This window comes from Macrotis lagotis, chromosome 6 (assembly GCF_037893015.1).
Source record: "Macrotis lagotis isolate mMagLag1 chromosome 6, bilby.v1.9.chrom.fasta, whole genome shotgun sequence".
Taxonomy (NCBI): Eukaryota; Metazoa; Chordata; class Mammalia; order Peramelemorphia; family Peramelidae; genus Macrotis; species Macrotis lagotis.
This window is the reverse complement of record NC_133663.1, coordinates 205,771,537-205,915,715: the sequence shown is the minus strand read 5'-3', so window position 1 is coordinate 205,915,715 and position 144,179 is coordinate 205,771,537. Positions and strand designations below refer to the sequence as shown.

The window sequence follows — 144,179 nt, the reverse complement described above, 5'->3', positions numbered from 1 at the left end:
TTCTAACCAAAAATTTATAAAAACAAGAAAGTAAGCAATCATGGAAAGAATTTCCAAATCTGTAGATAGTTCTGTGACATTTAGATCTTGCAAACATTCCTTATTTATTATTTGATCAGTGTAATGTTTTATCTATTTGATGATTTTCATAATCAGCTAAATTTTTTTTATTATGAACTTAAATATTAAGATGATAAGCAATTTGGTATATGAAGTGTAACAGAAAAAAAATGAGAAGCTGTGAATCTCCATCAAAACTTTTTTTGCAGGGCAACTAGATGATACAGTGGATATAGCACCAGCCCTGGAGTCAGGAGGAACTGAGTTCAAATGCAGCCTCAGCCACTTAATAATTTGCCTAGATGTGTGTTGGGCAAGTCACTTAATCCCATTGCCTTAAATAAATAAAAATTTTTTTAAAGTTTTTTGTTTTTAAAATAAATTCAAATTATTTTGAAAGCTTTCCCTCTTGTGTTTGATTCTCACTGAACTGCTCTGTTCTTTTGTATCCATTTTAAATGCTTTAATTTTCCTTACATTCCCCCTCCTATTTCTTCTTGTTCTTCCTCCTGTTTTTTTTGTTGTACTCCTTGCCCTTCTAGTTTTTGCTCTTCTGATCCTCACTCTTTTTACTCTTTTTCTTGTTCTTCTTCACTGCCATTGTTGCTTCTTTGAAGCTCTTGCCTCTTCTTCTTCCCTTTTCTCCTTATTACAACCTTCTCTTAATACCTCTTCCTTAAAAAGAAAAAAAAATCCCTTGCACAAAATATGCATACTCTATCAAATCATATATCTACATTGGTCATATCTGACCTTGTATGTTTCATTCTGCATCTGTGAAATGTTCTATAATTCAAAGACTTCCTTGAAGAAATTGGAAAAGAGTTTAAAAATCAAATGGAAAAAATTGGGAAAAAAACTCAAGAGAAACATATTTATGTTTCATCATCTGTCTTCTGTAATCATAGTGGGTTATTATGGTGATCAGAATTCCCCAGTTTTTCAAAAATATTTTCTTTATAATTTTGTTGTTATTGTATAAATTAATTCCATGTTCTGTACACTTCAGTCTAGATAAATTTATCAGATTCTCTGCAGGAGTGTTTAAAATTTTATCTTTTTTATTTCTTAACCATGTAATAATGTTCAATTATAATTATATAATTTCTTGTCATTCCCTTAAAAATGGACACTCCCTCAATTTCTAGGTTCTAGAAACTACAAAAAGTAATTGTTATAAATATAGCTAGCTAGCTAGATGAATAGATATATTCCTTTTAAATATGGCTAGTAGAGATGTTGTTTCAGTTATATTCAATTCCTTATGATCCCATTTGAGGTTTTCTTGGCAATGATACTAGAGTGGTTTGCCATTTCCTTCTCCAGCTAATTATATTATATGGATAAGAAAACTGAGGCAGAAAAGGTTAAGTGACTTTCATAAGGTTATACAGCTAGTAAGTATTTCAGGTCAGATTTGAACTCATGAAGATGAATTTTCTTGATTTTTGGTCTAGTTCTCTCTCCACTGCACCATCCAATTATGACTTCTGTAATTATTTTGTACACTGAGTTCACTGAATGAAATGTCAGGCTAGGTAAATCAAAAATCAGATTTTAAATTGCTATTATCAACCAAACTAGATATGTGGAAGAAACCACTCTGATGACAGAAAGTGAAGCAGAATTAAGAAACCTTTTGATGACTTCCAGCTAAGATGGCGGAAAGAAGACAGACACTGTGATGGTGCTTTCTCTTTCCCCTCAGAAATAACATGAGAGAAAACTCTTAAGAGAAATTCGATCAACAAAATCCAGAAAGAGAAGCTAGGAGATCACCTACTAAGAAGTTCTGTCTCAGGTGACCTTGGTGAACTGGGAGACAAGAGCAGAAGGGTCAGCACTGGGGACTGCAGCTGGGGGAGGCCAGAGGGTCATCCTCAGCCTTGGAGACTTTGGTGAGTGGCAGATGCGAGATCCAGCTTTAGCTGTGGAGTCTTTGGCCAGGAGGAGAAGAGCTATGGGACAGTGAGTTCCAGCACAGAGTCTCAGAGTATGCCTGGAGAACAACCAGCTGAACCAGGGACCTGAGATCCATGCTTTCAGCGAAGCCCTTTGCCCAGAACAAACAATAAACCATGCCCCCCCCCAACCCCTCTGGGTGGCAGAGCTCACTCAACAGAAAGAGATTAACTCCTTCCCTCAGGGCCCAGCCTAGTTTTCAAGGTCAACTCAGACCCTGCCACTGAGGACCTCACTCCAGAGAAAGCAACCAGTACCCCTTGATGGCTGGCCCTAGGAATTAAGCCAAATGAACCTCTAGGATGCTCAAAAACAAACTTCTAAAGGGTCGGCTAGGTGGTGTAGTGGATAAAGCACTGACCTTGGAGTCAGGAGTACCTGGGTTCAAATCCGATTTCAGACACTTAGTAATTACCTAGATGTGTGGCCTTGGGCAAGCCACTTAACCCCATTTGCCTTGCAAAAAAACCTAAAAAAAACCCTCTGAGAGCCAGCTTCCTACCCCCAACACAAGATGAAAAAGGGGGGCCCATAGAAAAATACTTAGAAGTGACAGATCCTAACCAAGAGAAATCTAGCACTGCTGAGGAGAATATGAATTGGTCTCCAGCCCAGAAAGACTTCCTTGAAGAAATCAGGAAGGAGTTTAAAAATCAAATGGAAAAAATTGGGAAAAGAAAGTCAAGAGAAAAGTAACACATTGCAAGAGAAAATTAGCATCTCACAACAAGAAAGCAAATCCTTGGAAAAAATAATTGGACAAATACAAAATGAGAATAACTCAGATCTTCAACTGGGCAAATGCAAAAAGAAAATTATTGTCTCAAATCCTCAATTGGGCCAATGCAAAATTTGGGCAAATGCAAAAAGAAAATGATTCTCTCAAAACTACACTTGTGGGGCAGCTAGGTGGTGTAGTGGATAAAGCACCAGCCCTGGAGTCAGGAGTACCTTCGTTCATTTGCCTTGCAATAACCTAAAAAAACCCAAAATACTACATTTGAGCAAATAGAAAAGTCTTTCAAAATTAGACTGGACAAACTTGAAAAGGAGTTGCAAAAGATAAAGGGAGAAAAATCTTCTCCTCTAAAAAAGGAATGGAACTAGCAAAAACTAATGACTCCATGAGAAAACAAGATTGTGTTAAACAAAACCAAAATTTGACCAAAAGGTCAAAAAAAAAATAGAAAAAATTTCAAATACCTCATCAGCAAAACCACTGATCTGTAGAATCGATCGAGGAGGGAGAATCTGAGAATTATTGGCCTGCCTGAGAACACTGAAGAGAAAAAAAAAAAAACCTGGACTTAATATTACAGCTTTTAGTGATGGAAAATTGCTCTAATATCATGGAACCAGAGGGCAAAATAGTTATTGAAAGAATGCATTGATCCCCTCCAGAAAGAGATTCCAAATTGAAAATACAAAGGACTATCAGATAAAAGAAAAAATTCCTGAAAAAGCCGCAGAAAGAAAAAATTTAAATACCAAGGAGCCACAGTAAGGATTATGCAGGACCTGGCTGCAGCACCATTAAGGGTTCGAAGGCCTGGAATGAGATGTTCCAAAGAGCAGGGAGCTTGGAATGCAGCCATGAATCCATTACTTGGCAAAGCTGAGTCTTCTCTTCCAGGGAAAAAGATGAACATTTTCTGAAATGGGAAATTCCAAGATTTGATGATGAAAAGACCAGAGCTAAATAGAGAATTTGGACATCAATCAGGATGCTCAAGAGACACATGGAAAGGTAAAAAACAAACAAAACAAACAAAAAAAGCTGCTATACAATAAGATGAAACTAGCTATATACCCACTTGGGAGAAAGAGTCTTGTAACACTTGAGAATTGTAACTCTATTAGAGAGAATATACATAGTCAGAAGTGATGAACACTCATAACTTTTCTGTGACTCAGATAGAATGATTTAAAAACAATATCTCCTTAAAAGGGGGGAGCAGTAAGGAGAAGGGAGGTTAGAAGGAGACTGAATGGACTAAATCTCATTACGTCAAGAGGTACAAAAGACCTATTGTAATTGAGGGGAGGAAGGGAGGACATCAGAACCACTTGAATCTTCATCTCATCAGACTTGGCTTAAAGTTAACTTAGACACACATAATCCAGTTAAGAAACATATTTTACCTTTCAAGCACTGAAAGGGGAAATGGGGAGGAAGGGGAGGAGGACCTGGAGTTCAGAAAAAGGAAACTAACAGAAGGAAGGGGAAAAAAGGGGAAAGGGGAAAAAGGGGCAGGGGTCAATTTAAGAGGGCAAACACACTGAAGGTGGTGTTATTCAAAAACGAAACACTGGAGAATCTGAATAAAGCAAAAAAAGGGGAAAAATACAACCAGAAGGAAGACAGCAGGGAGGGCAAGTTGGAATTTATAACTTTGAATGTGAATAAGATGAACTCCCCCTTAAAAGGTAAGTGAACAGGGGTGGATAGGTGGCACAGTGAATAGAGTACTGGTCCTGGAGTCTAAAGTACCTGAGTTCAAATCAGGCCTCAGACACTTAAAAATTACCTAGTTGTGTGGTCTTGGGCAAGCCACTTATACCCATTTGTCTTGCAAAAACCTAAATAAAAACGTAAATGAATAGAAGATGGGATTAAAAACCAGAATCCTACAATATGCTGCTTACAAGAAACCTGTTTGAAACAGATGTAATATATAATATAATATATATATGTATATATATATATATATATATATATATATATATAGTGAGAGAGAGAGAGAGAGAGAGAGAGAGAGAGAAGGTAAAAGGTTGAATCAAAATATATTTTGCTTCAGCTGAAGTGAAAAAAAATCAGGGATAGCAATCCTTATCTCAGACAAAGCAGTTGCAAAAATAGATAGCATTAAAAGAGATATGGAAGGAAACTATATCCTCCTAAAAGGTACTATAGATAATAAAGCAATTTCAATACTAAATATGTACATGCCCAATGGGACAGCATCCAAATTCTTAGAGGAGAAGTTGAAAGAGCTACAGAAAGACCTAAGTGGGAGACCTCAACCTCCCCCTCTCAGATTTAGATAAATGAAATCATGAAATAAACAAGAAAAAAGTTAAGAAGGTACATACATTGCTAGAAAAAGCTAGATATGATAGACCTATGGAGGAAATTGAATGGGGATATAAAGGAATATACATTTTTTTCCTGCAGTGCATGGCACTTTACACAAAAATTGACCATGTATTAGGACATAAAACCCTAATGATCAATTGTAGAAAGGCAGAAATAGTGAATACATCTTTCTCAGATCATAATGCAATAAAAATCATATGCACCATTGGACCAGGGACATATAGACTCAGAACTAATTGGAAACTAAATAACCTCATTTTAAAGAATGAGTGGATCAAGTAACAAATTATAGAAATAATTAATTATTTCTTACTAGATAATGACAATAATAATACAACATACCAAAACCTATATCAATAGATGCTGAAAAAGCTTTTGATAAAATACAGCACCCACTCCTACTAAGAACAATAGAGAGTGTAGGAATAAATGGTTTGTAGCTTAGAATAATAAGCAGTATCTATCTGAAACCATCAATAAGCTTTATATGCAAAGGTGATAGGTTGAGGTATTTCCAATAAAATCAGGGGTGAAACAAGGATGCCCATTATCACCACTACTATTCAATATCATATTAGAAATGTCAGCTTCAGCAATAAGAGAAGAAAAAAGATTGAAGGAATTAGAATAGGGAAGGAGGAGACAAAAGTCTCACTCTTTGCAGATGACATGATAGTATGCCTAGAGAATCCTAGAAAGTCATCTAAAAAACTACTAGAAATAATTAGCAATTTTAGCAAACTAGCAGGATATAACATAAACCCTCATAAATCCTCAACATTTCTATATATGACTAGCAAGATCCAGCAGAAAGAGATAGAAAGAGAAATCCCATTCAAAGTAACCTCAGACAAAATAAAATACGTGGGAGTCTACCTGCCAAGGCAGACTCAAAAACTTTTTGAAAATAATTGCAAAACTCTTTGCATACAAGTAAAATCATATTTCCCTTACCTGGGCAAACATCAACTGTTCATTGATAAGTCAAGCTAATATAATAAAAATGGCAATTCTACCAAAAATAAACTACTTGTTTAACACCCTACCAATCAAAATTCCAAGAAATTCCTTTAATGAGTTAGAAAGAGTTGTAAGTAAATTCATATGGAGAAATAAAAAGTCAAGAATTTCCAGGGATTCAATGAAAAAAAGTACAAAGGGGGGCGGCTAGGTGGTGCAGTGGATAAAGCACTAGCCTTGTAGTCAGGAATGCCTGGGTTCAAATCCAGTCTCAGACATTAATAATTACCTAGCTGTGTGGCCTTGGGCAAGCCACTTAACCTCATTGCCTAACAAAAACCTAAAAAAAGTACAAAGGAAGGTGGCTTAGCCTCACCAGATCTAAAATTATGTTATAAAGCATTGGTCCTCAAAACTATCTGGTATTGGCTAAGAAATAGAGTCGTGGATCAGTGGAATAAACTAGGTGTAATAGCAGGAAATGATTGTAGCAATTTGCTGTTTTATAAAACCAAAGAGTCCAGTTATTGGGATTAAAACTCTCTCTTCAATAAAAACTGTTGGAAAAGTTGGAAGTTAGTATGGAAGAAACTTATATTAGACCAGCACCTCACACCCTATACCAGGATAAGATCCAAATGGATACAGAATTTAGACATTAAAAAACAATATTATAAACAAACTAGAAGATCAAAGAGTACTTTACCTGTCAGATCTATGGAAAGGGAAGCAGCTTATGACCAAGGAAGAGATAGAGACCATCATTCAAAGCAAACTATATAATTTTGACTACATTGAATTAAAAAGCTTTTGCACAGACAAAACCACTGTAACCTAGATCAAAAGAAATGTATGAAATTGGGAAACAATTTTTGCAACTAGTATTTCTGACAAAGGACTCATGTCTAAAATATACAGAGAACTGAGTCAAATTTTCAAAAAACCAAGCCATTCCTCAATTGACAAATGGTCAAAGGATAAACAAAGACAATTTACAGCTGAGGAAATCAAAGCAATCCATAGTCACATGAAAAATTGCTCCAAATCATTACTTATTAGAGAAAGGCAAATGAAAGCATTTCTGAGATACCACCTCACACCTCTCAGACTGGACAATATGACCAGAAAGGACAATGATCAATGTTGGAAAGGATGCGGGAAATCTGGGACACTAATACATTTTTGGTGGAGCTGTGAACTCATCCAAATTTTCTGGAGAGCAATTTGGGATTATGCCCAAAGGGAAACCAAAATGCCATACCCTTTGATCCAGAAATACCATTACTGGGGCTATATACCCTGAAGAGATGATTAAAAAGTGTAAAAACACCAAAAACATCACTTGTAAAAAAATTTTTATAGCAGCTCTGTTTGTGGTAAGCAAAAAAATTGGAAATTAAGTGAATGCCCTTCAATTGGGGAATGGCTTAACAAACTGTGGTATATGTATGTCATGAAAAACTAATGTTCTATTAGAAACCAGGAGGGATGTTAATTTAGGGAAGATTGGAAAGATTTGCATGAACTGATGCTGAGCATGATGAGCAGAACCAGAAAAAAACATTGAAGACCCTAACAGCAACATGGGGGTGATGATCAACATTGATGGACTTGCAACCAGGGATAATTGTGAGCTACTGCAATGGAGAATACCCTCTATATCCAGAGAAAGAATTATGGACTTTGAACAAAGAGGAAAGGCTATTACCATCAAATTAGAAAAAAACCCCATTATATTATTATGTAATTTTACAGTCTCATACTTATTTTTCTTCCTTAAGGATATGATTTCTCTGTCATCACATTCAACTGAGATCAATGTTAAACATGGAGCCAATATAAATACTAAGAGAATGCCTTCTATGGGTGGATGGCTGGGGGGAGAGAAGCAAGAATGGGGGGAAAATTGTGAAACTCAAAAATTAATAAAATCTTTCTTAAAAAAAAAGAAACTTTTTGATGAGTGTCCAAGAGGAGACTTGCAAAACTGGCTTGAAGCTTATTAAAAAAAATTAAGATCTTCCTATCACTTTCCCATCACTTTCTGGCAAGTGGAGGGAGAAGAAATGGAAACTGTGTCAGATCTTTTATATTCTTGGACTCAAAGATCACTGCAAGTGGTAACTTCAGTCATGAAATTAAAATATGATTGCTTTTTGGAAGAGAAACTTTGACAAATATGGACAACAAACTAAAAAAACTGAGTTGTCACATTACCAGCAAAGGTCCATATTGCCAAAAATATGGCTTTTCTATTAGTAATATATGTCTATGAAAGCTGGATTAAAAGTTGCGTGACATAGAATTGATACTTTAAAAGTTTGGGTGTGGACTTTTGAGAGTCCCTTGTGTCCAAGGTAATTAAATCAGTTAATATTCAAATATTCAAATATTTTATTTTTTTTTACTTTTTGATATAATTTATATGTTTATTTTGAATTTTACAATTCTCCCCCTCCAATCTTGCTTTCCTCCCACCCACCCCCCACAGAAGGCAATCTGTTAGTTTTTACAATGTTTCCATGGTATACATTGATCTAAGTTGAATGTGATTAGAGAGAAACCATATCCTGAATGAAAATAAAATTAAGTATAAGAGATAGCAAAATTATAAGATAATTTATTTTTTAATGAAAGGTAATAGTGTTCAGTGTTTTTCAAACTCCACAATTCTTTCTTTGAATACAGATGGTAAAATATTAAAATATTTTTTAAAAATTCTTGTCAGAATTTAAAGAAATTACTTCTGACTGGAAGGTCAAATTAATTTCACTGGAAGGTCAAATATTGAATGAAAGTGAAGTTTAAATACTTTGACCACTTAATTAGAAGCTAGAACTCGTTGGGAAAAGACTGATGTTGGGAAAATTGCAGACAAAAGGAAAAGAGGATAACAAATGATGAAATGTTTAGATAGTGTCAGGGAGCAATAAACTTGAGCTTGGACAGACTTTGGGACACAGTGAAGGATAGAAGGAGGTGGTATGCTATAATCCTTATAAAGTAGGACCACAACTGAACAACTGAACCACAGCAGTAGAGACATCATGATTTAGTGATTTAGGGATAATTGTTTCAAATTACTTTCTCTACTGTCTGGAGCAGTTTTCAGTCTAATTTATTGTCTACATCAATTCATTTTCCTATTGCAGAGGGGGGGGCATTTTTGATAATCTGTTGTGGATGAGCTAGAATATCACTATTTTGGGTTCTATTTCTCAAAATGCTAGTATTTTAGAGAATTTTTCTCATTTCTGTTATTAGAAACATTTTCTTTGAAAGTTATCTATTCATATTTTTTGACCTTTTATCTTTTGAGAAGTTGATCTTTTTATATTTTTATCTTTCCCTATAGACATTGAATATTGGATCTTTATTGGGGAAACTTGATACCCCCACTCCCATTGAGCTTTCCCTTCTTGATTTAACTGCATGTTTTCTTTATGCAAAATCTTTTTTAATTTTTATATTATCAGCATTGTCAATTATATCTTCTGTGATCCTTTCTATAACTTATTTGGCTATAAACTTCTTTTGCCTTTGAAATAAATTTCTACTGTATTAAGAGTCTTTTTTTAGTAGACCATTCTCTGGTACTTTGAGATCTTCTGAATAGAGAATTTTATGTAGTACCCAGTTGTTATTTAGGTACAATGTACTTGGAGACTGTCTCATTAAAGAGTCTAAGATTGATTTTTACAACTTTCTCTATTTTTCCTTGATTCTGGCCTAACTTATCCCAGATCTGATAATTCTGAGACAATACCCAAAGCAACAAGATACTTAGGAATATACAAAGCATTTGTAAAGGATCTCAGACTCTTAACTCTTTTCCGGAGTATAGTTGTCATTTATGTGATCTGTTAGAGTGACATTCTTGAACAGTGAGCTACTGGGATCATTAAAATTTAATTTTCTTTAGGGATAGAACACAGGAGATTATGTTAGGTTTATTAGCCCTGACCCTTTACACTTAGACAATTTTCCAGTTTAATTTTGGCTTATGGAGTACATAATTCATGTATCTCTGGTTATTATGTACATTTACTTTTATGAATGCTTTTTGAAATGCCTGCATTGAAGGCTATGACTTCCTTAACTACTCTGGCAAAGTGCATTCTGGTCAGGAAGCACAGAAGGAGACAAATATGAGGTAATGGGCATTTTTAAAAATAGAGGCTGTAAAAAAATGAGAAATATAGAAATCATAAAATAATAACAAGAATGTTTGGTTATTTTTTCTTTATAATGAGATCAATTAATTTACATTTAAAATTTTGCTTTTTAAAATGGAAAACAACTTAAATAACTAAATCCTTTTTAATGATATAATTTATTTTCAAATATTTATTGTCTAAATTTCAGAAAAAATGTTTCTAATCCCTATCTGGCATATGTGTGTGTGTTTTAATTTTTACTAGTTCAAAATAATACTGGATGATTAAATTTTGACTCAATTTCACAAAATGATGAGCATGAAAGTCTAAAGAACTACACAATTATATTGTTATGTTTCTATTAAAAAATCTGTGTTGAGTATGAGACTTTTGTCTCTCAATTAGCTGTCAGATCTGACTGATTAAAAGATGCTATAGAAAGGCATTTTCTTTCCTTTGATGTTTTCTTTATGTGCTCAGGAAATATTCTCAAATTCCAATAGTTAAGAAAGTATTTCTTTGAGATAATGCAAAGATGTGGAATCTCTAGTTTCTGGCTCAGACATTACACTTGTTTTAATTTCATCTGTCTAATAGGACAATACAAGATGATATTTCAATTTATAGCTTTAGTTGCAAAAATGTATAATTGTTTTAAAATCTTTAAGCCTGTATCTTAAAAAGAAATTAAGTTGCATTGAAGATTGAATACCAGTCCCAGATTCAGGAAGAACTGAGTCAAATTCATTCTCAAACTCTAACTAGATACGTAACTTTTGAGGAGTCACTTTAATAATTATAATAATAATAATAATAATAAATATAGGATTGTAGTAATGATCAAATGAGATTTTACAAACACACACACAAATATATATATATATATATACATATGTATGTATATATGTTATCATTTACCAATGTCTAGCACAGAATAGATATGATATAAATACTTATTATTATCATTATCATTATCGTCATTTTTATTGTTGCTTTTTTGTTCTGTAAAGTTTGTATCTCTGAGCAGAAATGCTCTTTTCTCTGTTTGAATTCTCTTTTGTGTACAATATGTGCATATGTACTTATCATTTTTCCCCAGACTCTTCTACTGCTTCTCCTTTGTGTATGTATTTCTCTGTTGCTATTTCCTCATATGTGTATCATTCTCATCTCAACTAAAATGTACTAATATTGCCTTATGTGGAGTCCTAAACATTGTAATGGGGATAAAAAGAAATTTAAAAATCTTATTTCTGTTCTCAGATGCCTTAAGTCAACTGGGCAAAATAGAGTATGTAAATAAAAATGTCAGTAGGTCAGGGTAGTATATGTTAAAGTTCAAAATGAATGCAAAGTTGCATTGAGTTGCTATTAGAGTTTGGAGGAAGCATTAATTACCAAGGGCTGAAGATAGCAAGGAAGGATTCATGAAAGAAATGTTACTTGGGATGATCTTGAAGGACTTTAGACAAGTGGAAAAAGATTTTGAAAGAAGAAAAATCACATAAACATTGTGCTTTACATAGTTTGTTTAGTATACAGTATTGTGGATATATGGGGTCAATGAGTAACATGAAAAATAATTGTAGAAAGGTGGGCACCAAGTATATAAGACTAATACCAGTATAAGAAATTTGAATTTCATTTTGTAGATAATAATAAATAGTAATAGTAATAAATTATAAATTTTAGTTGATTTATGGTTCCCTTTTTTGTTTATTTTCAACATTTCTCTATATCTTTGAATCTTGGGAAATCTCTATAGTTTTCTTGTTCTAAATATGATTCTCTGTCTTTTTCATCTTCATGTTCTTCTCTTTATCTTCTCTATTTGACCTTGTGATTTACTTTACTGAAGAACTAATGTGGGTCTATATATATATATATATATATATATATATATATATATATATATACACATATATATGTAATGTGTGTAAAATTTGCAAGAATGTTTGTATGTATATATTCAAGTGGATATACATATGTACATTCATAAAAGTTATGCTTGTAACTGTGATAGTATGATGTGGTCATCCCTCCACAAACAGACCAATCTATCATTGACTCATTGCTTTGCTAGATTTTTCAATGTAGTCATTCTGTCTTTTCTAGAAATTTTTTTCTTCCCGACAGGAGCTCCCCTGAAATAACAAGAAGTTATCTCAGTGATAACTTCCTGGCAAACTCTTTGATTTTAAATTTCTTTCTCTCTCTTCTCCTTTCATGGGATACTTCTCTTTTATTTCTTCTCAATTACAATCCCAGTAAGCATCCTTAGACTTCAAACATGTGATTAAAACTTTATCAAGACAGTGTAAACTTTTAAAAAAGGAAATAAAGATTTTCCCCAAGCCCAGAGGAAAATAAAACTTTAGACTCTCAGAAGGGCCCCCAAAGCGAGAAAAGACAGGCAATGGGATCTGAAATCCAGGAGAGTTTGTCTTAATAGTTGTCATGTGCCTTTAAGTCTGATGGCAACTTGCCAGTCTCACCTCTTTGGACAGCTGTAGAGCCCACAAACTCTACTTTCAGTTTGAGCTATACTCCTCAATATAAATATTGTCATGCCTTTTCATGAAACAAACAAACAAAAAACAAATGCCCCTTGCCCTAGGCCTAGTATAGTTCTCTAGTCTTGGGGTCTCAGCTCTGAGACTGGCCAACATGAAAGAACAAGGCCATTCCAACAAGTCAATTACATTTTACACTTAGTGTTTGCATTCAGCAATTTTTACTGGCCCCTTATATCTTGGGTCCCCATATAAGTGCCCTAAAGATAACTTATGGGAACTAGACAGTATATTTTACAAATCTTCATTTTTCTTGTCCAAGTCAATATTGAGCAATGACTATTCATCTAATAATAATAATAATAATAATAAACAACTCTCTTTTACAGGTTTCCACAGTTATTTTAAACTCACATTCTGTTTTTGTTGGACTAAGCAAATGAATGTGTACCCAGGGGATTAGAGTTGAAAGGGTATTTACAAATCACCTAGTACAACTTTCTCATTTTCAAGATGAGGTAGCTGAAGGACAGAATGTTAAATAACCTGCTCTTGGTCACATAAGGAATTTAAAACAGAGAATCTACTTAAAGAATCAATAATGATCCAGTTTGAGCACAGTTCTCCTGTCTCATAGCCAAGATATCTTTCCACTACATTGCAATACTTCTTTTCTATTTCTTGACATATCAAAAAAATTCTTTCAATCCCTAAACGTTGAATCCTTTAAAAAATACAAATGTATTTTTTAATAAGATGTAAAACTCTTTTTTCCAGTCTTCAAGGGCTCACGCTTTTGAAAAATATAAATGTAGACTGAATAGAATGTATCTTATCTCTCATTGTCTCTGTTACTTGTCCCTTATATCCTGAAAGTTTGTTTGAAATCTGAAAGTACTAAAACATATTTATTCAATATGTTTATTTATTTTCATTTATTTATATTTATTTATAATGTGTTTATAAAATTATTTTATGTTCAGTACATTGAAAATGTAGATTGGTCAAAATTATTTGTATATCTTTTATATATCTTTTGTTTTTTTTAAAAAAAAATTTTTTACTTGGTCATTGTTTTTGTATTTTCTCATACCTTGACAATCCTGAACAGAAAACAGGCCTGAGTCTGTTGGGCCCATTTCAAAAGGCAATTCCATGGGAATCGTTGAGATTTAATGATTATTATCCATTAACATTTTCAGGAATTCATTCATCTAAATTTGAGAGTTTAGCAAAGGAATGAGCCCCAAGAAAGTAAACTCTGGGGTAGGAATTTTTTTTACAAAGTGTAGGAAATGTGGGGTCCCTTTTGGAAGAAGTTACTGCAGTAGAATCCCTGGTTTGGTCAGTAATATCCATCTCTGATAAGCAAATGGGGAAAATTGAAATCCCAACAGAATTATACAGCATTTAGATTTGGTGGAATCTTGCAAATATTTATATTCACGACTTTCTTTTAAATGATAAGAGGGGAAAAAAGTTTGGGAAAATTCCCGTTGACGCAGAGTAGTGTTAAAAGTACAAGCTCATAATGAACTGTGCTTGCCAAGGGTAGCATAGAAATCTACCCCCAGTGGAACAGTAAGCTTCTACCTATCACATTAATGTTATCTACATCCATTGCTTCTTTTAGTTAGGTAATGAAAGAAGAGAGGACAGGGAAAGATTCTGGAAGCAGAGCTGAAATTAAGCCATGTTGAATCCGGGAGAGTCAGAGGCAGAAGGAGATTAAGGCATCCCTTTCAAAATATTTTAAGTAACTTCCTCTATCTCCCCTCCACCTCCAACTTCATGGGTTGGTTGAATGAACAGCAGTCTGAGCATAGACAGTTCCCAAAAATCACTCCCATGGAGAAAGGGCATCTGAGTATTTTATATCACCCAGACCTTATGGGAAGGCTACTGTTTCCTTTTTTTCACAAACTAAACATTTGTGGTACTAATTAAAGCAAAGGGATCTCAACTTCCAAGTGTCTGCTATGATTCAATCTGCTGTGCTCCAGCTCAGTAACCATATGGCATTTCATTGCCTTTTCATTTCAGTCCATTTGGAAAGTCTAAGAGAATTTCTTAAATATCACTGGGATACAATTTGTAATCATGCATCTCAGGCCATCAAAATTTAGGGGATGAAAAAATTTAAGACATACACCCATGGGAACATTCCTTTGGCTATCTAATCCAACTTCCTCATTTTATAGCTCAGGAAAATGAGACCTAGACAATTTAGAGGGCTTGACTAGGATCATTACAGTTAAAGTTAGGATATGATACCATCAATCACTTCAGTAGAGAGGAAATAACCATAGTAAATACACTAAGTTAATAAGTTAATAGTTAACTTTTTAACCTAATATTTCATAATTGCTTATATTATTTTACATTATCAATAGAAAAATTGACTTTTAAGGTATGTTTCCTGTTGCTACTTGTCTTGGGTTCCTATTCAAGCCACTTGTCTCTGGCATCAAAAGAGTAGTCCTGTGACTGCCATGCCCTAATACCTCAATATTATTATTTATGGTATTTTTTTAAATCTTCACTTGATTTGATTGGTAACCCTCCTTGAGGAATATTTCTCAACCAATACATATTGGCAACCATTCAGCAACTTAGAATCTTACAGAAATTCCTGAGGCATTGAGAAGTTTCAGAAGTTGTCTGTGGGGCACAGTAAGAATATGTTAGAGACAGGACTTGAACCCAAATCTTACTGATGCCAAGGCTGGCTCTCAATCCATGACAACTTGCTTTTACATTCAAGTATTTAAATTCATAGGACATGGAAATATGGAGGGAATGTAAGTATCTGAAATACCACTCTTGTTATTAAATAAAACCAAGCCAAAGGATACAGCAGTAGCATATATGAGCAATTTGTCTTTATTTTCAATATTGTATAAATACTTTCATTTATTGGGATCATTTACTCCTTCCTTGACCTATATGGGTGGTTTTTGAAGGTCTTTTACATAGAATCTGGATGAAAAGAACAGCATTGATGCTCCTTTATTCTTTTGAGCTATCGAATGTTTTCCTGAGCAGCACATACACTTTGCACAGGAAAAGTTAAATTTAGCAAAAGCAGCTTTTTCAAACTGACAGAGCCGGCTGATCCAGAAGCCTGTCATGTAGGTTCTCTGCCAATTTGGAGTTGCCTTGAGTCGAGACTTATAACAGTGCCAAATGTTGTGCCTCTTTTATGACAAAGATGAATGTCATTATGGGATTCAAAAGGAGACTATCCAATTCATTTTCATTTGTCTGAAGTCTTTGCATCTAGGACCCGTTGACAGAAAATCTTGTAAATAAACAGGTGGTCACACATACCGAAGTGACTAAAAATTGGCAAGGCTCAATGAGGGGTAGGTTGGCTTTAAAAAAGTTCATTTGCAACTCCATATGGTTCTAGACAGTTTGGCCTTGCTTTTTAAATTGTAGAAAGCTACTTCAAAGAGAGAGAAGAAAAAAGGGCCAGTAATTTTTTTGTCAAGAAATAGAAAGAAAAAATTATATTGCAATGTAGTGAAAAGATCACTAGTCTGTGAGATGGGGATCTGTGCTCAAACTGGATCATTATTGACTCTTTAGGTACATTCTCTGCTTCAAATTCCTTAGTGACCAAGAGCAAGTTATTTTACATTCTTTCCTTCAACTACCTCATCTTTAAAATGAGAAGGTTGTTCTAGGTGATTTTTAAATAAACTTTCAACCCTAAAATTCTCTAATCTCATTTGCATTTTTTCCTCAATTCTATACATGTAAATAAAAGATCATTCTTCATAATATTTCTCAGATATGATACAATCTAACCATATATAAGTATATGTATATGTATATTTGTGTACAGACACATCCCCTGGTCCTAGGTTATTTCCTTTTTCTTTATAAGGAAAACATAGGCAGCTACTCCATAACTGTTTAAGTAAATGACAGACTGACCTAAAAAGAATTTATCCAATGCCTCAGTGTATCTAATATATGATTATATAGCTCAGTTACTGAGAGGCTCTATTCAACAAGGTACATTGCTTATACATTTAATAGAGGTGTTGGCATCTTGATTTGGCATTATTACCAATAAAGTGGATTTTAATGAGATTTGGAGGGATTTTTATTCAGAAGGTACAGAATATTTATTCAAAATAAAATGAATAAGCCTTAAGTCATCCTAGTAATTATATAGCTAATCAGTTGTAAGAGCACTTATTAACCTTATTTATGGACTAGTTTTCTAATATGTTCCTCTTATAAGCATGGACAGTGTGCATAATCTTATAAAGTAGGTATGTAAGGAAATGTGCATTATTTGGACATTTTTTCATGTGTCATTGCTTTTATAAGCATGCTGATACTCAGGAGGGAAATTTAGGAACTTCACCACTATATGATCAATTACTTAATTTAAATATATAAATTATTCAATTATAAATATAATCACAGCAGGTACTCAAAATACTTTTCATGCACAAACATAAAGAAACCAACATTTAAAAAAAAGAAACACCCCAATAACTCCTTCCATATAACTTTCATTATTTTAACATTGTAATCATTTATACCACAGAGCTAATGTGATGCTATTACTTCTGTACTTAGCCTTGGACATATAGAACAGACTGATTAAAATGATAAAGAGACAGACAGATAGAGACAGAGATGGAGAGAGAGACAGAGACAGAGAGACAGAGAGACAGAGACAGAGAGACAGAGAGATGGAGATACAAAGACAGAGACAAAGAGAGACAGACAGGAGAGAGAGAGAGAGAGAGAGAGAGAGTTTTTATAATGATTCTATTTTAAGAAGAGACTTAGACTAATTAAGAATGATCAAAATTTAGGGCAGCAAGGTGACCCAGTTGATAGAACACTGGCCCAGGAGTCGGACATCCCTGAATTCAAATCTGGCCTTAGACAATAATTATCTAGCTGTATGACACTGGACAAGTCACTTAACCCTAAAATAAGCCTAAAATGAATTAAAAATAAATTAAAATAAATTAAAAATAGAAAGATTAAAAGTTTTGATCCAAAAGACCATACTGTCTCAGTTAGTGTGATGCTTCCCACTCACCCCTTCACCCCCCCAATAAGACAAAGAAAATAGAGCTAGTAAAAACATTTTTATTTCAACATTCAATTATATTTCTTTATAATTATTTGTATTTTGGGTGCATTTGTATAGACAGTAGAAAATATGGAAAGTTATTTAAAATGTGTTAATTGAGATACCTGATCATTCTAGAGTCAAAACTTTCAACTTCTGCTATTCTATGGTTCCTGTGGATAAAATCTGAGAGACTGTAGTATAGTAGATAGTAAACTGGATTCAGTTAGGAAGATCTAGGCTTAGATTTTACCTCTGACACGTTCAAGTTAGAGAAGTCTCAATCTCTAGATATCTCAAATAACTCCTTTGAGCTAATCTATTGAACCACAGATGGGCTCTAAGATCTTCATTGGTGGGGAGATTTCTTTTTTTCTAGTTTTTATTTTTCTATGCTTTATTTATGTTTATATTATTACAATAATCTTGTTGTTATAGTAAACCTAAACCCTCTCTTCCCAAAAAGATAAGAGAAACCTCAAGAGAAATGAGGTGAGAGGGAAAAAATAGTATACTTCAGCCTGTGTTCAGATTCCATCTGCTCTATCTCTGGTATGAGTTGACTTCTTTATCATAAGTCCACCAGAGAAGTTGTTTCAGTATCTTTCCACACAGTTGCTCTAACTAGCTGTATTTCCCTTTCTATTTCTCTCCACTCCCATTTATTTTATTCTATTCTATTATCTCTCTCCTTTCACCCTATCTCTCCTCAGAAACATGTTGTGTCTGACTATCCCCTTCCATGATCTTCCCTCTCTTCTATCACCTACCCCCCTCCTTTCCCCCCATCCTCCTTATTACCATCCCTTTCTTCTCATTTTTTTCTGTAGGTTAAGATAGATTTCTATACCCTATTGAGTGACACATTTCTGATGAGAATGAAGGCTCACTCATTCCACTTCCCCTTCCCCTTCCACTACACTGCAAAATTTTTTCTTAATTTTTCATGTGAAAATTAAATTGAAATTTAAGGATATGTGATAGAGCAGAGGGAAAAAAATTCAGAAATAAGATGTCTCCTTGGCATTACATTGATTGTTGCCTCTTTAAGCTTCTTTAAGATGAGTTAGTTTCACACATTTTTAGTTATAACTGGAGGTTTTTCCTTTGCTGAGGATGAAGGCAGTCATCAGGTCACCTAAAAACAAATATAAATTTTGCCTGATTTTTTTCTCCTTAATAGCAAATATAAATCTCCCCATTGTACCTATCCCCTTTAAGTCCCCTTGGGAACTCATCAAACTTCTTATGAAGTGGTGAGTGGTCAGCAATAGACATTGAATGAATTTGCACGCAGTTCTTTGACCCAACAGAATAAGAAAAGGGCATAAATTTTATTTCATATGCTACTATAAGAAATAATGAAATAAAATTGGTCAACTAAGCTTCCTCTAGATGGCTAAGAAATCTTTAAGAAATGTGACAATGCAGAAGAGGCTTCACAGCTGTTCTAGTAAAAAGGACAACATTAGAAGCAGCAATAGATAGGTAAGTCAAATCAGCGTGGAAGCCCAGTGTTCCTTTGCTTCACTTTTACACAACCTTTCCTTTTAAATCAAGTAACAATAAGCAGTATTAGAAGTTTGTGCAACTTTTCTCATACTTTCATTTTTTCTCTGTTTAAGAATTTTTAAAATACCTTATTTTTTTTTACTTTTAATTCTTTGTTTTTGGCAGATTTTTTCAATATCACCTCTATAAGCATTTGTGAGTTATTTCTTGGTAACCTGATAATTTGTCATATATATGTTGTCTCATCCATTAAAATATATAGAACAAAGACTGTTTTTGCTTTACTTTGTATTCCTAGAGAGTAGTTCCTGGGCACAAAGTAAACACTTAATAAATGCTTGTTAGTTGATTAACTGAACAAAGATAATAAGTTCTAAAAAACTGACATTTTGATTTTTTTAAATCTTTTTTTTCATCATTTGAGTTTAGAGCTAAATTTATCTTAGCAAATTTTCTGTTCTTAGGAAAATATGATGCTTATTAATTTCATAATTTTGATTTATTGTTTGCTGAATATTGTCATTTTGACATGTAGTTATGTTTCCTTTTGAAGTATAGTTTTACTCATGTATGTACTGTTCTTGTCTCATACAATGTAGTAAGCTCCTTTGGATTTTTTATTCTTTTTTTTTAGGTTTTTGCAAGGCAAGTGGGGTTAAGTGGCTTGCCCAATGCCACACAGCTAGGTAATTATTAAGTGTCTGAGACTGAATTTGAACCCAGGTCCTCCTGACTCCAAGGCCGGTGCTTTATCCACTACGTCACCTAACCACCCCAGACTTTTTATTTTTATTGCTACCAGAATGCCTAGAGCTTGGTAGATGTTTAATGAATACTTGCTGATTGATTAATTGAATGAATAATCTATAAGAATAAAGGTTGCACCTATGTCAGGAGGGGAAAAATTATGTGAAAAATATCTTTAGGAAATAAGAGCTGGCAATCGATCATATATGAGATAAAGGAGAGTAAAAAGTTCAAAGTAATACTAAGGTTATAAATTTTGGAGACTGGAAGAATAGTGGTGTTCTCAATAGTAACATGGAAGCCTGGCATAAGGATAGATGAGAACCTCCTTAGGATGTTTTTGGGAAATCTAATCAGAAATATCTAATAGTCAATTGGTAATATTATGATGGTACTAAGGTTAAAAAAATCTTCAACTGGATATGAAGAGCTATCTATGAACCACTTGCATAGAAATAATATTTAAATCCATGATAGGTGATGTCATCAAGAAGAGGAGTGTAGAGAGAGAAACAGAAAGAAATCCAGACAAATACTTAAGCAGAACTCATTGGGGGGAGATGTTGATAATGACCAATGAAGATGGAACTAGATACATTCTTGTGGATATCCAAAGTGGCCCTAGGAAGGAGATTTGTTTTTGATCCTGACTACAAGTTCATCTTTAAGAACCAGATCCTCCTTAAATATCCAACAGATTTGTTATTATTTTGTGCCATGAATTTCTTAAATACCCCAAATAAATGGTCCCAACCAGTAAAAGTTAAATGAATCATAATATTAGGTATATTCTAAGTACAACTTTTTCCTTCTCATTAGGTATTCAACAAATAGCTGTTGATGACTGATCTGTTTGAAGAAAAGGTAGCTAAAGTCTAATATTTACTGAAATTCAAATGTCTTCTTAAAATGTTTTTTATCTAATGCCAGTGAAAGTCTTATCATTGTTATCTTCATAGTTCTAGATTCTGGTAAGTATTGCTGTGACAAATTAACCATTTTTTACAGTTTTCGTTTTAGGATCAGTAGAGGACATAATACAAACATCTTTGGACTCCACTATTGCCTTATTCTAATTTTGGAGGATAAAAGACTTTATTGTCCCAGCATTCTATAGATTTGTGAAAAAAATGGTAGTGAACCATTTACTGTCCCTTTTGGTAGAGAATAAATGGTAATTTCATTTTCATGTTGAAGGACATGAAAAAAATACACAATATTCTTTATTGGAAGAAGATGTGATTGAAATAATAGCCTGCCCTATTAAACAGCCACAAGATCACTGAATAGTATGACCTGCAAGTGGTTCTACTCTTGCACCTACTTCTTCTCTCTCCTGATTCCATACCAAGAAAATGGGAAAATATGCAAAGTAATACCATCTAATAGAAAGCATGTGTTTGGAATCTGAAAGTATAGTAAAATAAATTTATTCAGAGCATCTATATAAAAACTCAAAAATATTCCATTTTTTCCTTTGTATTCATAAATCAGTCCATACTATGCTGAAGATAAGGATACAGACATGTCAGTATTGTCTCTACACAGGTAATATATGAGTATTGGGTGTGCAAGTTAAGCAGGACTAGACATGCCATTCATTCAAAGTTTAGGGGCAGTTAGGTGGTGCAGAAAATAGAGCACTGACCCTGGAGTCAGGAGGACTTCAATTCAAATCTGACCTCCAGCACTTAATTACCTATTTGTGTGACCTTGGGCAAGTCAATTAACCCCACCGCCTTGCAAAAAAATTATAAAAAAAATCACAAATTTTATAGTCAATGGAACAAAATGTATTGTTTCTTTTACCATCCTGTCAATTAGATGAGTGAACAGTTTATCAGACATATAATACATTCTAACTTTCTTTTTAGAGATGTTTTCTGGATCCAGGATCCAAATGCAGAAGCTTCCAACATTGTAGGGGCAAAGTCATTTCTCAGAATCAAAGGAAGATTTAAATTTGCATCCACAATTTTAGCATCCCCTTAGCATATAGACATATAGACATAACAGAGTCTATACTTGTAATGTTTACATGTCTATCTTATGTCTCATTAAAAAAAAACTTTTGTCTTGTACTTATTTGATTATAAGCATCTCACTAACAAAATTTATATCTTTTGCCCCTTTTGTGTATAACAAAATACTGGTTACATCTGTCACAAACATGTTGAATGAAATTTTAAAAACTTCTAGTTACTAAAAAATTTAAAAATAAATTGCTTAAAGTTTATATGAAAGAACAAAGGAATCACTCTCTAAATTACAGTAGATTTTAAAGCAGAATTAATAGATTTTTCCTTAAGTTTCCATTTTTAAAAATTCCATCTAAGTATTGACAATTGAGAAAACTGAAAAGAATACAGGTATCAATTTCCTCCAAGTCTAACTTCAAGAATTAAGGAAAGGGGTGAACAAGGATAAAGTGTACTCACAAGATTACATCCTAAGGTAAAAGGGAATAAACCTTTCCAACTGGGCAAGCAAACCTTAATTTAGATTTCTAAGAAAGCAAACATATTTTTCAAATACTGTCTTCCATATGACCAATCAATTTACAAACATTTATTAAACATCTACTATTTGCTAAACTCTGTGTTAGGTACTAGGAATTTGAAGAAAATAATGAAATAGCCCCTTTCCATGAAGAGCTTTGTTTCTACTGGGAAGAATAGATAGTAGATAGATAGATAGATAGATAGAGACAAAATAAGTATAAGGTAAATTTTATGGGGAGAGTGCACTGGCCACTGGGAGGATGAAAAAAAAGATTTTTAAAAGAATGGGATATCTGGGACATCTGAGTAGAATTTTGAAGGAAACAGGTACAAAAGAGGCAGAAGTGATATAAAGAGGAAATTCAGGTATAGATGACAAAGACATAGAAGCAAGAAATGTAATATATGTGAGAAATGGCAAGAAAGCCATTTGGCTGGACCATAGAGTTTGGGAAACTTTTAATAAGGTTGCAAAAGTCAGGTAAGACCAGGTTGTCAGGTTCTTTAAAATCTATGTAGTGGGAAATAGAAATCCCAACGACAATAAGGTATTAATAAAGCTTTTTTTGAGTTAAGACGGTGTCATAATCATACATTTTAGGAGTAATACTTTGGCAGTTCTATGTAGGATAATTTAGAGAAGATATGAAATATAAAGACCAATTAGGAAGCTATTGTAATAGTAACTTTTATGGAGAGTCTGATCTAAGATGGTGTTGGTATATATGGAGAGAAGGGCATTGGTATGAGAGATAATGGAAAGGTAGAAATGACAAATTTTGTCAACTGATTGTGTAGATGAGGTAAGGAATAGTGAGAAACCAAGAATAGCACCAATCTGGGTGCGTGAACCTGGGTGACTGGTTTGATGGTCATGACCTTGGAAGAAATAGAGAATTTTGCAAGATGTGTGTGGCTGGTAAAAAGATAGGTTTAATTTTGAATATATTACATTTGAGGAGGCCTAAAGGATATCTAATTTGTCTTTGCCACCAAATCAGCAATACTTTTTTCTTGAATTCACCTTTGATCTCTAACATATGTTTAAATAAAACCACATGGCACCTCTGTTATTTCTTGTATATTTAACTAATGTGCTATATAGAAATTACTTTAAAATGACTTGTGGCTTTATCATTTTTATAACCCCTTGACATTTTTGTCTTAAAATTTTGGTAAATCTATGGAGCTATACATTAAACTGTGTATATTCCAAGCATCAAGATTATGAGAGATTGCAAAAGGAAATAAACCAATGAAAATTATTGTATATCTGGTTGTCTCTTTATATCTTTATGTGTAAGGAAAATAAGAAGACTAGTCATAGTGCCATACCCAATCTTGCCAGTTTACTAAGGAGAGGTTGGCTTTGTCTGTGAATGCTAAAGGAAGGAATAGTCGAGAATCTATAACTGCAAAGACAATTAAGTAAGGCAACTATGAATTTGAATGTAAACAAAGACAATACCTTAAAGTCTTTCATTCTGAAGAATTCCACCTGAACCATAATGAATAATGGGGCTTTGGCTGCTTTCTGAGATAGCCTTATTAAGCCTAATTTTGTTAAATAAACCTATCTAACATGACACAAAGTCAGATTAAAGTCCTTTGTGACTATAAGTTTCCAGTGTGTTGAAAGAAAAATAAGGACACGAGTACAAACGATAATTTTACTCAGTAAATATTTTATATAGTGAGACATTTCACTGTGGCTTTTACAACAATGAGAATTCCACACTGCACTATTTAAATTGTCTTTATCTAACCCTGACTTAGTCCTTTAGTTTCTCTTGGAAATTCCAAAGCTATTCATATTGTGGATAAGCAAAGGGAAGTCCCAGTTTTCCTTTTCTTTTTTTTTAAATCCCAGATAGTATATAGGCATACACACAGTATATTTACATAAGTATATATAAGCATATATATAAAATATATAACTAAATATTTAGACTATACATAAGTACATATATACAATTACACATATTCACACATACATACACACATATATATAGTAATAGATGAAATTTTAAATCCAGACAGTCTCTTAAGCAGAATAAAATATGGACACAGTGTGGTCTGTATTAAATGTTTATGGGTTTATTCAGAACCAATGGATGCCAAAGCAGATAGTAAAAATATTTCCTGTATTTCATAAGGACCAAATATTAAATTTTAGAAGCAAAAAGAAGCCTTAGATCTATCACTAATTTATATGGCCAAAGAACTTCAGTCCAAATCTCCATGAACCAGGTTTTTCACTCTGGTAATGAAGGGTAGGGTACATAAACATCTCCAAATAAAATAATTGTAATCATCTTCATTTTCTCAATTTAGTTTAACAGACATTAATTAAAGGTGAGACAGATGACTTAATGTATAGAACATTGAAACTGGATTGAGGAAGATCTGAGTTTAAATCCAGCCTCATACACTCACTAGCTATGTGATCCTGGACAAATCACTTAGCCGCTATTTGCCTGATCCACTGGAGAAGAAAATGACAAATCACTCCAGTATTTTTGCCAAGAAAACCCCACACAGGGTTGGACAAGACAGAATAACTTGACAATATGCAAAACACTGCTAAGCTACAGAGATAAAGGGGAAAAAATGAAATATCTCCTGCCTTAAAGGAATTACCTGTTCCTGGGGAATAACAAAATTCAGAGTCAAGGAAGTATACATTATACACAAAGACCAATTAAAGTAGTTCACCAAGTCTGGAATCAGGAAGAACTGAGTTTAAATCAGGCTGCAAGATATTTACTAACTGTGTGACCTTGGTTAAGTCATTTAACTCTGTCTCAGTTTCCTCATCTATAAAATGAGCTGGAGAAGGAAATGGTAAAACATACTAGTATCTTTGCCAAGAATATTTCAACTGGAGTCCCAAAGAGTGGGACACAACTGAAATTACTGAACAAATATATAAAGTAGATTACTGGCCAGGCATTAACAAATACATCTCTTTGTCCATGTGGTACAACTGGAGTTCAGAAGAAGTCCAAGACTTATGCTGTTTGGAGGCCATGTCACTCTTAACCCCAATAAAAGGAATCCCTTTAAAGAATAGGGTAAAGGTTATTGAATCTCATGCCAAGTGTAAAAATGAGAACTACAGACAGGAAACACTATTCAGATGTTGTCGGGGTCTGTGCCTGTTTTATGTCGGCTTGGGGCCCTCTGTTGCTACAGGCATTATAAGGAGACCAAAGACACACTAGTCGTCCCCCTTTTACTAGATCAGCTGCCAAACAGACCCGGTTTTAAGCAAGAAACATTAAAAACTCTGGAAATCCAGAGGCTAATCAGGGATCATCTGTCTCTCATATATAACATGAAATACTATGACAAAAAATTCTCGAGTTGGAATTGTGACTCTTGCATTGGAAACTGAGTGTTTAACATTATGTATATTGGTTCTGAAGTATTCTAAAGTTGGACTGCATCCCTCATCCCCCCTCCCCCAGACTGTCATAAAAATGAGGTGTGCATCCCTTGAGAATGTCTCAGGGAGCAAAAAATATAAATAAAATAAATGTTCTCTATGTCTGAATTAATGAGCATATATTAGGATCATATATAACTTCAGGAAATACAAAAACAGCACAACTGAGATCTCTGTGAGTAATAGCAGGAAGTGAAGGGAAGTAATTTTATTATCTAATTGGTAAAAACTCCCAAATTCTTCTACACACACACACACACACACACATACACACACATACACAGACGTTAAACTTATAAGAGAAGGAAAACGGTGAAGATAGAAAAATCCCTCACAAGGGAATATGCTTAGAAGAAAAAATGGATATAGAAAAAAGTAAAAATAAAAAAAAATATCTAACATTATCTTTTTATTTCTTTTAGAACCCTTTTCCTTTCTTTTTCTCAAAACCATACTAGGTTACTAAGAGAAGCAACAGCCTGGCTGCTGTGGTTTCACGAACCAGCCTGGGCTAGCGCAGGCCCTGATTATCCATGCCAATAACACTCTTCGCCTCATTTTCACTCTAGATTCTATTTCCATTCCCTGAGCTCTTTAAAAATGATCTTGTACCCAAACCTGGCAGATGAATTTAGGAGAAAATGTCTTTTGTTAAAATAGAAAACTTCAAGCTGGTTTGCCTTTCTAAAATATAAGCTTGGGAGAAAAAGAAGACAAAAGAATATGAGATGATAAAAATGAAAAAAAAAATGCAAGTAAATAGAGAGGGAAGGAGGGAAGGAAAAGAGAAGGAAGGGAGAGAAAAAGGAAGACAGAAGGAAGGTAAAGGAAGGACAGAGGAGAAAAATGTAGGTAGGGAGGTGGAGGGATGGAAGGAGGGAAGGAAGAAAGAAAGAAAGAAAGGGAGAGAGAAGAAAAGGAGGGAATCAAAGAAGAAAGGAGGAAGGAAAAAGAAGGTACAGAAGGAGGAAGTAAGGGAGAAATAAATGAAAAAGGAAGGAAGGAAAGAGAGAAAGGAGGGACAAATAAGGAAAGGGAAGGAGTATTAAGGGAAGGAGGGATGAAAAGAGAGAGAAAAAGAAGAAAGAGGAAAAGAAGAGGAGGAAAGGGAGGAAGGAAAAATTAAGGAAGGAAAGAGAAGAGAAGAAGGAATGGAGCAAGAGAATCAGGGGAGAGAATAACAGGAAGGAAGAAAAGAAGGAAAGAAGGAAGGAAGGAAGGAAGGAAGGAAGGAAGGAAGGAAGGAAGGAAGGAAGGAAGGAAGGAAGGAAGGAAGGAAGGAAGGAAGGAAGGAAAGAAGGAAGGAAGGAAAGAAGGAAAGAAAGAAGGAAAGACGACTTTAGTGATAACCCTTGAATTTACACCAGTGAGAAGAGGAAGAATTTGTCATCCCACAGTTAAAGCCAAAGCTGAAAAAGAATTGTATAATACATAAACCCACACTGGGTGTCACAAAATACTGCAATCACACCCTAATGTTGTGCAGGATAGATACATATATATTAAGATTATTTTCCAGTTCAGAGACTTATGAAATATTTATGTCATTTTAGTGAGGAAAGACTACTGAAGCACTGGCTACAATGGAATCAGAGAACCATGTAAAGACCATAATAAAAGACACTCAATCGAAAATAAGAGACTTTAGTGAGTAGTCACAATTGCAAAATTTGGTGTGGTGGTGTGGTTTTCCACCACCACTTATATTGAAAAGGCTAAAATTTTATTTAATTTATTTGTTATTTGGATTTATGCCATATGTACATCATATAAATTCATGAATACATTAATAGATTATTTTATATCATTATTCATATTAAAAGTACATATCTTTGCCATTTGCCTTTTCATTTCATAAACAAAGGTAAGGAAAACCAGATCTTCTACTTCTACTCTGGTATATAAACAAACCTAGACATTTAGCTGTTTATTCCTTTTTAGGTTCAGCAAGTGACTGAGTGCTTTTCAGATGAATTTCCTACTTCCAGCCATATGAAGTATAAATCATAGAATCAACAAAGTTTTGGAGATTGAAGGAATCTTAGAAATAATTTATTGAAAATCACTTTTTCACTGGTCTCAATTTAAGAGTAGTCTCTACAGTTTTTCTCCCTCCCTTCTTCTTTCCCTCCCCTTCTTTCTTCCTTCCATCCCTCCTTCCTTCCTTCCTTCCTTCCTTCCTTCCTTCCTTCCTTCCTTCCTTCCTTCCTTCCTTCCTTCCTTCCTTCCTTCCTTCCTTTACCAAATGAGATGAGAAAAATGAAATTAGAAAGGTTAAATGGCTTGTCAAAAGTTTCAGGTAAATAACACCATTCCATCTAGAACCCAGGTAGTCTAACTTTACCATATTTATTCAAATTATTCAGACATGTTTGTGTTATAAATATATTAAAAGCACTTTAGTTTACTAATGTTCAGCATTGCTCTCAATTGTCAATAATATAGTTACTGGTTCTTTGGTATGATATTCTAGCCCAAACCTAACTTTTCAACCATATTTAATACTATTTCAAATGCCCTATAGTCTAGTCTTACTGTTCTACTATTCATTCTCCAGCCATGACCTTTGATTTTCCATTTCCATTGCCATTTGCTCATAATTATTTCATCTTCCTGGAATGCCCTACTGGACATTTCTACTTAATGGAATCCATACCCTTCAATCAACAGGTCATTCAACCAACACTTTAAGCATTCTTTAAGTCTTTATTATGTACTAAGTATTGGAGACACATAAAAGTCAAATCATTCCTGCCCTCAAAGAGTTTACATTCTTTAATGTAGAACAACATATACATAAATATATATTATATGTAAATATATATGTAAATATAACAAGCATTCAAATAAATATGAAATAATTTAGGTGATAGGAGCAGTCATAGCTAGGGAAATCAGGAAAGGGTAGTATTGTGGGACCTGAACATTGAAGGTAGCAAGGCATTCTAGGTAAGAAATATATTTGAGAATATAAATTAAGAGATGATTAGTCACTTCTTTCTAAAGTCTAACCATTTCATCTTTTCCAAATAAGATCTTAATTTATTCTGTATTACCAAAATATTTTCTCTATTTCTTTCTTCTTTCAATACTTCAATGAATCTGTGATTTAGGTGTAGAGTGCCAGGGCCAGAGAACAGGAAGACTCATCATCCGGAGTACAAATCTGACCTCAGGCACTCACTAGTTGTGTGACCCTAAGCAAGTCCCTTTTTACTCAGTTTCCTCATTTAGAAAAAGAGTTGGAGAAGGAAATAACAGATTACTCTAGTTTTTTTGCCAAGAAAACCTCGAATAGGTTCATGAAGAGTCAGACATAACTAAAAACAATGAACAATAGCACATTTCCTCTAGTGGTACTAAATGCAAATCATCCATGACTGCCCATCATAGACAATTCTACTCCACAGTCCCCAATAAGTTTGTTATTAATATCCACCCAATGTATTTTTTCTCTTGCTCTCTTGACACATAGCCAGCTTATCTTCTTTCTCAATCATACATCTCTTTTGTGATATCCTTTCCATTGCTTCTTCTCTGTAGCTCCTTATTTATAAACTGTTACATTTTGCTCTCACCTTTCTTATTCCATTCTTTGGGTGGATTTGAATTACCCTTTGGGTGATCCCTAGCTTCATATTTCTAGTAACTATTATCATCAATGGTTGGAAGCCACACAAATCAAATAAATAAATTCAAATAAGTTTGGAAGGAATAATCATGATATTGGAACTTACAGAGAGATGTGCATTATTTGAGTTAGTTTTAAGGGTACACATAATATCTGATATACCACTACTATAAGGCAAAACTGAGGAATATTATGTCATCTAATGAAGGAACTACAGGATATTTGATCTGAAGAATAGCAAATTTTTAAGGGTATGTGGCAACATCCTTGAAATATCTGAAGGATTTCCATGTAGAAGAAAAGGTAAATATTTTAGGGCCTGTTTAGATGCATTACCCTCTTAGTTCCTATTCAACTTTGGAACCAAATGAAGCACTTGCACATTCATTGACCAATTAACAAAAGGAGGTCTATTTACCTCTCACAGCAAGAATTCACAACAATGATTGTTGTTCACTTGTATGTGATTTTTCATAATCTTGTGAATCATATTGTTCATGGGTTTTTTGATCAAGATATTGAAATGGTTTACCATTTCCTTCTCCAGTGGAATAAGGCAAACAATGGTAAAGCCTTTTTGCCCAGGGTCACATAGCTAGTAGGTGACTGAGGAGAGAATTGAACTGTGGTCATCCTATCTCTATGGCTAGAAATCTTCTATTGAGCCACTATCTGCCTCCCTCCACAAAAATTACACAGAGGCACTTAGCTTCCACAGAAACCTCATCATCCCCTTTCTATGGGAGGAGTGACTAATCAGAAGGACAGATTTGGGTGTCTCAGGCATACACTAAGCTGGAAGGGCCCAAGGTCACCGTAGTGAGTCTTTTTATGCCCTCACATAAGCAGGAACCATTCAGGACACAGTGACAAACAGTCTCAATGATTAAATCTTTATATAAAAGCACAGGGCCTGTTTTGGGAGTCAGTAGAGTTCTTTTCTTTTTTTCTTTTCTTTTGTTTTTATTCCTTTTCCTCCCTCTCTCCCTCCCTCCCTCCTTTCCTTCCTTCCTTCCTTCCTTCCTTCCTTCCTTCCTTCCTTCCTTCCTTCCTTCCTTCCTTCCCTCCTTCCCTCCTTCCTTCCTTCCTTCCTTCCTTCCTTGCTTCCTCCCTTCCTCCTTTCCTTCCTTCCTTCCTTCCTTCCCTCATTCCCTCCTTCCCTCCTTCCTTCCTTCCTTCCCTCATTCCCTCTTTGTCTTCCTCCCTTCCTCCTTTCCTTCCTTCCTTCCTTCCTTCCTTCCTTCCTTCCTTCCTTCCTTCCTTCCTTCCTTCCTTCCTTCCTTCCTTCCTTCCTTCCTTCCTCCCTTCCTCCTTTCCTTTCTTCCTTCCTTCCTTCCTTCCTTCCTTCCTTCCCTCATTCCCTCCTTCCCTCCTTCCTTCTTTCCTTCCTTGCTTCCTCCCTTCCTTCCTTCCTTCCTTCCTTCCTTCCTTCCTTCCCTCATTCCCTCCTTCCCTCCTTCCCTCCTTCCTTCCTTACTTCCTTCCTTCCTTCCTTTCTCTTTCTCTCTGACCTGCTCTTTCTCAGCTGTCCATATGTCTTTCTTTCTATGTCTATCTTTCTCTGTCTCTGTCTCTCTATTCACCCTTAACTAAATGTGTTTTACCCAAAGGAAAATAAATTTTGATCTTTGAAACCTGGTAAGATGTGTTGGGGTTTATAATTACTCTGACTTTTCCCGAATTGACCAACAGTGGATCCCTGCCTAAACACTACTTGGCCATTATTTGTGCTCTTATTGGATCAGAGTGAATGTAAATAGAAACTGTTTGTGTACTGGCCCCCAAAACTCAGGGTCTTCCCTCCCAGATTGATTTTTAATTTTTTATTATGCAAAAGAGGCCATTCTTTGCTTCATTTCTGTCTTACGTGACTGATTTGGTGCTATCTCAGTCAAACTGAAACCTGTTAAAAAACCTCAGCTTAAAAAGGTCAAGGTCTTCCATTGCATCCAGGACCATCCCTTGTCCTCCTGATATATATCTGACTACTAGACCCAGATGATTCTAAAGGAGAAAGAGATGCTCAGTACTAGATTTTGTTCAGCCCTCCCTTACCTAAATCTAATTCTCATGCATGTCACAACATCAACTCCCTGATCTCATAGTCCTCTTTGAGAATGTAAGACAAACAATAGCAATCATCTATATCGATTTTTGTCTTTATAGCTTATCTATGTATCTATCTATCATCTGTTGTTATTGATCAAAAATGTAATTCCGGAAAAAAAGAATTATTTCTTTAGAAAAGAGTATTCAACCTTCTTTATCAATCACCTTATCAACTTAGTAAGAAATTAAGATTCCTGAGTATCTCCCCCATGTTAATTACAAACTCAGGAGGATGATAATCAGGATGCTGGGAAACTTATCCTGCCAGGAAGAGTCAGAAGATAACAGATAGTATTGTACAAGGATGATTGTCTTTGAGGAGCAGTTTGAATAACTTAATATTGCTCAACCTTCATGATCAGGCCACAAAAGAGATTAATAATTTTTCCCTATTCTCTGTTTTTTGCATACAAGATCCACTTAATGACAGTTCAGGTATGGTCATTGCCCTGATGATGATTGGTATCTATAGGTTAGAGATGATATTTTAGAAAATAAAACTTTAAAATGTCTATCCTATATTTTCTGTCATTTTATTTTAAGATTTTCACAATTTTAGGGGTTACACTATCTTTCCATCCATCTATCTATCTATCTATCTATCTATCTATCTATCTATCTATCTATCCATCTATCCATCCATCTATCCTCATTATTTGATCAATGAAAGACAGAATTATTTTTTCTTGTATTATCTTCATCTTTGGTTTCTTTTGCTACCTTGAACTTGTTTTGTTTTAAAATTTGGATATGGATAGCATTATACATTTTCCATATTTCTGGAACAATTTTTCCTTTTTAATCCCCTAGTAGTTTGATTTTTTAGTACTTTTCCTTCATTTACACATACTAATAATTTCCAGTACTAAGTTCTCATTATCCAGTGATAACTATAATGGTAGAAAACAGTGTAATTTTAGGATTGTGCATTTTTGTATGTCATATGCCCCCAAAACTCCCCTCCATTCACTGGATGAAGTTGAACTAAGATTGCAAGCAAAATTTTAACTAAACATTTTTTAATTATTGAATTTAAGAAGAAAAACAAATATTAATAATCAGTTCTAGAATACTCAGTACTAGACTGATTGAATAGTAGTTCACTGTTACATTCAATTCATGCTTATTTTTTGCTCCAGTTTATTGGTGCCATACTGAAAACTGTGGAGAGTCCTCAGATGGACTGAACACAAAGATGAATAAAATTCCCCTTGGGGTGCTTGAAATCTAACAGATGCAAACAGTAATTAGTTTAAAAATTGTATTCAAAATTATATGTTAAATGCCTAGAAGAGACATAAAGTGAAGCCAATCAGAAAGAGCTGAATTAAAATCTGACCTTAGACATTTTACTGGCTGTGTTATCCTCGGCAAATATGTCTGAATTAGTTTCCTAATCAGTGAAATGGGAATAATAATATTGTGAGAATTAAATGACATAATGTTTATAAAGCACTTAATAATGACTGGATCATGGTAGGTTTTTTAATAAATACTTGTTTCTTCATTCCTTCTTGAGAGATTTGAAAAAGATTTCCCAGGACATTACTTCCTCTTGGATATTTATGGAAGTTTCACAGAAAGGATGGCATCTGAATTTAGTCACTATTGTTCTGATAATGTGATCTTGGATATTTCTTAAAGGACGAAATCCAAAATTTAATTACAGCTAGGCCTACTTCTGCTTTGCAGCAGAAGCCATTAGGAAATATGGATGAATACAGAACTTGGCAGGTTGTGTTTTTTTTTTTTTTCATGACTCTGCCAGAAGTCACATCGCAGTCGATTTTCACAGTTTGCTCTGGCTACCAATCTAACTCTTCCAAAATTTGAGACCTCATCTTTAATGATGGAATGTGAAGGACTGTTTAACCCTCCCCTCTTATACCAGTCACTATTTATATCACAAAGCATACGGCAGCTCTTGATCTCCGTAGAAGAGCAGAGCATTCTTAGTTGGGGTACTTCAGCTATAGTACTTGTTTCAGTTCCAGAAATCTGTTTGAATTCAGCATTTGCCAAATGGAGAAGCACTTCAAAAGACATCTCTCTGAACAGCTTTTCTTAAGTCATTAGCAGACCAAACAATGGCTCCTGACTCTTCTCTCCCCAAAAGGGAATCATCATTGCATGTCCCATCTGGTCCCTGAGGTCCAAAGGGATTGATGAATAATAATCAACACCAGTCATTGTTCATATTAGGCATTTTCCCTAAAGAGTCATTTTTCATGGCAGGAATAGGCATTTTACAAATTAGACATGGATACTAAATGAGATGTAAGGCCCATTTGTAAGCTGCCACTCTGAGATGGGCACCAGTGCTACATTTTTGTTATATGTTGATTATTCTGATTTCTACAATATTTGGAGGGAATGATTTATATTTTACCCCATTATTTATGGTATATTTTTATATATTTTAAACCACTGAATGCTGATTTCTACCTGGAACTTAACGTCATTATCCTCTTCCCTAATCTCTATTTCTTTGTCTCTCTGTTTCTTTCTTTTTCTATGACTGTCTCCCTTTGTGTTTCTCTCCTAGCTCTTTCTCCCTCTGCACCCCTACACCCCCCACACACACAATCTCACCCTAGCTCACGTATGTTGGAATTGCAGTGGTGGCCAGTACTGAGCCCATTGCTGAACTGGCACTGGCAGACTTGTTTGGTTTCCAACTTATTCCAGGTTACCTCCACTCTAGGCATCTTGGTGGCCACCCTGCTTCAGAGGGCTTATCTGGGTGAACTTTTGGGGGACATCCAATCAGTTTTATCTTGACTATAGCTTAGAACTCCCAAACCCAAGGGATCTCCTTATTTCATCCTTCCCCAGTGGCAAGGATTATGGATCTGGGCCATCATATTTGGCCTTCTCACTGCCCTAATTTCATGAACAAGTAACTTTAGAATCATTGATTTTATGATATTAAAAATCAATTATAGTATATTGAAAACTATTAATATTAGTGTAATGACTTTCAGGACTAGGTCCATATTCCTTTTCCCCCCAACTCCACCCCCATGATTCTAATGCATCATGGAGTTGGTGATGAGGGCTTTCCTCTACTATAAGCTCAAGGCATCCATGGTTGGATCATAGTTCCCCTTTTGAGGGACCCACTGACTAGTACCCCAATTCTATTCAAACACTTTACATCAGATTAGCTTTTGTAAAAAAAATACTTCAAAGATATGGCAAGAACAAACATATAAATACTTCTCATAACACAGAAGGAGAACAATTTTCCCTCTATTACCTTAGTCTCCTGTATGGGAATGAGGTGAGCTATTATGCTCACAATTTAATTAAGTTCTTACATAGCATTATTTTCACCAATTTCAAACCTGAAATTAAATTAACAATATGTGGAACTTTTGTTGCACTGGGATATTTTTAAAATGCCAATAATTCCAGCTTTGTGGCCAAGGGAAAAAGCTGCTCCCAGCCACATGGTAGCCCAATGTAGAATGTTCACACATCTTCAGTCTTTTGGTATCTGAAAAACAGAGTCCCCTTGTATTTTCCTAATGGTTGCCACCATGTCAGGCAATTCAGGCATGAGTCAAACCCCCACTACATTTACTAAAATTCAAAATAAACAAAATCAAGAGGATTAAGAAGTAGTTCTCAAACATTTTTAATTTATGACATATTCTTTACCATGAAGAATCATTGTACATTGAATAGTTTATGCTTACAACAGAGTTCATTCCTAAGTAGTCAGACTTTAGGATTCCTCTAAGTCTCTTTATATTAACCTTTCTTCCCCATTTTCTATTTTTATTTCCCCTTGCCTTCCAGCAGAGGTGGGGCTTTTGAGTCTTACCACTGCCTGGTGGAGTTGTAAGCAACTGCAGCTTGTGTGTGTGTGTGGGGGGGGAGTGAAATTAGTGATTTCATATCACAGCTTGTGAAAAATCAGTGTAGTAGTCTGGTAGAGCATAGATATACTATAAGCAATACTAGAGTAGTGTACTCAGCTTAATTAAATTAAATTTTCTTCAACAGATAAACCAGAAAACTGTGCCATTAAAAATTGAATGTTAAATTAATACATTAATCTTCCCCCCTACCCCCACCCAACTAAGTAAAAGGTTTTTTTGGTTTGGGTTTTTATTTGGTTTTGTATGACCTGTGATTTCATTAATGTACTACAAGTTGGGAATGACCATTACCTATATAGATCAGCAACTACTCTAAAGTGAGTAGTCTAAGAATGTGCCTAAAGTATTGAGATTTAAGGCAAGTTCCTTAAGTTAATATGGTCCATCTGTATCAGAGGTATCTTATACAGATACCTGTATCTGAACCCATTCTTCTGGACCCAAAAGTTGGCTCTCTAACAATCTAAATTATCTCAGTATAGGGAAAATAATTTTTCCTAATTTCTCATGTAGAATGACTATCTTATAATAAATATTTAATATACTTGTTAGCCAATTGACTTATTTAATATTGGATTATTTAAAGGCAGTTTTACAATGAACTTTGTTGTTTTTTTCATCAGAACTAATTATATTTTATGTTTAATGTTCAATGTTAAAAGCACAAAAATATACCCATTCAAAAGATATTATAGAATTTTAAAAATCATATTACCAAATTTATGCTGGATAATCATAAAACTCTGGAGTAGGAATCATTAGGCCAGTATCCTTATGATAAAGATAAAGAAACTGCATTCCAAAGAAACTGAATAGCTTCCCAAGGTCGCATTTCAAGACAGGGGTAGAGTTGCTAGGTCTCCAGTCTATCACTTTAATCATTTTTGTATTATTCAACAGTGACAAACAGTGCCAAACACACACACACACACACACACACACACACAATGTGATAGTCAATTTACAGTTCAAAAGTCTGATTTTTTAGGGTAATTTTATATACATAAGACAAGGCAACTTGTCTTAGTGAATAGAGAATTGACCTCATTTAGGAAGACTGACATAAAAACCCATTTCAGTATATATTGATGGTGTAATCCTAGGCGAATTCGTTAACTTTTCTGTGCTTTAGGCAAAAATTACAGACTCTAATTTGTAGAGAAAGTAATAGCTGATCTGCATTAAGGGAGAAAATTCTTCATTATACGTTTGAAATGACAGATCATTAAAAAAATCAACAAATACTTCTTTTTTTTCCTTAATAGATGTTTATTAACTGACCATCACTGACTGGTGACTTGAGATCTCTTCAATGTTCCTTCCTCTTAGAGAAATCCATAGTTAGGTTTGTCAGTATGTCTTCTTGATTTTGGAGAGTCAACCCAGGCTCCCCCAGTTCTTTCACTACTGCCAACAAAAATCTTTTAAAAACTCACTCTGACCATCTCCACTAGCATCTCTCTTCCTCTTCTCAGTTGTTCCTGTGGCTGCTGTTGCTGGTCCTTCATTCTTGAAGCAGACCAATGGTAACAAGGTTGACATCTTAACTTGCTAGTGAATTAGATTTAAGTGAGGCAGGATTGTGCAGCTAAACTCCTCAAGGAAGCTTCCTACACTCAGTGTCTTCACTTCTTCTCCTCTTACATTATTTTAAATCTTTTGCAATTTGATTACTGACCTCATAATTCAACTGAAGTACCCTCTCCAAAGTTATCAATGGTCTCTTAATTGCCGAGTCTAATGGCCTTTTTTCAAACCTCATCCTGCTTGGATCTTCTTGACCTGCTGATCATCACCTTTTGTTTATTCCCTCCTCTCTAGATTTTAATGATACTGGTCTCTTCTGGTTCTCTTCCTAATTATCTGATTGTTCTTTCTTAGACTCTTCTGCTAGATTCTCATTGGTATCGTGCCATTAATAATGGGTTCCCTCAAGGTGGGTATTTATCTTGGACCTTCTTTTTTACATCTTTATTGCTTGGTCATCTCATCAGTTCCCATAGGTTCAAATAACATCTCTAAGGACATGATTTCTAAATCTTTTTATACAGATTTAATCTCTACTGAATCATAGTCCTAAATTATCACTTGCTTTTTTGCCTTGCCTTTTGTACAAGAATTTAGATTTCCTGTAGGCATCTCAAATTCAAAATGTCGAAAAGTTAACTCTATCTTTTCCAAAAAACTCTACCCTCTTTCTATTTTCCTTTTTTCTATTGAGGACATATCAGTTTCCCTGCTACCCTTCACAATTTCACATTTTTGATTCCTCACTATGACTCACCCTTATCCACTGAAAAACTTTATATTTTCTACCTTTCCAATGTCTCTAGTGTATGTTTCTTCTCTCCATTTTAATAGTCCTGTACTAATATATTCTTATTCTTCTTCCTGACTCGAATCCCTCCAATCCATCCTTCACTCAACTATCAAAATGATTTTCCTAAAGTATAGGTTGGACCATGTCAACTCCCCTATTCAATATACACCAATGGCCTCTTCCAGGATCAAATATAAAATCTTTGTTTTCGCATTCAAAGCCCTTCACAACATTGCCTCCTTTCCAATATTCCATTCTTTCTATTTCACTCCATTCTTTGTACTCTGATCTAGATACAGTAGCCTATTTCTCACATTCACTGCTTCTCCATCTTCCATCTCCATGCCTTTGAACTTGTCCTTGTGCCTAGAATGTTCTACTCTTCACCTATGCCTGAATTTCCTCAGATTCCTTTTTTTAATTTATTTTTTATTCTCATTTTATACAAATGTTTTTATATTAATAAAATATTCTTGTTTACAAGTAAACAAAATACCCCTCCTCCCCCATGAATATAGATAGACTTGCTTGGGTGAAAAATAGTAAAGGGGAGAGAAAAAAAATTAAAATTAAAAAAAATAATAGTAATAATTGTAGGTATGGCCAGGTGGCACAATGGACAAAGCACCAGCGCTGGAGCCACGAGCATCAAACCTCACTTGCCCTGCACCCTCCCCCAGATAATAATAACAAAAAATGTGCTTGAGTCTTTGTTCCAACACCAACAACTCTGTCATGGGTGGATCTCATTCTTTATGATAACTCCATTGCAAAAGTTACTTCCATATTTTTCCAACGTTGTTATTGCTGATCGCAACTCTCTCCTTTCTTATTTCTCTACTACCATGTACTCTATTTTCTCTCTCCTTTCACTCTGACTCTGCTGTAGGGTCATTGACTGGCTCAGCAGACAGATCCCTAGTCCTGGGGCCAAGAAGCCCTGAGCCCCCATACCACCCCTTAGGCCCAGAATCCACCTGGCCCTATGGTCCTGGACAGGCCTTCCAATCCCAGCCCATTGCATGAAGTAAGAAAGAAAATGTGTTATATCTGGCCACTCTCCCCCCATGGTCCATCCTCTCCTCCTTTATTCACATCCCAACCCCTTCCCCCTGCTCCCCCCTCCTTCTTACTCCAGATGTCTATACCCCATTGAGTATATGTGCTGTCTCCTCTCCTAGCCATCTCTGATGAGAGCAAAGGTTCACTCATTCCCCCTTGCCTCCCCCCTTCCATATCATTGCAATAGCTCATTGTAATAAAAAAAAAAATCTTATGTGAAATATGTTGGACTATTCCCCCTCTCCTTTCTCTTTCTCCCATTCCATTTCCCTTTTTTTCTATTGACTCCATTTTTACACCATATTTTATCTTCAAATTCAGCTTTCTCCTGTGCTTCAACTATAAAAGCTCCCTTTACCTGCTCTGTTAACTGAGAAGGTTCATATGAGTATTATCAGTGTCATTTTTCTATGCAGGAATGCATGCAGTTCATCATCATTAAGTCCCTCATATTTCCCCCCTCTCCTCCAATCTCCATGCTTCACCTGAGTCATGTATCTAAAGATCAAACCTTCTGTTCAGGTCTGGCCATTCCAAAAGGAACATTTGAAATTCCCCTGGTTCATTGAAAGTCCATCTTTTTTCCTGGAAGAGGACATTCAGCCTTGCTGGGTAGTTCATTATTGGCTGCATTCTAAGCTCTTTTGCCTTCCAGTATATTGTATTCCAAGCCCTACAAGCTTCCAATGTAGTTGCTGCTAAGTCCTGTGTGATCCCAACTGCAGCTCCACGATATTTGAACTGTGTCCTTCTGGCTGCTTGTAATATTTTCTCTTTGACTTGGGAGTTCTGGAACTTGGCTATAATATTCCTAAGGGTTGGTTTTTTGGGATCTCTTTCTCGGGGGATCAGTAGATTCTCTCCATTTCTATTTTGTCCTCTGCTTCTAGAATATCAGGGCAATTTTCCTGTAATAATTCTTTGAAAATGATGTCAAGGCTCTGTTCCTGATCATGACTTTCAGGTATTCCAATGATTTTTAAATTATCTTTCCTAAGTCTGTTTTCCATATCAGTTGTTTTTTCCATGAGATATTTCACATTTTCTTCTAATTTTTCTTTTTTTTCTTTTTGAAGTATTGATTCCTGATTTCTGGTAAATTCATCAATCTCCCTGAATTCTATTCTTTGTCTGAAGGATTTGTTCTCCCCAGAGAGTTTTCTTATCTCTTTTTCTATCTGGCCAATTTTGCTTTTTAAAGCATTCTTCTCCTCAATAGCTTTTTGAACTGTTTTATCCATTTGACCTAAGCTGGTTTTTAGCATTCTATTTTCTTCAGCATTTTTTTGGATTTCCTTGCCTAAGTTGGTGAGTTCATTTTCATGTTTTTCCTGCATCTCTCTCCTTTCTTTTCCCAGTTTTTCTTCCAACTCCCTCATTTGGTTTTCAAAGTATTTTTTGAGCCCTGTCATAGCCTGAGCCCAATTTCTGTTTTTCTTGGAGTCTTTAGATGCAGGAGCTTGTGCTTCCTCACCTTCAGGCTGAGTATTTTGATCCTTCTTGGGCTCATTTGCAAAATATTTCTCAATAGTCTTCCTTTTGTTTCTCTGCTTGCTCATTTTCCCAGCCTGGGCCTGGTTTTGGGGTGCTTCCTGAGCTTTTGGGACACTCCCACAAGGGTCTCAGTTTGTGAGGCTCTGTCCTCCCTCCTGGTCTGTGAATGACCATGAGCACCCCCCATGCCACGGGGCTGAGGTGGGGGGGGCCCTGCTGATCTATGGGGGGGCCTAGACTGTGATCAGGATCTGAATGTGGTCAGAGCCCCAGAGTCCTTTTCCAGGGGCAGAGGGCAGAGCTCTTCAGTCTCTCTTCACTACCCTCCCTCAGCTCAATGGGCTCATGCCCTGGGGGCTCCTGATTACAGGCTCTGCCTGCTTCTGTTTCAGGCTCTGGGCTGCAGAAAGACCATGCTGCTGGCTGTGTGTCCCGAGGGCTGGGCTCCATGTGCTCACTCTGGCAGAGGTCACCCACTGTTACCCCACTTTGTGCCCAGTGCTCCCCGGGGTATAGCCCAGGAGACTCCCCAACTGCTGTGAGCCACGGCTCCCAGTGCCCTGGGGCTGCCTCCCAGAGGCTGAAGTTCTTTGGCTCTGGCGGGCCACCCCTCTGGCGGGCCGCCCCTCCCATCCCGGGGAGCAGAGCCTTTCTGCTCTTTTCCAGGTTACCTTGAGTAGGAGAACTGCTTCACTGGGTCCCTTTGTGGGTTCTGTCTCTCGAAAGTTTAGAGTCCTTAGCTGATGAATTTTATCAGAGAGCTCCTAAGACTCAATCCCTTCTTGTCACCATCTTGGCTCTGCCAACAAATACTTCTTAAAAATCATTATTATTCAGAGCAGCTAGGTGGTTCAGTGGACAGAGCATTGACACAGGAGACATTAGCACTTGAGTTCAAATTCAACCTCAAACACTTAATAATTACCTAGTTGTATGAGCTTGGGCAAGTCACTTAACCCCATTGCTTTGCAAAAAAACCTAAAAAATATATTATTATTATTATTACTAAAATGCTTAAGAAAATTCCCAATAGGGTTTTCTTTTTCTTTTTTTGAAAAGGCTAGAAGTATTTTGAGGATAGATTAAAACTCCAGATTCTTAGATAAAAGAGCAACAGACGTTTTCTAGTTTTGCATCTCATTCAAAGCTGGTAAAATTTAACTTCCTCATGCAAAGGAAAATGCCTTGCAAAAAAAAAAATAAAATAAAAGCTTCCTGGAAATCAAACAATTCTTACACAACACTTTTGATGAGCTAAGTATGCATTAATCAGAACCATCTGAATTAAATTCTCCTTGAAATATACATAAAATGAAGAGGAACTGTGGTTAACAGATTGTGTTTCAAGTTTTACTCAGCTCAAAACATTTGAAAAAAATGTTTTGAGACATTTTTCCAGACCACTATATTTTTGATCCTACGGACTACATAAAAATGCTTAATATACCACAGAATGAACATTTAATCATTAATGATCTAGTCCAAATTTATTTAGCACAAGGAAAATTAGATAATTCTATAACCTGGCCTAACCCTTCCTACTTTGGAAACTATTTGGAGGTCTGATTTTTTAAGAAGAATGTTTTGTGAAATAGACTAAATTGTTGTTGTATTAGAGAGAAATAAAGCATTAGTGCATCAACCATATTTGATCATGTTATTTCCATAATCAGAATAATTTTAGCTTTCAATTTCAGAGTAGGCAAAGTAGAAATGTATGAATACATTGAAATGAATATGTTCATGAAAATGTATGTTGGCACTTAATCTTTATTGTTAGGGAGCCCTGAAATTTCCTAAGGATTTACTTGTCCTCATAAAAACTATAAATAAAAGGAGGTGGATGAAATAGGATGAGAGGAAAGGAAAATGAGAAAAAAAGAGAAACTAAAGAGAAGAACAAAAAGATAATAAAAGCAAAGAAAGAATGCCATTAGATATCTGTTTTATCATTATTGTAACTAACAACAAATTAATCTCTAGAACATTTAAAATTCCTTTTTTTTTTACCCTATTAAATGACAAGATGACTTAAGGGAGACTAGTTTGGTAGACCTTAGAAAAATTCATTAAGATAACCATAGAAAATTAAGTGCATATGACCTCTAGTGTCTTCCAGTGATTATAATCTTTTTATTTGCATACTTTGATTGCTTAGCCATAATTTTTAAAGGCATGCTATTGGTTCACACCCCACAAGCATTTTTCAATAACCAAATTTATGCAATTCCTAAAGCAAATAATTTGCACTCGCCCAAAATGCAGCCTATTCTTATAAATGTATGCCCTTGTTCATCTTTCCTAATTCCAGTAGTTGATTAATAACATTGTCTAGGGATTTGATATGTAAATCTGTCTGCCTAATGCTTTACTAAATTTTATAAGAACAGTACTTTGTCTTCATGTTACTAAATACAATAGAAGTAGAGCTTATGACCCTGCTCTCTAGAGTGGGTCTTTTACAAGATATAATGGAAGAGGGAGAAAAAGCCCCAACATGTGTGATGGAATAGAAATAGGACCCAAGAGATTGATAAAATGATCTCAACACCTACAATAAAAATTTGTAAATGGGAAAGAAATTGTGGTAGAGAATGAATGGAGGATGCCTGGATAGTGATAAAAAAGTAATAAGGTTCCTGTTAAGCACTTAAGAAATATTTTTCATATGAATGAACAAAGAAATCATTTCTAAATAAAATATTCATTAGTGAGAAGGTGAATCTTTATTAAAAATACTGGAAAATACTGGACAATAGTACAAGACATAATATGAATAAGTTGGGGCTAGTTTAGAGCTTTTTCATGTCATTGCAACATGCCTTTGCCAGAGAGGTCATGCTATATGTATATTCTGGAATGTGTGTGCATGCGTGTGTGTGTGTGTGTATTTGTGTGAAAGTGTGAATGTGTTTGTGCTTTTGTTACAAGAGGGGTAGTATTGAGTAAAATGTGGTAGGCCTTGGAAAGAATACATTCAGAGAATTCTGATTCCCATCTTACCTTTGCAACCATAGGTACACAAGACAGTCTGGTTTGGAATCATTTCTCCCAAGTAAAACACCTACTTAGTGGGTTTTTTTCTAATAAGAATATATGTCCTAACTTTTATGACTAATGGACTATTAGTCGTTTAAAAGTAATAACATTTTTTTTCCTCTCTACATCAAAATTCTTTTTCATCTTCATCAAAGCCATTATTATCTCTCTCTCTCTTTTTCCCTTTATTTATTTTGTAGGAAAACAGGGAACTGAGTATGAATTCTGGTACTTGTATTTACTTCCTCTGTATTTTAGGGGAATTACCTTAATATCCCTGGGTCTCAGTCTCCTCATTTGTAAAATGTAAAGGTTATATCACTACATAATCACTCAGGCCTATTTCTCCTCTAGATCTATGATCCTATGATCCTAAGATTGAAGAATAAATCCATGAAGCTATGATCCCCCTCTTTACCAAAACTTATAGTTCTACTGACACCATTAAACTTATCTTTTCCCATCTTCTTTAGTGAAAAGAGTTCTATATTCAGAATTAAGAGTGCCTGGTTCAACTTCTGGAATTGCCATTTACTGCCTTTATCTTTCTGGAGACATATGTCACTTAACTTTTCCGGATTTCAGTCCTCTCCTATATAAAATGAGAAGGTTAGACTAGATAGCCTCAGAGATCCTTCCATGTCCAGATCTATGATTTATGATTTTATGATGCTATAGAGACATTGCTACATCAATCATACTTTCATCAATTTCTCCTTGTCTGCTGGCTCCTTATTTTCTGCCTTCAAAAATTGTCAGGTTTAAGCAAAACAAAAAAGAAAAATCTTCCTCAAAAAGGTCCTTTTTTCTTCCTTTCTTTTACCACCAATCCTCTTGAAAAAGTAGTCTACATTGACATTGACTCTATACCTCCATTTCCCTATCATCTGTTTACTCCTTTATTGCTTTCAAAAGGCCTTTGGCTCCACTACTGTAATAGTAATCCTTGTAAATTTGATATCCCTTAAAAAATTGAGAGAGTAAGTAAGTGGTTCAATGAAAAGAGTGCTAAGCCTGGAGCAGAAGACTCATCTTCCTGAGTTCAAATCCGAACTCAGGTAGTTACAACCTATGTGATGCTGGGCAGGTCGCATCTCCCTGCTTGTCTCAGTTTCCTCACCTGCCAAACAAACCGGAAAAGGAAATGGTAATCTACTCTAATATCTTTTTCTAAGAAAACTACAAATGAGTTCATAAAGAGTTCTATGTGATTTAAAATGAAGGAGCAACAACAATGTTTAAATGAGATGATAATAATTAAAGTGAGGGTTTCAAATTGATCTTTACCTCTAGATTCCAAGGGGAGTTGAGGAATAGGAAGGAAGTTGTGGAAATAATACTTGTGAAATTCCCAACATTCTTCTCTTCCTCTTGGGTTCAAGCTGAAAGAGGAATGCCCTTCTTCTGAATTTTAGGACAGAAAAAGTTCATTTATCTATCTGTGAGAACTGATAGGAAGAATGACATCCACTCAAGATCTAGGGAACAGTGAAACTTCTGTTTCAACGTAACTAATCTATTATATCTTCTATATCTCTCCTTCTTCTTCTACTATTACTACTACTACTACTACTACTACTACTACTACTTCTCCTTCTCCTCATTCTTTTCTTCTTCTTCTTCTCCTCCTTCTTCTCCTTCTCTTTCTCCTTCTCCTCATTCTTTTCTTCTTCTTCTTCTTCTTCTTCTTCTTCTGCTGCTGCTGCTGCTGCTGCTGCTGCTGCTGCTGCTGCTGCTGCTGCTGCTGCTTCTGCCTCCATCTATTCTTCTGCTTCTGCTTCTTTCTGTTCATTCTGCTCCATTTGCTTCTGTTTCTTTTTTCCCTTCATCCTCTTCTTACTTTTTCCTTCTTCTCTTCCTCCTCTTCTTGTTTTTCTCTTTTTTCTTTGTCAGTTAACATCTTCTCTTCTTTTTTTCTTTTTCTCTTCTCTTTTCTTCTTGTTCTTTTTCTTGTTATTATTTTCTTTCTTTCCTTCTTTCTCCTCCTCTTTCTTCTTTGTTTTTCCTCTTCTTATTAAAATGACTTTATGCCAAGGTCAAGAACTTTTAGGATGAAGATCTTGTATCAGTTAAGGCAAATATAGCCTGAGAAAGGTATTGTTTTATCAACTTACTCTATCTTTTGGGAAATGCATGTTGTGAGTTTATTTAGAATGTATTGAAGAATATACAGTACTGAAAATTCATTCTTCCTCATGACATGTATGATACTTTCTTCAAGAAGAGAATTGTGAGAGGCTAGATATGACAATCAGTGAAGAAGTTGAAAAAAAATCTATAAAAACTAGAGATCATAATAAATCGAACTTAATAATATATTAGGAGGAAATGTATTTACGCATATGATAGCTATTTTCTCAGCCAAATATCTGATTGACATCAGATCATAGATTAGTTAGAATAAAGGTTTAAATGAACATTAAATTAAAAGTAAGAATAAAGATGAGAGGACTTTGAGAGTAGTTACAATAGTTCCCCCTTGGTCTATTCAAAATAAGATAATGATGCCCCTAAATAATGGCTTTGACAGTTAATGCTTTAAAGGAAATAGTCAAATGCCATTTCTTTGGATCTTTTCTCAACTCCAACCACTGAAAATGATATTTTTCTTGTCTCCCATCACAAAGTTCTTATGAATAATTCAATTTTCTGTATTTTTTCTATCTTCCTATAGTATTATATGCTCCTTGAAAATAGTTTTGTTAATATTTCTATCTGCAGCAGCTAGTATGGTGCTTAATTAACATTTGTTAAACATAATTATATTTTCACCATTCCCATATGTTTAACCAACGTAAAGCAATTAGCACGAGGGAGCTAAAAGTATCTAGGAATTGCTTCAGTTAGAAAACAGTCAAAGGGAGGGATATAATAAATAAAGGTAACATTACTTTAGAATACTTATTCTTCTTTAAATATTACAAAGGATATGGTAAAATTATTTGAGTAATATTGATTCACAAAATAATAAAAGTAATGGAGGGGAAAATGAGTCTGTAGAAATCTCAAAGTAAAATCCTACTAAGATTATCCAAAGTACATTTATAGATAAAATTGTTGAGAATAAAGGGAAATGGAAGACATTTCATGGTAATTCTATAATTATCTTTCCTCATCAACCATGAAACTGTCACATTTAGATTTTAACATCACACTAACCAATGGTCTATATGAGAGAGAGTAGAAATGACATTTCATAAAACAATAAAGATGAAAAGAGCAACTGACCCCAATCAAGTATGCAAAGAAACAAAAAAATGCATACAAAGTATGAAAGGATCAATTTCCAATTTATTTTGAAGAGGGAAAGGTAGCAAATAATTTTTAAAAGTGTATTATTAGGGCGGCTAGGTGGTGCAGTGGATAGAGTACCAGCCCTGGAGTCAGGAGTACCTGCGTTCAAGCTCTCAGACACTTGATAATTACCTAGTTGTGTGGCCTTGGAAAAACCACTTAACCCCATTTGTCTTGCAAAAAAAAACCCTAAAAAAGTGTATTATTACACAAAAAGGCAATGAAGAGATAATTATGTTGTTGTTTTGTCATTTTTCCAGTCTGTCCAATTCTTTGTGGCCCCATTAAACATTTTCATCGTTAGAAAAATGGAAGATTTTTCCATTTCCTTCTACAACTCATTTTATTGATGAGGAAACTGAGAGGTACATGGATAAATGATTTGTCCAGAGTCACATAGCTAATATGTGACTGAGGCCAGATTTGGATTTAGGAAGATGAGTCTTTCTGACCTCAGATCTGGCATTGTTATCTACTGTGCCACCTAGCTGTCTTCAAGAGGATGCTAAAAACTATCAATTCATATGTATACAAGTTGTCACTATAAACTATTTATGAGAATAAGAAACATACCCAGAGTATTTCTAATGAAAATAAGAGCATAAAATAGATTAATTCTCTCAAATAATTTTTTACATACAGATGACCCATCACAAGTATTTTCTAGGTTTGTTTTTGCTATTTTAAAAAATAGCTCAGAAAAACAAAACACAGCTTTAAAGCTACATTCTTTGGACTATATTTCACTTTAATACCAAGAAATTTCATTCCTAGGAAATTCATAATCTTACTTAGTATTCAAACTCATTGGTCTCTGCCTTTCTGAGTGGAGAACTAAAGAGCAAATTAAATAACTCCTCCCCAAATCTCCATTTAAAAAGGGCTCCCAGGCCAATCATCTTTTCATTCTAGTCAGCTATATTCCTTTGGACTGGACTCCATCATATTCCATTGATATTACCATTCCTTCTTTCTTTCACCTCTGCTTTTCAGCTTCCTTTTGGGTGTTTTCTTCCCCTACCAGATTCTCCTTGAGAACATGGACTTTCTTTCACTTTTTATATTTGCATCTTCAATCCTTTTATATTTCTATCTTCAGTGCCCACAAATATGTATATATATATATATATATATATATGTATAAATATGCCTTTATAAATTTAATTCATGCTGATTGACTTTTTTGACAAGGAATTAATTTGCCAATGGGAATTTGCTAAGCTTATTCAAGTTAGGGAGGAAGGGATCATAGTAGAGTGCAAAGTATACTGAATTTCAGTCAAGAAAGGTTCAAATTCTGGTTTTGCTGCTTATGACTTCAGAAAATAAATTTTTATTTCCTTTTCTGGCAAAAGGATGAAATTTGACTATTTGACGAGTCACTTTCAGTCCTAAATCTAAGATCCTGAAATCCTTATTTAGAAGAAATCACAGGGATAATTTTATTCCTAATTGACCATTCATGAGGCATTTACCATTGTTTTGACAAATATTTCATATTGTTAAGGTCCTCCATTTGCATTGTATTGACTACATTGAACAGCAAAAGGAAAGAATGATCTCTTCAGTGAGTTCCATAGTGAATCAAAATGTTGAAATTATCAACCCCAAAGAAATAAGTGAGAAATGTCCCTTTCTCAGGTACTGACATATAGTTTAATCATTTAATTGACAGTTTATTGATGATCTCACCAGCAGTTATATTTGGATAGATGTTGATAAACTATAGATTAGATGTGAAACTAAATATTAAGAAAAAAAAGAAGTTGGGATTCATTTACAAAATTGACAATAGCCCCTGGGATTGGTTCTACCAGAAAAGTGATTCCACCTTCAAGAGTCTGCATGTACTTAAGTTATGATCTTCCCCTTATATATTCAGTTTTACTAACCATCTAGAGGACACAAAAGTTATTCAATGAAAGATCATGTGTTCTATAAAGTTTCAATAGAAGAATTTCACAATAAACTTGAGACCTCCCTTCCTATATGCACAGAGACATACATGAAAAGAGTCTACCTTTCAGAAACTTGAATAAGGTCACTCAATGACACAGCACAACTCCTACCTTCATTGTTGCAAGATCATTATGTCTTTTGATGATAGTCTGTAATTTCTCCCAAAAGGCCTTCTTCTCCTGACCTTGGTATGTAATCTAGTGCAATTATATGATCTTTCCAAAATACGTGAGTGTAGCATTTGGTCTCTGATAAACATTTTTTCCTCCTGAATTTGAATAGTTCTTCCTGGTCAGTGAACAATGCTTGTTCCATAGTCGCTGATTTTGACTTCCAGTTATGGCTCTACTGAGCATGTGCTATTGAATTTCCCTCTGTTTTTGATTCTGGTAATAACCAGAGTACTCACTGAAGGTATTATTATTCAGGTCTACTCAGGTCTTCTCTCTCTCTCTCTCTCTCTCTCTCTCTCAGGGTTGTAAGGCAATGGGGTTAAGTGACTTGCCCAAGGTCACACAATTAGGTAATTATTAAAGTGTCTGAGGTCAAATTTGAACTCAGGTCCTCCTGCCTCCAGGACTGGTTTTCTATCCATTGATCCACCTAGCTGCCCCTACTATCTCTCTCTTTTTTTTAACTTAGAATCAATTTCTTTAAGGAATCTGGTCCTTATTATCTTGAATTTCTGATGAGGAAAAACTTTAGTTGCTTTTTCCTCTATAAGAAAAAAGCTATTTTTAGACCCTTGCCTTGAATAGCTTTTTCTCTCCAAAAGGAGAATCTTCAGTTCCAGAAGCCCAGATCTTTTGAAACACAGAAAAACCTTCCTGACTATCATAATGCAACAGGCATTTTGTCTTTTAAGCTTCTCCTGCTTACTCACTAAAGCAAGGCCTCTATCCTAAGCTGATTTAGGATGAGGAATTTCCTGTAATGAGGAATTTAACTCTCAAACTCAAGGACTGCATCAAAAGAATTCCATAGAGATGTGTGTCTGATCCACCACATTTTCTACTGTACACCTCCCTGAAATCATTTGGGCTATATTATACAAAGAATCTACAATAAAACACTAAAGCAAAATGTTAAGTAATTTTAAAATTTTATTTCCAATAAAAATTCAATTTTAATCAATGTATGTATTTCTATCAAGTTCCATATTTTCCTAACATATGTTTGACTGAATTTATTAAATACTTTTCAGGAAATTATTTGTGGGCATGTTTTACTAAAATCTAGTGGTAAAATGCAAAAGACGCTGAAATGTATTGATTGGGAAATAGAATTTAAATGAAAACAGCTCCTTTCCCTTGCAGTTTGTGTGTGTGTGTGTGTGTGTGTGTGTGTGTGTTTCTGTGTGTCTGTGTGTCTGTGTGTCTGTGTGTGTGTGTGTGTGTGTGTGTAACAGACCTCATCCTCCCCAATATTCTTTATTATTTGACACTTTACAATTTTAGCTCAAATTTCTTAGTTGGTAACTTAGATGTTTGTTCTTTCATGTCAGATTTCCTCATGGATAAGATTACTGATTTCCTCACATTTCTCTTATATTTCTGAGACTCTACAACTTTATTATTTGACACTCTTCTTCTTGCTCATCCCTGACTTCCATGTCACTGGACTGCCTTTGGTTCTTTTTACTCTTTATCTTTGTGCAAATAAGGAAATAGGGAAAGAGGGGAGAGGGAGAAAGAGAAATGGTTAATTGTCTTCTATGTGCCAAATTTCTATAAATGATCTGAGGATAGGTGAGGTGAATCAAAGAATGCCAATTTTACTGCCAGCAGAAAACTGCTAGCAAAATTTAGTTACTTGACTTGGTCAGCAGCTAATTTTCAGAGTTTTATTGTTCTGGCTGGAATTGAGTGAGTGAGAACAAGTTTTATGCCTTTTCCTGACCACCACCTAATCCAACCATCCAGAACACAGCTCAATATAGATTGTATAGATTGATAAATAAAATTTTGTTGAGGATGGCAAAAATGCAGGTTTCTAATAAATTGTCTATCAATGGGAATGATGACATTAGACCAAAAGATAGTCCATATTACCTCTCCATGGCATCTTTCCACTGTTATGTACCAACTCCCATTACTGTTTTAACATCTTATTCTGTCCATCTTTTTCTGCCTTTATCAATCAATCTTCCAAAGCTTGCCATCATCCTCATAGCTGCCACTGTCCTTTAACCTCAGAGTCCAGTTTTCTGTGTAAGCAGGCTTTTGCAACTTGCTTTGGACTACCCTCCACCACCCCCCAAATAAAGTAACCCTTTCCCCCTTTTGGCCAAAAGTGGATTTTCCAAAACAACTTTTACTTCTGAAGTCTTAGTTCTTATAAGAATTGATGAAATGTTATTTTCTATTCTTTCCCTCAAAAATATTTAGCTAAAGTTGATTTTTATTTCCTTTATTTTTTAAGATAAATTAAATATTTTGTGAGCTGATAAATATAAAAGGGGGAGTCCTCTTGTTTTGCATCTTGATAGAGAGTCTCAGAAATCTAAGAGAAATCTGAGGAAATCGGTAATCTTGTCCATGAGGAAATCTGATATGAAAGAAAAAAACATCTAAGTTATCAACTAAGAAATTTTAGTCAAAATTATTTCATGAGGGTAAAGACTATGTCTTTTGTATCTTCCTCACACTTGGTACCATTCACATGTTTCCTTAATAATTTGATTATCTCTAGTTTGGGAATGGATATATTTAAGAAAATTGATTGTAAATATATCACTGAAGACATTTGCATTTAAAAATTTTGCATTTCTTACCTTAAAATGAGTTTCTTATATTTTCATGGAAAAGAGGAGGGCAAAAAAAAAAGAAAACATTTTATAGTAGAGTGGTGGATGAAACTTTTCCTACAGAATTGCAAGATTTTGTCCTGCCTCTGTAAGCAAATCCCTTGCTTACTGCTACATTGAATAACTCTTCCCATTTGTCTTGAGGGCACATGGATCTCAGGCAGTCTTTTTAAAGTAGATACAGGGATTACACCTGTGTTTATACTGGTATTAGAAATCCCCAAATGAAGAAACTCCTTCAACCAATTCAGATCGTTGAATTCCTTCTGTATTTTTATAAAACTCTCCACCTTGGCTGCCTTCTGAAAACTGCGGGGGACGTTGCTGGGACTTTAGTTCCTGCTAAGTAAACACCCAGACATTGGTGAAGTCTTTGCTAAATCTCTGTCCTCCATGACTGATGGACAGAGTTGGAGATCCTGAAGGATGCCTCAGTTTGAAATAAATCTGTCTGCAATGTCTGCTTGGTGCATCATTTAACATCCTTAAGGGTCTCCCTGCAGATGGTGACTAAAGACATTCCTCCACAAATTTTATCTATGCCCTTTATTTTCTCACTAAGCTGCAGCAATAACTTTACTCACTCAACTTTAGAGGCCAAAGGAATTAAACTATACTTTGAAAAAAATAACTGTATCACAAAATTTAATGAAATATACAATGAATGAAGAGGGAACTCTTTATTCAACAATGGTAGGGAAATAAGACTAGTTATGATACCAGCCATTCCACAAACTTGTGGGCACTATACCTCTCTGTGGGAACCTCTCTTCTACTTAGTTACAAATGTGCTAGATTTCCAACATAAAAGTGGAAATAAGGTCAAAATAACTTGAATATTGAAGACTGTACCTACTTTCATATCTTTGTTCTTTTTTAGTTCTATTGCTTTTGCCTAAGTACAGATGGATCTGTGATGTTAGTAATCAAGTGTGGCAATTTCACTGCCTTTGGCAAAATAGTTAGCTAGAAAGATTTCTACAAAATATTTTCAAGTGTTTTTTTCTTCCATTTTCTTCCTTAAATGCCCCTGGGGTGACTTTACTTAGTAGACTATGTTGCCAAATTTTCTTTAAACTCCACCCTCTACTAGGCCTACTAGGTGGTTAAGTGTACAGAGAACTGGGTTTGGAATCAGAAAGACTCATCTTCATGAGTTCAAATACATCCTCAGATACTTACTAGTTGTGCCCTGGGCAAGTCACTTAATCTGCTTTGTCTCAGTTTCCTAATCTGTAAAATGAGCTGGGGAAGAAAATGACAAAAGACTCCAGTATGTTTGTCAAGAAAAATCTAAAAATGGGAATATGGAGAGTCACATATGACTCAACAACAAAGCCTCCTCTATTTCTCTCATTTGTGAGATAAATTATTACAAACTTCCCATTTTCATTCTTTGTAATATTATACATATTAATTTATATTTCAACTTGGTACTGCCTTTGGCATCCTTGTCTCTTTGAATGTCAGATATTTACTGACTAAGGTCCTTTTGGACTCTTCTCTTGTTATTTTGGTTAAACTTCTGGATAAAATGAATTTAATCAATATCAGGTAACTACTGTTTTCTATTTCATATTTTTGATCACAAATTAATCATTGAAATAGGGCAGTATTAAGTTTCTTCAATAGTACAGCACATCTTTTCCTCAATATTCTTATTTCTTTTTTTAAAACAAATTTTAATCTTAGCTTCAATGAGTCCATGGTTTGCCCAACACAGATAATTAACAGAGAGATCTCATATCAGAAACACCTTTTCTTATATCCGAAGCTAATATATATTTCATTTTTAGGTATTATTTGGTGCTTTCCATGTACAATGCTTACTCTTTTTAAGAAAAAAAATGTTCATGAGCTAAAGGCACTGGGCTTCTACATAATCTGCAAGTCTTTGATTTTATTATTCCTTCTCTTCAAATTAGAATTTTTCATATATTTTCCCCATCATCACTTTTTATCATCTTTGCACTGAAGTCACCAACATTGTCAACATTCACAATTTAATTTCTAGACTTAAGGAATTCAGGGGATTTTATTAATAACCTTATTTTTACTTTTGAGGTAGCAACCCATACATTTATGGCAGTTGGTCACTTACCAGTCACCTTACTATTTGATGCATTTACTGTCTAGCAAAGAGTTCCTTAAGCATTTATTGAGTATTTTCTTTGTTTGCCTTTAACACTTAAGATTTTTGTTGCAATTATAGCTCCCAAAGCTGAGTGTAAATTCTTTTGTCTCCAAATCCAACTGTATTTTTGTTTATTGCACATTTTCCCATAGAAGCATATGACAATAGTGGTATTGTTATAGCCTACATTGTTGTATCCTTCTTCTGTATTTCATTAAGTGACCCTAATTTGAAGAAACAGTGGCTAAAGTTCTTTAAATGTACTCTGTGCCTTTTATTTCCTTTTATCTTAGAAGTCAACCTAGTAGAATTTCAATAATATAAGATGACAGCAAAGGTGATACTTATATGCATAATCATATTTCATAATAACCACAATCATATTAACCAAATCATAATAATAGCAATCTTAGCTAAATGCTTGTTGATTGATTGATTAATCACATGTCTCTTTGTTATATATGTGATGGATGTGATTCCCTAAATCTGTTTATCCGTGGCATGTATCTAGCAGGTGTTTTGACAATGGAATGAATCCATTTGAATATTTGCCATCTAATCTTTCCTGAAAAATATGTGCTCATACAAAATTGGAAAATATTTTAAAATCTTCCACAGAATCACTCTTTCTTCTTAAGGAAATTATTTCTTTTTTTCCTACAATGTAGTATGAAAATACTAATTTTCAACCTCATTGAAGAATTTTTTAAAAAAAGATCATAATGTAAAGAGAAGAATAAGCTAATACGGAACAATTGGCATAAAAATAAATGTCCCTCTATATTTCTCTTTTATATGAATGTCAAAGTTTTTGTTTAGTCTTTACCTCAGTATTTGTGTTTGTGAATTTAGTGCCATGAACTGAAAAATATGTAAATATTTAATAATGGATTTTCATTTAAACTCAAGAATTTTGCTTTATTATTTTTGCCTGAACTTCTTTCTTTCAGAGATATCTCTTTCTAACTTGTTACTATTGACCTTGTCCATTTCTTTCAAATAGTATTTCATCTTTCTTTTAGGAGTGTATGTGTATAAATGTATGTTCATATATATAATATACATATGAATAAAACTGCTTGACTCGTTTATATGTTAATCCCTGCTTTATACCTTCAATCCTTGACATCTTGCTTTTAAATTAAGTACCATCATTTAGGTTGACCTTTTCAATCTCAGCAGTGTCCTTTCAATAAATATGGCAGGAAAAAAAATTAGACACAGGATGCTGAATGTGGGCTCATCACAGATTTAAGCATTAAAAGAACAACCACTGCTATATTATACTTTGAAATAGATATGCCAAGGATCTTTTTCATTTTATATTTTTCTTATTCCCATTCCTGAAAGTTAGTTGCAAAAGTTGTTTTCAAAAGTTATTAAACGCATTTTACACTAAAAATATAAGTCCTAAGTAATCTAGGAAAGGCAGATTTAAAGGATCCTGATCATAGATTATGCTTAAATTTATTAACCACTTACATTTTGTTATGTAAATTACTACCTTCAGTGTTCCACAATGAATGAAAAATTTGAATTAAATGATAAGGCTTTTTTATATCCATGCTAGATTTGTTCTGAATACATTTTCCATGAGTAATAGTATAATTCTGATTTTACTATCATATTAGTAAGATAATTATGTGTTTAAATTCCTAGTCCCCCCCATATCTATCAGTACTTATTTATCAATTTATTCTACATCTTTTTTCTCCTTCCTCATTCTCTTCCTTTCTCTTTTTTCCCCCCATTTCTTTCCACCTCCCTCTTTTCCCTGTTTCCTCATCTGAATAATTGGGAGGTCTAACTAAATGGACAACCCCAGATGCCTTCCAATCTACTGCATATCATATATTCTTGTTCCAGGCATAATGATTTGGACCAAGTTACCTATATTTTCCTCCTACAATAGTAAGAACTCCTCAGTTTGACTTACTCAGCTGTTTAACTATAACAAAATTTATGTATTCATCTGCTTATATTGGAGAGCAAAGTTCTCTTCTTCATTCTAGTCTTCGAATGGTCACTTTCTTCAAGAATTCTTTTACCTTTCCTTACTTTGGTAGGGAGAGATAAAATAATATTTGTAAACATAATTTACCAGAGCTTGTGATAAAAATCCCAGCAGGCTGGGAACACAATAGTTTCACAGTAAATAAGACCATTAAAATATTGATTGGAATTAACACACCATTTGTTAACAAAATTCATATTATATTTAGGCCTGGCACATATAAACACTTTATAAATAATAGATCTTATTCATTATTATTATTATTATTATTATTATTATTATTACTATTATTAATAATACAAAATCCAGTTGTGTTTATTCTTTGTTGATTTTATGTGTGTATATTTTACTTAGGGAAAACTCTCCTCTATTAGTTGTCAAATATGCATATATGTTGGTTCTTATCCTTTGGACCAAAATGACATCACTATGAGATCACTCTGTGACATCATCCTAATATGAGCTCAGAATGCTCTATCACAGGTTGGGCACAATAACCCACGTGAACATCCAGGGTGTACTCTAAACTTGCCTTTTTCACATTTTCTTTGAGCTGCTTCCATTCTTTCTACCTTCCTCATAGAGTGCAGCAACCTCACTGAAAACGGCATGCCATGCTGGAGGATCCTGTGCCAGTGTCTCCTATGCTGTACAATCAATTCTAATGTTCTTCAATGAGACCTTTACAGTGTCTCAGTATCACTTCTTCTGATCCCCTTGCAAGCACTTGCCCTGGGTGAGTTCTACATAAAAAAGTTGTTGTTGTTGTTGTTGTTGTTGTTTTGGCAAGTATACATCTGGCATTCTAGCAAAGAATCTTCAACTTTAAAAGGCTACAAGCCAAAAGCAATGGGGAAGAGTTTTGGTGCATGATCTTCCGTTTACAGCTGATTGCTCATTCAATGCAGCCTCTGAAACTAAGGTACAAAAAGTATGGTTCAATTCTCTGCTGCTTCTGCTCATTTTGGTCTAATAATTAACATCAAACTAACACAGGTGTTCCCTCGGTCAGCATCACACCATCCATATGTGGAACCATTAATTACAGCAAATGCAGAAGTTTTGAAAAGTTCACTTCCCTTAACAGTGTCCTTTTCGAGGAGATTCACCTTGATAATAAGGTTGACACTTATATTGCCAGATCTAGGTCAATATTTGGGAGGTTCCAAAAGAATACATATATGTACATACACATATACATATGTGTATCCCCACCTCTATCTGTATTTCTATATGGATTATGCAACAATCCTTAATTTCTGTACTCCTAAGAAAACCAAGATTATCCTAATAATGTCAATAGCAAGAAAATCATAAAATAAGAACATGCTTGACATCTTCTGAATAGTCAACAAGTAAGAGATAATGATTTACTTTAGATACCTCTATTTGTAAATGACATTGTTAGGGTTGCATCAAACTTTAGAAAACTGCAGGTTTTCCTTAGTGAATTCCATGAAAAGTCAGAGAAATTCAATTCACACTTATTTTGATATTGATGAGATGCAGTTTTATGAGAAGCCATGGAGTTAGTCTAGCAACATACTGACAAGTACTGTAAATAGTGGATGAAAACTAAAAATTACTATTTTGAGATTCTGAAAAATGGTATTTCACATACTATAGATAGAAAATATAGATATAGATAGATAATAAACAGTATTTAGATACAATAGATAAAGATATATAGACATATGTATATATTATTTTGTGTAATATACACAGAGATCCTAAGCTATTGTTCATTGACACAAAACACTTTCTTTAAAATATCAATATTCCTTCAATGATGCTATCTGAGAATTATGAAAAAGTAACCCCATTTGCCTTGCAAAAACCTAAAAAAAAGAGAGAAACACATAATGGTATACACTACAATATTATCAGTAATGATCACAAGGAGAAGTGGTACAAAATTATCTTAGAATAAGTGTGTACTCATATAAAAGTCAAACTGGTCATGTAGTGAAAGTAACAGAAAAGCAAGAGTCAGCACACATATAATATACACATATATTTTATGTATATTATATAAGTATTTGCAGGTGTGTCTGTCTATACATATAGATGTGTTTGCATATATACATATATGTGTGTATCTATATATGTACATATGAAATTTCAGTGTGCTGTTCTTCATTCATTTCAATAACCCTCAAATCTTCAGGAACCCATTTAGGGTTTTCTTGGTAAAAATGTCAAAGTGCTTGGCCATTTTCTTCTCTAGCTCATTTTATAAATAAAGACATTAAGGCAAATTGGGTTAAGTGACTTGTCCAGAATCTGAGATCAGATTTCATTTCTTGAAGATGTCTTACTGACTAGTCCTGGCACTCTATTCATTGTGCCACCTAGCTATTACATGTGTATATGCATGTATTTGTTTATAATTGAATGGGGAATCTTATATGTGTTTATATATTCATATACATACATATATGTATACATTCATATACACATTTTTTCATTCAGTGGTGTATGACTTTTTGTAGCTACATTTGGGATTTTCTTGGCAAAAATACTGTAGTGCTTTGCCATTTCCTTCTCCAATTCCTTTTAAAGATTAGAAATTGAGAAAAACAGGGGTAAGCAACTTGTTCAGAGCATATAGCTAGCAAATGTCTGAGTCCAGATTTTAACTCATGACTTCACACACAACACTTTATCCACTATGATATCTTAGCTGCCCCATAAAGGTTCATATGTATGCATCTGTAGAGGTGTGCATGTATACATACATTGTAATGATAGTAAGGGTTAGTATCTATGTAAATACACATATGTTATTTATTTATTGATCCATTATGTATATAGTGAACACATACATGTTATGTGTCAGATATTTTGCTAAACACTTTAAAATTATAATCTTATTTGATCCTCAAGACAATCACGAGAGGTAAATACTATTATTATCCACATTTTACAGATGAAGAATCAGTGATGAAATCACGTGCCAGGGTCACACAGTTAGAAAGTGTTTGAGGTCAGATTTGAACTTGAACCTTCCTGACTACAAACCCAGTACTTTATTATTACATATTGGTGAATGTCAATATTTGTGTTTACATGTATGTATATTGGGCAGCTAGATGGATAGAGCTCCAGATAGGGAGTGAGGAAGACTCAACTTTTTGACTTCAAACTGTCTTTAGATAGTTGCTGGTTGTGTGACCCTTGGCAAATTACTTATTTCTGTTTGACTCATTTTCCTCATCTATAAAATTAAATGGAGAAGGAAATGGCAAACCACTTCAGCATCTTGGACAAGAAAACCCCAATTGAAGTCATTAAAATTCATAGATGACTGAAACAATTTTTAATGGATGTTTTATTTTTCCAAACACATTTTATAAAAGTTTTTCAACATTCATCCATATACCCATGTATATTTTTAATTTAAAAAATTTCCTTCCACCTTCTCTTCCCACTCCCATCCCTATAGCGACAGTCATTTTAATATTGTACATACACATTTGTGTTTAGCATGTTTACATGTTTGTCATTTTGAGTATGAGAAATTAAGATTAAGGGAAAGAAATGCATAAGAGATCTTTTTTTTCCCAAAAATTCATCAGATTCTGAAAGACTATTTTTTGCTTCTTTTGCTTTTTTTCTTCTGGATAGGGATAGCATTGTCCATAACCTGTATACTAGGATTGTCTTAGTTCTATGAACTGCTAAGAGCAGCTGCATCCATCAGGGTTAATCATTTCATAAAATTGTTCTCTTGGTTATGCTCCCTTTGCATAGCATCAGATTCTGTAATTCATTCCATGCTTCTCTAGAGTCTGACCATTTATGGTTTCTTATAGAACAATGTATTCCATGTTTTTCATGTATCATAACTTGTTTAACTACTCCCCAATTGATGAGCATCCCCTCAATTTCCAGTTCTTTGTCACTACAAAAAGAGATGCTATGAATATTTTGGAACTTGTGGGAATGACTAAAACAATCAATCAACAAAAATGCTGTTCTTAAGGAAAGACTTCCAGCAATCTAATGCATTGGATATATTGAATATGGGTGGGAATTGACTAGGGTGCATGATAAGAAGATATAATTTGGTTATTATATATATTATTCATTGTGAGTAATTCTTTCACAGATGAAATTTCAAATCCATTAAATCATATACTCACAACAACCCTGTTAAGTATGTAATACACACAGCATTCATGCATTTCATAGATGAGGAAATTTCAAATCTCTGAATTTCAACTTGTCAAAAGTCCCAGAGCTTGTAAGTGCTGGATGCCAATCTAAAGACCTGGTCTTCTAAGATCAAGTTGGCCTTCTTTACCTTATACCACATCTCATTCTAGGCTCACAGAGACACACTGCTCTCTTCCAACAGATCCTCATCACTACCATAACTCGAAATCATCTAACACATGCTAGAGAGGTTTCCTGTGGTTAAAACAGCATCAACTTCTTGCATCAGAAACCAGAATAAAACTTTGTGAAAGAATGTGGACTACCCAGATCAGACTGAATTTTAATGAAATTGTGCTAATTCTTAAGAGAATCCAATATTTTTCAAACTGATTCTTGTTACTTTCTGGCTATTAGGAAGACTTAATGATGTGACACTTTCTATGACATCTACAAGCAGAATAGTAAAGTAAATGTTAAAATAGACTGAGAAAATAGCTTTTTTCTGTTGATTGAACTTTCTCAGCTCCAAACTGACTGGTTTCTTTTGAATGAAATAGCATTTTCTAATAATTGCCAAATAAAAAAAGCATGAAGATGCAATGTTCATAATCCCTCCTAAAATAGCAAGGCTCTGGAAGGATTTGCATGAACTGATGATGAGCAAGATGAGCAGAACCAGAACATTGTACACCCTAACAACAAGCAACATTAATGGACTTGCTCATTCCACCAGTGCAACAGTCAGGCACAATTTGGGGGTATCTGCAATGGAAAATACCATCTGCATCCAGAAAAAGAATTGTGGAGTTTGAACAAAGACCAAAGACTATTACCTTTAGTTTTAAAAAAAAAAACAGTTATCATATTATGTAATTTTGTTATCTCTTATACTTTATTTTTCTTCCTTAAGGATATGATTTCTCTCTCATCATATTCAACTTAGATCAATGTATACCATGGAGACAATGTAAATACTAACAGGCTGCCTTCTATGGGGATGGGTGGGTGGGGGAGGGATGTGAAATTAGGGGGAATAATTATAAAATTAAAAATAAATACATAAAAATAGCTAGGCTCTAAATTACAACTCTCTCTCTCTCTCTCTCTCTCTCTCTCTCTCTCTCTCTCTCTCTCTCTCTCTCTCTCTCTCTCTCTCTCTCTCTCTCTCTCTCTCTCTCTCTCTCTCCTCTCCCACACTCTTCTAAATTTCTCTTTTTATTCTCTCTTAAGTTTTTTTTTCCAGTCAGCAGAATGTTATCCATTTTCTCTCTTACTCCACAATGTTGTTTCTTTCACTCTATCTGTCACCCTGTTTTTGGACTGGTAGACTGACAGTTTAGCTATTTTCCCCTTTTTATCTTTCTCCTGGCCAAGATCAGCCACAGCTCTTCCCTTCTCTCTTTCACTGCCTGGTCTGGAATTGGTAAACTATGAGACCTTATGTCAAATAGGCAAACTCGACAAGGTCTTGGGAGAGGTATCAATTTGTAATGTAATTCCCTTCTCTCTGTAGGTATGCCCATGTGTCTACATCAAAGGATTGAAAATTTAGAGCTAGAAGAGACCTCAGTGGTTATACTGTCCTATTCTCTAATAACTTAACATACATGTCACACATGACAAAGCTGAAATTTAATTATAAATCTTTTGATTCTAAATTATAATGTTATCTTAAAATTTTTTTCTGATAACTTTTGATATGTTTTGCTATAACTTTTAATTTTCTAAAATATATTTTGCATATTTAGAGATTTCCCCAAAGTCCATATGTTTTTAAATCCTCATTAAAGAAAGCTTTTCCTATTTTTCTTCTTCACTGCAATTATTTTTCTTTAATCTTTTTTCTTTATTTGATTTTCAAAAAATTGTCTATTTTATTAAATGAGTTTTATCTTATACAAGTACACCAAAGTCCAGTTGTTAAAAGATAACTAGAATTTCTATATGAGAATGAAAAACAATAAAACTTCTATCACTCCCATATTTCTTCCAGAACAGTGCTGAATTTGTCAGGACATAGGACAATAAAAATATAGAGAAAGCTTTGTGATATTGTGTAAGTTACTTAATTTGCCTTGACCTCAGTCTTTTCGTCTTTAAAATGAGGAGTTTATGCAAGAAGTTCTATTCTTCCTAGCTCTAAATTGATTGTACTATATCTAGCTAGGTAGTCTTCATTACTACTAAAATCCTTTTCAAGAAATAACAGAAACACTACAGTGAGGGAATTTCTTCCAATTACAATTAAATTCTCTGAATTCATCAGAAAATGCAAAGCTGAAAATCTGATTGTCAGTAAAGGTGATGGTCAAAGATAAAAAATGAGGAATAACACAGGAAAGAAAAACACAGTTAACAGTCATAACCAAGAGTTATGGTTATGAACAGTAAGAATTCATCAATAATATAGGGGAAGGTATCACAATGGATTCAAAAGAAGTATCCTGTAGTATCCAATTTACAAGAAATATATTACAAACGTAAAAGATCACATAGAATTACAATGAAAATTGGAAGAGGTCCAGTTGTAAAATATGCTATAGGAAATTTTTTCTAAATCAAGGGTATCAATCATGGTCTCAAACAAGGCAATATGAAAATACATTTGATTAAATAAACAAACAAGTAAACTATTACTTTTAAGAGAAACAGATACTAGAACAATGCCAATATTAATATCTGTTCACTGAATAGCTTAACATTTAAATATTAAAAGTAAACTTAATTACATTCCAGGGACAAATAGATACTAGAACTTTAATAGGACTTCAGTATGCTTGTTTCTGAACTAGATAAATACAAGATACATAATAAACAATAAAAAAATTAAGGATCTGAACTGAATTTTTTTTTAGGTTTTGGCAAGGAAACAGGGTTAAGTGGTTTGTCCAAGACCACACAGTTAGGTAATTATTAAATGTTTCAGGCCAGATTTGAACTCATGTACTCCTGACTCCAGGGCCAGTGCTCTATCCACTGCGTCACTGAGCCTCCCCTGAACTGAATTTTCTTTATAAAAAGGTATACATAATAGATCATTGCTGGTATTGAATGAGATTAGAAAGGAATATAAATATTTCTCAGCTGTGTTTAGCACCTCTATAAAAATTAATATTTGCAAGGCCAGAAAAACTCCATAAACAAATTTTAAAAGTATAAATATTAAGCACATACTTTACTGATCTTAATATAATCAGAATTACTATTAGTTAATGTGATTTAAACAAAATATTTTATACTAAAATAAAAAAGAAATTGTTGCAAAAGAGAAATGTTTAAGTAATTTAATTAAAAAAATATACCAAAGGAAAATTAGAAATAAAATAAATCTTAAGAAAAAAATGGGGGCTGCTAGGTGGCCCAGTTGATAAAGCACTGGCCCTGAAGTCAGGAGTACCCAATTTCAAACCTAGTCTCAGACACTTAATAATTACCTACCTGTGTGGCCTTGGGCAATCCACTTAACCCCATTTGCCTTGCAAAAACCTAAAAAAATGACAGTCATAAAATGAAATATAAAATATTTAGCGATGTAGTGAAATCACTGAAAAATTTATTTCACTGAACTAAATTTTTATCAGCAAAAAAGGATGGAAAAAGAACAAATCAATTTGCATATATAGCTGTTAAAAATTAGAAAGCAGCAAATAAAAACTGTAAATAAAAATAAAAATCTGATGTCAAAGAAGAGATAAACAGAATTGAATAAAAACTGTAAATAAAAATAAAAATCTGATGTCAAAGAAGAGATAAACAGAATTGAAAGAAATACTAAATCTTTTTCTTTTCATTTCAAAAGCTAACAAAATATAATATTAGTCAATTTTATTTAAAATGAAAGGAAAACCATTTTCTGGAATAAAAATGAAATACAGTAAATGAGAACATGCCATAAGTGAGTAAAAATTATTATTTAAAAATATTTTGCTCAATTACATGCCTAGAAAATAGATAATATATAACAAATAAACTTTTTTTTTAAGATTTGTGAAAGTCCAGAACATTACCGTAACCAGAGGTAGGGAATTTGAACAACCCAGTCTCAGAAAATTAAATTTAACAATCATTAAAAGAATAATCAAAGGTGGAAAATAATCTAGAACTAGATAGTAACTGTTATTAAATAATCAAAATATAATTAGGACCTATCAAATAATCACAGTACAATTACAATACAAAGTACAATTAATTCCAATATTACAGAAAAAGATAACCAAAATAATGAAGTAACAGACCCTACCAAAATCCTTCTTTAAAAGAAATATGAATGTTATCAAAACAAAAACAAAGAAGAGAAAGAATGCTTTTAGACTAATCTTTCTGATGTGTAAAGAAACAAAAGTATGAATACAATATTTTCAAAGAGCTACAACATCATATCAAAGAGATTATGTTCAAGAATTGGACTGAATTTATCCTAGGAATAAAGGTCAATTCAATATTACCAAAATTATAAACATCATAATCATATTAATAATAATAAAATGATTTCAGGACTTCTGAGACAGAGCCAAGATGGTGGTGTGAAGCTAACATGCTCCTGGAGCTTTTCCCTACAAAGAGAAATGAAGTTTCTGCCCTGACATTAAAGCTACAGATCCCACCAAGAAAAAGAGAAGATCCCACGACGTTTTCAATGGTAGGTATCATGGAGGATCTTCAATAAAGGTCTGCCTTTTTAGGGATAAAGGGTAAGTAGAGCCCAGCAAGCTGGGATAGTGGGAAAGCCAGTGGGAGGCTTTTAGCTACAGTGCAGTTCCTGACGGCTTGATGACAGCATAGGTCCCAGCAACTATATGGCAAACTAGCAGGGAGGGTCCTAACACTGAACAAAGTCTGAACCCTGGGAACACTGAGGCAAAAGGCAGGAATGGGTTGGCAACAAATCACTGCATAGTCAGAACCTGGACACAAAGGATGAAAGAAACCTTTGCAAAGGCAGGGTTTGGACTGCAGAGGCAACATCTTGACCAGCAATAAGTTAGGGATCAGACCCCAATACCAGCATAAAAAGCTCCCTATACCCCAGCTCAAACAATAAAGTTAGGCAAAAAAGCTAAAAAATACTCATTATAGAAAACTACTTTGTGGGTAAATATGATAATAATTCCATATTAGGGGGCAGCTAGGTGGCATAGTGGATAAAGCACCGGCCTTGGAGTCAGGAGCACCTGGGTTCAAATCTGGTCTCAGACACTTATCTCGCTGTGTGTTATTTGGCAAGCCACTTCACCCCATTTGCCTTGGGAAAAAAAAAAACCTAAAAAAATAATTCCATATTAGAAGAAGGAATCAGTGAAAAATTACTCACAGGGGAAGTCCCCAAAGAGTCTATTAATTGGACTCAAATTCAAAGGCACATAGAAGAGCTTTAAAAGCAATTTTAAAACTAATGATAAGAGCAAGGAAAAAATGGAAAAAAGAAATTAGAGTCATGCAGGAAAATCATTAAAATTTGACCAAAGAGGGGGAAGCTAGATTGCACAGTGGATAGAGCACCAGCCCTGGAGTCAGGAGTACCTGAGTTCAAATCTGGCCTCAGACACTTAATAATTACCTAGCTGTGTGGCCTTGGGCAAGTCATTTAACCCCACTGCCTTGCAAAAACCTAAAATAAATTATATGAACTATATGAATTATAGACCAATCTCCCTTAAAAACATTGATGTTTTATTATTTTATTATTTTCTTCCCAGATATCCTTCTCCAAAATTTAATATTTAATCACAGGTTTAAAAAATTACTCAGGGATGGATAGAGTTGGACTAATTATATATTGCTGTTCAACTAAAGCCAAAGATGCCAGTTCACTAGTTTGAATTCATAGCAGTTTTTAAGCCAATGTTCTCTTTTTCTTCTTCTCTCTTGATCAGGGAGAAAAAGATATATAGTTTTTAAAAAGGCCTAAATTTGGAAGCAAAGGATCTGAGTTTTAATCCAGGTTCTACTGCAAACCGTCTGTGGGAACTTTGGGCAGAATCAGGATGTGTGAAGAGTTCTAGAATTCTGATATTTTCTCTTTAGTATTCCAATATATTCTACATAATGATCATTTGACAAAAAAAAGAAAAGAAAACTGGATTATAAGATTTAAATTGCTCTCTATGTACTTCATTTAAAAAGGTTTAATACCTAAATATATGCTGCACAGCATGTATTTAAAAAGTTCTTTTTACAATTTAATACATTATAATTTGTTGTAAGTGCCCTCCCTCCCAAACCATCTTTTACTTTCCTACTATACATGAATACATATGCATATAAATTCAGTGTCCCAAAGGTTTTATTGTGGTTTTAATCAATCCCATTATATAGATCTTACTTATTCACTTTATATGTATAATGTATATTTTTATACGTGCACATTTTTCTCCCTCATTTAAATTTAAGCTTTTTGTAAGTAATTTGCTTCATTTTTTGACTTTGAATCTCTAGGTTCTGGCACAGTTATGTCTTTAATAAATCATTTTGATTGATTAACATTTATGTGGGGGAAAGGGTTTTGTAAGCCTAGAGAGATCCCAGATGAAAACTCCTACTAATTATGTAATTCAGCACCTTCTCTGCAACATATAGACTTACAAGATAGCCAAGAACACCAAGGTGACATGCTCAGGGTCTTGGAGGCAAGTTATGTCAACAGTAAGACTTAGACCCAAGTTTTCCTACCCTCCAGGTCAACTCTATTCCCTATACCATGCTGCTTCATAATATTTGTATAGCATTTTACATACATGATTGCATTTAGACCTCTGTATGGACATCTATGAAGTATTTGGAGCAAGTATTTTATTCATATCTTAAAAACCAGGAAACAAAGGCCAGGATCAAATTAGTAAATGGTGAATTTAATATTAAGCATTTGAATTTTTCCTTTCTATTGCTAATAAAGTATTGGGTATTATATACATCTATAATGGCTTTTCATAGTAAGGGATAGATAGATAGAAAGATGGACAGACAGATGGATAAGTGATCAACCCCAATTTTTATAAAAAAAAATTTCAATTATCTGTTTTTATGTAATTTCTTTTCTAATAATTTTGGTATTTACCTGAAGGTGGTGGTGTTATTTATGCCAACAATTTCAATGAAGCTGAGATAAAATTTACCTGTCTTGACTTAAAACAAATACATGTCATGCCATCCATCAGCCAACGCCTTCTATCCCAGATCTAGCTTGACATATTGTAGGTCTAATATCAGGCATTTGGGAATTTAACTATTTTGCTGTTTATGGTATGTATATATGCTAGTCTAATGTCTAGAAAGGTTGTGAGTAATGATGCTGCAAATTGAAGTCATGTGTTTCTTCTGAATACCTGCTTAGAGAAAGCAGCTGCAGAGGAATTTCTCCCATGTTGCTTTGCCAATGACCTTGACCCCAGGAGGATGGATCTTCAAAGAGAGTTACAGGATCCCTTGAGAGGAATTGTGTCTACAGTTTGACTCTATCTTGGTCCTCCATTGAGGATTGTGTATTGTGCTTCTCCAGAAAATTAATGTCTTAGTTCAGATGTTCCCTTATTCTTATCTTCTAGGTTTGTCTGGAGTAAATCAAGAAAATAATTCATTTTGCTCTATAATTGCAATCATTTATTTGAACACAAATTGAAACCAAAAGCTTATGTGTACCTTAGATTTAAAACTGAAAACATTGTGGGAAGTTGCAGAATACCTTTGAGTCCAGTAACAAGGATGCTGCATAATCTAGTATATTTGCAAGCAAAAGATAAAGAAATTAAATTCACTTCACCACTTCACTAGAAATGTTCCTTTTAAGTCCTATAAAGTTCTAAATAAGATTTATTTTTGTTATATCATTATTCAGGCTTATGGAATCACACATTATTATATCTTAATATAAAAATATTTTTCTAGAAATGAATCCTACTATTATGTAACACATTAGAGAATATTGCTGTCTATTAATACAAATTCTTGTAATGTTTCTAGAAATAACTGTCAGACATTTCTTTCTTTTCTTTCTTTCTTCCTTTCTCCTTCCTCCTTCCTTCCTTCTTTCCTTCCTTCCTCCCTTCCTTTCTTTCTTCCCTTTGTTTTTCTTTCTTTCTTTCTTTCTTTTCCTTTCTTTCTTTCTTTCTTTCTTTCTTTCTCTCTTTCTTTTTCTTTCTCTCTTTCTTTCTTTCCTTCTCTTTTTTCTTCATTCATTTTATCTGTCTATCTATCTATCTATCTATCTATCTATCTATCTATCTATCTATCTATCTATGTATTTACAGCTCTGTATATAAATGTAGGATTTAAACTCCATTAAATGAAAATTCATTACTTATCTGTTAATTTCTCCTTAGTACAATGTTCTCTGACTTAAAGGTAGTTAATTCATGTTTGCTGCCATATTGAATTAAGGATATTAATTTTTTTATTTTAAATTAATAGATTTAAATGTTGATTGGTATATTGTACAAAAAAATTTACACAATTTTTAAAACTATTAAAATAGACTGTCTTTTCCTATTGAGTTCACATATTTTCATATTTTATTTTCTAGTACATATGCATAAATATCTCTATCCATTTTATTTGAAGTTTCATTTGGGTTCTTGCTTCAGAGGGTCAATCCATTTGCCTCCATGGAGAAATTCTAAACAGACTCTAAAGTTACCCACATTTTATTGTACAAAATGTTTCCACTATTTAAAAACTTTTTTCTTTTATATCTGTTCAATTCAATCAATACTTACTAAGTACCTAATTCATGCAAGATGCTTGATCTGTAAAAACTGCTTCATCAGGGAAATAGACTGAAAGAAAAGGTTAAAGCATATTTTTAAACAAAGTATTTAAAGGAAACTTTTCAATGGCATATAACAGCATTGGAAGGGCATTGACCACATCTCTGTCTCTTTCTGGATGATTACTATTGTTAGTATTACAACATCATTCCTTGACATTTTATCTTTTGGAAGAGTCTTTCCAGAATGACTTGACAGTTATAAGGGGAAATTTGACATCACATGTCATTTGAATATGTACTTGAAAGAGAATACACAAAATATTTGTATAGTTTATCTTGAAATATTTCCTTCTATTTTTTCATCTTTTGGCCATCTTTCTCTTTTACTTCCTCTAATAAAGAGGGTTGTACAACCTCCAAAGATAAAGGCAAATCCCCAGGATACAAGAACAAGAGGGCAGAGTTTCCCTGACTTTCCTCTCCCCCCACTTTCTCCCATTCTCCCCCACCCAAGGTCATTAATGCTTACTCTTCCCTTCAACTATACAAAAATGCCTAATTGATTCTTAGGGCAATCCTTCTTGGTTCAGAATCAAGCTTGACATAAGCTGATTTAGGAATCAAATAAAATGAAACTCTAACATTTAACAAAAAAGTAGTTTGTCTTAATTGTAACTATAATACAACATAGCATAGACTCTCATTTGAGTCTACAGGGAGGAAATCAGGTTGAAAAGTTTATTGACTCACACAGCACTGAGACTTACATTAAATGTGAGAAGTACTTTTTGGATCATCATTTTTTGTACCAGAATTGACAGAGAAGCTATCTCAATGACTTGAATACGAGTCTTCTTGATCAGAAAACACTCACCAACATCTTACTGTCTTTAACAAAAATTATCCTAGCCTACAATGCAGTAAGAGACAGCTAGATGGTTCAGTGGATAGATATCACAATGCTTGTCATCTGGAAGACCTGAGATCAAATTCAGCCTCAGACATTTACTAGCTGTGTGACCCTGAACAATTCACTTAATCTCTAAATGGTAAATCACTCTAGTATTTTCTGGCAAGACAATCCTATGGACAATATGAGCTATGATCTTAGGAAGCTATGTAGCACAGTGGATAGAGTACTGGGTCTGGAGTCAGGAAGATTCTGAGATCAAATCAGACACTTATTAACTTTGTGACTCTGGGTACATTACTTAATACAGTTTGCCTCAATTTCCTCATCTGTAACATAATTTGGAGAAGGAAATGGTAAATCATTCTAGTATTTCTGACAAGAAAATCCCAAATGTGATCATGAAGAGTTGAACACAATTGAAATGTCTCAACAACCACCACCACCACCAAGTAAACAAACAACAACCACATTATTATACTCTTATATGTCTTGCTTCTCGCATGTCTTCATATCAATACATTCATACCTCAGTAGTTCAGTAGGCTTTTACTTTTTATTGGTAAGGAAAGAGCTGAATTCTAGCACCAACTGACTTTTAGTGAGGTCCAGTACTATGTAATTACATTTCTTTATTACTTTACAACTTAACACAGAACCTGGCACATAATAAGTACTTAAAAATGATTTTTGATGAACTGACTGACAACCTCACTTCTTTTATTTGTTCTGCAATATATTAATAAAAGAGAACTATCTCCTTTATGAGCTATTTGAGGATAGCATCAGATAATATATATTTTGAAACTATTAATTTTAAAGTGATATTCAAGTTAGAAGTGATATTATTGTTGTTGTTATTACTTGAATTATGCATATATATCCCAAAGAAAAAAAAACAATAAAGCCTATTGTGAGACTATGTGTGCCTATAAATACAATTCTTTGGCAGGCAAAGACTAGGGGATCTCTTGAGTTCAGGAATATTGTGCTGTAGTAGACTGTTCATTGGCTATCTGTGTTGTTTGGTGCTAATATAGTGAATCCCTGAGATTGTGGGGCTACCAAATTGTCTAGTCAAAAAGTGAAATAGATCAAAATTCTCATGATACTAAGTAGTGGCATTAGCTCATGAATACTCCCCTACCCCTCTAACTTCTGAGAGATAGGAGAACCAGAAAGACAAAGGTGAAGAATAAGAAGGAGAAAGATGGGAGAGGTGGGGAGAGAAGAAGAACAATAGAAACAATAACAATATCAGATATTTGACAGCAATGGCTAAGAAATACTTCCTGTTCCAGTATATGTATCTTGAAAATTTATGAGTAACAATTTACTTATGCTACATCTTTTTTCTTGAAATGTATATAGTTGAAATATAACATATTTCTGAAATAGATTGGAATGCTTATACCAATAACTCTAGCACCACTGATGATTACTATAAATGTTTCTTTCAGGAGATGTTACCTTATCTTTAGAGTGAAGTGGCTCTGTATATATCATTATCAGATGATACAGCACCTCATCTACTGTGTCATTTGTTGCCCCCTTTTCTGAATGTTGTTAAAGCATTTTTCAATGCCAGATTCCTTGGAGGATTTTTTACTTTTATCTATGTTATATTATTGCTTTTAGTCTGTCATTGTTCAGTGGATGCTAATTTTCTGGAGATATATGAGGATGTACATCATAATTAGATATATAATAATGTAGCCAAACAGTGATTTATTTGGTCTGCAAGACAACAGACTTCAAGTTTCATTTACTTGACAAATATTGGAGGATGTTCAACTAAAAAAAGCAATATCAAATTTATGAGGAAAGATCTAGCCTTTATTGAAATTGTTCATTTTGTAACTAGCTCCCTAATAAATGAGACAGGAAATATCACTGCACATTACATGCTGTGAGTTGTCATTTCTAAATGACATTGATGAGAAATTCTTCCTGCAATAAACTATTGATTGTGTCAGTCAAAATGACTTAAAGAACATGATATGTAAGCATAAGGATATATGTGTCTGTTTTTGCTGCTGAAGTAGCTAAATTCATTATATTGAACTCTGGGAGAGAGAAAAAGAAAGACATCATAAAAAGATATCAGCATTATATTGGTTGAGCTTAAAGTCAAGAAAACCTACATTTAATCTGGCCTCTGACAAACAGTGATTTTGTGACAATCCTGGGAAAGACTAAACATTTCAGTTCTATAAACAACTCTCTAAGCCTCTTAGTTATAGAGAAGGTGCTTTTTGATGTGATTAGTCCTTAATAATAAAGATCATATTCCAAATGAAAAGAAAAATATTTACTAGCATGTCAATAAAAGCATACCTAGAGTATAAAAATACATATTTGTAAAAATATTACTTTCATTCACATTTGTTTCTTTAAAATCCTTTATAATATATGCAAATATTAGTAGGGTGAAAAGAAAATATTCTATGCCTTTTCAAATTATTTCCAGTAGAATACCTTTCTGAAGTGATGACAAGTCTATGTCTGTCTAATAATTTTTAGATAGCTGTTAAAAACATACTTGTTAAGATTATATTTTCTATCTAAAGTTAGAATATTCTCTTATTTTGAGAGGAAGGAATAATGTAGCATATAAAGAATTGGTCTCTGATTCAAGTTGTCTGATTCACATTGCTTATAGAATTTTAGTGAAGTCCTTTAACTTTGCAAATTCTGTCCAAAACCAGTACTTTTAAACATAATACATATGCATATTATATACATTTACAAAATTTTTATAATATTGGAAAATGCATAAATCCAAGTTTATTACTGTTCCATGTCTCAAATTCTTCTCCCCCAGGACATTGGAGGGCAGGAAGGGTGGAGTGGGTGAAAGGATATGGGTATAAAATCCTTTCTTCACTGAACCCAATCTGCCCAGCCTTGATCAAGGAACTTTTCTGATTGGTCCCAGAACTACTGTTACTAATTATCCCACTCTTTGTGGGTGTGTCTATGGTGGGGGCTAAGTTGTTTCAATTTCTTCTTTGAGAATTGTATTCTTGTTGTTCCTTATTCATGGAACTCATCTATTGCTTCCTAACTTTCTTGTTTTCCTTTAGCTCTAAATTCCCACTTTCTGCCAGAAGCCCTTTCTAAATTCCCTGGAATGCCAGCGCCTTCCCCCTTGATTATCTACAATTTCCCCTGAATGTGTATTGTTTGTCCACTTATTTGTAAGTTATCTTTCCCATTAGACTATGAGTTCTTTGAGAGCAGAGACTCTATTTTGCCTTTCTTGGTAAGACCCTTGCATGTTATGCACAGGTTAGGCATTTAATCAATGCTTGCTGATTGATTGACTGGCTGCCTCTCCACCTGTCTGTCTTCAGTCCTTCCCTCTTTTTTTCTGTGCTGAGGGCTCCCTCTTAGACTTCTGTGGGGGGGAGGGTCAACTCCAACATATGAATTTCATTATTTCTCACTGATCTTCATTGATGCTACTAAGCTGTTTACAACCTGGCAATGAAAAAAACCAGTGTTAGGTAATGGCATACCTAGTCAAAGAGTTAACCTCAAGTGCAGATAGGAGGTACAGTGAATAGAGTACCAGATTTGAAGTCAGGAGGACTTGGATTCAAATGTGACTTAAGGCATATAATAGCTGTATGACTTAACCCGGTTGTCTCAAAGAAAACAAACAAACATTAACTTCATTCAGGGAATTATATAATTCCTTTAAATAACAGGAGAGGATAGAGGAACTTCTCTTGGAGCATATTTGGGCATATCTCAGCAACATTGAGTGGTTGAGAGGATATAAAAATTATGTGCATAAATAATTTTATCATTTAAAAACACTAAAAAAATAAAGAGCTTTAAAAACTGGAAAAAATCTGAGTTCAAACCATGTTTTGGTCCCATTTTGGTTGTGATGCTCCAGGTAATTAAATTCAACTCTCAGGGACCCAAGCAAACCCTCTAAGGTGATAAATTGTTAATCATTTGCTGATCTGTGTAGATAAAGGAGGTTCCCTTATCAATAAAATTATGGATCTGAACTGAAAAGAATATATATGTGTATACATAAAATATATTTGTATATAAGTACATATACACAAACATATATATGTGTGTATAATTGATCATTATTATCCCTGACTCTTCAATATTTCAATGTCAGCAACAACCAATGCCTAATCATTATCTATATTTTGCTATTCCTTTTTTAAAAAATTTTAAATAACATTTATTTTTATTCTTTGTACAAATGATTTTTATGCATTACTAAAATATAATTGTCTAAGAGTAAACATAATACCCCTCCCCACAAAAAATATAGACCCTCATGAGCAACAAAGTAAAGAAAAAAATGAAAATGAAAAATAGTAATACTAGGGGCATCTAGGTGGTGCAGTGGACACAGCACCAGCCCTGGAGTCAGGAGCATCTGAGCCCAAATCTGCCCCCAGACACCCAACAATCACCCAACTGTGTGACAGTGGGAAAGCCACTACAACCCCATTGCCCTGCAAAAACCAAAATAAAACAACAACAGCAACAACAATAATAATAATAGGGGCAGCTAGGTGACACAGTGGACAGAGCACTGGCCCTGGAGCCCAGAGCACCCAGGCTCAAATCCAGCCTCATACACCCAACAACCACCCAGCTGTGTGGCCCTGGATAAGCCACCCGACCACATTTGCTTTTCAAATCCCTCCCCCCAAATAACAATAATAATAATAATAATAATAATAATAATAATAATAATAATAATAATAATAATAATAATAATAATAATAATAATAAATGTGCTTTAGACTGTGTGGTGGGTAGATCACATTCTTTATGATAAGTCCATCACAAAAGCTACTTCCATATTTTTCCACTGCTGATTGCAACTCCCTACATTCATAGTTCCAAACCACCATATACTATATTTTCTCTCTCATTTCACTCTGTTCCTCTTCTTAAATGTGCTGTAGGGTAGTTAAGTGGTGCAGCAGACTGATCACTGGCCCTAGGACTAAGAGGCTCTGAACTCACATACCACCCCTAAGGCCCAGCAACCACGCAGCCCTGTGGTCACGGAGAGACCTTCCAATCCCAGCCCCTTGCAAGAAGTAAGAAAGAAAATGTGTTATATCTGACCATTCTCCCCCATGGTCCAGCCTTTCCTCCATCACTCACATCCCCCCTTCCCCTGTCTCCCTTCTTTCCTTCTTATTCTAGATGTCTATACCCCATTGAGTATATATGCTGTTTCTTCCCCGAGACACTGCTGATAAAAGCCAAGGTTCCCTCATTCCCCCTCACCTTCTTTCCTTCCAAATCCTTGCAATAGCTCATTGTAATAAAAAAAATCTCATTATATGAAATATTTTGCCTATTCCACCTCTCTTTTCTCTTACTCCCATTATATTTACCTTTTAGCCATTGACTCTACTTTTACAATATATCTTCAAATTCAGATCTCTCCTGTATTTCATCTATAAAAACTCCATCTACCTGCTCTATTAAATGAGAAGTTTCTTTTTTTATTAAAGATATTATTTGAGTTTTACAATCTTCCCCCAATCTTGCTTCCCTCCCCACCCCCACCCCACAGATAGCACTCCATCAGTCTTTACTTTGTTTCCATGTTTCAGCTTGATCCAATTTGGGTATGATGAGAGAGAAATCATATCCTTAAAGAGAACAGAATTCTCAGAGGTAACAAGATAAGACAATAAGATATATGGTTTTTTTCCAAATTAAAGGGAATAGTCCTTGTACTTTGTTCAAACTCCACAGCTCCTTATCTGGATACAGATGGTACTCTCCTTTGCAGACAGCCAAAAATTGTTCCCAATTGTTGCACTGATGGAATGAGCGAGTCCTTCAAGGTTGAACATCACTCCCATGTTGCTGTTGGGGTGTACAGTGTTTTTCTGGTTCTGCTCATCTCACTCAGCATCAGTTCTTGCAAATCCCTCCAGGTTTCCTTGAAATCCCATCCCTCCTGGTTTCTAATAGAACAGTAGTGTTCCATGACATACATATACCACAGTTTGCTAAGCCATTCCCCAATTGAAGGACATTTACTGGATTTCCAATTCTTTGCCACCACAAACAGGGCTGCTATAAATATTTTTGTACAAGTAATGTTTTTACCCTTTGTCCTCATCTCTTCAGTGTATAGACCCAGTAGTGGTATTGCTGGGTCAAAATGAGAAGTTTCTTATGCGCATTATCAGTATCACTTTTCTATGCAGGAAAACATGTAGATCATCATCATTAAGTACCTCATATTTTACCCTTCTCCTCTGCCCTCTATGCTTCATCTGAGTCCTGTACCTGAAGATCAAACTTTCTGTTCAGCTCTGGCCATTTTATCAGGAACATTTGAAATTCCCCGAGTTCACTGAAAGTCCATCTTTTTCCCTGGAAGAGGATATTCAGTTTTGCTGGGTAGTTGATTCTCAGTTGCATTCTGAGTTCTTTTGCCCTAAGACACTTCAATGTAGTTGCTGTTAAGTCCTGTGTGATCCAGACTACAGCTCCACAATATTTGAATTGTGTCCTTCTGGCTGCTTGTAATAGTTTATTTGACTTGGGAGTTCTGGAACTTAGGTATAATATTTCTGGGGGCTTTTTTTGAATCTCTTTCTGGGGGAGATTGGTGGAGTCTCTCAATTTCTATTTTGCCCTTTGCTTCTAGGATATCTGGGTAATTTTCCTGTAGGAATTCTTTAAAAATACTGTCAACGCTCTTTTCCTGATCATGACTTTCAGGTATCACAGTAATTTTTAAATTATCTTTTCTGAATCTGTTTTCCACATCAGTTGTTTTTTTTAATGAAATGTTTCACATTTTCTTCTAATTTTTCATTCTTTTGGTTTTGAAGTTTTATATCTTGACTTCTCATAAAGTCAGCAGCTTCTTTTAGTTCCATTTTAGATTTGAAGAATTTGTTTACCTCAGAAAGATTTATTATCTCTTTTTTCCATCTGGCCTTTTCTGCTTTATAAAACCTTCTTAAAAAACTTTTTGAACTGTTTTATCATTTGACTAATGCTGGTTTTTAACATGTTATTTTCTTCAGCATTTTTTGGATCTCCTTGACTAAGCTGCTGACTTCTTTTTCATGTTTTTCCTACCTCTCTCTAATTTCTTTTCCTAATTTTTCTTCTACCTCCCTTACTTGATTTTCAAAATCTTTTTTTGAGGTCTGTCATAGCCTGAGCCAAATTTCTGTTTCCTTGCAGTCTTTAGATTCAGGAACTTGGGCTTCCTCATCTTCAGACTGAGCATTTTAAACCTTCTTGGGATCATAGACAATGTATTTCTCAATGGTGTTCCTCTTTTTTCTCTGTTTACTCATTTCCCTAGCCTGTGTCTGGTCTTGGGGTGCTTCCTGAGCTTTTGAGTATTATTGGGACACACCCCCCAAATACACAAGGATCTCAGTGTGTGAAGCTCTGTCTTCTCTGCTGGTCTGTGAATGACCTCAATTTTACCCCTCTGCCACAGGGCTGAGGTGGAGGTACCCTGCTGTCCTATGGGGAGGCCTGGACTGTGATCAGGAGCTGAAAGTGGTCAGAGTGCCAGAGTCCTGTTCCAGGGACAGAGGACAAATCTCAGAAGTCTCTCTCCACTCCCCTCCCTTTGGTAAGCTGAGTACTCAAGGCTCAGTTGCCTGGGGGCTCCTGCTTACCAGCTCCACCTGCTTCCATTTCCAGGATATGGGCTGCTGTGGCTATGTTGCTCACTGAGTGCCCTGAGGGCTGAGTTACATATGCTCGCTCTGACAGAGGTCCCCTTGCTGATCCTCCAAGTTGTGACTGGTGCTCCCTGGCGTGTACATCAGAAAACTGCCCCCAGCCGCCTTGAGCCATGGCTCCCAGGTGCCCTGGGGCTGCCTCTGGTAGGCTGAAGTTCCTTCACTCTGGTGGGTGCTTCTCTAACCCCAATGAGCAGAGCCTTTCCACTATTTTGCAGGTTACCTTGGTCTGGAGAATTGGCTCACTGGATCCCTCTGTGGGTTCTGTCTCTCAAAACTTTATCTAGAGTCCTTATTTTATACATTTTGAAATTTTATAGAGAGAGAGCACTTAAGAGAGGCTCTTCTGTCACCATCTTGTCTCCACCTCCAATATTTTGCTATTTCAAAGGAATTGTTATCCCCTTGATGCAAAATTTCCTTCCAATAAAGCAGATCATAACTGATTCAGACATCCTTATCCAGTACAACTCCTAGGCATGGTTTCCCATAAATCCTCTATGGGAAGATCTAATAAATGTTCTGTGGGTCTTTCAACAATTCTTGGTTAAAAATGTATCATCTAGATTTTCTCTTAATTACCCCCCATTTTTTTCTTTTTCTTTTTCGTATAAACACTACTCATAAGCAAATATAATTATTTCTGCATGCCAATATTAAAATAGAAATATTTCCAAATAAATTTGGAAATAAAAAATAATTTCTATTGCATTGCTTCTTTTTTTAAGACTGTATTGTAGCAAGTAATAAAAAGCTCATTTGCCAAATACTTTCTACATTGGTGGAGTTTTATTACTTAATGTATTTACCCATGAGAGGGATAAAGTTGATGAGGATTGTGAGAGAGTAGAGATCCTGGTCTTCTGACTTCCTTCTTCAAGTGAAAAAACATGGTTCAAGAGTTTCTTGAACTTGGTGGCTCTTTTCTGTGCTGATTTCTTCTCCCTAAAGGGACTTGAAGGGTCTCTCTGTTGACTTCAAAAGAAGAGTCCTATGCAAATAAAGCTTTGAGGAAACTGCCCTTGCTAACTATATCATTTATAAATTTATCACTAAATTAAGATAGTAACAAAATTGTTCTTTGCATCCTCATCTAAGTTTCTTCTAAGCATTTTCTAGGTTTGTTTGTTACCTTTTTTTTTAAATCACTGAAATTATCCACAGATAACTTTCTAAATCAAAGAGAACCACACATTTGTTTAATCAAGCAAAATAAATTAACACTCTTGCCATTTATCACAAGGTATTCTTTTTATATATCTCTTGACTATCATCTCTCTATCAAGAGATGGAAGTAATGTTTTATCAATAGTCATGATTTGAAGTCATGATTAGTTATTGTTATCATCAAAGTTTTTAAGTCTTTAAAGTTTGAATTATTTTGTTCATCTCCCATTCTGCTCTCTTAATTCTATATCATTTCATATTAAATAAATATTCTCTAAATTCTTCAGTTTTAAGATTTTAATTGATCAATTACAATAGATTAAAAATTCCAAAATGTATCCAGACATTCCCCAATTTATGGATACAAGTTTATTTCCATTTATTTGCTACCACAAAAAGGGCTACTTGCTATAGTTCTTTTAATGGATAATTTCCTTTTATTATTTCAGTAGTATATGTCTAATAGTGGTATTACTGTATACAGTTTAATTCTTTTTGGGGAATTTAGCCCCAAATTATTTTCCAGGATGATCTGACCAATTTATAGATCTATATTCAATATGTTAATTTACCTATCCTTCTATTATTTCTCTGTCAATTACCATTTTACAGTTTTTTAAAAAATTATCTAATCTGATAGTTATTAGACTTTCAGTTGTTTTAATTCATAATTTTCCTGTCATTACTTCTTCTTTACCCTTTCTACATAACTGACTCACCTCTTTTCTAAATCACACAATTTTGGGACAATATCTTTTATACCATGAATATTATTTAATTCTTCCTATGGGTGGTCCATCATATTGAATATTTAACTGAATAATAGTCATTCCAATCCATTTGTTTTTTCTTATGAGGCAGCCCAAAGTTTTTTTGTGAGGTTATAGATATCACTTTAAAAATCTTGCAGATTTGGGGAGCTTGATGCAATCAGCAAAATGTCAAGCATAAACAGAGCATCTGGTTGATCTCACCATCTGTAGCAAATTTCTCTTCTGCTTAAACTCTGTGTTGGACATCATCCATGATGATGGCAAATACTTTTGCTGAGATTACATCTTCCTATTTTGTTCCTTACTTGATACTATTGTTTGTACAGAGAATCATTATACAAAGTTATATGCTCATGGGAAACACCTTGTTGGTTTGTAACCTTTGAAGTGATCTTTGGCTATACAAAATCAAACACTTTTTATGGTATAAACAAAAAAAACAATGGGATCTGAAATCCTCTTTAATGTTTAGTCAATTTTGTGATTGCAAAGATGTAATTTATTGAAGATTATTACTATTTGATAAAACCTATTTCCTTCTTATATTTTCTTCAAGGATATCTTTAATTTCTCTCTGGTCCTTCTCCTGACTTTCTGAGCTTCTTTCACCATCGTGACTTAGCAGCTTTCTAACCCTATAAGATCTCCCCTTTTCATAAACCTTCTTATTCTGGAAATCATTCCATCCTTATTCCTCATTCCTCATTCCTTTGATGTGTCAGGTCCTCCTAGAATATCCATTTTAGAAAAGGATCCTGGTCTAACCTACAAAACCAAAGATTTTGACTAAATTAAATTAAAAGGGTTTTTCACTAATAAAATCAATGCTGCCAAAATTAGAAGGAAAGCAGAAAGCTGGGAAACAATCTTCACAACTAGGAGTTCTATAAAGGTCTCATCTCTAAAATATAAAGAAAACTGCATCAAATATATTAGGTCGCAAGTCATTCCCCAATTGATAAATGGTCAAAGGATATGAATAAACAGTTTTCAAATGAAGAAATTAAAGCTATATATATACATATATATATATATATATATATGTATGTATAATCATATGAAAAATACTCCAAATCATTATTGATCAGAGAGATACAAATTGAAACAACTATGAGGTATCACCTCATATCTATCAGATTGACTAAAATCACAAAAAAGGGAAAGTGATCAATGTTGGAGAGGTTGTGGGAGAATTGGGACATAAAGGCATTGTTGGTGGAGTTGTGAAGCGATTCAACCATTCTGGATAGCAATATAGAATTAAGCTCAAAGAGCAATAAAACTGCTCATACCTTTTTGACTCTAGCAAGTTCCTAGCAAAAAAAATTCATGTAGCAAATCATAAAAAAATGAGAAAAGTCCCACGTGTTCCAAAATATTCATAGCAGCTCTTTCTGTAGTAGAGAAACATGGAAGGAATTACAGGATCTGATGCTAAGCAAAGGGAGCAGAACCTAGAGAACAATATACACAATAACAAGATTTTGAGATGATCAACCCTGATGGATGCAGCTGCTCTCAGCAGTTCAGAGAACTAGGACAAACATATTAGACCGGCTATGGACAATGCTATCCATCCCCATCCAGAAGTAGAAAAACAAAACAAAAAAATCCTTCAGAATCTGAGGAACACTAAATTAACTTTTTTAAAAATATATATATCTTATGTATTTCTTTCCCTTAATCCTAATTCCTCATACCAATAATGTAAACATGCTTAACACAAATATGCAGGTGCAATATTAATCTGACTGTTTGCTGCTAAGGTGAGGGAGGTGGGAAGAAAGGGTGAAGAAAATTTTGTAACTTAGAAATATACATAGGCATGTGGATGAATGTTAAAGAAAACCTTTCATAATATGTATTTGGAAAATAAAAGTCAATAAGAAAATTTAAAAAGGAAATAAAGCAAATTAGTCACAGGATTGTTATGAGAAAATATAATATTGAAAAAAAAAGAAACAGTGTCCAGTCAATCCATTTTCACTCCATTCATCTCTGCACTTCATACCTAATTCTCCAGCCATTTTCTCAACATTCCCTTTTCCTTCCTCCTTAGCGGGTTCATTCATTCTTTCCCCTTTCTATCTCAACTAATCAGATTCCTTTTATGTATTGTCTTCCCTTATTTGAATGCAACAAGCTCTTTGAGGTCAGGGACTGTATTTCTTTTGGTGGGAGGGGGGATTGGTATCTCCAGAATATAATATGGTAACTGGCAAAGTGTTGTTTCTGTTTTTATTGTTATTTTTCAGTTGTCTCAAACTCTTTGTGATCTCATTTGAGGTATTCTTAGAAAAGATAGAAGAGGGTTTGTCATTTCTTTCTCCAAGTCATTGTACAGATGAGCAAACTTAGGTAAATGGGGTTAACTAAGGGGCAGTTAGGTAGTACAGTGGACCCTGGAGTCAGAAAGACCGCATTTGCCTACCCAAAACCAAGCAAACAGAATTACATAACTTGAACAGAATCACACAGCTTGTGTCTCTGACACCAGATTTGGACTAATATCTTCCTGATTTAAGGCCTAGTCCTCTATCCACTGAATCATTTAACTGTCTGTAATAAATGTGTAATTGAATTGACTTAAATAGGTCAGGTTGGAGTTAATTTAATTGAATATCATATCTTCTCATTTAAGAAAAATATTTAATTTGGTATTGATTATAACCTTTCCACTAGTAAGCTAATGGTCTGGATATAGTTGATTTTGAAATAATGGGTACAGAGTTAATCAGCCATTTCTTGACTATTAATTATTTCTCTTTTTGTTGATATTTAATACTCACCATATATTATATTTTGCAAATCACTTCTTGTACAAAGTCTTTATAAGCATGGGGGATTTGGAGAGTCTATAAATCTTTGACTTCTCCTATCTCTTACTCTTTTCTACCATCCCCCTTCCCTCCTCCCCTTTACCCATATTTGTGTATTGAAGACAACAAGTATTCTATAGCATAGTCATTCATTATAGAGGGCATCTAACAATTCTTTGCATAATTTCTTTACTTCCTCATCACTCTGAAACTGATTTTTACTCTCAAGCACAATTATCTCCACAATGGTCTCTTTGTAGATGAGTAATATGAACACTGCGAAATAATAAAACAAAATAATATAACAGACTCTTGAAATTTGATAAAAAGCCAAGAAAACACATGCCTCTTCAAGAAATTGCTGAGTGATCTTTCAAGTAAATTACAATTTACTTCTTTTATTCCATGTATAGCAAGAAGATAGAAATGGATTTTTCTATTAGTATGCCTGCTTTCTTAAAATATTCTTTCTTCAATTACATGTGAAAACAATTTTTCACATTCTATTTTTTTTGTTAGGTTCCAAATTGTATTTGTTTCTCCAGCTCTTCTATTCTTCCAGAGATAGTAACCAATCTGATATAGGATATCCATGTGCTATTATGTTAAAACATTTCCATATTAGCTATTTTGTGAGAAAAAAAGAACCAAAAAAGGTGAAAAATAGTATACTTCGGTGTGTATTCAAATGGTATTTTTTATTCTAATCTACATTTTTCATCTTAAGTTTTTTGGAATTATCTTATGTTATATTGCCAAGAACAGCTAAGTAGTTCAGGGTTGTACATTAAACAATGTTGCTGTTATTGTGTACAATGTTTTCCTGGTTCAACTCTCTTCATTTTGTATCAGTTCATCTAAGTCTTTTCTGAAATCATCCTGCTTGTAATTTCTTATAAAATTCCATTACAATCATATGCCACAACTGTTTCATTCCTCAACTAATGAACATCTCAGTTTCCAATTCTTAGCCACCACAAAAAGAGTTGTTATAAATATTTTTGTAGAGATAGGTTCTTTACCCATTTGAAAAAATCTTTTTTGTCAAGTAATGAGTTTGTGTACCCAAAACTTGGATCTTTGAATTTAATACAACACCAAATTACTATTATCATTTGGTACAACAGATTATGTGCCTAATCTATTCTGCTGATCTATTTCTTAATTAGTACCAGATTGTTTTGTTGATTACTTCTTTATAAAATAAATTTTGTTGATAACCAAAAATTCTACCATTTAAAGCATCTTAATATCAGAGGTTCATAGATTTAGAGATAGAAAAAAATGTTAGAACTCATCCCTAGTACTATTTATTTTACTAATGAATTCAGATTTGAAAGGTAATCAGATGACAAAAGCACATATGTCCGAACAGGGCTTTGAACCTAGGTCACTGTTCGGAAAATTAGTGTTCTTTTCCCTTATCCTATGCAGCCAGCAACAAAACTAATAATTACCTACTTTAAACAGTAAAATATTATCTCTGGTTTCTTTCCCATAGTCTGTTCTGGAGATCACATAATACTGCAGATCATTTTGATTTTTTTTTGTTTCATGAGGTGCCATTCACAAAAAAAAATTATCATGCAGTGGCAGACTTATATTTGATGAACCTCTCCATTTTTAATGAGACTGGTCTTCAGAAGGAAAACAATTTTTGCTGGAATTGTACTAAAAGGTCATCCATTCAACTGAGCCTCACAGAGCAGGTATTTCATTAAAATAGGCCTCAGAATCAAAAGATAACTACCATAACATGGAAAAAGTATTATGAAGAATTCTTGTCCCTCATCTTAAAAATCCTCTACAAAATGCCAAGAGATGAAGACCAAGTCCCAGCACTTTGAGTAGCTCTTCTGCTCAAAAAAAGATTTTTTCAACATGCTAGTGACTGGATTGTAGTAATATCATTGGATCATACAAGCTACAAGTAATTATTATCACCATAAGGTAAATCTACCAACTTTTCTAGTCAAATGTCTCTGATGATATAAGCTATATTTCTTAGGGACATTTATCTCTTCTAGAACTTCATCTGAACTACTGAAAGTTTGCGTCATCTCCCCCTAAAAAAATGAGAGCTATTCCTCATCTCAGGGTTCAAAAGATGACATTAAGAGTTTGAATCAGGTTTTCACGTGCTGTATAATTCATAAACATTCACCTATATACTCCATTTGATTATCAGTTGATATCACTTATCTAGCCAATTAATTTGTTTTTAGTTATAGGTATTTGCTAAAGGAGTGTAGTTAAAAAAAAAAAAACAACTTTGTACAAGATATCCCCCCATAAAAGCTTGAGATACATTGTGCCATAGATGTTCAAAGGAATATGTATTCAAGTTTATAGAGCATATATGGCAAAGGTGTCAATTCACAGCTACTAAATGAATTTGTTCTTTTCTCCATCTGTGGAGTCCTCCAAAAATTTCTTTGTGTGAGTTTCCCTCTGGCAATAAGACACTAGTTCTCAAGGGCTTCTAAATTTACATTTCTCTTTATATACATTGTTTCTCCTCACTCAGCTCACAGTTGAATGTATTTTTTTGGTTGTTGGTCTGATCTATCTGATAATAAAATTGAGGAGGATATAATGTAATCTTTCCTATGGGAACAGAACTCCTACTTCTGATGCAGGTTCAAGAAATATCTTCTCAAGTTTCCAAAGATTGAATCTCAAAGCACTTGTTGGGATATTTTCATTGGAATCTCTTTCTATTATATGGCTGACCCAAAGATATGCCCAATTTTTTCAACCAATTTAAATACTTTTCCTTTATGGTCTCATCGTATTTTATCCGATAATCACATTCATTTCATTTTTTTCAAAATTGATTGAGGATTTTTTGACTACCCAGATTATTTCTTTGACTGGTTGATTCTGTAACATCATCAAAGAGGCTTCTCACCTGGTAAAGATATCAGGTTATCAGGGTGAACATCATATCATTTTGTTAGTTATATTAAAATGGGTTGGTACCTGGAACATTTCTCTTAGATATTATCTTTTAATGTACTTCTGCCTGTTCACTGTACATTTAGTAAAATGTCAAATTAGTATTAAGAAGAAAAGAAACAAGCAATTATTGAGAACTTTATCTATTTTGATCCTCACTACAACTCTGGGAGGTTGGTGCTACTATTATCTTCATTTTACACTTGAGGAAACTCAGAGAGAGGAAGAAATTCTTCATAATAATAATGTTTAGTATCTAGTCTTCTCTATAAGAATGTAAGTTTCAGAGAAGGTGCTGTGAGAGTCTGTTTCTTCACTTTATTGCTCACCATACCAATGTAATCACAGATAAATACCTACTCTTTTTCTAACAAATAATGATGTTAAAATGACAATTCTATGCTTCTGAGAAAGCATGAGATTTGATTGCATGAGAAAAGTATCTAGTAGAATCTTTGTACAAACAAAATATTATTTATATTCAGAAGAAAAGTAGATCAGACTGCCATTCTTGTCATTTAGTGCCTGGTAGACATGAGTTCTGGAATAAGGAGCAAGATGGGACTTTGTGGTAGATGTGAGATGAAACTTTATGTTTCTGTTGACTAGCTATAGAATTGTTGGCAATTTGGGAGGGAGGGAAAGTCATGAGGTTTGTTGTCCTTTTCACCCAAACTCCTCTTCTCCTGCCATCTCAGATTCCACTGGATCAGCTGAGAAATGAGGTAAGGTACAGGGGCCATCAAGACAATAGTGAACATGGAGGAAATGGGAAAAAAATGGAAGGAATGAAAGAAGGGAGGGAGGGAGGAGAGAAGAGATGAAAAGAAGGAAGCAGAGAAAGAGATAGATAGGAAGGTAAGAAGTGAAGAAAGGAAGGAGAGAAGGAAGGAAGGAACAAGGGGAGGGGGAGAGAAAGGCAGGAAGAAAGTAAATAAAATATGTTTTATAAATAATTGAAAATTCTCAACATAAAATTTTATTCTATAAAATAAAAATACTAAATCACATTAATTCTCAGTAGCTATCTAATTTGAACATCATTTTATCTAATGGTCTTAGCATTTAATATGGCAGCTATATTAAGAGGATTATGTCTTTTCTTGAAGTAAGCTCATCATCTTAAGGGCAGAATCAATAATTAGCTGCTACAGTGCTAAAGCTATATTGCTATTTAGAAAGTTCATTTAATTGTTAAAAAGAATTATTGTCAGGAATCAAACATTTTAATTCATGTGGCATATAGGAAGCAAAGCATCAAGTCTATAGCTGTGGGTTAATAATGAATATCACAAAAACAAGTAAGCCTTATTTAATTCTATATATTTTATGCAGCTCTGCTTCTTGATTAAATAAAGAACCTGAATGCTGGCACTAACATGCACTTCTGACACTTGAAGAAGCTTTCTTCAACTCAGTAGTCCAAGGGCTGCCAAAAAATGATTGAGGCAGTTATTTATGTATGTCTGTTTGCTAATCCTGGTCCCAGGGAGAAACACACAAGAGAACATGCAATGGCTTATGCATTTTGTGAATTTAGCAGAGCATTATGTATTTACAATTATTTTGAAGAGCAAATTTCTGTATCAATATGCATCAGGCTTGACATAGATCCAGACCCCCAAGCCCCGGCACTAAGATTTTAGGCTGTTATCTTGAGTTGTGATTGAATATGAAGTCATATATTACTACAAAAGGAAGAAACTTATAGTTTGAAAATAAAATTTAAGAAAGCGCAAAGAATATAAAACATAATCAGTAATGGTTGTACATGCATATAATCCCTGCCCCTAGGAATGACTGAAAATGGTGATTCCACAATGATGGGTTATCTTGAGTTTGGTAGTTTTGAACTTGAGTAGGATTAAAACCTATTGGATGCCTACACTAAGTTCAGCATAAATTCCTAAGAGTAGAGGTCCACCAAACTACTGGCCAAGATCAGAAATAGATCTGATCAAAACTTCCATGATTATCAGCACTGATGATGATAATGTCTCCAGAAATGATGACAATGATGATGATAAATAATAATAACAATAATAATAATCTGTTGCCTATAGAGAAGAGGGACATGTCAGTATCCCAAGTTAGTATCAAGGGACTACAAATTTAGCTCAATCCATTTTAATTAAATACATTTTTAGTGAATACCAATTATATACAAGACTTGGTGCTAAGTTTGGATAGAAAAAATAGGGATGAATGAAACATAACAATGTCATAAAATTTAAATCTAGTAAATCTAGTAAAAAACAAAACTAAACAAATCAAACTTATTACCCAATAACAATAGGTTTATATTTTATTTTATCTTTATTTTTACATAGCTATAATAAAGTAGGTAAAATAACTGAAAACTAAACTGGGTAAAGAGAAGAGAAGGATTTTTAACTTAGTTTGGCACAGCAGACAGCTAGAATAGAGACATTAAATCTAATATTTTGTCATGAATAGCTTAGGGTTAAGAGAAGCTTAAGAGATAAAACTGGAAGAGTCACTCTACAACAAATAGAACTCTACAACAAATACAAAGACATCTTAAGTGAAGAGGAGTCTATGTTCAAACTGACCTCAGATACTTACTAGCCATGTGATCCTGGGTTAGAAGAAGCTATCAAATTATTAAAAGGGAATTTTTTTATTTGAACTTTTGCCCTCATAATAAGGCAAAAACAGGACAAAAGAATTAAAAGGATTTTTTTTAGTTTTTTCAAGGCAAATGGTGTTAAGTGGCTTGCCCAAGGCCACACAGCTAGGTAATTATTAAGTGTCTGAGGCCAGATTTGAACTCAGGTACTCCTGACTCCAGGGCTGGTGCTCTAGCCACTGCACCAAGTAGCCACCCTAAAAGCAATTTATTAAAAATACATCAAGGTAGCAAGTATTGGAGATCAGAAAAAGATTCAAGTTGTAATCAGCTTTTATTGATAACTCTCATAATGAGTTAACAGCAATTAGCATAGTTCCACATCAGTAAAAGGGGCTGGGCCATTGCATTTCATATCCTTCCTAATTGTCAGTAATTGAGGGCTAATAGGTACTACTACATAATATATTGCAGGTAATATAAAAGCTGCCGACTGGATGATGGCTACCCTAAAATTGATTGATAAACAGTAATGGGAGCAATGAGAGACTGAACATCCCAAAAACTAGTTAGGAGAAAGAATCAGGAGTAGAGGGTAATCAACACTATTAAATACAAGAAATCAAATGATATTAGGAGGGAGAATCATTGGTAATGATTTTTGGAGAGAGCAGTTTTTGTTAAGACATGAGGTCATGGGTTACATCCTGCTGGGTTAATTTCTGCCCATAACAAAGCTACATCATTGTTTTCATTCTGTATGCTAATTTTGTGGTTTTCTTCTATAAGAACCATTTAATGTTTTCAATAAACTGGTTTTGTCAGATGTTCTGATGACTCTCCTAAAAAAAAGACATAAGGTCAGGAGACAGATTACAGAGGATTTAGAAGAGAAGGAGAAGAGAGAAAGAGGTTATGAGTTTAGACAGATTTTCTTTGAGGAGTTTCACTGAGAAAGGGAGCACACATATAGAATGATAGCTAACATTCCATAAAGACAAGGAAATCCATCATTAAATATAGAGTAAATCTTTTCTTGAAAGTCTTATTTATAGATCCTCAGGAAAAAAAATGTTAAATTTTCTGGTTAACCTATCTAGCAGCTTTTTGTTTATTGATGAATCAATCAATATATGCCTATAATGAAATAAGATCTTACTGAAACAAGAAAATATACTATATGAATATATACGGGGAGGGATTGAGATGAATTTAAATATCCTACTTGAAATAAGACTGTGTCAATTCTTATTGGATCCTGAGTGTAATAATAATGGTGATAATGATTATGCTAATTATTCTAAGCCATCTCCAAATAGTGTCATTTTTCTGAAGAGAAAGAGCAATTTAAAAACTTTAAAATCATTAAATTTAACTCATCAGAGAATGATCTGGAAGGCATTACAAGAAATACATTATATAGGAAATAGGCAAAGAGAGAATTATCAGGTGTCAAAAAGAAAGAGATTGTGAATCCATCCCAATTCATTTATTAATTCGTCATTTTTCTAACTTTCACCATTTAAGGTCCTAGGTGTAAGTGAAAACCTGAAAAACCATAATCAGTGATAAAAAAAAATTATTTTGTTCTATAAAACTTGAATATAATATTTCAGTTTTCCCTATTTTCTAATATAATACATTGAACTATGGATAAAAGTTAGGCTATTGCATCAATTATTTAATAAATTAATGCAAAGTTATTAAATGTTGATGTCTCAAAACTGAAGAAAAATAAAATAAAAAGAAAAGAATTCGTAATTATGAGGGCCTTCCATTCTACTGAGAAAGATGGCAGATACATATGTTCCATATAGTACTATAATTTAAAGAGTTAGATGTTTCAGTGGATAGAAACAAGAAGACCTGAGTTCAAATCAAATGTCAAAAAACACTGTGTAAATATTGGCAAGTTGCTTAAACCCTGTTTATTTCACTTGTTCATCTTTAAAATGAGCTGAAGGAGAAATTGGCAAACCACTCCAATATCTTTAGCACCTATGGACAAGGTGCTATGGTTTTTGCTCAGGTTCATGAAGCTTCAGACATGACTGAATAATAAGTTGCTGTACATATTGTTTTCCTGATATTTCTAACTTCACTATGCCTCAGTTCATATAAAGACTTCTATATATTCATCCATGCTCATTGTTTATACAAAGCAATAATATGCCACTGCAATACTTAGCAAGACTTCTTTAGATATTCTTCAAACAATTGACAATTGTTTCAAAGGGGAGCAAAGGGAAGAGAAACAAGTATTTATATGGCACCTACTATGTGGTGCTAAGCACTACATAGCACTATGCTAAGCCAATTTTCCTTGACTTGAATGATAAGCTTTCAGTTTTTTACTTGAAAGTTGTTTAAGATTATTTAACTATTAATCTATTGTTAATGCTTTGCTTGTTTTTCTGCAAAAGTTTTTTTTTCAATGCCATTATGAATGCTTTTAGTTTGCAGAAGCTATTAATTATTTAAATTAGTTTGTTTGGTGATTGTCCTTTTTTGAGTAATGTACTATGTTAGCAAATAAATATAATTTTGTCTCTTTCTTTCCTATCTTTATGCTGTGATTTTTTTCTTTTGTCATTGCTATCATTAGAATGGAAAGTAAAAGGGTAGTTTATTCCTATACTTATTAGCAAAACTTTTGTTTCCACATTGTGCCTAATGCTTTTAGTTATAAGTATGTAATTGAAATTTTGACACATGATTTGTAATGTTTTAATAAAGTATTATTTATTAAAGGCTTGTTCTACATACATTGATATCACATACTTTTGGATACTTTGATATATATTATGCTTAGAGAAAGTATGGAACAATGGTTTTAGAACTAGCTTCAGAACTTACTCACTTCGTACTTAACAAACCCTAGTTTATTTGACCCTGGTCAAATTATTTAACCACTCATCCTAGAAAAATCTCTAAAACTGTAAGTTTAATGAAGGGGTAGTAGAAGATTTTCCTGGGGGACAGGCCCAAAATGGCAACAAGAGAGGGCCATCTCTTAGTTCCTCTGGAGCAAAACTAATAAGCTAAGGACTCTAACTACATTTTGAGAGACGGAACCCACAGAAGCATCCAGCAAGGAAATTCTCCAACCCAAGATAACCTGGAAAAGAGTGGAAAGGCTTGGCTCCACAGGTCAGAGGGGTGGTCCACCAAAGTGAAGGAACTTCAGCCTCCTGGAGGCAGCCCCAGGGTGTTGGGAGTCACAACTCATGGCACTGGGGGCAGGTTCCTGACTTACACCCTGGGGAGCATCAGACACAACTTGAGGAAACAGCAGGGGACTTCTGTCAGAGGAAGCATGTGAAGACCAGCCCTCAGGGCACACAGCAAGCAGCTTGGTCTTTCAGGCCAGATCCAGGAAACAGAAGCAGGTGGAGCCAGTTTGCAGGAGCCCCCAGGGCATGAGAATGCTGAGCCTAGGGAGGGGAGTGAAGAGAGACTGTTGAGCTCTGTCCCTGGAACAGGACTCTGGGGCTCTGACCACATTCAGATCCTGATCACAGTCTAGGCCCCCCATAGAACAGCAGGGCCCCCCACCTCAGCCCTGTGGCAGAGAGGTGTGCTTGTGGTCATTCACAGACCAGGAAGGAAGACAGAGCCTCACACACATGGAGATCCATGTGAGGGTGTCCCAAAAGCTCAGGAAGCACCCCAATACCAGGCCCAGGCTAGATAAATGATTAAGCAGAGAATAAAGAGGAACAACATTGAGAAATACTTTGCCTGTGATCCCAAGAAGGATCAAAACACTCAATCTGAAGATGAGGAAGTACAAGGTCCTGCATCTAAAGAGTCCAAGAAAAACAGAAATTGGGCTCAGGCCATGACAGAGCTCAAAAATGACTTTGAAAGTCAAGTGAGGGAGATAGAGGAAAAATTGGGAAAAGAAATGTGAGAGATGCAGGGAAAACATGAAAAATGAAGTCAGCAGCTTAGTTAAGGAGATCCAGAAAAATGCTGAAGAAAATAACATGCTAAAAACCAGCTTAGGTAAAATGGACAAAGCAGTTCAAAAAGCTATTGAGGAGAAGAATGCTTTAAAAAGCAGAATTGGTCAGATGGAAAAAGAGATAAGAAAGCTTTCTGAGGAAAACAAACCCTTCAGACAAAGAATAGAACTCAGGGAAATTGCTGATTTTACAAGAAATCAGGACTCAGTGCTTCAAAACCAAAAGAATGAAAAGTTAGAAGAAAATGTGAAACATCTCATTGAAAAACAACAGATATGGAAAACAGATTTAGAAAAGATAATTTAAAAATTATTGGAATCCCTGAAAGTCATGACCAGGAAAAGCCTTGACATCATTTTCAAAGAATTATTACAGGAAAAGTGCCCTGATATCCTAGAAGCAGAGGGCAAAATAGAAATGGAGAGAATCCACCAATCTCCCTGAGGAAGAGATTCCCCCCCCCAAAAAAAAAAACCCAGGAATATTATAGCCAAGTTCCAGAACTCCCAAGTCAAAGAGAAAATATTACAAGCTGCCATAAGGACATAATTCAAATATCGTGGAGCTGCAGTCAGGATCACACAGGATTTAGCAGTAACTACATTAAAAGCCCATAGGGCTTGGAATATAATGTTCCAGAAGGTAAAAGAGCTTAGAATGAAACCGAAAATCAATTACTCAGCAAAACTGAACATCCTCTTCCAAGGAAAAAGATGGACTTTCAATGAACCAGAGGAATTTCAAATGTTCCTGTTGCAATGGCCTAAGCTGAACAGAAGGTTTGATCTTCAAATACAGGACTCCGGTGAAGCACAGAGAGTGGAGGAGAAGAGGAAAATATGAGGGACTTAATGATGATGAACTACATGTATTCCTGTATAGAAAAATTATACCGATAATACTCATATGAACCTTCTCATTTGATAGAGCAGGTAGAAGGAGCTTTTATAGATGAAGCACAGGAGAAAACTGAATTTGAAGACATATGGTGGTATAAAAATGGAGTCAATAGATAAAAGGGAAATGTAATGTGAGAAAGAAAAAGGAAAGGAGGAATAAGCTAAGTTATTTCATACACTAAGATTTTTCTTTTTTACAATGAGCTATTGCAATCATATGGAAGGAGGGAAGGCGAGGGGGAATGAGGGAATCTTTGCTCTCATAAGAGGTGGCTAGAAGAGGAAACAGCATATATGCTCAATGGGGTATAGACATCTGTAGTAAGAAGGAGAGAAGGGGCACAGGGGGATGGGGGGGACTATGAGTGATGGAGGAGAGGATGGACCATGGGGAGGAAGTGGTCAGATATAAAATATTTCTTTTTTTTACTTCTTGCAAGAGGCTGGGATTGGATGGCCTGTCTGGGACCATAGGGCCGGGTGGATGCTGGATAAGGGGTGGTATGGCAGCTCGGGGCCTCTTGGCCCTAGGGCCAGGGATCTGTCTGCTGTGCCACTCAACCACTCTACAGCAGAGAGAGAGTGAAAGGAGAGGGAAAATATAGTTCGTGGTAGTAGAGAAGTATGAATGGAGGGAATTGTGTTCAGCAATGACAATGGTGGAAAAATATGGAAGTAATTTTTGTGGTAGACTTATCCTAAAGAATGTGATCCACCCCATGATAGACCTGGTAGTGTTGGAACACAGAAGCACATTTTTTAATTATTATTATTTTCTGGGGGGGGGGGGTGTTGCAGGGGAAATGGTACTGAGTGACCTGCCTGGGGCCACACGGCTGGGTGATTGTTGGGTGTCTGAGGCTGGATTTAGACCTGGGTGCACCTGGCTCAAGGGCCAGTGATCTGTCTGCAACCCAGCTGCCCCTACTATTATTACTACTACTATTGTATTTTCTTTTAGATCTTTTTTTTTGTTTGTTTTTTGTAGCGCAATGGGATTGGGGTAGTGCATGGGATTTGTAGAGCATAGGGTTTGTAGCGAATGAGGTCACACAGCTGGGTGATTGTTGGGTGTCTGGGGCCAGATTTGGGCTTGGATGCTCCTGGCTCCAGGGCCAGTGCTCTATCCACTGTGCCACCTGGCCATATCTACAATTATTATTATTATTTGATTTTAATTTTAATTTTTTCTCTCCCCTTTACTTTATCCCTTATACAGGTCTATATTTTCTTGGGGGGAGGGGGTATTATGTTTACTCTTAAACAAAAATATTTTACTAATGTATAAAAACATTATTTGTACAAAATAAGAATAAAAATAAATAAAATAAAAAAAGACAATTTCCCTTATTTTGGAATAGCTAATATCAATGAACTTACAAATTCAGTACCTACCCTATTTTCCTAACATTGAACCATCCTTGAATTCTCAGTGCTTGCTTTTGTAAGGATCTTGTTTAAAATTTTTGGATATCTGTACATTAATATTGTTCTCTGCTTTATTTATTTTTCATTTAAATTATATTTTATCCTTCATCATTTATCTTAGCATTATGATTGAAAAACTTCTAAATACTTTTTCTTCCATTTGTTTAATGTAAGTAGTATGGCAATCATAAAACTTACAAAATGTGTAAAATAAAAATTGCATGAAATTATAATACATAGCTCTGTAAACATAATCTAGTACAGTTTTATGAAATTTTTAAAAATATAAAACAGATTGCAGACCCATCTCTAAACCTCAAGGAATGATGTCCATTATGAATCTTAAAAATAGTTTCAAAGTATGAGTTCAACACCATCCTCAGTTCCTTTTTCTCTTTGGTTTGTACTGGATTATATTTGACTCAAAGTTTGATAGTTTTATTTTTCTCAGTTTTTAAAAATAATTTGAATAATAAAGGTATTAATTGTTCTTGTAAAGGTTCAAAGAATCCTTCTGTAAATCTATGTGTATGGAGTCCTACCAATCTCTTCCCTTTTCTGATTGCTTTATAACTAGTTCAATTACTTTTTTTCATATTGAGCTATTTATTATTTTTATTCATTATTCTGTTACTTTGCAGAATTTATATTTTGTAGCTAATCCTCCATTTTAAATTCTCAGTTTTGCTCAGAGAATTATATTTATTTCTTCACTGTTGTGATTTAATTTTAATTTTCTATTTCATTTGATTTTCTTTTCATTTTGTTAAAGTTCGGTTGACTAAAGTTTTATAAATTTTGTTATTCTTTTCAAAAGATCCGTCATAAATTTTAATTTAATCTTCCTTTTATTATTCATATTTGATTCTTTATATTTGAAATTATGATGAACTTAAACATCAACAAATATAAATGTTTGAATTCCTTATCTAATTAGCAAGTATTTGTTCCTTAGTAAGTATTTATTCCTTAGGGACTGGGCTAAGGTGGAAGAAAGACAAAGAAAATCTAAAACTATATTTCAATGCAGAAAGAACAAAAAAAGACGTTTGTAAATGAAATTTGTATTTTTGTGGATTATTTTCATTACACACCAAGTTGAACATGATATTATAGACTATCGTTCTTATCTGCATAACCATTTGAATTTGTTTTCTACTTGTATTCTTTATGTTTCAGTGACATTCATTTTTATTTTGTTTTTCTTCTGTATTCTATCACTAACTTAAACCAAACCTGGCCCTTAGGACCTGTATTTTATGTGTGTGCATTCCATGCCAAAGATCTACTTAGCCAAGGAATAGTTACTATTTTGTGCATTATTTAAAACTTACCTACTTGACCATATGTTGTAGAACATGCCTTCAGTAACATATAAACTTCTTTTAAAAAATTATATTTTATTTATTTTAACATTTAATTTATGAAATTCAGTTCCTAATTCTCTCCTTTCCTCTTACCTCTTAAACATTCACTGAAAGGGCAAATACTATGATATTAATTATACATGTGAAGTCATGCAATACATTGAAATGTGGGCTTATGAGAGAGAGATTACTTCCTTTAAAAAATTTATAGTTCTTTGCATAATAGTCTTGTCAATAGAAAGTTGTCAAAATGTTTGTTCAATTTATTGCAACTCAATTAGAACCCCAAAAGGAAGGAATTTAGAGCATATTCACACAAAGTAGCTTCTTCATTTTCCACTTCAAGATTTATGTGATTTGTTCTATATCATAAGCATTTGGACCAATGTGAGATATTATTTCAAAGTCACAGAGAGGAAGAATTAAAAATGTAATCAAAGAAATCTTAAATATATATGTTTTTAAAAATGTGAATAGCAAAGAAAAATGATTGAGGGCTTTAACTTTTTATTTTCTTAAAGAAACAGATGTCTAGACTAACTGAAATTGATCTTTTAGGGGAAAGTGTTCTCTGGAAAGAGAATAAGGTTCAAGAATTATCACATAAATTACATCCTTCTCACTCTGATTAGGTGCCAAAGCAGCAGCATAAAACATTGGTGAAGAGGAAGCATTAGAAGATGCCAATGAGGAGGAAAATGAAGTCCAAAGACAAATAGTAGAGAGTTTTCCATTAATATGTCAAAAAAGAAAATATTAGCAGTGCCTAATTAAATTTTACAAGATTTGCACATTTTCAAAAGATTTTGTATATCTGTGAAAGCAGAGTCATTCATGTAGCTCTTCTCAGAAAAAGGACTATGGATGGCATTCAGTACTGAGCTAAACTATTATGCTGGAATTAATCCATATTTTGATCATTAGTTCATATTTCAGTGGTACACCTTATGTGCACAGTACTATGATAAGTATTGCGGATGATACTATCCCTGTTCTCAAAGGACTTACAGTCTAGTTGGAGACAAGGTATCCAACTTTGAAAAATTATATAAACATATAAGACAACAATACAAGAGATGTTGCTAGGCAGTATATGATTAAGTACAAACTGAATGGTTCAAAATAGTAGTGATCTGAGTTATGAGAAATCACCAAAATAGAGAATAGATTTCAGAAATCACATATTCTACATAATTCTATACCATTCTGCATAAATTTCTCATACATTATATCTCTCACAAGTTCTACTAGGTTCTGAACACCTCTATAATGGGGAACATATTCTACTGAGGAAGAAGGCTATACTAAGTTAAAACTTCCCTATCTGCAACTCTCATCTATCTCTGTCCAACCATAGTTCTATCCTCTGACATCTAGTAATAATAACTGACAGATGACTTCCTGTATATGAATAAGAAATTATATTCTGGTTTAGATTTCTCTAAGCTAAACATTCATTTCCTTTAACTTTCACTCATATGGCATTGTTTTATATCCCCTGGCCAATCCCTATGGGCATAGTCCAGCTTCTTTCTTTCCCTCTTAAAATGTGGCCCACAGAATTGAACCCAATACATAATATAGAAAGATTTTTTTATAAATGTTTTCTAATACACCATTTTAAACATTACATGAATAAAAGTCATCTTGTACTGCACATTCTAGAGTTAATTTCCCAAACCCAGAAAGGAGTGACTTCTTCATTCAATGTTCAAAGGTGTTGAGATGTTGAAGTTGCTTTTCTAATGTACACAAGTCTCCATCTGCCATGATTATAAGTTCACATCAAATTAGTCAATCAGGCGATATAAATATAGATAACTTAGAAGTGGATAGGCATCTAGATGATACAATAGATTCCGTGTTGCAACGGGAGTCAGGAAGACCTGAGTTCAAATTCAGCCTCGGTTAATTATTTTTTCTTTTTTAAGGACAAAAAGTTTAAATATTGCTGTGATTAGCATATGCTAAGGGGGGGGAAAGATTAAAGGCAGGAAACCACTGATTCCTAAACAAATTAAGCTGCCAAGAGGGGATGGGCAACAGTAAGGGAAGGTATAGGATCAAGAGAGTTTACCTGGGGATCTTGCTCGCCCAGAGTGGGCTACTACCCCAAAGGAAAGGGTCATCAAGGAATAAGCAGTAAAGAAAGATATAGGCATATGAAATGTTATTTGGGGGATCATGGTCCCCCAGATCAGGCTACCCTCCAAAAGAAGACAAGCAAACACAGTATAAATAGCAGAGAAGGGCATAGAGGTTGAAAATCTGGGGAATGACTGTCCAAGAGCAGGCTAGCTCTCAAAGGAAAAAAGCAACTCAATCTCAGTTATCTATCTGCTATGTGATCCTTTGAGGATTATAAGATCATCTACCTGATATGTTCGGTATAGAGTTAAAGTGAGATATTATTTGTGAAGTGCTTTGAAAAAACAGTCATTTTAATTGATATTATTATAAAAGTAACATAAAGCAAATAACAATTAGTGAAGGCATCAAATATTCAGAAGGAGCAATGATTCTCTCTATATAAAAAGTAAGTGAATTATCTCTGATTTTTACTCAGCAGAAATTTTTCAGTATAAATCTATTCCTTCTTTTTTATATAATTCTGTTTAATGGTTAATACTATTTTTTCTTATCCATAACTGTATGTTGTTGTTTTTTGTATAAGTATGAAGAATAAATAGACACAAGTTCAGTTTAGAATAAGTTGTTCCCTCCTGTATTTTTGGAAAATCACTTTGGTAATTATGTAGTTGATGGGCTGAAGAGAGAAGAGACTTCAATTAAGGAAACAAGTAGTAAGCTATTGATTAGCCCAGATAAAGGTGATAAAGAGTGAACTAAAGTGATGGATGTGAAAGTTTAGGGAAGGAGGCAGGTAAAAGAGTAAAAAAATTACAAAATTTAGCAAGTTTCATATTATGTAAATTGAATGAAAGTGAGAAAATGAGAATAGCGACAAGGTTGTAAACTTGATTGGAAAGATGATGGAACTTTTAAAAATTTATTGAGTTTTACTTTTCTAAATACATGTTATGAAAGTTTTTTTAAAAATTCATCCATTCATTGCCTATGTATATTTCTAAATTCCAAAATTTCCTTCCACCCTCCCTTTCCCCACCCTTTTCCTCAGTGGCAAATACTTAAGTTAATAGTGCATTTACACACTTGTGTTAAGCATATTTACAGAATAGTTATTTTCAGTATGATGAATTAGGATTAAGGGAAAGAAATACATAAGACATTTTTTTAAAAAGGTGAATGTAATGTTCTTTCGATTCTGAAGCATTTTTTGTTTTATTTTTCTTCCTCTGGATGGGGATAGAACTGTCCCTAGCTGGTCTAATAGGGTTTTCCTAGTTCTCTGAACTACTGAGAGTAACTGCATCCATCAGGGTTGATGATCTCATAATATTTTTGTTAATTTGTACATTGTTCTGTTCATACTGCTGCCTTCACTCAGCATCAGATCCTGTAACTCATTCTATGCTTCTCTAGATTCTAACCATTTATGGTTTCCTATAGTACAATAGTATTCCATAATATTCATGTACCAGATGATGATACTCTTGACAAAATCATAAAGCTTAGAAGAAAGGTGATTAATGGTTCAAAGATAATGAATTTGTTTTGGCCATTCAGAGTTTGAGATTTAGATAGAATATCTAGTTTGAAATATTCATAATCAATTTATGGTGTGGTACTGAAGTTCAGGAGAGATTATGGGTCAATATGTAAAAATGGAAATCATTCAGATTCAAGATGATATTTTACCTATGGAAATAGATTACATCAGAAATAAAAAAATATAAAAAACTAAGAAGGCATAGGCTTACATTACAGCCAAAGAAAAGAGAAATAATGTGGCTTATGCTCTGGCAAAGAGACTGATGAGAAATGGGAGGGGAGGGAAAGAGAGTTTGAGAAAGATAGGGGGAGAGAGAGAGAGAGGTAACGATAATCTAGGGAAGAGAGAGATCCAGAAGGAGTAGTTGATCAACTGTGTTCAATTCTCCAGAGGTCATGAAAGATAAATATGGTAACTTTAAAGAGAGCTATTTTATTAAGTTGAGAAGTCAATTATAAGGAAAAGGATGAGAACCTGAGCAATATCACGTTGCCTTTGACACAAATAGAGAAGTCTGAGAGATAGGTTTGGAGGGGACGATAATATACCTTAGTGGTGTGTGTGTGTGTGTGTGTGTGTGTGTGTGTGTGTGTGTGTGTGCGTGTGTGTGAAGTGGAAGTCTTACTAACTAGTTTTTTGGAGCACAGAGTCAATTGAGGGACATAGAACATATATGCTAACTACTGGAGTGCCAGAGGTAAATATGCTGCAGAATGGACTGATTTTTTCCTCCCAATTATAGTTGTGAAGGTTGCCTGGGTCTCAGTTAAGTTATAACCATCACTAGATAGTGCAAGTGGGGTTGAGAAGATTGGTAGCTTGCAAATCTGGGGGAAGTCAGTAGCAGAAGGTGGTAGAATGGAAAACTATTGTCAGGGAGAATGCAATAAAACCTATTTTTCCCACACTAATTTCTTGATTTCTCACCACATGTTCTGTTACCATGGTGAGGAGGAAGGATAGTCGTTACTTTGCAGATCTTGGAGTTTGAGTGTATGGTAACCCGGGATGGGAAAGGTCAGCCAATATAAGAAAAAGAGTAACTGAGGATATTTAGCATGAATGAGAGAAGATATAGGCATATTAGCATTATCTTTAAGTAGAAATGCTATTTTGTAGAAGAGCGATTGTACTAGAAGAAGGCTGGTAAAGAAGTGAAAATTATTGCTATGTTATATTATTAGTGTTGATAAATAAATAAATTATATTATGATACTGGTTTTTGTTTTTGTTTTTTTGGGTTTTTTTTTTTTTTTTTTTGCAAATCATTGGATTTAAGTGACTTAACCAAGGTCACAACTTTGTGTCTGATGTCACATTTGAACTCAGGTCTTTCTGACCCTGAGGCTGACACTCTATGCATTGAGTCACCTAGCTGCCCTAATACTGGGTTTTAAGTAAAAAAAATAATACAATTTTTTGTATTTGTTGCCTTAAGGCCACATGTATAATAAATAGAGATCTAGTCTCTTAGACATGAAAAAGTGTTCAGTTCCTGCCTATGAAAACTATTAGCTGCAGGACTTTGGACAGGTCATTCAATGACCCAATGGTCATATAAGTCTCAAGATTATGAATTACAAGGAGGAACTCCCTCATCTGGGAGCTTATCTCTATTTCAATGAAATCATGAACCTAGTTCCTCCCTCCCTTCCCTACATTTAAGTTAGAAATTATCTGTCTCCTGCATGTCAAATTTGACAATGTTCTGAAATTATATAAAGAAGAATACTACATGGGAAGTCATGTTGTAGAATAGTCAATGAACTTCTCTATCAGAAAACCAGGTTCTCAGTTAATACTTTAGTCACTTTACTAGTTCTGTCACTTTGGACAAATGACTTGGTAGTATATTTTTGGAGGCAAAAGGGACCTTAGAGATCACTTAAGTCAATCCCTTTATTTTACAGAGGAGTAAACTGAGGCACCTAAAGGTTAAGTGATTTGCCCCAAATCACACAGTGGCAGGATTTGGGATGAGAATCGGAGTTCACAACTCAAGTTAAATACCACAAGCTAAGCACCTTTTTCATTGCTCCCCATCATTATTTAACCTTTCAATTTTCAATTTAACTTCAATTTTCTCATCTCTTAAAATGACAATTATAATTTTACTTGTAGCACTGGACCTCACAGGGTGGTTTTAAGGAAAACATTCTACAAGATATAAAATTTTAAGGAAAATATAACTTATTACTAAAATATGTAAAGAGGCATCATAACAAAACAATCATTTAGCAATCACCAGGAAGTGTGGTTTAGTGCCTGGGAATACAATTATAAAAGTGAAATAATTTCTACTTTTGAGAAGTTTGCAATCTAGTTGAAGGGATCAATATTCATATATGTATGAAAATAAGTGAATTATGCACACATGTGTAAATCATGAACAGGAATATTAAATGTCTATTATATAGAACATGAATTCATATGTAAATATATAGCATATATGATTAATATGGAACTATGTGCAAAGATGACATGCAAATTCCTTTTAACTTCTTTTAAACTTTCAAGTATTTATTATTGATTATTATAAGCATTAAAAATGCTAGTATAGAAAGATCAATCAGGAGGGCGGAGCCAAGATGGAGAAAAGAAGGGATCCAGTCTTAGGCGCTCTCTGATAAAACTTGAAACTAAGGATTCTAACTAAACTTTCCAGAGACAGAACCCACAAAGGGACCCAGTGAGTCAGTTCTCCTACTCAAGGTAACCTGGAAAAGAGCAGAAAGGCTCTGCTCCCCTGAGTCAGAGGGGTGGCCCTCCAGAGGCAGCCCCAGGGCACTGGGAGCCATGGCTCACAGCAGCGTGGGAGTCTCCTGAGCTGCAACCCGAGGAGCACCGGGCACAAAGTGGGGGGGGGGGGGTGGAACAGCAGGGGACCTCTGCCAGAGCCAGCACGTGGAGCCCAGCCCTCAGGGCACACAGGGAGCAGCTTGATCTTTCTGCAGCCCAGATCCAGGAAACAGAAGCAGGTGGAGCCTGTAAGCAGGAGCCCCCAGGACATGAGCCCATTGAGCTGAGGGAGGGGAGTGAAGAGAGACTGCCTAGCTCTGTCCTCTGCCTCCAGAACAGGACTCTGAGGCTCTGACCACATTCAGATTCTGATTGCAGTCTAGGCCCCCCCGCAATAGAAGAACAGCACCCCCACCTCAGCCCTGTGGCAGAGGGGGTGCTTATGGTTATTCACAGACCAGGAGGGAGGACAGAGCCTCACACACTGAGACCCTTGTGGGAGTGTCCCAAAAGCTCAGGAAGCACCCTAAAACCAGGTCCAGGCTGGAAAATGAGCAAGCAGAGAAACAAGAGGAAGACCACTGAGAAATATTTAGCATATGAGCCCAAGAAGGATGAAAATACTCAGTCTGAAGATGAGGAGGCACAAGCTCCTACATCTAAAGACTTCAAGAAAAACAGAAATTGGGTTCAGGCTATGACAGAGCTCAAAAAAGACTTTGGAAATCAAGTGAGGGAGGTGGAAGAAAACCTGGGAAAAGAAAGGAGAGAGATGCAGCAAAAACATGAAAATGAAGTCAGTAGCTTAATCAAGGAAATCCAAAAAAAAAATGCTGAAGAAAATAGCATGCTAAAAACCAGCTTAGGTCAAATGGATAAAACAGTTCAAAAAGTTATTGAGGAGAAGAATGCCTTAAAAAGCAAAATTGGCGAGATGGAAAAAGAGATAAGAAAACTCTCTGAGAAAAACAAATCCTTCAGATAAAAAATAGAATTCAGGGAGATAGATGAATTTACCAGAAATCAGGAATCAATACTTCAAAACAAAAAAAATGAAAAATTAGAAGAAAATGTGAAATATCTCATTGAAAAAACAACTGATATGGAAAACAGACTTAGGAAAGATAATTTAAAAATTATTGGAATACCTGAAAGTCATGATCAGGAAAAGAGCCTTGACATCATTTTCAAAGAATTATTACAGGAAAATTGCACTGATACTCTAGAATCAGAAGGCAAAATAGAAATGGAGAGCATCCACCAATCCCCCAGAGAAAGGGATCCTAAAAAACCAACCCCTAGTAATATTATAGCTAAGTTCCAGAACTCCCATGTCAAATAAACTATTACAAGCAGCCAGAAGGACACAGTTCAAATATCATGGAGCTGCAGTCAGGATCACACAGGACTTAGCAGTAACTGCATTGGAAGCTCATAGGGTTGGAATATAATATACAGGAAGGCAAAAGAGCTTAGAATGCACCAAGGATGAACTACCCAGCAAGGCTGAATGTCCTCTTCCAGGGAAAACAATGGACTTTCAATGAACCAAGGGAATTTCAAATGTTCCTTTTGGAATGCCAGAGCTGAATGAACAGAAGGTTTGATGTTCAGATACAGGACTCAGGTGAAGTATAGAGATTGGAGGAGAAGGGTAAAATATGAGGGACATAATGATGATGAACTGAATGTATTCCTGCATAGAAAAATGACACTGGTAACACTCATATGTACCTTCTCAGTTAATAGAGCAGGTAGAGGGAGCTTTTATAGTTGAAGCACAGGAGAAAGCTGAATTTGAAGATAGAATATGGTATAAAAAGGGAGTCAATAGAAAAAAAAAAGGGAAATGTAATGGGAGAAAGAAAAAGGAGAGGGGGGAATAGGCCAAGATATTTCATATAATAAGATTGTTTTTATTACAATGAGCTATTGAAATGATATGGAAGGGGGGAGGCAAGGGGGAATGAGGGAACCTTCGCTCTCATCAGAGGTGGCTAGGAGAGGAAATAGCATATATACTCATCTGGAGTAAGAAGGGGGGGAGCAGGGGGAAGGGGTGGGGATGTGAATAAAGGAGGAGAGGATGGACCATGGGGGGAGAGTGGTCAGATATAACACATTTTCTTTTTTACTTCTTGAAAGGGGCTGGGATTAGAAGGCCTGTCCAGGACCATAGGGCCAGGTGGATTGTGGGCCTAAGGGGTGGTATGGGGGCTCAGGGCTTCTTGGCCCCAGGACCAGGGATAATGTCTGCTGCGCCACTCGGCAACCCTACAGCAGAGTCAGAGTGAAAGGAGAAAGAAAATATAGCACATGGTAATGGAGAAATAAGAAAGGAGGGAGTTGCAATCAGCAATGGCAATGCTGGAAAAATATGGAAGTAACTTTTGTGATGGACTTAGCCATAAAGAATGCGATCCACCCATGACAGAGTTGTTGGTGTTGGAACAAAGACTGAAACACATTTTTATTATTATTATTATTATTTGGGGGGAGGGTGCAGGGCAAATGGGACTGGGTGGCCTGCCTGGGGCCACATAGCAGGGTGACCTTTGGGTGTCTGAGGCCGCATTTGGACCTGGGTGCTCCTGGCTCAAGGGCCAATGCTCTGTCTGCCACCCAGCCACCCCTACTATAATTACTATTTTATTTTATTTTGGGTCTTTTCTTTTTTTCTTTTTGGTTTTTTGCAGGGCAGTGGGGATCGGGTGGCTTGCATGTCACATGGCTGGGTGATTGTTGGGTCTATGGGGCTGGATGTGGGCTTGGGTGCTCATGGCTCCAGGGCTGGTGCTTCATCCATTGTGCCACCTGGCCATACTTACAATTATTACTATTATTTTTTTAATTTTAATTTTTTTTCTCTCCCCTTTACTTTATCACCCAAGCAAGTCTATATTCATGGGGGGAGGGGTATTTTGTTGACTCTTAAACAAGAATATTTTATTAATGTAAAAGAAACATTCGTACAAAATGAGAATTAAAATAAAAATCAAATTTAAAAAATGCTAGTATAATAGTAGTGAGGAAAGGAAAGCCGTGGCTTATAAGTACCTTCTCGGCACAGGGGACTGAACTACTCAGTACAAGCTCCAGAATAGCCCAGGCAAAGGCTATTCAGTAAAAAGTTGGCACTGCAGGTGAGGTCAGTGCATAAAAGAGAATTTCTCAGACAGGTTGCTGAAGTCAGACATTGCAAAGAGCTACTGCAAGACAATTTTAAAGGAACTAGTGAAATCAGGTGAATGAGAGGTGACATGCTGAAATTCTGAGAGATTGATGATGTCATTCCTATCAATGTCAGACCATTCTAAACTAAATAAAATGAGGCTTATCCCCTTCAACATTATGTCTCATTGAGATTGCAATTATCATTGAAATTCCAAAAATTATATATTAAAGATACATAATTATGCATGCATATATACATTCATTATATTCATGAATATATTATATATAAAACACATGCTTATATATAAACATATATATATACAGTTATATAAAATATATTTAAGGTTATCTGGGGGAGAAGGTACTAATAGCTGAACAGATTTCATTCTAAAATTTCAGATTTAAAACTGGAAGACACTTCATAGGTCACATAGTCTTTCCAGTTAATGAAACTGAGGTTCAAAGAGTTTAAGTGACTTGCTCAAGGTCACACAATTAATTAGCATCAGAATTGGGATTTAAAAGTCTTTTATGACACCAAAGGTTCTATTTTTCCTCCATCAGAAAAAAATTTAACATGAAAAGTGGCATGTGAACTTAGCCCTGAAGGAAATGAGGAATTTTAAGAACTAGAATTGAAGTATTCTTCAACATACTATTGTACATTATAGAGATGGAAGCCAACCGACATAAATTATGGTGATTAGACATAGTGGAGAAAGGGTTTTCCTTGGAGTCATAAAAACTTGAGTAAAATTCTGCCCAAGTCACTTACTTGATGCATGAGCATGGACAATTTTGTTAACCTCTCAGTCTTCCAAATATCTCTCTAAAACAGTAATTTACATGGAATTCCATTGGACAAGAGAGGTACTTTATAGGAGTTCTGCACAATGATGGAATAACAGATCTGGACCAAATAATTGTAAGTAAAATGAGACTACATCATTTTATAGATGGGAACATTAGAGTACAAAAGTAGTTTAAGACAACTTAGACATATTAATTCAAGTCACTTGATTCTTGGATACTGGATGCCTTTTCAAATTATCATAACTGTTAGGGACTGCAATTATCATTGAAATCTCAATATTACCGACTATTCTGGATAGCAATATGGAACTAGGTTCAAAAAAGGAATAAAAATGTTCATTCCCTTTGACCCAGCAATTCCAATTCTAGGCCCATATTCAGAAGAATCATAAAAGTTGGGCAATATCCCATGTGTTCCAAAATATTCATAGCAGTTCTTTTTTGTAGTGGCAATGAATTGGAAATTGAGGAAATACCCATCAATTGGGGAATGGCTAAACAACTTATGATACATGAATACTCTGGAATATTATTGTTCTTTTTTTGTTTTTGTTTTTGCAAGGCAAATGGGGTTAAGTGGCTTGCCCAAGGCCACACATCTAGGCAATTATTAAGTGTCTGAGACCAGATTTGAACCCAGGTACTCCTGATTCCAAGACCAGTGTTTTATCCACTTCGCCACCTAGCCACCCCTATATTATTGCTCTATAATAAATCATAAATGGTTGGATTCTAGAGAAACACAGAATGACTTACAGGATCTGATGCTGAGTAAAGAGAGCAGAACCAAGAGAACAATGTACATATTAAAAACAACATTTTGTGGGGTGGCTAGGTTGCACAGTGGATAGAGCACCTGCCCTGGAATCAGGAGTATCTGAGTTCAAATCTGGCCTCAGACACTTAATAATTGCCTAGCTGTGTGGCCTTGGGCAAGTCACAACCCTATTGCCTTGCAAAAAAAACCAAACAAAAACAACATTGTGAGATGATCAATCTTGATGGAAGCAGCTCCTCTCAGCAGTTCAGAGAGCTGGGATGACTGTTTTAGACCAGCTATGGACAATGTTATCCCCAACCAGAGGAAGAAAAACAAAAGAAAAAAAAGAAAAAAAAACAATCTTCAGAATCTAATGAACTAAAAATTATTTCTTATGTATCTCTTTCCCTTAATCCTATTTCCTCATACCAAAAATGACTGATATGTAAACATATTTATCAAAAATATATATAAGCAATATTAATCTGACTGCTCACCACTGATGGGAGTGGGGTGAGAAGGGAAGGTGGAAGAAAAATTTATAATTTAAAAATTTACATGTGTAGATGAATTAAAAAGAAATAAATAATGAAAAAGAAATTTCAATATTATTTTATTGTTATTCTCTGTGATAATTCAGCATATTTCTATAAAGAAGCTAATTTGATTTTTTAAGAAATGTTTCATTTAATCAGGAATCTTGAGAATATCTTGTACTCTTTTGGCTATAAAAGAAGTCAGGATTGAGATTCCTGTTGAAAATTTAGCTGACATTGTGGGATTTTTATATATGACAGAACACTCCATTCACTGATTAGATTTTGTTTTAAATAGTGTTCTTGAAGTAAAGCACAAAACCCTATAACTTAATCTTACCCTAAATTAAATAGTTGAGGCTCATCATCTCTGCACAGCGGAAAGCCACAAAGCCGTGGTTTATTGATGGTAGTAGCCTGGGCTCAGATTTTGTTCCTGCTTTCATTCTCCTTCCTCTTTCCTCATCCTGCAAAAAAAGAAATGGTTATTTGTTGATGGACATTTGTGAAAAATTAGTCTGTTGGCAATTTCTAGCCAAGGCTATAGCACAAAATAGCTTTCAAAGATTTAAAAAGTAAGGATCTAATGGTATTTGCTGCCTTTCAACAATTTGATATCAAAGTATAACTAAAAATATTCTTTTTTACACCAAAATGTTGCAGTGGGTTATCAGGAACAAGGCTCCAAGATGTCCGAAGTTGTAAGATAAATAAAGATATGAATCTAGAACTAAAATAATCACCATAATCACACATCATAGTTTCTATTTGTTTCACAATTAAAAATATTTCAAAGTACAGTTTAATGCATAATTGTATTTGATCTTTTTAAGAACACTGTATAAACACAGCACTTTTTTTATTATCTCCATTTGATAAGATAAGGGAAATGAAACTCAGAGATTTTAAGGAAAATTTTCCAAATCTATACATCAAGTAGGTGGAAAAGTCAAAACTAGGACCCAGTATTTCTGACTCCAGATGCAGTGTTCCTTTTTCACTGATTATACAGGATAATAGGCAACACTGATAATTAAAATCCACTGATAAAGCCTAAATCTCTACTTAATTATTCAGTCTTCTAATAACAAATTACTTTCCCACTTTGGCACAGGATGCTAATAAGTCGTACATTTCACTTAACATTGATCAGCTCCCATTCTTGTAAGGTTTATAATAGAGGTGGTAGCAAATAGTTAAACAGTCTATAGACAGTCAGCTTGGAACAGAAGAAATAGAAAAAAAAAGAGAAAATCCACAGTCATAAATGACCAAGAATTTTATATTTAAGATTGTTTCAACATATTCAGTAGCTTATTCAAAGTGGAAGGTAGAAATCTAGCTTTAAGAATGTGTAACTATAATAGAATTAAAAAGAATATTTAATACAACTGGATATTTCAGACCTACTTTTTCAGGTCTGCTTGATCAAAACCTTAAATGCCATTCTATGTTGGAGGTTGGGGGTTGGGGAGATATAAGCTGTATTTACACAAGCAAATCACACAGTGAATCCAACTGGAACTGTAAGCTTTGAATCAAAGTGGTTAGCTTTGCCAGACTATGTAGACCCATAGTTGGCACTTATCTTTTGAATTTTTTGCCAATTTCAGGGCCCTGGCAGGGCTGGTTCATGTCAAACAGGACCCATGTACTCTGCTCCAGTTCATTGATTCTACTCAAACTTGCCACTTAGATTCAATACAGTATCCATATGGAGATCTAGTCTCTTAACATTCCCTTCTATATTTCAAAGATAAAAATAATTCCTTCCACTTATCTTCATTCATTTCTATGCAAATTTCAATGCAAATTTTGATTAAGAACATGCAATTGGTTTCTCTTCTTCTTGTCTCATTAGATTTCAATTCACAGCATCTCTTGACAGAAGTAGGGTTGAGGTAGATGAGATGGTCTCCTGAATCATCCAATTCTATAAAGTAATAATAGTTGTGCAACCACTGGCAAGTTATTGTCCCTCTTACTTTTGAGATTTATTGCCCCCCACCCCACCCTGTCCTGAAAAATTTCTCCTTCTTAATTTATAGACCAAAAACTCATCCCTTGAGAATTGGGCTAAGATTATATTTAACTTGGAAGCAAAAATGAATTTTCATTGTCTTTAATGAATTAGTGAAATTAGTGGATATTCATTCACTTTAATCACAAATGGACTAAAAAAATTCCATAGTTCATAACAATAAGTCCTTCTAGGGCCTTCAGTCATTGAATTCTAAAAATAATACATGTATTAGAAAAAATGCAATAGAGATTTTCTTAGTGTTTCTTTACATTTTGCCCATGTTTGTAGTCCTTCACTTATGTGAATACCAAATTTCATCGCATAAATCTTTCAATTAGTAAATTTTCCAAATCATTTCAAGTCTTTCAGTGACTTGCACACTCACTGAAGCAGATTTGTGTTTTGATACATCTCCTGCTCCTGAAGGAAAAATGATAATACAAATACCTTGTCAATCTGTGCATGGATGAACAATCATCCAAATAGTTGCTAGACAAGCATAAGTCTAAGGGGAGAACTCATATGGCCCTAGAGTGAAATAAACTGGGTATCAAACAATTTGACAACCAATATACAGAAGGGAGGCCAGTTTTGATCAGTGGCCTGAAAGAACAGAGATTTAGTCTGAATCAGAAATAGAATAGTCAAAGGGACAACAAGAGTCATCATCTTTCACAAACTATAATAAATAGCAAAAGCTATGATTTTTGAACCATCCAGTAACCACATAAATGTTCCATTATGTTTTGTTAGAAGAAACTGAGAGTTATAGTACATGTTAAAATGGAATAGAAAATTTGTATTTTGTGTTTGAGTATAACTGTATTGAGGTGAATGAGTTTCTAATTTGTTGGAGAAGGCAAATGTTTGTATTTATTCTTCCAATAATATAATGTTGCCAAACATTTTATATATATGACTTTAAAATCAACCCAAATTCTAGAGTATTCTCCATATTTGTATACATGGAAAATTATTTCTTGATTTCTTGATATTATAGTTACTTTTCATAGATTTTTGTCATTATTTTCACCTCTATCTCCCTTTCATCTAAAATAAAAGACAGTTCCTATGTAAATAGATTATTAGACTGGAAGAGAGTCTAATGGTCACCTAGCCCTATCCTTTCATTGTATAAATGGGAAAGCAGGGAGGCAGAATGATTTATCCAAGATTATGTAGAGACTAGTGGAAGAATTCCAATGAGAAATCAGGCTTTGAATATCCATGTCCTCATATCTCTTATGGAAATAATAGTTGCCATATTATTTTAACCCATTTTATTTTTGTTTGTTGTGGTTATTCACTTGTGAGTAACTCCCCACTGGGGATGGAAAGTTCTGGATTATAGAAAATATGTTGCTTATTAAAATACTGTAGTAATTTTAAAGTTTTCTAACATGCTATTTCATCATCATTGGGACATAATGGTTTGGAAAATCCCCTCAACCAAAGGAAAGCAGTTGCCCCAGAACTTAGTAGTGTCAGAGATGATTTTTGAACTTGGATTTTCTTGATTCCAAGTACAAGACTACCTACTACACTGAATAATATCAGTTATATTATTATTTTTGCTTTTTTTCCCCCAGACCTATGATTTCACTACTAAGAGATCTTCTTCCAATATAGACAAACAGCTATTTGACAACTTACTATCTTAGATAGTTAAATGGAGTAGAGAGAAGTTAAATAATTTCCCTGGGCTCACATAAATAATGTGACAAAAGTAAAATTTGAACCCAGGTTCTCCTGATTTTCTCCCTACTATCCTAAGTCATTTAATTATTGTTTGCTGTGGTTATTCACTTGTGAATAACTCTCCACTGGGGGGTGGAGAATTCTGGAATGTAAACTATAAATTGCTTATTAAAATAGTTATTACAATAGTTCAAGCAAGACTACTAAGACCTTGAAGGGGAACACTTTAAGAGGTGTGAAGGGAAATGAAGGGAATGGAATGGAAGAGAAGCAGGAACTTTGCTAAACATTTTTACAAATATTATCTCATTTAGTCTTCAAAGTAAAGATGTGGATTATTATCTCCATTTTACAGTTTAGGATATTGAGTCTAATAGACAATAAGGGTCACACAACAAGTGTCTGAGGGGAGATACTTTTTTCTACCCCTCCCTCTACCTATTTCCAAGAAAGACTTTAACACCTACCAGGAGTTGAAGCAGAAAGTTGAGGTCACTCTACTTCTCATAGAAAAAGAAGGCACTGTACTAGAAGTATGTTTTGTCTGCTCACTTGGATATTGTTTGTCTAGGGGATATGATGGGATTTGAGCTAACTTCTGATCACTTTGTCATTTCTGGGGTAAAGTAAACCTCAAACTCTATATCTTAGGTTTGACAACCTTACCCATCAAATACCATTTTCAGTGAACTGCATAACAAATAGTCAAGAAACAATTGATTCAAAACAGATGAAGACAGAGATCAGGGAATTTATACATAAGAGAATATACACCAGACAATACAGAGTAAATATGCTCTTCCATTGGGAGGGAACTTAACTAAGAGAGAGTCTTTGATCTCACCCAAGGGGAAACTATCTTTAACCTCCAGTAAAACACACTATGAATAGAAGCATGATGGAGATTGCTAACTCTTCTGTCTTCCAACAGTCTTTTCCTTCCACAACTTGAAATGAAGTTGACTTCTTCCATCACCTTCTTAAAGTTAGAAACCAGAAACATCTGAAGCAACTTGACCTTTGAAGAGTCCTAAGAGACTTGAAGCTCCATATAGTCCTAGAAGGAACTAATCCTGAAGACTTTCAAAAGGGAGAGCTAGATGGTGCCAGCCTTGAAGTCAAGAGGAGCCAAGCTCATATCTGACATCAGACACTTATTAGCTGTGTGACCTCATATCCAGGGCCATTTCCAGTCCTCCTGATACATATCTGGCCACTGGACCCAGATGGGTCTGGAGGGGAAAGTGAGGCTAATGACTTAGCAAAGCACCCTCTTACTCAAATCCAGTTCATGTGCATATCATGGCAGCATCTCACTGATGTCATGGTCTTCTTTGAGAATGAAAGTTAATCATCATCATAATCAAAAGGGAATTGGTTGAAAATGAAAGCTCTCTTGTTTCTCACCAAGTATTCCCCCTCCCCTCTCTAATAAGGAGATAGTGCCATATCAATTTACCTTTGGACAAGTGTTATACTAGGCATTGGACCAACAAACCATCAGAGTTTGGATGTGTTGAGGTCAGGTTCTCACTCCCCTTACCCCCAACAATAGATGATGAATCAATTATAAATAGAAAAGATTTCACAGAATAGGAGAATTGAGAAAAAAGATGAAGAATTAGGTGGGAAGATGGGAAGGAGTAATAATGAGGAAAAAACAGGTACAACCAATATGTTGATTGCCTTATCTTAAAGTCTATAAGGGAAGAAGAAGAATAAGAAAAATTAGTAAAAATAAAATCTCTGCATTTTCTGCAGGGGAATAAGGAAAGATTTGTTAGAAGAATTCACTTCACAAAAAATGAGTTCAGCTGCCCAAAAAGCAATTATATGGTAGACAATGTCATTTTGAATTCTCTAAGGATGAACCCAAGGGACATTTCTGTGGTTATACAGATCCCAGAAAGTAAAGACTTTGATATGAACTACATTCCAACATAGTAATAATGTTTACTTTGGAGTCTTTATATTCAAAGGATTAGGATTTCTGTAAGAACTCTGAAGTGATTCCACTTAGCAGACCTAGAGTATGTAATAGAAAGAACACTATTCTTGAAGTCATTAGACTGTGTTCAAATTCCAGATTTGCCAAACACAAGTTGTCTGACTTGGGTAAATTACTTTGTATTCCTAAAAATCAGTCTAAGTGTTTGTGTTCATTCTGTTCAGGAAATAATTAAATATTGTTATCTAAGGGATATGCTGGAATTCAAGCTAACTTTTGATCACATCATTTCTCAGGGAAAAGGGACGCCAAGCTCTATATTCAGGTTTGACACCCCCATTATCCCCAAATACCAGTTTCACAATGAACACACATAACAAATAGCTAAGAAACATATATCAAATATTGTATTAGAAATATTATTTATTGAATTAAAAAATACTGTAATGCATTAAATGCTAGTAGAAAGAGTAAAAAAAGCTGAAGTCTAGCCTAGGAAATAAATTCATGTGTGAAATACAGAAATCTTTGGGAGATAAGGATGTGAGACAAATGCCAGTGATTTTTCATTTAGGGTAAGAAAACCTTGGAAATTTTCTAGAAAAATGTATTATGAAAGACAACTTTTTTGGTAATTTTGAGAAAGACAGAAACAGAGATGGAAAGATAGAGATAACAAAGAGAGAGAGAGAGAGAGAGAGAGAGAGAGAGAGAGAGAGAAACAGAGACAGAGAGACAGAGATAGTTACAGAGAGAAAAAGACACAAAAAGAGAAAGACAGAGAGAGACAGAGTCAGAGACAGAGATAGAGACAGAGATGGAGAAAGAGAATTAAGTAATACCTTTGTAGTATTCTATGTGGGCATCCCCAGAATATGTGAAGGAGAAACACATATTTAGGGCAGTTTCAAGGGTCAAGAATTTTCAAGAAAAACAACAAAACTGGCATCATTTGTCCAAATTAATGTAGGGAAGGTTCTTAGGGCTCTAGGAGAAAAAAATAGAAAGTAGGGTCTATTGGAAGAAAAGAAGTGGGATAGAAAGATAAGAAGAATTTTCTGCCATCCTGTGGGAAAGATCAAAAATATAACAATGAGGATGGAAATTGGAAGAAATTTGCCTAATAGAAAGGAGGTAATTCTAATAGAGGAGAATCCAGGGATGTAAGAGGCCTTAAAAGTCCAACCCCATCTTTTTATTAATGAAGTAGAAAGATGGAACAGATGAGGTGGTCCAGAGAAATAAGCCTGAAAACACTTCAGAAGTGGTGACTTTGCCTGAAGTACGCATAAGAGGAAAGAAAAGGAAAGGGAAAACTATTAAATTATCTGTAAGACCAAAGAATACTACAGTAAAGCTACACTGCAGATCAGAAAATCAAAGAATCTCAGTGTTTGAAGAAGCCATCTAGTACAGTCTAGACCATAGAAATCATTTCTGTAACATCTCCAATAAAAGAACACTTAGTCTCTGCCTGAAGACTTCCAGTGAAGGAAAATTCACCAGCTTAGAAAGCCCTTCCATTCCACTTCTGGATACTACCAATTGTTAGGGAGCCTTTCTTTATAGAAAGAACATGTCTAATTGCTCTTCTTCACAGTATTCTTTTAAACTGAAGAAGGATGGGACAAGCAATCAGTCTTCTCTTCTCCAAGTGAAATATTGTCAGGTTCATCAATTTGGCATGGCATGATCCCAAGGCCATCCTGATCACTTTCAATTAGATGCTCTCCTTATCACTAAGATTATTCCTAAAACATTTTTCCATTAGTCAAATTTAAGATTCAACAGTTGAAGAAACCAGGATAGAGTTCAACCCCATTCCTCATTAATTCATGTCAATGTATCTTAAGATAAAATTAACTTTTTTATAACTTTTATTTATAATCTATTAACATATCAAATTTGTAACTCACTTAAAAATATTAGATGAACACATAATCTAGATGAAGAAATTCAGGTCTTAAGAGTCAAGCTTTGGAAAGGATTTCCATCTTAGTCAAATCTTTCAGCACCTTTAACTACTTCTGTGAGCAAAATCTATCCCTGTGCTACAACTGTAATTTATAAAAATTTTCATGCAATTGTTGAACTAAAGGAGAGCAAAGGAGGGACCTGATCTATCATAAATCTTTTACATGTAGTATTTTCTGATCCTTGCAACTGTTAATATCCTCCCTCTCAAACTATGTTTTATTTAACTATTTGCATTTATTTCTATTTGTTCTGTTTAAACTTTGCTATGCACTTGTTGACGCCCCTTTTAAAATACTTTCCTTGCAAATAGTGATTATTAATTATTCATTCTTTTTATTTGAACTGCCAGCATCTAGCACAGTATCTTGAACAAGTAAACATTTAGGTCACTTACTATCTTATCACATTAGACTTTTTCCCACTAGTTAGAAAGTAAAAGGAATAATAGAAAGAATGATACTCGAAGGATAAAAAGTAAAAGGGGGAAAGTTATTTTTGTTTTAGGAAATCAGAGATGGAGTCCTGTTTTTTAAGTTATAGAAAAAAGGGCAGAGAAAGCAGAGCTGAGATCATGAGGGTTTTTTTAGGTTTAACGGAAAGGAGAGACCGAGACAGAAATAGCTTAAATATGTATGTGTAAAGAAGGATGATTGATGGAACAAGATCAGGAGGAGATACAAGGTGATAAAATTCAGGGTAGAAGTAGAGAAGTAATCTCTGACAAGAGAAAGGTACATCTTAGTTCACAGTGAAGGGAGAGGAGAATAGAGACTGGCAAGAAGGAAGGCTTTAGGGAAAAAAGAAAAGCTAGAATAGCCATTTGAGGAAATGAAATATATAGTCAATAAGAAATAAAATTTAAAAATGAACATGAAGCAATGAAGACCCAGCTGAAGTCAGACGGCATAAAATTTTAGTCAGTTTGTGGTGATGTTCAGGAACTCTGGAGTAGAAATGTAACAGACTTGATTCTTGGGGAAGATAGGGAGCAATTGAGTCACTAAAGATTTCAGGGATTTATGATGCATGAAAGCCTCAAAGGATATAAGGATAGAACAGGAGAAAGAAGTTCTTAGAGAAGGGATTTTCAACATTCATCAATAAATAAAAGATGAATTTATTTAGTATATTTAACAATTAACAATTTAACAATTAACAATTTAACAATTGACATCTTGATCATATGAAGCAGATTATCTGGAATTCAAGCTTAAGCTCTTGTATGGGCTGCTATCTAAGAGGGTAAGTGCCTCATTTAAACATGTGAGTTGAGCATGCTCACCTGCTCTCAAGCAGTTCCTTAGTCTTGATGTACTGAATCTTTAGCTTTGTGTGGGCCTTCTCTACTTGGGTTTACTGTGATTCCCTTAGCTACCAATTCAATGATCTGAAGAGCTGCATACATTTTGTGTCTCAATGTTGTTGCTTAAGTAAAGCAACCATATGATTATATATTTAAGACTCTGCATACTTTAGCACATTATGATAGACTATATTCCAGTGGTGACCTGAGATGATTGGTATAATCTATAGGATCTGGTGCAATGTTATCACAGTTCAGAAAAGGTGGAGAGAGCAAGGTGCCACATTCTACTCCATAGGCAGTAGCAGGTAAGTGAAGAATGAAAAGCCTGAGAGAAATAGTTTATGGATAATTATTAGTCTATTTATTAATCAGGCTAACTGATAGTCAGGCTTAACCAATAAGCAAATTGATGGTCATTGGTTTCAGTAACCAAAGACCCTGCCACTGAAATCACTTAATACTGCTTAAATACTTTGGAAAAGGGGGGGGGGGGTATTCCTGAAGTGTAAAAATCAACCCTGATTGGTGAACAATTAATGAAGAGATTGGCATATTAATGGGGAAGTGGGCTAAAAGTCTTTTACTCTTCCTGCTGAGATCATGACTTGATACTCAAATAACTCCAGCAATCTAGAAAAAAAAGGAAAAGGAATTCATCTCTACCCAGACTTTTCTGGTTTGTTTCTCCTTCATGAGATTCTAATGGAGGGGTGATACTTCACCTAGATTAGATTATGTTTATACTCTAAACAAAAGTAAGAACTTCTAATTGGGTGGGGTCCTGCCCAAGATTGGGAGCATGTAGCCCAAAGATTTAGTCAATCTCATCTATCAATGTTGTCCTTAAGTGGCTAATTGAATGATCCTAGGGACTTCATTCCCTGAATGAAGAAATAGAAAGGAAAAAAACCTTAATCTTAATTTAAGAATTGCATATAATATAATAGAAAGATAATTTCTTTTGTATAAAAAATAATCACACCCATTTTAGCCTTTTATTCCCTATTTTCCTTGGTAACCTAAAGTCCCTCCACTTTGTTATCAATAAGGTGCCATGTGGTCACCCCCACAAAAATCCTCTTATCTAAAATTGAAAGTTTTAATGACCAGGAGTTGGAAGAAAGGCACCAAGATAACATCTGCTTTGACGAAAATGAAGGCCCAGGATGTGGGAGTTTCTACACTATGTGATTGACAATTTTTATCTCAATTAAGGACACCACCTTATTAGGGTTTATATTTTACTAAGTTGATTGCCATGAGCTGAGAATTAATTTAGAGATGTGACATTGATAAGGAACTTCCACCTAGATCCACAGAAAGGTGCCCATCTGAGCTCCTCCTGCATCTTGGTCCTAATAGAACAAACATTGCTATCAAAGCCTTTGCTACCCTGGATTACTGAACTTGCCTTTGCAGAGAGCAGAAAAGCCTGGAGAGTTTATTAATGAAAATAATAGTTAGCATTTATATTGTACTTTAAAACCCTACAATTTGAGTTCTTCTCTACTCTGCTCAAAAAGATTTTTTATAACTGGGAGGAACCTGAGACATCACCTTATTCAAATCCCTTCATTTGGAAAAAAAGAAATAAATCAGATCTTTGGTCATACAAATAGAAACTGAAGAACTAGTTGTGGACCCCAGCAACTTTGACTATTAGATTCATCTTTATCGCTCATTTCTCTTCCTTCTTTGCTAGATCCACATGTTTTATGCTTCATAAATATAGATATATCTTAAGTTCATTTCTCTTAACATTCTTCTCCAAGGTGATTTCATCCATTCACATAACTTTAACTATTACCTGCTTTAGGTAAATGATTCCCAAATTAACTTCTAAACATTTAAACTTTCCCTCATCTACAATCATATATTTCAGTTAACTGCTTGATCTCCATTCTAATATCACAAAAGGCATCTCAAATGCAATATGTTAGTGAAATTATAGTTGTCCACTAGGATGAAGAAGACCCGAAATCCTGATTAAACTATCAGGGCTAATAAATGCACTATTTTACTAAGTGATGGGAAAAAAATGCCTCCAGATCTTCCTCACAACCCAAGAATGTGCATAGAGATACAGTTCTAGGGCAAATTAGAGGGTGAAGTACATACACTTTTCCCCAGAGCCTTAAGGGAAGTCCCCAACCTTTTCTGCAGGCCTTCTCTGAGATTCAAGCCCAAACCAGACCTGAATCTTCCTTGAGGTGTGGGCTACCAGAGTGTGACTTTGGGGAGTAGGGGCAGGCCCAGCACAAGCCATCCCTACCCTAGTTAGGAAGCTTGAGCACTGCACCAGTAGCTTGAACAAAGCCACAAGAGAAAGAAAACCTGGGTGAAATCCAACCTGTCACTGAATCCTATGGTGGGAATCCAGATCTCAAAAAGCAATAATGGAACCTATAGCACAGAGGAGCCCTGTAATGAAGGGCGCCCCTAGGCAGAGACAAGTACAATAGTAGAACAAGAGTCTGCAGCAACCTAGTCTGACTCATAATAGCCAGAACACTATTCACTTTAACATACAATTAAAGACCTTTATTGAACAACCCAACCCAAGGAAAACTTCAAACACCATATGGAAATACTTTGGTTTGAGAGACACCTGGGGGTAAAGACTAAAGAGGACAACACCTCCACAACAAATCCATCTAAATCCTCAGAGAAACAAAATGCTCTAGCCAAAGGAACTAGAGGAATACCTAAAGGAAATGAAACAAGAGTCTCAGAATAGTAAAGTCAGGGAGGTAAAGTTCAGAGAAAATAAATTTACTGCCTTTTGCAGATACATTATGGTATACCCAGATAACTCTAGAGCTAACTAAAAATTAATAGAGATAATTACTGCATACAAAGAGCTTATAAACTTTTTCTTTAACTCTTTATGCTCTCATCCCAACATCCAATTAATTTTGCCCTGGCAATATGTCTCTTTTTTCTCTATTTCCATTCTAACCTTCCTAGTTCAAGCATTTATTTCTTACTTCTATAGTTTGCTGAAATGGCCTTCTGTCTTTCCTGTGTCTAATATTTTTCTTTTCCAATTCATCTTTCACCTGACTGCCCAAGTGGTCATCCTAATATATTGTTCTCATCCTGTGATTCCTCTATTCAAAAATGTTTAGAAGCTCTTCATCGCTTATTAAATTAACTATAAACTCCTACTTTAAGACCTTCCACAATATGGCTCCAACCTTCCTTTCCAATCAATCAATAATCAAGCATTTACTAAGAAAGTATCAAGTATTCATTAAGTTATAATTTGTTGTTCAGTTATCATCAGTTGTAACTGACTCTTTGTGATCCTATTTGAGGTTTTCTTGGCAAAGATACACAATAATGGTTTGCCATTTCCACTTCCAGCTTATTTTACAGATGAAAACATTGAGGCAAACAGGGTTAAGTGACTTGCCCAGAGCCACACAGTTAAATATCTAAGGTCCTATTTGAAATCAGGTCTTCTTGACTCCAGGACCAGCATTCTATCTCCTATGCCACCAACTTGCCCTAAAAACTATATGTTAACCAAAAAACTAAGCATCAAAAAGTCCTCACTCCCAAAGATCTTGCAGTCAGATTTGCAATTTAGGAAGATCATTTTGGTAGAAGTATGGAAGATGGATTGGAGTATGGCAAGATTTGAGGAGGGGAGACCAATTAGATCACCAGTTCAATAGGTCAAGTTAGAAATAATAATGGCCTCAATGGCAGCTATGTGAGTAAAGACAGGGAATCAATGCCATTGAGAAAGAAATTAAAAGATTAGCAACTGATTGGATATTTGGGGTGAGGGAAAATCAAGAATCAGAGATATCTGGGTTATGAAACTAGATGACTGAAAGGATGGTATTACCCTCAATAGTAAAATGAAGTTTAGGAGAAAAGTGTATATGCGGTTCAAGATAATGAGCTCTGTTTTTAACATGATATATTTCAAATATCTATGGGATATCCAGTTTGAAATGTTCAGTAGGCAATTGGTGATGCAGGACTGGAAATCAGGAGAAACATTAAGGCTTAATAACTTTATTAATTTAGAAATTATTAGAATTTTTAATTAGAATGTTTCTAATTAGAATTAGAAAATAGTTATTAGAATTAATATTATAAATTTATCTCTATTAATAGCTTAACAAAAGCTTTTGGACCAAAAGAAGAACATGTGTGCTATAGTTATAGAGAAAAAGTTTACAATCTTATTAGTTGAGAAAAGGGACAAAGAACAAAGTATTACATCTTTGAGATTAAAAAATACAAAAATGTGTAAATATATGAAATATACTAATATACTAAATACACTAGAGTGTTATATTTGATATAAAAAGAAGATAAAACAAGCATGAAATGTTGAAAATTTGACAGCATCAAGTTTATAAGAAATAGTGGAATATTTCTGGTAGCGGGAGAATTGTAAGTATGTATCATATGGAGACTTTTGCATAATTATCTTCAAAATCTATCAAGAGCAAATGAGAGGTCAGAAAGGATGTCTCTGCACTTTGAAAGTTATAAAGTGCCATACAATTATAAGAATAGATTTGAACACTTATATATGTTTTACAGACACCAGAAAAACCTCACTTTTTAAAAGTTCTTATATGACTAGCTAATGTCAGTCCTTTCAGCATACATAGAATTTATTTTCTTTGTTTTTATTCATGTACTCTCCTTGACACAAACTACCACCAAAAGGTCTTAAGGACTCCCAAAGTTATGAATGATAACATATACATGAATTTTCTGACTTTTGTTTTACAAATATTTCTTCCAGCTAAACTCTACTATGACAGCCCTTCTTTCATCATACCTAGAAATGCACAAACTCTTCTGCACTTTTCTTTATTAATCTGTTATCTGAAGCTTGACTCATATAGAGTGACTATATACTGAGTCTTCTCAACCCCACAATTTTGATGCTAATCACATCCCATATACAGCCCACAGACATTGTGGGATTTGGAAAAACTTATGATTTACACATAAATTATGTCAACCATACAAGTGACATCCCTCAGATACTTTTTTCATTCAATATAATTATAGTATTTTAATGCTCATTATCTTTCTATCCATCTATGCATTTCTATAGCATCTATCACCCAAGTACTTAGGCTTATTGAGAAGGGTGCTATTTTATCACAAAATAGTACAATGGGGAGACAGATCATCCTTTATGATCATCTCCCAATATGTTCTATACACAGTATTCCACATACACTTAAAATGTGAGGTCAAAAATGCATGCATATACACATTGAGCTATATTTATTTGAAGGGAAAGCTTTGTTAATGGGTCTAGAGCATTTGTCTTTGGACTCAGACTTTATAGGCTCCAAATTAAAATTGTGATAAATTTAATTAGCTTTCTGTAATATGCAAAAAGAAAGGAACACAAAGAAGACAGTTTAAAATATGTTTCCACTGTAATTTCAGGTCCAGACTCCACTGGAAGTATTTGTCAGCCAAGAGCACCAAGAGCCAAACCACGATGATTCTGAGTCCTCATACCCAGCCCAGAACTGTGGGAGCCAAACCATAGTGATGTTGAGCCCTCCTCCCACCCTTGCCGTGAAACATACAAGACCAAGATTGATCATCAGACTACTGCCCCCTGCTTCCCTCATTTTCAAATGCAAATTTTGAGTTGCAAGATCCAGATTGTCATAGACTATCTTATGCAAAAAGGAGATGGTCCCTGTGAATTTCCACAATTTGTATTTTGTGTATTAAGCTGTCAGTGAGTATCTAAATCACTTCCTTTTCTGTCATTCTGTCTTCAGACAACATCCTTTGAGACACAACAGTATTCAGCAACAATCCTCTCACCACCACCCACCCCTTTCCCCCACCTCCTGATCACAAAAAAAAAGAAAAGAAAATGCCCTCTTTAAATGATATGTAAATCCTGCAATTCATCATGCTCTGTGTAGTACAGGTTTAATTCTTCCTGCTAGGCCTCAATCTGCTGAAACATTACTCTGATATACAGTACAAAAGCAGTAGCAGAGATGTTCATATCAGCCCATTGTGAGTTGGTAGCAGGGAGAGAAATCAATGAAGCCATGAGGACAATAGTTATAGTTTAAACAGGCTGCAGAAATTTGCTAAGAAGGAGACAAAGACCCTATGCTGAAAAGCAAACTGCTGAGGAATTCCTTGGACTCCATTATATCCCTGAAACAATCCTCACTCTGAGAGTGGATTTGCATCTCTAATAGAGTTCAGGCTCTGTTTGTGAAAGGCTTTGGCTAGGCCTGACCCCGTGTCTCCAGAGCACATTGATACCCAGCGCCTGGCCTGGCCCTGGCCTGCACCACCGAGAGCCGTATCATGGGAAAATGCACCAACTTAAAAGGAGGCGAAGGAAGGCAAGAGGAAAGGGGGGGAAAAATTAAAGGCTCGAGGCAGTTTTGGTGGTACTTAGCAGGGAAAATTACTTAGGCAAAGAATAGGACCTACTGCTGGTAATTACTGCTAACAAGCATCCCCCAACCCAAATGTGACACTTGGACTGATGTGAGAAAAGCTGATATAGGCCAAGCCTATTAAGCTTGAAAGAAAGGAGACTGTTCCCTATAAAAATAAAGCAACTTTGGAGCTTGCAAATGTTGTAACCTGGTGTTACTGATTATCTATTAAAACAGGGGAAAAAATGGGCTATAATATTTTAATTAGCTTTTTTTTTCTCCTGTGCTTAGTCATATTTAGCTCCACATAAAAATATTTGCCTTACTAAGAATGTTTTCTTGATTCAACACAAAACATTACAGGTACTCAGTCCTCTCTATTTGCTAGAAACTGTGTATGCTATCTTTTCCCTCCTGCTTTCAAAGTAATAATGTAGAGTTACTGTCATTTCTTTCTAGAAGAAAATATGTTGAAAATAATTTGCTTACTTAGAGCATAGGAGCATTTTCTTCATACATCACAAAAGTAAGATTTTCAAGGCTGCTTATGGAATACTGTTTCAAATAAAGTTGGATCGGTTCTGATAATGTAACTATCCTTATCAACATGACAATCAGTTTAAATATCATGCTTATGGATAATTACAGAATCTATCAATTATCATAGTAATAAGAATAGTGCTTGATGCATTAGGTCTTAGATGAATCAGACAGAATTATTTCAGGAATAAAAATTCATAGAAAAAGTTTTAAAGTATGTTTTATTCATTTTAGTTACTGCTTTTCAGATAGAAATTATTCTTGTCTTTTTATGAACAGTTAGAAACAAGTATTTTTTTGCAGAATGCTGTAAGTACAAATGATTATGTCACATATTAATATTTATCTCACTATTTTTAATATAATACAATAATAAAAATTGAGCATATTCATGATCACAATGTATGATCCATGAAGAGATTATTTATTTGGGGAAATCATGAAGATATTTTCATGGAATAATAATAATATTTTGACTCATCAAGTATACCTCACAAACTGTCAACATGAAAAATGCTTAAATCAATGAAATTAAAACCTTTGTTTCTGTCAAAAGTTTGAATAAATCCAATGATCAAGTCTAAATTTTAAAATATTCAAAATAGTTATAACTTCTTTAAAGGTAAAGGGTCAAGCCATTTATGTCATTTGAACCACATATTTATAGCTAAATTAAATTAGGTATAACTGATCTTATAGAATTCAGTTTTCTTTAAGCTTTAATACAAAAGTCAAATTCTCTTAATTTGCATATTAAACTTTAAAAGATACTGAGAAGTTATAATTTGGACATGGAGAGGAAAATGACAATTATGATATATTTGACTTCCTGCTGCTTAATTCTACTGGCTAAGTTTTTTTTTAACAGTTAAGAAGTTCAGAGAATCCATTCATTCATTACTTAATTTAATTTTTGAGTAGGCATCACACTAGGTGCTAGACTTTAGTTAGACAACAGAGTCAAAGAATGTGCTCACTTCATAGGACTGCAATTTTTCACAAAATCTACAAATTAAATTTTATTATGAAATGGCCTATTGATTTTTATTGTTCATTGATAGAGTTCAAACTTTTTAAGGGGTAGAGACATAAGAGAAGTCATAACTTTTGTGTCCACAAAGTAATTTTTTTTTAATTTCAGAAAAAAACATTTGGGGACATAGTATTGGGGACATAGACTGTAAAAGTTTTTAAAAGAAGAAGGATTTTCCTTTTAACAAATATCCATTCTCTATTATAAACAATTCATTCAGCTCCAGATGTTAAATTTCTAACTTTCAGTAATAAGTTTACCAAAATATAAAATGATTATATTTAAAATTAATTTTTATGAACCATATACATTTCAAGCATATCTTTTTCTTCCAAGATCTTTCTGTCACCATTATTAGAATAGCACAGGGTCAACTTTTTTCAACTATACTCATTGTATTGTTGGGGAAAACTGAATATGGAATTAGGAGCTATAACCTTACGAATAATCACACAAAAGAAAGTAGAGGGTATATAGTGTGGGAAAGGATATTTATGCTCAGCATGAACAATTGGACTCAAAGTAGATTATTCTGATGTAAAATATAATTTCAAAGTTAGTTCCAGGACTCTTTTTTTGACATGAAATAATAGTATATAATTTCTGAAGGTTCATAATACTCTTACTGAAGAAAAAGAAAATTCTCTTGTAAAATATTAGAAAAAGATATTGAGTAAGTATTTTTATATATTTTATTAAGATGCAATTATAAATTTTTAATCTGTTCAAATTTTATCTTGAGTGACAATATTCTTGAATCTTTAGAATATTAGCAAAAGATACTTAAAGCTTTTTGTTTGTGGAATAAAAGATAAATAATTCATGATAAGTCTAATAAACACTAAAACATTTTGATACCACAAAGAATTAAAATACTAAAATACTATGCTATGATAAATTTATATATTAAATAAGGCACAGAAATTGTATTTCAAATTTGAATTCAAAATTTGTCAGTGCATGAGAAGAAAAATATTTAAAGTTTATGATTCTGGAAAGGTCTACTTTTAAATGATTACTTCTTAATTCTGTATACACTGGAACATTTTTAGAAGAAATAAGATCGGTATTTCCAGGTGAAACTTCTTTAGAATTCATTCTAAAATATTTATTTAGAATGCAAAACATATAAGGTCCAAATTTCAACTCTACAGTTTACTACAAGTCACTTGAAAAAGCCAGAACTCCTCTGACTTAGTTTCCTGATTGAAAAAATGAAGAATTTGGAGCAAATGACCTCAGATGTCCCTTCCAGCTCTAGACCTACAGTCTTTTGATTAGAATTGTCTGTTGGGAAGAGACTTTAGGAGAAAAGACAGTTCTTTTTAAATCAAAAGCATGTACTAAAAGGAAGAAAAATAATGAAAATTACTATGTATTCAAGTCTCTGACTAATTATGCTTATCAGATAAATTAGTTTACTGACAACATTTATCCAAAGCTTGATACCATGTTATAAAATATATTATGTTTTGAAATTAATGAATGGAGGGGTGGCTAGGTGGTGCAATGGACAGAGTATTGTCTCTGGAGTCAGAAGTATCTGGGTTCAAATCTGGCCTCAGACACTTAATAATTACCTAGCTGTGTAGACTTGGGCAAGCCACTTAACCCCATTTGCCTTGCAAAAACCTAAAAAAAAAGAAATTAATTAATGGAGAAGGACCTGGAAGAGCACAAAAATCAATCAATTTCTTTATTTTTGAAAAGTTTAGAAGGATATTGCTAAATTTGTAGAAAATATAGTTTTATGAAATAAAAGCAAAGGATTATGGGGGAAAAAGATCAATATTATGCTAAATATGTAGTGTTTTTTGAATGGGTAATCATAATTAAGAGGATCTAGAGTATAGATAACTTTTGAAGCAAAATAAGGTAACAAAAATAAGTTATCCATAATTTGATTTACAATCAGTAATTCCTCATGAATGAACATAATTTGCTAGTTTGTAGGGATTAGTTTGGTTGTGTAAATAACCAACAAATAGAGAAGGCAGAAAATATGACTTATAAGACTTGGCTTTATAGACATGTGAGAGATTGATAAAGAAAAAAAGAGATCTTGATATAGGTCAGCATCTGAAATTCCTTTTTAAAAATTAGATTTCTGAGTGTTGTACATTTTGTGATGAAATAATATTTCAACTTTTGATTTATTATAAGATATGACATTTCCTACAACAATACATCAGACTGTTACAACACATAACATCATAATGGAATATACAAAGCCCATAATTTATATCACTGTACCTTATACCATAGTGTAGGACTGATAGATTGATTAACACTAATTCTTTTCATAGACTCTCAGCAAGTAACCTGGATCAGAAATAAGAGCATAGTATTATGAGTACATTCTTTGAATAAGTCTCAGCTGTCTTGATACTTATATCAAAACATACAGTGATCCTCTTTTATTCCTTTAATCATGATGTAAGGATGCTAATATTTGAAAGGGTCAAGGATTATTTCATGGTATTCTTTTCTGAATCTTGGTTATTGAGATATTTTGGAATAAAATATTTTAGGCTTAATTAAGTAAATCTCAAAACAAGCCATAGACAGAACAGAAATAATGACATTTTGACATCATATAGAACCTTTATTTCCTCAGATTGTTCAAACATTTGTAACTTAAAAAAATAACACTAATTTTAATTAGTACATTGTAAAGATTGTTAAATAAATTAATTATTAAATGTCACAGGTACAAAAGTGATAGATTATAATTATAACTCAAAAATGTTTTACCAAAAAACCTAAGGTGTTCTTTCATATCTTTCCATCAGATACTACTTAATCAAGACCTTGCTCAAAGTCACACATATATGAAATATTTGAAACAGGATTTGAACCCAGGTCTCCTGACAGATCAGTTTTCCAGATGAATTCTTCTCTCTTGTACTAATTTTGGCCTTGACAATCAATAGCAAGAAAACAGGGATCCTCCATCAGTCAACATAGTACCATCCATACATGGAAACATTGACTACAGTAAATGGAGAGATTTTGAATGCTATGAATAAGTTCATTTGTAATTGGCAATATACTTTCCAGACGTGTTCACATAGATGATGAGGTTGATGCCTGCATTGCCAAAGCTTACTCAGCATTTTGGAGGCTCCTAAAGCAAGTGGAAGATAGATAAGGTATTAGGCTACATACTCAACAAAAGGTTTACAGAGCCATTGTGTTGACTATACTGTTGTATGACTGTGAAACTGGTCAGTCTATAAGCAGCATGTCAAAAACTGAACTTCTTCCATTTGAATTGTATTAGGAAAATTCTGAAAGTTACTTGGAAAGATAAGGTACTAGACACTGGTCCTCTATCAAATGGGAACAATCAAATATTTAAACTCTATTCCATAAATTGAAACTCACAGGGACTGTGAGTTTATATAGCTTGAATGTCCAATGCATACTTTCCTAAAAGAGTATTTTATTTGCACAAGGCAAATGCTCATATGGTATTCAGAAGAAGTGATACAGAAACATGAAAAGCACATTCTCAAGATTTCTCTAAAGAATTTTATTATTGATTGTGAGATGTGGGAGACACTAGCATAGGAGTGCCCAACATAGTATGCCAGTCTCAGAAAAGGCTATACTCCATGAGCAAAGGATCTTAATAGCCCAAAGGAAATCTTCCACTTCAAACTAAAAAATTGAAGAATTCAATCCTTTCGAAACATCAAAAAAGAAACTTTCAGAATTATTAGCAGGTAATAATTTAATTCAGGCAAATGATAAATCCATGCAAAGGTCAAACAACATGAATTCCAATATAACCAATGAGTTCAAGACTTCATGGAATTCATTATGCACACTAATCAGCAGTTCCCTTACCAAGAGTCTTTTCCCCTCTATTTCTCTAGTTCAGTCCATTTGCTACAAGAATAACAAAAACAGAAATATGATTTAGCTCATTGATCTTCAAGCAGTTTCCTGTAAAGTGATAGGTCAGGGATCCTTCCAAGTATAGGTTGAACTTATAAAAGTTAAAGTATAAGGATTTATTACACCCTTAATCAATAAATCAATTAACAATATTTCTTGAAAGCTGCATGTGTGGAAATGAAGAAAGAAAATGGGACTTGCAGAAAATTTGGGTTTAAATTCTTTTTTTTTGAGGCCTTTTTAAAGTTTTTATTTTTTTTGTTTTCATCCATTTGTACATGCCTATTTCCAAGTATCACAATTTCCCTCCACCCTTCCTTCCTATCCCCCCTCCCCTCAGTAAGAAACAGTCAGGTTAGCATTTTACATACATATTTTGTTAAACATATTTATAAATTAATAATTTTTGGCATGAGGAAATAGAATTAAGAGAAAGAGATGCATGAGAGATAATTTTTATAAAGTGTTCATCAGATTCAGTAGGGGTGTTTTATATTTTTTTTTCTGTGTTTAGTTTGGATTTTCTTCCTCTGGTTGGGGACAATATAGACCATTACCAGTCTAATACAGTTGTCCTAGCTCTCTGGACTGTTGAAAGGAGTTGCTTCCATCAAGGTTTTTCATCTTATAATGTTGTTGATGTGCACAATGTTCTCTTGGCTCTACTCCTTTCACTCAGCATCAGATCCCATAAGTCATTCCATGCTTCTATAGAGTCCAACCATTTATGGTTTCTCATAGAACAATAATATTCTAAAGTATTCATGTATCATAACTTGTTTAGCCAGCCATTCCCCAATTGATGGGCATCCCCTCAATTTCCAATTCTTTGCCACTACAGAAAGAACTGCCATGAATATTTTGGAACATGTAGGGCTTTTCCAATTTTTTTTTAACAATTTCTTCTGGCTATAGTCCTAGAACTGGAATTACTGGGTCAAAGGGTATAAACAGTTTCATTGCTCTTTGGGCATAGTTCCATATTGTTCTGTAGAAGCAATGCATCATTGTCCTAATCCTCTTACAACCTCTCCAACATTGAGCATTTTCCCTTTTTCTCAACTTGGACAATCTAGTAGGTATGAGATGATAGCTCATTGTTGTTTTAATTTGCATTTCTCTAATTAATAATTATTTAGAGCATTTTTTTCATATGATTATATATATATATATATCTTTAATTTCTTCAGTTGAAAGTTGTCTATTCATAACCTTTTACCATGTGAATTTATTTTATATCCTGCTACTTTACTGAATTTGCTAATTGTTTCAAGGAAGTTTTAGATGATTTTCTTTGATTCTCTAGATATACCATCATATCATCTACAAAGAGTGAAAGTTTTGCTTCCTCATTGCCAATTCTGATTCCTTAAACTTCTTTTTCTTCTTTTATTGTTATTGCTAGCATTTCTAATACTATATTAAATAGTAATGGTCATAATGGCCTTCCTTGTTTCATCCCTAAATTTATTGGAAATGTTCTGAGTTTATTCCCATTAAATATAACATTTGCTGATAGTATTAAATAGATACTATTTATTATTTTAAAGAAAACTCCATATATTTCTAAACTTTCCAGTGTTTTTAATAGGAATGGATGTTGTATTTTATGAAAGGCTTTTTCAGTATCTATGGAGATAATCATATGGTTTTTGATAGTTTTACTATTTATATGTTTGATTATATTGAGAATTTTTCTAATGTCAAATCATCCCTGCCTGCCTGATCATGGTGTATTATCCTGGTAATAACTTCCTGTAGTCTCATTGCTAAAATTTTATTTAAGATTTGTGCATCAATATACATTGGGGAGTTGGTCTATAATATTCTTTGTATGTTTTGGTTCTTCTTGGTTTAGGTATCAGCACCATGTTGTTGTCATAAAAGGAGTTTGGCAGAACCCCCTCTTCTATTTTTTTAAATAGTTTATGTAGAATAGGAATTAATTGTTCCTTAAATGAATGGTAGAATTCACAAGTAAATCCATCTGGACCTGGAGACTTTTTCTTAGAGAGTTTTGTTATGGTTTCTTCAATTTCTTTTTCTGAAATGGAGTCATTTAAGTAATTTATTACTTCTTTTAATCTGGACAGTTTGTATTTCTGTAAATATTCATCTATTTTACTCAAGTTGTTCAATTTATTGGCATATAGTTTGGCAAAGTGGTTCTAAATTATCTCCTTAATTTCCTCTCCATTGGTGGTTAGTTTACCTTTTGCATTTTTCATAATGATAATTTGATTATCTTCTTTTTTTAAAAATCAGATTAACCAGAGGTTTGTCTATTTTATTGGCTTTTTCACAAAACAAACTCTTAGCTTTATTTATGAGGTCAATAGTTTTCTTACTTTCCATTTTATTAATCTCTCCCTTGATTTTCAGAATTTCTAATTAGGTATTTAATTGGAGTTTTTTAATTTGTTCTTTCTCTAGCTTTTTTAAGATGCATACCCAATTCATTGATCTCCTCTTTCTCTATTTTATTCTTATAGGCATTTAGAGATATAAAGTTTCCCCTCAAAGCTACCTTGGCTGCATCCCATAAATTTTGGTATAATGTCTCATTATTCTCACTTTCTTGGATTTAATTATTGATTATTTCTATTTTTGCTGTTTGATCCACCCATTATTTAAGATAAAGTTATTTAATTTCTTGGTTTATCTTTCCCTGACCCTTTGTTGCATGTAACTTTTATTGCACTATGGTCTGAGTGTGCATTTATTATTTCTGACTTTCTGCATTTGATTTTAAGGTTTTTGTGCCCTAGTACATGGTCAGTTTTGGTGAAGGTATCACGTATTGCCAAGGAAAAAAGGCACATTCTTTGCTATCCCAATTACGGTTTCTCCAGAGGTATATCATATCTAAGTTTTCTAAGATTTCATTCCCCTTATTTCCTTCTTCTTTATTTTGTTGTAAGACTTCTCTAGTTCTGAGAGTGGGACATTGAGATCTCTCATTATTAAATTTCCTGTCTATTTCTCCTTGTAATTCATCCAGCGTTTCCTCTAGGAATCTGGATGCTATCCCATTAGGTACATCCATGCTAGTAATGATATAGCTTCATTATCAATGATGCCTTTTAAGAAGATGTAGCTTCTTTCCTTATCCATTTTAATGAGATTGTTTTTCTTTGAGAATATCATCATTACTCCAGATTGTTTACTTCTGCTGATGCTTAATATATTTTGCTCCAACTTTTTATCTTTACCTTGTGTGTATCTCTCTTCAAAAGTGTTTTTTGTAAACAACATATTGTAGAATTCTGGTTTTTAATCCATTCTGCTATCCTTTTCCATTTATGGGCAGCTTATTCCATTAACATTTACAGTTAAGATTACTAATTCTGTATTTCCCTTCTTGATATCTTTCTCCATCTATATTTATCTCTTTCCTTTTCTCTTATTCCTCCTCACCAAAATTTTACTACTTTTCCCCTTTGACTTTTCTTTTAGAAATTTAACTTTCAGTTTATTTTCACTTATACTTTCCCTTCCCTTTTATCAGTACCTTCTACCCTTATTTTGAGCTAAGTCTATTGAATAGAATTTACTCACCATTTGTATTCTCCCTTATTTCCCTCTAAAATTATAAATCTTTGTGCCTCTTCCCTTGGTGCTCTAATATTATTAATCAGGTATCATCAAACCCAGTTTGATTATTTGATTGTTTGATAATCTTTTATTATTGTCAAGATATCATCACAGATTGCTTGATAAGCAACATTGACTCAAATTGCATCAAATCATAATTATAATCATTTTTTACCTTACTCCCTTTTCAAGTTTCTTTTAAGTAAACACAAGCCACAGTGTCATCCAAAGCCATATCATTTTTTTGAACTATTTGTGCCCCTCTCTCCAGGACTATTTTTTTCACACTTTACTCCCCCCTCCTTACCCAGGGTACTTAACACCTTGTTAAGTGAACCAAGGCCTATTGTCTCTTCCACTTTACACCCCCTTCTCCATCCAGGGTACTTAACCCCTTGTTAAGTGAAGCACCTGACACTGATCTAATTAACTGTAAGAATCTTGAAGATCTCTAAGTACTGAAAGGCTCTGGAGGTCTCACCTGAGAACTTTACCAATGATTGTAAGTAGCAGAGTCACTGTCTCATGTCCACACAGTTTATGATTCCTCATTAGACAAGGTGCTAAGTACCATGTGATTAAGGTGAGTCAAAGTACAATGAGACACAAGTTAAAGTTAACACTCCTGTTTTTTTTCCAGGGCTTTTTGTCTCAAACATAGTGATGTGATCTTGGACTGCTTGAATTGAGAGACAAGACTAAATTATATCCATATCTTTTAGGTTCATTCTCTTCAATTATACTGTACCCTCTAATTTTCCTTACAGAAGTAAAGCTCTAAAGAATTAGAATTGTGTTGTCATCTTTTTTAAGGACCAACATTTGTTTAAAAAAAAATTTGTTTTTTTTTTCAGTGCCCTTTTTCAATTACCCTTTTTATGTAAGTCTTCAGTTGTGTATTTGGTGATTGAATTCTCTGTTCACTACTGGTATTTATGTCAGAAAATTCTGGAAGTCCTGTATTTCATTGAATATCCATATTTTCCCCTAACAGTATGTGCTGAATTTGCAGGGTAGTACATTCTAGGTTGTAATCTCAGGTCCTTAGCTCTCCAAAATATATTATTCCAGTTCTTCCAATCCTTCAGTGTTGAGTCTGTTAGGTCCCCTGTTAGGTCCCTGATTGTGTTCCTTTTGTATTTAAATTGTTTTCTTTTTCTGTTTGCAACATTTTTGGTAACTATATGTCCCTTATTGAGGATCATGACCATGGGGTGTCAGATGGCCTTGGTTGCTTCGCTATTGTAACCACAGAAGGAGGGAGCTTTCCATATTCATACTTAAAAAGAAATAGATTCTTACCTTCTCCCACTCCCCACCTCTATGATACAGATTTATTCTGACTCACTTTCTCTTCCAGAGAAATTTGGAAATGGTGGCAAGATCTATGCTTCTATGAGGAACCAAGGAGGAAGCAGTGAATAATATACTCCTACATGGAGTGTGAATTGTTCTAGAAAGTATCCAGGACAGTTCATTAAGAAGTGGGAAGAGCTTATTATAACTTCTATTTATATAAACTTTATCAAAAATAATAATGATAAACTAAACTTTGCTAATATTTAATATCCATGTAGTCATTGGCATCCTCATTCATTCTACAAATCAGATGGTTTTGTTATTTATGTATAAATATATATGCTTACACATACACACATATATATATATTATTTATACATTTATGTGAGATGTCCTGAAGAAAGTCTGAAAATGGTATTCTAAATTGTTTATTCATTTTCAGAAAATTATTATGAATTGTACTTTTCCTGAGTGATTAATAATAATAAAAAATTAGTATTTTCATAGTACTTTAAGGTTTGTATAATATTTTATATGTTATTTCATTATCTAACAATTCTTTATTGTATGTGCCATTATTATCTCCATTTTATAGAAAAGGAAACTGAGGATCAGAGGTATTAAATGGCTTGCACAGCTAGTAAATATCTGAGGCAGTATTTGAATTCAAGTCCTTTTAGTTCCAACTCTAGGCATAGTTATGGGAAAAATGGGTTTATGAACTTTATCATCTAATTTTAATTAAAGTAACCTTCACAAAATGATAAGCAAAAACAATCATGTTTGAACATACTAGTTAATGATGCAAATGCAAAGGATAAATAAGAAAATAGAGCTATCACTTCTGCTCAATGATCATTTTTCAAATTATGAGGTATAAACAAAAACACTCTAATTAGATCTGACCAGAATCTGGAAAAAAATTTAAATATATCAAAAAGATATTTTAAAACATATTTATTACATTATATACATTAATATCCACTATCATTAATGATGAACCTTGAATTAAATGAATATATTGAATCTTGCAGTATTACTTTATATGGGGAATGAGAACTCTATGTGTAGAAGCTCATTTTAAAACTCAGTTTGTTGGGGTTTTTTTTTTTGACTGAAATGATGTTCATCATTTTTTAACATCTTATATTTGAACATTTTTATACTTGAAAATATATTATTTTATCCTGCTAAAAGTCTTACAAATGTAGAGTTTCTAAGAGTTTTTGGCCTCATTTAAGAAATGCAGGAAGTTCCATTGACATTAGTGAGAAAGAATGAAATCTACTAGCTAAATTGTAAAAAATAAAAGTCTTTGTATAATTGGTGGACAGTATAAAATTTTTTCAAACTTAGCAAATTTTGTCAATAATGCATTTTTTTCTTTAGGTTATAATTAACTTTGTGAGGAAACTTTTCCATAAATTACAAATAAATAAAAACAAGCAACCTAAAATAGACCTCCTAATTACTGTATCGCTAAATTTTAAGCTAAGATTTTAAAAAATAAAGTATATTCAGTTACATTGTACTCTCTATCTCTGTCTTTCTCTCTTCCACTATAAACATATAAATGGAAATATAACTTTTTAGTAAAAGCAATGAGGTTTTGGTGCTATTAATTAATGAAAAATTATTTAAAATATTCACTTCATTCAAATCTCATCTTTTTAATTATTAAATTTATTTTTGTAATATACATAATATGCTAATATAGTAAAATTTATATATAGCTTAAAATTAAATATATATATATATATATATATATATATATATATATATATATATATATGTATGTATTGGAGAGTGAATGATCCAAAACTTTTTACTAATGAGGGATTCTGTCAAAAAAGTTTGGAGAACACTAGGGATAGTGCTGGACTTGGGTGTTTGGAAAAACATGTTCAAAAACTGGCTATAATGCCAACTAACTATGTGACTAGAGATATCATTTAACCTCTGTGTTCTTAAGAATTTTCTTATGGTATTTCTTGATTCACTCAATGAATCATTGAACAACCTTGTTTTAAACTTTTCAAAACAAATAATCAAACAAAAAAAACCAATCTTTGCCTCTGAAAAGTTTATAATCTAATTGTGCAAGATGAAATGCACAAATATAGACATATAAAAGAGGTATATGATAAATCTGTGGGTTTTTGAGGGGAGAAAAAAGCAATATCAGCCTAAGGGAACAAAAAAGGCATTATGTAGATGTGACTGAAACTGAACCTTGAAGAAAAGCAAAGGTTCTGAGATGGAAAGTTGATGAGGGAGTACATTTTACTGTGAAGGATAGCCAGTACAAAGTCTAGAAGAAGGAAGATGATGAGTCATTTTTGGAAAAAAGGAAGAAGGTCAAGTTGACTATTATCTTATACCTGACTTATACCTAAAAATGAAGGGGAGTACTGTATAATGAAAACAAAATAGTAGATTGTGAAGGACATTAAGTGTCAAACAGAATAGAATGTATCTCATCAAAGGTCATAAGGGAATCACTGTAATTTATTGAATAGAAATACAATGAGATCTGTATTTTAGGAAAATCTCTTTGGAAATTGTGTGGAGGACATATTTTTGTGGGCAAACATTCAAGTTTCTGAGAGCAATTAAGGAACTTTTACAATAATCTAGTTGAACTATGATGAAGTCTTTTTTTTTTAGGTTTTTGTAAAGCAAATGGGGTTAAGTTGCTTGCCCAAGGCCACACAGCTAGGTAATTATTAAGTGTCTGAGACCAGATTTGAACCCTGGTACTCTTGACTCCACGGCCAGTGCATTATCCACTACGGCACCTAGCCACCCCTATGCTGAAGTCTTAAACTAGGGTGACTGTTATGTAAGTGAAGAAAAAGGAATATATACCAGAGACTTCAAAGTAAAAATAGAATTTGGGAACAAAATGTATTTGTGGAGTGAGAGTAAGTTGAAGTTGATGCTAAGATTGGGAAATTGGGTAATTTGAAAGATATTGCAACCCTTAGTAGAAAAAGAAAGGTTCAGAAAATGGATGTTAAGAAGGAAATATGCTTTGGACATGTTGATTTTTAGATATCTAGAAAAATCTCCTTTTCAAATATCTGAGAGGCAGTACATGATAAAGGAAAGGGGCTCAGGAGAAAGACTAGAACTGGATGAGTAGATGGGCTATGATGCATGTTGGTAAGATCAGTTTCCACTAGTGAACAAAATTATACATCTTTTGCTTCTGAAGGAAAATATTTACACATTATTACTGCACATAATATGGAGCTATACAAATTTGGTTCCCTTTACTGTTAGTCTTAAAATAGTCATTGCTATATTTTTCATGAATTAATGCATATATATTCATACATATATACACATATATATACATATATATGTAAAACAGTTTGACTTCTGCCACATTTTTTATCTTAACTTCCATTAGAAATTTGCTTTTATAAAACCACAGAATGCACATTTGAGATTTGTTTCCACTTTAAAAACCGTAAGATAATTTTAGCCTATCCACCCAAGATAATTAAAATATCTCTAGCCTGGCTAACTATGTTCAAAACTAGATAACAATGCAAATAAATGGGTACTAATGCTAAACTTTAAGCTAACCAAGCATAGCTGTTTCATGAACCATTCACAAATCTGAGTTCCACCTCATGTAATCTTCTCATTTTTTCCGATGGAATCTAAGCAAGATATGTTGAGTTTTTGTACTGAAAAGCAAAAAAGACCAAGAAGACATCAGAACTTGAATTTTAGATCATAATAGCTTCTTGTCTCCCTGGAATTTCTTACTTTTTTGCCTATTAGGTGACTTATTGAAGAGAATAAAAGAAAGAGGACTCCATACAGGGGAAGTGAATGATGTTATTGGCAAGTGAAATTGCCCACAAACAAGATATTGTACAGGCAAGCACAGAATGAGTTTGCATGCAGGGTTCTGTCAGTGTCATTCAGCTTTTCCTGAAAGGACAATCGTCTCATGATTTATCTTCCATTCATCAAATCAATGCCCAGTATCTTTTCAGTTGTGATGTATAAGACCTTGAGAAATTGACTACTGCCTGCTGAGCATTGTTGAGCCTGAGAACTCAACAGGAAGGGGGATCCAAGGCTATTACATCAAACAGTAAGTCAGACATTCCCAACTGGTTAGGGGACTAAGGAGCAATGAAGTGTCTTGTTTTTACTGGTTTGCAGAACTTGACCAGGGAGAAGTTGAAAGGAGGAGGCAGGGTATCCAACCTAATCATCTTTCTCTTTTTCATACACTGTTATGGGGTGTACTCCAATACCACATGTTAATGAAGGACAAACAGGAACAGAAACCATAGACTGAACACTTCTCCCTTTTCCCCATTTTTATATACTTTAAAGCTTTAGTCTATTTTGGATTCTTAACATAATCCTGGCTTTGATGGAATGGAATCTGTACTGAAGTACAGCCTGAGGCTGTTCAGGAAACCTTTATAATCACAGTCTGGCATAATTCCATAAAACAAATTCCCCATCAAAGAAAAGTGCCAGATTCAGACACAATATAAAAATGTGCTTAAGTATAAGGGAAGAGGAACACAGTCAGATAAATAACTACCCTCACTTACTTCCCAAGGATCATATTGGAGGGATATCCACAATGATATACCAATATCAGGGAAATCTCTTACAGATCCCAACGGTAGTCGACAAACTTTTCCAAAGAAGGAGATAGTAAGAACTCTGATCATCAGGTTATCTCTAATAGACTTTTCTAGAATCATGAAATCATAGAATAAGTAAAACTTTGTGATTATCAAATCTTTCCCTCTCATTTGAAAGATGACCAGGCGGATAAAGTAGCCTTGCGTATCCTTTAAAATTTAAAGTTTAAATGGTAAAGAGATTCCCTTCTCCTCCTCCTACCTCAGACATTGGATATACTTTTCATTTCACAAAATCACTCTGCAAAGTCAGCAACTATAATTGAAATAACTTGAGAACAGGCAGCATCCAAAGCAATAAATGAAAAAAAACAAGCATACTTCTTCAGTAATATAATCACCTTCAACAAATATTGAAATTTTAAGAAATAACGCACATAGTTTTATTCAATGAATAATAACCCTTTAGGATTTTGAATATATTGATAGGAAGCAGCATGATATAGTGAAAAGATCATTGAACCTGAAATTAGGATAAACAAGTATTTGTCTCCAATAGCTATTAAATCTTTTCTGCTGCTTCTTTGGGCATCTCTATTGAGGAGAAATTGCCATTATCTCTTGATATGTCTACTAAATTTTATCTTCACTTGATGGCATTGTGGATCATAAACTCAAATCAGAGAGTAGTTAGTTGTGTTTTTTTAATAAAAATTTATTGATATTTTTAAGACAGTAAAGAGGAATAGCACAAGGAACTGATGATGCTGGAACTAACAATTCTACACCATGCAAAAGGGTGATTTGTAATAAAATGGTTAAAAAATTATGAACATCTTGTATTTAACCTGTCTTATCTAAGTTGATGAGGAGGTACTCCTAATACTGTCAAGCACTCAGCATTCCCTGGCTTATTAAAAAAAAATACTTCCCCTTCCTTGAAAGACACATCAAGGGAATGATATGAAATTCTTCTTCCCTTAGATGTCTCTGTGTAGGGACTTCCAGCTTCCATACAGAGACTACTCAAATCATCTAGGGAAATTCCAAGTGTATCAAGTAATTTTTCATCCACCATCATTCTATAGTAACAGTTCAGATAATTCTAAGGGTTTTTAATTTGCTTGTGCCCACAGTAATGTACACCTAAGTGGCACACATTCCAGGAGTGAAGTCAGGAAGACTCATCTTCCTGAGTTCAAATCTGGCTGCAGACACTTCTAGTTGTAAAAGCCTTGGCAAATCACTTAACCCTGTTTTCCTCAGTTCTTCATCTCTAAAAGAACCTAGAAAAGGAAATGGAAAATCACTCCAGTATCTTTACCAAGAAAACCCCCAACATGGTCATGAAGATTTGGACACAAATGAAACAAGTGAATGGCAAAAACCCACAGTAAATATATAAAGATTCTCTAAAATATACATTAGCAATATAAAAATAAATGATTAATAACTGATTATAAAAAATACTGGTACAAAGTGAGACTGGATAGTCTATGTCTTCAGACTTTATTGGGCTCCTTGAATTCAACTGTATTTGCTTTATATTTTCATGCTTTGTTTACAAAATGAAATGTACTTTTTTTAGTAAAGGATTTAAAAATTTGAAATAAGCACAGAAGAGATCTTAAAAATTTTAATAGAAACATATAAAATAGAAAACAGAAACTAGAAACACTGTTAAAAGGTAGATAATCTTGGACCTCAACAAAACAATTTTTCCTACTGTAGGAACTATGAATTTGAAAAGGGAGAGATTGGCATCATGGAAAACAATTATCAGACTGGTGCAATTATTCCCCCCTTTTACCACTTCAATCATAATGAATGTTCCAAAGCAGATAGGTCAAATACATAAGTTGTTTGTAGACAGAATAAACAAACAAGCATGGAAACAAAAATATCATTCAAAGTTAAATAAATCTTTCTTACAAGCTACTTTTCATGAGTTGATAAGGAAATGTTTGGGCTAATTATTTATTCAGTGGCTGTCTGAAGGGAAACATTGCTGTTCACATTTTAGTACTTTACTGATCTTTGGTGACTTGTTCTTCAGTTGTTCTTCAGTCATGTACAATTCTTCATGACCCTGTTTGGGTTCTCATGGTAAACATACTGGAGTGGTTTGTCGTTTCTTTCTCCAGCACATTCTACACATGAGGAAAGTGAAGTAAATTCAATCAATTGAGTTGTCCAGAGTAAGTTTCTGAGGTCAGATTCAAACTCAGGAAGATGAGTCTTCCCGATTTCAGATCTAACATTCTATCCACTGTGGCATCTAAATTCCATCACTACTTCTTCAGATTTGGACATTACACCAGCCTCATAATTACTTTCCAGGATGCCAATCTTTCCCTTTTCAAATTCATAGTTCCTACAACAGGAAAAATTGTTTTGTGGAGGTCCAAGTCTTTTGTCCCTTTTACAGTGTTTTTTGTTTTCTATTTTATGTATTTTTATTATAATTTTAAGATCTCTTCTTCTGTGCTCATTTCAAATTTTTATTAATAAACTCCTTAGCTTTTGAATTTTATAAGTTATTTATAATTTATTTTTATTTTGTTAATATATATTTTAGAGCTATAATTTGTCCTCTGAGGACTGATTCACTTGAATCATAAAACTTTTGTTGCGTTGTCTCATTGCTATTCTCTTTCAAATAGTTGTTAATTGTTTCTCTGATTTGTTCTTTGACATATTAAATAGAATTAGTCTTTATCTGTCTATTTTTGGTTTGGATACTTTTGATTGCGTTCCTTGTATTAAATTACTCTATTACATTATGGCCTATGAAAGATATTTTTTATTATCTTTGAGGCCAAGGTTAGTCCCTAGTCAAAATGTAGCTTCATTGTGCTCATCCCCAGTATCCATAAAATATGAGTGCTCATTTGCACATATTAGTGATACATACACACATATGTGTATGTAGATCTTTTTATAATATGTATATGTAAATGTAGGTAGACCTATACACAAAAGATATATACAAGTGTTAATTATAAATTAAACTAATTTTGTTTATGTATTTATGTCTATATGTGTATTTATAAATATATGTTTATGTGTATGTGTATATCTAATTAAATAGTTATATAACTATATAACATTCTCTCTATATATCCTTTTAGATTTGATAAATCTAACATATTTCTAAATAAAAAGGAATGTGAAGAACTGAACAGAACAGACTTGAAGAAATTATATATGGGAGACAATGAAAGGAATTTTCAGAATGTTATATATTATTACATATAATTATTAGTAAGCATATGTTTGCATATATATATACATATATATATGTATATATATATATATATATGGAGAGAGAGAGAGAGAGAGAGAGAGAGAGAGAGAGAGAGAGAGAGAGAATGAATTTGGATCTGGACCTATGATTTCAAATGCATTTACCAATACAGAGAAGTTATTTATCCATAATTTAATTTAGGAAATTGGGATCACTGAGCAGTTAAATGACTTGTACAGTCACATAATTAGTATTTAGCAAAAGGTAAAGATAGAATCTGAACCTAGATCTTCCTGATAACATGTTTGACCCCATATATATTACACCATGCTACCTTATTTAATGGAGTCTTGTTACAAGAATATGACCTAGAAAGCAGTACAGAATAACTGAATTAAAATCATTTGACTAATATACTGACTAAAAATTATAGTATCAAGAATTTTGATATTAAAACTTTGATATTCGAACTGGTTACCTGCTTTTATGATGCTTCTACTACATTGCACTGATCACATCAAGGAAATGAAAGCCTCAGCAAACTGGTTGAAAAATGTGGAATATCTGAGATGGAGACAGACTAATATTTAGTTAATCCAACTCTAAATTTAGGATAGCTAATAATAGTTTATAAATGCAGTTTTGTGGGGAAATTAGAAGAATGGTTAATTTAAAAGCAGACCCCCAAGAATTTATTTCATTAAAGTAAGAAGAGCAGTGGGTTGGGAAAATGTTTCTAATTTTTAATGCAGGAATCTTTATATATATTTATACATGGAGAAATCTCTCAATACATAGATGTGTTTAATCATGTTAGTCTGTGAAAATGTCTTCAAAAATACTACAAGATTGTGAAGAGTCTTAACTGCATTTTGTAGAAAATAATATTTTTTGAATTCCAAGCATATTATTATCTGAGTCAATTGGTTGTGCTTTTGTTCAGTTTTTTGGAGGAATTTACTACTAAATCATATGTATTCTTTTTGATTTTTCAACATTTCCTTTTGATTTCTGTGTGTGTGTGTGTGTGTGTGTGTGTGTGTGTGTGATATTCACTGAGTTGACACTGATCAAAAATTCTCTCACCTTACCACTTTCTAGAGGTCCATAAGTATTATAATCTGCACATATTCTCAGACTTTTTGATGTAAGTTTTTTTCTTCCACTTCTATTTATTTTTTTAACTTTTATAATATTGCTTATTTTATGGAGTGACTCTCTTGGAAGAGAAGGGTTAATGGGGAAAACTGTGATGACATAAAAATACCAATAAAATATTTTAAAAGACTATTTCATGAGATCCCCAGAAATATTATCTCATTTTTGTATGCATATATAGTTGGAAAAAGGACAGGGAATGAAACTGTATACTCCTGGTCTATCTCTTCTACATTCCATCCTTCAGATCCCCATCTTTTTCAAACCTTTGAATTTAATTCATCTTCTAGAGAAGGAAGCTGAGTAGACTCCTATTTATCTCAATTATCTTCTTATAATGCATTTATTAATTTCACATGTGTTTTCATATTAACTATATAAAAATAGTTCATAAGTTCAAGTATCTTCTAGTAAACAAAACGTCGTGAATAGCATGGCTTTATTGGACAATAATGTTCCTACATATACCTAATAGATCTGTTTTATCAAACTTTTTGTAAATGTGGTTGTTTCTTTGTTCTTTTTAGCAGATTGTAGATACTGGATATTAACACTCACCTTTATTCACCTGATTAATCACAATCTCACATCATGATCAAATCCAAGTTAATATTTCAATTTATAGAAATAATTCAAAAACTTTGCATTGCATGGCAACAAAAATAATTATAAAGTATGCTTTCTACAATTTGGAAGAAAATTTGCAATGGCATCCAATGAATACCCAGAATCAAAGGAGATAGTAGCATATAGGATTAGGAAGCAAAATTAGCAAGCAATTCCCAGTAAGAGTAAACAATGAGTAAATAGACCAGTGGCAGTATCGTTGGTAAAAATGAGAGGACAACAAGGAAACTTGCTAAGTAGCTCTCTTTCATTCAGAATGAGCACTATGTCCTATGTAATTAAGGATAAAAATAATAATCCATTCATGTTTTCCATTTAGTTTGCAGTGACTGTTATTCCTCAACTAACCCTGGAAACTCACGATTAACCACACGGCATACTCTGTTAAAATGTGATTCCAATTTTATAATTAAAAGACAAGTCATAAGTGAATGACTCCGTGAAAGTTAATGGCATTTCCAGTAATTAGCTTTGATCATCAGAGCAATAATATTTTAATAGAGAAAGCTTGTTCCTAGAGAAAACCTAATCTCTTCCTCATATAGGATAGAGGAATGTTTAAAATGCCCCACACCTATCCTTATAAGGTTAAAAAGACATTATTCTGTACTTGTAGATAGTATCCTCTTCAAATTGTATATTCTAACTCTAATGTACAGTTTGTTGTCCATATATTTTAAGCTCCTTGTTTTCTCCCTGCACCTCCCCCACCTTGGATTACTACATTACCATGCTTTAAGAAGAGGTTTCTGCAGGAAAAACAAAGATTCATTAATCATGAATCATTACATTTTGTCAGTTGGCAAAGAAATCTTTTACTCATTTATCCTTTGAATGAAATTAGCTCTGGCTCAGGCTTTCAGAGAAGGCAATTCTAAATTGTCTTGGCATCTTCCTATAGCAGTTTGTGTATGTGCCATAAAATGGCAGATGGAGTTTATTAATGGAAGATGAGTTGATTTTGTGAGTTTTTCCCTATTTGATCACTTCATTTATTAAGCATTGATAATAGGCATAGATTATTGCTATATAATTTTCCATATATGTTTAGGATCATGATATTAACTTTATAATGAAGAGAAATTTCAAAAAAAATTAATTTTGTCTATTATTGACAAATAAATAAGCAACCCTTTTCTTTCTCTGTTTCATGTGATAAACTACCACTCAAATTCTTTAAGCATAAAGTTCAAAACTGACATGCAGCATCAAAAGCAAAGAAAATAATAGACAAGAAAGAGTATAGGAATCTTCATACTTCAGTGGATACCAGCAGTTACATTATAGTGGAAGCTTGCACATGCTTTGAATATTATGGTTCACTCATAGTTACTATGCAAATACAAAATGTTTCCAACTAATATCAACATTTATTGTTTTTTTAAGGTGTTTGTCATCTTGCTAGATGCTGGATTAGCAAGATAGAAGATGAAAAAGGATAATTTTATTCTGGTAAGGTAGTTAAGATGCACTCAATACTCAAATTATTGATAAAGAAGATGCAAAATTTTGATTGTATTGGATTTTTAATTAATACCTGTAGTATTTCTTAAAATTATCATATATTTATTTATTTTGCTTTTATAGTAATTTTTTCTGACTATATTCCTCCTATAGTCCCTCCTTTCCTAAAGAAAGGTTAGTAACCACTAACCAATACACCAGCTGTGTCTAACTATATATATAAAATATTTAACTCATATTTTCTCAACTCTTCAGTTGTTATTATTCTGGTTACCTTCCTTCTTCTTTCTCTCCTTTTTTTCCTTCTTCTTTCTCCTTTTCTCTCTTTCCTTCTCATGTTTTCTTTCTCTTTGTTCCCTTCCTTCCCTCCCCTTTGTTTGCTTTTAT

General features: G+C 34.1%; 1 long non-coding RNA gene across 1 annotated transcript; it reads left to right on the top strand.

The window, feature by feature from the left end:
* The first annotated feature begins 56,342 nt into the window (after positions 1 to 56,342).
* On the top strand, positions 56,343 to 121,597 carry LOC141491986 (uncharacterized). The gene is made up of 4 exons (XR_012469826.1): positions 56,343 to 56,549; positions 64,469 to 64,613; positions 105,670 to 105,756; positions 121,329 to 121,597. It is a non-coding gene; the product is annotated as an uncharacterized LOC141491986 (long non-coding RNA).
* The last annotated feature ends 22,582 nt before the right edge of the window (positions 121,598 to 144,179 follow it).